The sequence below is a fragment of the Mytilus californianus genome, unplaced genomic scaffold (assembly GCF_021869535.1).
Source record: "Mytilus californianus isolate M0D057914Y unplaced genomic scaffold, xbMytCali1.0.p SCAF_9, whole genome shotgun sequence".
NCBI lineage: Eukaryota > Metazoa > Mollusca > Bivalvia > Mytilida > Mytilidae > Mytilus > Mytilus californianus.
This window is the reverse complement of record NW_026262745.1, coordinates 54,729,276-54,852,300: the sequence shown is the minus strand read 5'-3', so window position 1 is coordinate 54,852,300 and position 123,025 is coordinate 54,729,276. Positions and strand designations below refer to the sequence as shown.

Genomic DNA, 123,025 nt, shown 5'->3' with positions numbered 1-123,025 from the left:
GGCCGTAAATGATTGTGAAATATCTTACTGAATATCCTATTCTTTATTATGGTATTTCCGTTTCACGCGGGAAAGTCTAAACTAATTTTTACAACATAAGTCAAATAAAAACAGACAACATCATGGTAAAAATTTAAAAAGACGAAAGTGCAGCAGTAACTTAACCTTACTTAGAAACTAAAGACTAAGCAGCAATTGTGTCTCTGTTATCAAGGACGTATTGTTAGTTATACGTCCTTGTGGTTATCAATTAACACTAATGGTCGTAAATCACACCTTTAGTGTCGTCCCTCCTCTGGTCGTATATCTTGTCTATACTTGTATGGATTTTTACAGTTTGTTCTTATGTTATATATGTTTCACCATTGTCGATTTTCTTTGGAGTTGAGCGTGCGATAACTCTCTATTTATTTAAAACTTGGGGTTAATGAAATAAAACAAATTGAGGTTTGATATATTCCTCGATGTTTGGCATTGAACACTATTATTAATTACTACCGGTATGTGGTTTGCGAGGATAGATTAGCAATTGTCCAAAGACTTATAATAACAGGAAGATGAGTATTATCTATTCATGACTCTTTTATAAAATTAGAGATGCGTATGTTAATTTTTTTTAGGAAAATGTGTGAGTTTTCCAAAGGGCACGTGTGTCGACTTCCCTCTCCAAAACATAGTTATAAATGGCAAAGTCAATTCTTTTCCCAAGTTTTCGGTATGTGAAACAACACACCTCCCCCTCAAAATGAAATCAGATTAAAAGTTGAAGTAGCTGGTGCACAACTCCATGTCCCACCTAAAGAAGAATCAGTGCAAGTTTCTGGGAATTCCGTCAGTTTGTTTTCAAGGTGTCGAACCAATCTGTAGTCATAATCGAATTTAGAGGGTCCAGTTGACAGAGGTCTAGAGCGTTTTAGGCGACAACTTAATAAACAATTTTTTTTCTTAAAATCAATATCCGTATAAAACGAACAAGCGATTGCAAACACAGGATTTTTATATTGCGTACTGGGCATGAGCTATACTGAATTGGCACTGTTATTCCTGCTTCCCTCTGTCTGTCACAGAATCGGATAAAAGAGCAAATCAACGACTTCATTATATTTTGGCTAAATTAAAAAAGGACAAGTTATGAAATGAAAAAGTGAGAAATGTTTGAGCAAACTGATTTAAGAACAATGTTGAGGTTTCAAATTATTTCTACTCTAAAAGTCTGTTTTTTTAGTTTGTTGTCTGGGGTATAAATAAATTGAGATCAAGCTTTTCTCGAATATGATAGCCAATGACCAAACCATATAAACCAGTGTAACTGCATGATTTTGCAAAACGGTCTTAGTTCGGAATTAACAAATACGTCATGTCAGATTTTCTACATTTTATATTAAAATAATGAGGTAAAATCATGCTTCTTTATGTATCAATTATCTGATCGTTCATGCCAAACAGGCATTAAGGTTCACGATTGCATTTCTTTTTTTAAAGAAAGCAACTTGTATATTAATCAGGCAGTTAGTTTTCTCTTTTGAATTGTTGCACATTTGGTCATACCGCGGGGGCCTAAAGGCTTTTATCATTTACTGCATGGTACGTTTTTACTTTATTATGCAAGGCCGTATGGTGACCTGTCAATCGAATTAAAATATACATATCTGATTTCGTTATCCTCATATATATATATATATATATATACGATAACGCGAGTTCAGATAGATCTGAATTTTATAAAAATTAGTGACCTGTGATTATCTTACATGCTTTTCTTCCGGTCTTTATGTATAATTTTCTCATTGGCAGTCATACCCCCCATCTCCTTGTTTTATACAAGTTATTAAAAAACTCAATTTTATATACACCTAGAGTGCAAAATGGGGCCTTTTTGTCGTGAATATTTTACCGGAAAACCACAGTGAGTATACTATATAGTATACTTAATTTCACGTTAATTTAATCAAAACTTTACCAATTATTGCCATTTGTATGTTTGAATGATTGAATTGTGTATATACTAGTAATATATATTGTATTTTAATGTATGAATGTATGAATGTTAACTGTATACATGTATTTTGTTTGAGGGCCTCAATGAAAATTAGACTACTTCTAATTGAGTTACCTTCTTTAAATAAAGAATTTATTATTATTATTATTATTATTATTATTATTATTATTATTATTATTATTATTATTATTACTGTTAACGGCTACACGGCGCAACAGCAACGTTTTATAAACATTGTAGATTTAACGTCATAATGCGTCATAACGACTTGGATTCAGACTTGGTAACGTCGGGAGGAGTAGAACTTTTTTTTAGCATGCCGTAGCTTTTCCTTACACTTACAAGTTACGTACACGTAAGTATTTTTCAATTAAACTATAGGCTATGTTCTTTAAAAAAATCCTAGTCTAGGAAACTGATCTTTTTATCAACTGATCTCGGAATTATTAACTAACTTGTCAGTAACTGCGAATTATCTTTGACTCTTTCTTTATGTTTATCGTTTTATATGTTTAGATGGTATTGTCGATTTTCTGTAGCGATCTGATGGGTAAGGTGCTTCCAACTGTTTTAATTTTTAAATTATTTTTTATAGTTTGTTACATTGTGGTACCAAGTTAGGTGGAACAATGAGCACTCGAAAATGTGTTAAGTTGCCGTTTTGAAAATCATATATGAAGTGCCAATCCAAAAGAAAGGTGCCATATTAGACCATAGGGTGTTGGGGTCTTAATGTCTTACGGCCGTTTCAAGTTTTTAAATCAAGTTATTTAAATTATATAGGCCTTAATTCAATTTAATGAATTGTGCTATATTTTTCTTTGACCTAATATAGACAGCTGTTGGTGTATTTACCCAATCAGAGGCGGATCTAGGGAGCAGCCCCCTTCTGGAGCTTTATTTATGATAAATGCGTAGGCTTTTTACAAGTTTCAGCGTGACTCCAAACGTTGGCTTGCCGACAACTACCCCCCCCCCCCTTTTTCAAACTTCCTGGGTCCGCAAAACAGCCAAAATTGTATCAATATTTGTCCCACTATGATCTTCAAAATTTCTCAGTTCAATAGAAAATAACAAATTTTCCTATTTTACCACTATAAATAATAAATAATATAACATTCTAATATAGATTTGCACCGAAGTTTTCGACCAACTAGTATTTTAAACAGTGCAGTGTGGGAAAGGCAACTTAACCCTCATTGAAAACCCCGGAAATAAATCAAATAGGATCAATTCGTTTACCAATAAACTATAGTGGACTTGCATTTCGGGCAAATTTAGCTTGTATGTTACATTATGATTCACTTCTTTCTCTACACATCTGCAGGTGTAGTAGTTGTTTCACTTCAATTCAAATGTCGTATAAGGTACTTAAAGTTGCGATGTGAATGGTCCTACAAAACACGCTAGATTAAATTTCTTCCGTCCGTTCGATTGATTACCATAAGACCTGACGTCTTAATTAGATTTAATTAATAGATTAATCTCAGTGCCTAATAAAGAGCAAAAAGAGGAAATCAATGAAAACAAGTTACTGTAAATGTAACTTTTATCAGTCAATTACCGTAATCTCAGACCAGAAAATTTCTTTGTTCAGTGTATTGGTTTTATGAATACCGGAGTGACTTCTCTAAGCAACCAATTAATAATATAGAGAAAACTAATTCAGATGTTTCTTGTTAAATAATTGATAGATATTTAGGTATATTATTCTGTTATCTATATTGCTAACAACATTCCGTACATTACTCGGTAAGTACTCAAGTATTTTTTGGAGATGTAATATTTAAAACATTAAAATGTCATTTGCGATGTAAATTTATTACTTTTTATGGTAAGGGGTAAACCTGTAATATGTGAAATAACTACTTTAAGTCTATTGAAATAATACTGTATTTCAGTTTGGATGTTCATTTCAATTGAGTTGGAAGAAATTACATGTAAGTTGTCAAGATTTATGCACCCTTCATTGAGTAGGACAACGTTTATTTCACTTTATCTGAAATCTAGTACATGTATATGCAATGAATTGTTGAAACTTTTCGAAAGGCGTAAAATTATTTTCCAAAATATGAGGGTTTTATAGTATTTAGAGAAAAAGAGTGATTATTACAGTACTAACGAAGTTATGTTTCTAGTTTTCGAAAGGAGTAAATTAAATTTTCTAATATAAGGTGGGTTTCAGAAATTAGACATAAAAAGTTATTATTACTAACGAAAGGAAGTTTGTGTTTCTACATTTAATGCGATGTTCTATAATGAACCATTGTTTCAACTGAAATCAGTGCAACATATGTGTTTTGTAGTAATTTTAGTCGCAAAAGACTTGTTAAAAATGCTATGAAATAATTGTTATAACAATATAGGTCTTTATCTTCTCTTTTTTTTTTTACAATTTTCACCATACTGATGATAATGTTACCAGTTTGTGCTCATATGTTTTCTCCTTTTTTTGCTATTTTTGAATTTATATGAGTGTATTCTACATCAGTTATCGTGTAATTGATGACAATTTTACAAGTCGAAAACCATTCTTCTATTTAAAAAAAAAATGTAACCATCCTTATTCGGCGTTGAAATTCTTTATTTATTTATTCACTCGTTTAAAGATTGGATATACTGGTAAATATGTTTCCGTTCCGCCGCCCGCCGTACGATCTTCAAATAAAAGAAAATGAAAATTATATATATATATATATATATAAACAACAACGACCATCACACAAGTGAGAGGTTTAACTAGCTAAAAAAAAGCAAGTTTAATCGCCTATTTCTCCATGAGGAAATGCCTGTACCAAGTTAGGAATATGACGGTTGTTTTCCATTCGTTTTATGTGTGTGAGCTTTTGGTTTTTCCATTTGATAAAGGACTTTCCGTTTTGAATATTCTTAGAGTTCGGTATTTTTGCTATTTTACTTTTTACGAGGTAGCTGACCGTGAGGTAGACACATTAACAGATACAAAAAAGACAAGACGCTTAGATTTCAAAATGCAATCAATTGTGAAATGAAAACCCTATCAAAAGCAACCATAATTACACCTTCAACAAGGAAAAGGCAATAGACAAAAGAAAGGTTTCTTGTGTCATATATTCTAGTATAAAGATATGAATTACCTTTAGACTTCTAATATCACGGTTAATATTACAAGACCATGCTTACTTTTTACGCCGGAACTAGTTTGTCAGTTTGAGAATTAGGTCAACTGGTATCTTGGAAAAAATGGTTATATAGATAGATATTTGGAACTAAAGCCACAGGCACTTGCCTATGAAAAAAATCACCTATATGTGTTATGTATTAAGGTATCTAGATATGAATTTTCCCGGGCTGAGAGACTAGTGTCACTTCTAGTGCCTAGCCCGACGGTGTTCTAACATAGTAATCGTCAGTGGAGATTCGGTTCTGTTTGATGATTTCTTGTCTCTCCTTTGCATTCAATTATTGTACTGGCCTGCTCAATAAAAACGGTCTGATTTGAAAAAAAATAATTGAAAAAATGGGGGGGAAGGTGTCCTACGTGTAATGTGGATTTATGCTTTACTAGGGAATCATTGAATTTTGACTAGGCAAATTGGTAAGTCGCTGTTAATCCATCTATAAACATCTGTGATAGGTTATTAACTATTTAATTTTACTAGAACGAAGTGCCTTTAATTATTGATCGAAAATAAAAACCTGTGGGATTAATTTTGAAATCAACTGTGCTATCAGTTGGAACTTTGTGTTTTCTTTTCATCATGATTAAAATGATTGTTTTTGTATTCAATTAAGCTGTTTTATAATTCGACAAGTAAAAGGAAATTAAAAACATGAAATTTAAATAGGCTGTTGTGCACATGTTAGATCTTAGCAACGCAACGCTAACTCCGTAACAACAACAACCTTTTTATCGGGCACGTGTTCATTTTAGCCAATCAATTCTTTTGTAAATGATTTTGGGAGTCCTGTGTCGAAAATGGCGACTGCTGTAGACTACGGTAGGATGTACACCCCAGACAAGATGTATACGGGGTACAACACAGATACAAGGGTATGTTTTCATCTTTTCATCACTATAACTACCTCTTACAACCGATTTTTTTTAACTTGAATGACTGAAGTGTGTACTTTTTGCAGGTGGGGGACGAAGTTGTCACTCAAGGGTTAGCTCAAGATTTAGAAGCTTTTTACAATAAAAGTGATTCTTCAGGAGATAGAGCCAAAGCTTTGGAGTTATTGTCGTCCTTAAGACTTGGAGGGGAACGTCAGCAAGAACCATATCCACGACCCCATACTGCCATGCCAACAGTTGGAGGTAAGTTCAGAGGTCATGGGTTATAAATGTACATGTACACTGTAGAATGAGGGGTGGGGAATACACATTTATTTATATAATCAATACAATCAAAACACAATCTTGAAAAAAAACTCAACAAAAACCTATGGTTTCAAGTATGTAAAATAAAACTAAAAGCAGGTTACTGTCGTCCTGGGTACCATTAAAAAGCACCCTATGTACGTACTTTAACTTAATCAAATGGTACCCAGATTTATTTGTTTTAGTGTATTCACAGGGGTTTGTTACAATTTGCCGAGTTTACTATCCATACGAACCCCGAAAAATTCATTACTATCCATATGAACCCAGAAAAAAATCATTTTTTCTGGGTTTGTATGGATAGTAAACCCGGCAAATTGTAAGAAACCCCTGTGGTGTAATAGTGCCTAGCTGGGTAACTTGTAAGGAAGAAAAGCGGAGGAGGATAAAGGGAGGGGGAGGGGCAGGGTGCCCCACTTAGTTATAGGGTTACATTTATGGTTAATGAAAACTTTTTACCTGTTCCACTCCAAATTTTGCCTAGTTTGGGGCCCATCCAAATTTTGAAAGCAGCAACCTGGGTACACCTTTAAGGCAGGGGTTAACCTGGGTTCCCTGAACAGCTTTTATTTTAGTATGGGTACTTTTCCTACCATAAAACATACCCAGGGTACATTCTGAATCTGACAGTGACCCGTTCAGCCTTAACAACGTTAACATGAAGCATATATAACAATACTTGTAAAAGTTCAATAATAATTCTAGCTAAAATGCAGTGCTGTCCACTCGTTTCAATAAACTACACCTGGAATCAGAATCATAAATTTTAATAGTGTAAAATAAAATTGAGAATGGAAACAGGGAATGTGTCAAAGAAACAACAACCGGACCAAAGAGCAGAAAACAGCCCAAGGCCACCAATGGGTCTTCAATCCATATATATATATATATTTTTTACACAAAAAATACAATTTATATGTTTAGGAGGGCCTGGGTCATGGATGGAGGCTTTTCATTTATGTAACTTTTAATGCCATAAATAATAAAAAAAGTAAAACATAATCCAATTTGAAAACAAAATACATCTCCTCTTTCTTGTACTTTGCAAACCCTGATTTCACTTATAAGACTCAGACTGACAATTAATCACTACATTAATCAACCTCTTCACATGTTAGGCCTAGACTTATTCTTCAAAACCAAGAATGATGCTACTAATATCTTTATACATATTTTTTCAAATATTATCCAAATAATAAGGACATGATTAAAGTGAAATTCACCTTCCACATTTAATTCACATTTTTATACGCCCCTTAATTTTTGACGGGACGTATTATGATATACAAGTGTCCGTCCGTCTGTCTGTCCAGCGTAAACATGTCGCACCGTAACTTGAGAATGACTTATCCAAATTTCATGAAACTTAATATAGTTGTTTCTTATGATGGTCAAACGATCTGTATACTTTTTGGTGAAAATAAGATTAAAACTTTTTGAGTTACAGGACTTAGTAACTAAAACAGGTGTGTGTTTTTTTTCACATGTCGCGCCGTATCTCAAAAACAATTTATGATTATTGCGTAAAACTTTACACACTTCTTAGTTATATTAATCTTAAGATCTGTATACTTTTTGGTGATGATTCAAAATTTTATTTTAGAGATATTGAGTATTTTGTTAAAAAAGGGAGAGGGGTTTTCCACATGTCGCGCCATATCTCAAAAACAGTTAATGATTATTGCTTAAAACTTTACACACTTCTTAGTTATATTAACCTTAAGATCTGTATACTTTTTGGTGATGATTCAAAATTTTATATTTGAGTTATTGAGTATTTTGTAAAAAAAAAGGGGAGGGTTTTTTCACATGTCACATCGTATCTCAAAAATGATTTATGATTATTGCTTAAAATTTTACGCACTTCTTAGTTATATTAATCTAAAGATCTGTATACTTTTTGGTTTTGATTCAAAATTTTATTTTTGAGATATTGATTTTTTTTTTTTTTAAAAGGGGGGTTTTCACATGTTGCACCGTATCTCAAAAACGATTTATGATTATTGCTTAAAATTTTACACACTTCTTAGTTATATTAATCTAAAGATCTGTATACTTTTTGGCTTTGATTCAAAATTTTATTTTAGAGATATTGAGTTTTTTTTTTTAAAAAAGGGGGGTTTTCGCATGTCATGCCGTATGTCAGAAACTATTTTTGCTTATTGCATAAAAATTCACACACAAGATGACCGGCGTATCATGAGCTCATGGCGCAGCTGTTTATTGACTTTTATGAGGTTTTATCTGATTAAAAGTATTGAATCTAAAAAACTGTAAAAACACCAGAAGTATTGACTTTTAACTTTTAAAATATGACTTAGGGGGTAGTTTTAAGGGTCCATAGTTAATAACACTTAGTCCCACAATAAAATCTCTTGCCAAAGAAAGACTAAACAAATATGATAAGTAAAAACAGCACTCACATTTGTTTCCCACCTCTTTTTTCACTATTGTAGTTAAAAACTAAAATGGTTTCATTGCTTGGTCAAATCTTCAGTGAATAGCCACAACTGGAAATTGACTTTTCGCTAATCATTTTAAACTGGATGACTGGAGTATTCTTGATTATTTTTCTGTTAATCTATGTTGATAAATGGACCTTTTTTATTTATTGGTAAATTAATACATGTACATGTATTTACAATATTCCTCTGCTTCCATTCCAATTTTTGTCAGTTTGCTTGAAACAATAAATGATGAAAATTATGAAATTCTGTAATACAAATTAAAGGACCCTTTGTAATTTATTCACTGAGTGACTGACATGAAATATTTAGCAAAATGCAGCTTGTTTATTGGCTAATTATAAATATGTGATAGCAGAAAAACGGTTAACATCTTTTGAATATATATACAAATGTATATTTAACACAAGTGACATGACATGTATATAATCTAAACAACTACATGTACATGTATGTCAGAAATAAAAAGAAAAGATCCAAGGAAGTCAAGAAATAATTATTCTAGAGCCAAGGTTATAGTGAACATTTTACACTGTTCAGTTTTTATAAGACCGTAAAATTTTTGTTTCATTTAGTAATTATTGAAAATTTGTATCAATAGGTTGGTTCGTACTGTGTAGTAAAGTAGCCATGTATTAATGAATGGATAGACATGTTTGGTATTTAAATATAAAATTGTAAGGTCTTAACCATTATTAATACCCCATTTAACACAATAATGAAAGCAATTCTGACAAGCTATAGGTATTTATAATTCTGTATTGAGAAAAAACTTTTTAATCTCAGTTGCATTGAATTGTCAATAAACAGTATATACCTTCAATGCATTGGCAATTATTCTCCCGAATAAACTTGGCTAACCAAATTAAATCATGATCAAATTACTTTTTTAAATTTTTGTTGTCAAATGAAGATTTTTGGACAGAATATTAGCTTTCAATGTAAAAAATTAATTGTGATATAGTGAAACATTAGTTGAATTTTCATTGTACCAGTGTGTTTCCTTGATAGATTGTTGAATTACAAGTAAATTTTAACAACTAAGTTTAATGAAACTATTCCTATTGTTGACTGAGTCAATATTGGATAAAAGGTAACTAAACATGAATCAATTAAAATGATATATGGGCTACTATAGGGGGGTTTACTTAAGTTTTCTGTGACAGGTGTATATGATAACATTCATTTCAGATGTAAATTATTAATCAAATGTTAGTGTTCATTTAAATTTTAAAAAGTTGATGTTACCAGGCATGTCATAGTTAGCAATTTCTAATATCAATAAACACATAGTATATAAAGATGGTTCTTCCTTTTACTTAGGTTTTTCAAAACAATGTAGTATATAAACATTTGTTTAAATTTATACAGTGAAATTAAAGTGTACCCAGGTTTGATAAATTGCATGTTTAAACTTTCACAGACACTGAGATAATTCTTCAAAAGCAGGAAATAAAGACCACAAGTAGAAATTTAACCTGTTAAATTGGTTGCTTAGATTCTAATATTCATGTCTGACAGTGTGGGATCCAGGGGGAGGTCCTTTGACCTTTAATCATGAAAAAAATGTGAAAAAGGGCCAAACACATTACATAAAAATAACCCCTAACTACCTTTAAGGATGTTTGTATAATGTCACGACCAGAAATAGATAGTATTCCAAATTATGTAATTATTGAGCTATGGTGGCCTATAGAATAAATGAGTGCAAAAACTCTTATCATTCCATTTTATAGTTAATTTAGGTGACATTATTTTTATGTGTATCATCATGTGTCACAGATACAAATTGATGTATGTTGGAATAGATATGCATGTAAATGTTTCACTCTGAATTTTTCAGGCCAATACCATTCAAATCCATATGTCACGTCATACACTAGGGATTATCCCATGAAGGAGCAACCATTCACAGGAGCAACAAGGTAAAAATCTGATAAACTTTGACATTTTCTGCTTATAGAATATTTTGCTGTTTGGTTACATGTATATAGCATGAACCTGTGGATCCATTATTATTCGTGGGATACCCATTTCCTGGATTCTTTTGGCATACATGTACTGGTACCTGAACCGCATATTTATTAATATGTTCATTGTTCAATGAACTACACATTTTCTCTAAGATTGTATGCAGACTTTGGCAAAACCACAAAATAAATATCTTATGAAATATTTCCTTAATACACGAAAATTGGTACCAGCGAAAATAAATAATTACACAGTATATCCATTTTATGGGCAATATCTTTTTGCGCCACAACTTATTTGCGCCACTTCATTTTGAAAACTAAAGGCATCATTTGCGCCAATAAAAAAATCATCTTATTTCGCCAATTTTATGAATTAATTTATTTTTACTTATATATATCAACTAAATGATTGACTTCCCTCCTCCTTTATCCGGTCTTACCGTCTGGCGGAGTTACAAGTCATTTTAATACAAAGAAATATGCTGAATTAAAACGTTCACTCATGTGTATACAGTTAAAACTATAATATGTCTCTGTTCAACATTAAAACCAAAGGCTGGTATTTGTAACTGAGAATAGACACCTGTTCTAAGTCAGGAGCCGTTGTTCAGTGGTTGTTGTTTGTTGGTGTGGTTCATAAGTGTTTCTCGTGTTTCATTTTTTATATAGATTAGACCGTTGGCTTTCCTGTTTGAATTGTTTTACACTAATCATTTTGGGGCCCTTTATAGCTTGCTGTTCGGTGTGAGCCAAGGCTCCATGTTGAAGGCCGTACTTTGACCTATAAGTGTTAACCTTTTATACATTTTGACTTGGATGGAGAGTTCGTTGTCTCATTGGCACTCATCGATACCACATCTTCTTATTTATACATATTCCTTTTTGCTCACTTTTCCTCTCACTAATTTTTGGTACTTTTCTTGAGCAAAGTTTTTTTTTTCCAAGTCGTGTCGACTTCTCGCAGCTTCTGAGCCAGCACTTGGGATTTTAATGTATGTCGTGGCCTGAACCTTTGTCAGAGTATCTAAAAACACAAACATTGACGGATGTGAATCATAAAATTGTTCATTGTAATGAGTGTGGAATGATTCAGGTCTGTTATTTGTTCTTCTAGAATTTGAAGGAATTTCAGCCCATACATCTAATTTCTCCATTTGTCTTAAAAAATGCCTGATGGAATTTGTGTTCTTCGACAACGATGACAGGTTTTCCTCTATCAGAATCTATTTTCTTGAACGATATATCAGACATCTTTACATGTAAAAAACCATTCTATTACTGAACAATTTATTTATTGGTGAGTTTTCTTAATTTTGATGAGTGTTAGGTTTAATCTTAAGTGGATAGGTTAATTATAGTACATGTTACATAGGTAAAAAATATACAGGTAAATGTGTCGCAATTTAATTCCATTTATTGGCGCAATTAATACCATCAGAAAAATAGAGAGTGGCGCAATTGATACCTTTTCAAAACTGTAATTGGCGCAAACTGATTCTGCCCCATTTTATTGTAGCTTTAAATAACATTTCCTCCATAGTGTCAAATACAGAAAAGAAACATGAAATTTTAAGTACCAATAGTTTATAACAAATTGTTAATTAGATTTGATTTACGGAACATGAGGGGAAATAAAACATTTCTCATATAAAAATCAATTTGTTTTAGGATCAAAAACTACTAAGTTCTTTGAAAATCTAAATTACTGATTTGTATTCTGTTTCAGCTTTATTGTCGAGCCTTCGACTTTAGTCGAAAAAGCGAGACATAGCGATCCTACATTCCGTCTGCCTCGTCGGCGGCAGCGTCCACAAATATTCATTCTGTGGTTAAAGTTTTTGAAATTTTAATAACTTTCTTAAACTGTCCTGGATTTCTACCAAACTTGGACAGAAGCTTGTTTATGATCATAAGATAATATCCAGAAGTAAATTTTGTAAAAAAAAAAAATCCGTTTTTTCCGTATTTTACTTATAAATGGACTTAGTTTTTCTGCCGGGAAATATTACATTCACTCTGTGGATAAAGTTTTTAAAATTTCAATAACTTTCTTAAACTATCCTGGATTTCTACCAAACTTGGACAGAAGCTTGTTTATGATCATAAGATAGTATCCAGAAGTCAATTTTGTAAAAAAAAAAATCCATTTTTTCCTTATTTTACTTTTAAATGGACTTAGATTTTCTGCCAGGAAACAACACATTCACTCTGTGGTTAAAGTTTTTAAAATTTTAATAACTTTCTTTTACTATTTTGGATTTGTACCAAACTTGGACAGAAGCTTGTTTATGATCAAAAGCTAGTATCTAGAAGGAAATTTTGTAAAAAAATAAATCCATTTTTTCCGTATTTTACTTTTAATGGACTTAGATTTTCTGCCAGGAAACAACACATTCACTCTGTGGTTAAAGTTTTTAAAATTTCAATAACTTTCTTCTACTATTTTGGATTTGTACCAAACTTGGACAGAAGCTTGTTTATGATCAAATGCTAGTATCTAGAAGGAAATTTTGTTTTCTTCCAGTTAACATTACATTCAGTCTGCAGTTAAAGTTTTTAAACATTTATTAGATTCATAAACTATCCTGGATTTTTACCAAACTTGGACAGAAGCTTCTTACAATCAAAAGATAGTATCAAGAGGAATATTTTTATTGATTTACTTCCTCATTTTTGTTGAGCCTGCGATTAACAGAAAAAGTAGGCGAGACACTGGGTTCCGTGGAACCCTTACGAATTTTATATATATGCACCAACATTTTACTGAATTATAATATTACTGAATTATAATATTGATAGTATATTATTACCATAATTGATAAATGCATCATTTAGCACAACCAAATTGGTTCAAAGTATGTTTGAAATACATTTGTACACTGAATCTATTATTAAGTCTCACAATAGAACAGTTTTATTTAACTTTTCAAAGGGCTCATGAAATGATTTGATAATGATAAACAGGAAATTCATGAATAAATCATAAAGTACATTTTTTGTTACAACTCTTGAGTGTATTATTTTTTATCGATAACTTGAATATTTTGAAATTAATTTTTGCTTTTGAACTGATTTTTTCTTTGTCACCATACATTCTTAAAAAAATTCTAAACATATGATTTAGCTATATTTGTAATAGTGGCTTGAAGTCGGCTTGATTATAGTGTTCAAGATTTGGTTAACATGTCTTAGTTTATTAATACTGAACTTACTAAATGACATTTTAACTCCTGGTATCATCTGACAGTAACTATTTTATAATGTCCTGGCCTGTGTGTTCCACAAAAAATATTCCAACTAAGATTGATCCTTAGAATATTGAATTGTTTAAGGCTAACTACCAATTTAATTTGTAAGATTGTTTGTGAAGGTAGGCATGTCTAGATATGTACCAGTTACTAGATTATCTCTTTGAAATCACGATTATGAATTTGATTTGATCTTTTTGTTAATTTTTAGACCAATGACATCGCATGGTTTTAGAAATGGGCCAATAGGAGATACTACTTATGCAGAAGAATATAAAGATAAGCCAAACAGGCCAGCATCACCAATCAGAAGTGGATCAGCATCTGGACAAAGAAATAACAATCCACATCCATTACAGGTATAATTTATTCCAGAAAATAGCTAAAATGTACTTTAAACATCCACAAAGGTCTTTCTTTCTTTTAATCACATCAAATTTTCAAAACAGTATTTATTATAATATATAATGTTCCTGTAATCATTGGTTTTCTTTATACAAAATATTATTTATTATATTTTTTAAAATACTGCAGAGTTCAATTTTTTTTGCAATGTTAATTATTACAATTGTGAAAATTAGGACATGTTTTAAAGTCACATATTAAATATTGAAAGCTTTATTTTTATGCAGTATTTCCTATACTAATTAAATTATTAAACTCATGTTTTTGAACATTTACAGTTGAACCATCGCAATAATAAATGTGTGCAAAATTTCTGAATTTACAGTATCCAAAGATCTGACTTCTTGAATCTGGTTCTGTAGCAAAAGTTGTTGCCTTCTAAATTAATTTGAAGTTTAAAAACTCAGCTTACATTTATTGTTAGAAGATTGTTTCATTTATTTAGTGAAAAGAATTGAAACATTAAGAAATCTGCAAAAATTTTTGTCACTTTTAGTGGAAAAAATGTTCATAGTAATAAGATATCGTTTTTAAGCAAAGTTCTGTGGATGGGTTTGTGAAGAATCACAATTTTAAGTGTAAAAAAGTGCATTTTTCTGTTTTTTCTGTACATTCTATACATTTATAGATTTGTTTCATGAATTTTAAATTGCTTGTATCTCAGTAATGCTAATGCTACAGGTACATATATATACCTAGTATATAATTTTTATGCAGGATAACTTTCAGGAAGTCAGAAGTTATCCTATCCCCCAATTTCAGCTATTTTGAATTCTATTTTGTTTAGAAACACATTCATATATATTCTGATTCTTATTTAAGGCATTTATGGTATGGCGATTTCCAACAAAGACTATGGCAGAACCCAAACCTAGTCCCTGGTCAGAGGAGTTGACAGATGATAAAATTAACCAAGTACACAAACGGTTATGTCAGTCCACTTACCAGACAGATTATCTAGGAATTCCTCAGGGTAAGTAATGGACAATCAGTTTGTATCCCATACTTTGAGACACTTTCCAGAGCTTGTCATTGGAACTGCTTCTTTGGAAATGCAGTTTTACTTGACAAAATTAAAAACTTTTATTTGTTGCTTTTAATTGTTCTTCCTAAGACATTTTACCATCAGAGTATCATGATGCCTTCTTTCCTCACTTGGATCCTTCTAAATATGGATTTTCTCTAAGGGTTTTAAAATGACTTTTGTTTGCCCTTCTGCCATAAATTTAGATAACAAATTGCTTTGTAAAAAATCCTCTTTTTCTGAGAAAGTATGTTAAATTTCTGGGGAGAACATGGTTGATTATTGCTTGCTTAATAACAGTGGCAAATATTTCATATATATTCTGACGATTGGGGAGGACACTGTAAATCTTATTTAGTTTTTGTAAGAATAAATATTAGATCGCATATCTTCATGTTATTTATATGGTTCATTTCAATATGCTGAAATATTTAGATTTTGAATGAGCTCAACATTATATGAAAAAAAACAATCAATTGACATAGGAATAAAAGTTTGAATTAGTTCCCCTTAATGGCCCTTATCATGCTTATAAGTTATATATATGAAAGATATACAGAAAAATGTGTCAAAAACGAACTGAAAATATTAGAATCAGCAAAAGCTTGTTTTATATCAACAGTTTTACAGCAAACATTAGATTCTAGTTTCAAAATATCTTTTTGCAGGTTTTCAATTAAAAAGTGCCTATACTCTGCCACCTGATTGGAAAGCAGACATTCCTTACACATTAGACAGTGTAGCAAGATATTCTTATCAAAACCCAACACAACCAGAACAATTAAAACTTCCTATCTCAAGATATGGCAGTAATAAAAAGAAAAGTATGGCTGTTAATGGTACTAGTAAGTATACGCTGTCAAAAATTTCTAAAGCTCGCACAAATAAATTTTATATTTTCTGACAATGTACATATATTAATTATTAAGCTACAGCAAACATGGTCAGTTTGTCATTATTAGTTATGATTGAACACAAGAAGACTTATTGAATTTATCATTACAATGTAACACACAGAAAAAGGTCCGTTTGATTGTTTCTTGCTAAATACCCAGAAAGTCTGGATGATTGATATTTGATAAATATCCAGAAAGTCTGAATGATTGATATTTGATAAATATGCAGTTTTCACCATCATATTTACATTTGTATAATTTGTATCTTTTATTTTCAGTACCAACAGCGTCATTAAGATATAATCATATAAAACAGAGAACAACATATGACAAACACTACAATGATAATTCTGGTGCCGTTGTACAACAAATTAAAGATGTCGGTCGTAAACTTGGAGCCGAAACTCTGAAAAAATATTATGAAAAAGCAGCACCAGAAGGTAACTATCACATTTAATTGGGTGTTTCTTTGGCTTTTTGAAATTTATGCTAAATTGAAGATGGTTGGCTGGGTAAGTAGTTGCAAATTTTGAATTTGAATGACTACACTGACATTTTTGCCTTGTCTGCACATTGTTTTCTGCCTGAATCACAAATTATCATCTTAACATGCATTTGAACAGGATTAGTTGAGCTTGGGTTTGAGGAAATTTGTTGTCAGTTAAACATTGGTTTGGTATTTATGCATTAATGTATTTGTACATTGGTCATGAACAAATAAAAATTAGATGAATACTAAATGCTATACTAGTAGATTTTGGATTTTAGGTCTTAATTAATCAACTAATTCAATACATTTTAAAAACTAGATGAAAACATTTATTCGAATCCCAAGTTTTCTTCCAATCTATCAAACTGATCTGTAATACAATGTACACATGTATGTGGAAATATTTATTGCAGTACATTAACTGAAAAATGAATATTCATTTCACTATTTTTAAACCAGTTCTCATGTTCTTGATTTTTAGCTCACCTGACCTGAAAGGTCAAGTGAGCTTTTCTCATCACTTTGCGTCCGTCGTCCTGCGTCCGTCGTCCGTCGTCCGTAAACTTTTACAAAAATCTTCTCCTCTGAAACTACTGGGCCAAATTTGACCAAACTTGGCCACAATCATCATTGGGGTATCTAGTTTAAAAAATGTGTCCGGTGACCTGGCCAACCAACTAAGATGGCCGCCATGGCTAAAAATAGAACATAGGGGTAAAATGTAGATTTTGGCTTATATCTCTGAAACCAAAGCATTTAGAGCAAATCTGACATGGGGTAAAATTGTTTATTAGGTCAAGATCTATCTGCCCTAAAATTTTCAGATGAATCGGACAACCTGTTGTTGGGTTGCTGCCCCTGAATTGGTAATTTTAAGGAAATTTTGCCGTTTTTGGTTATCATCTTGAATATTATTATAGATAGAGATAAACTTTAAACAGCAATAATGTTCAGCAAAGTAAGATCTACAAATAAGTCAACTTGACCAAAATGGTCAGTTGACCCCTTAAGGAGTTATTGCCCTTTATAGTCAATTTTTAACCATTTTTCGTAAATTTTTGTAATCTTTTACAAAAATCTTCTCCTCTGAAACTACTAAGACAAATTTAACCAAACTTGTCCACAATCATCATTAGGGTATCTTGTTTAAAAAATGTGTCCGATGACCCCGCCCGTGAACCAAGATGGCTGACATGGCTAAAAAATAGTACATAGGGTAAAATGCAGTTTTTGGCTCATATCTCTGAAACCAAAGCATTTAGAGCAAATCTGACATGGGGTAAAATTGTTTATTAGGTCAAGATCTATCTGCCCTAAAATTTTCAGATGAATCGGACAACCTGTTGTTGGGTTGCTGCCCCTGAATTGGTAATTTTAAGGAAATTTTGCCGTTTTTGGTTATTATCTTGAATATTATTATAGATAGAGATAAATTGTAAACAGCAATAATGTTCAGCAAAGTAAGATCTACAAATAAGTCAACTTGACCAAAATTGTCAGTTGACCGCGTAAGGAGTTATTGCTCTTTATAGTCAATTTTTAACCATTTTTCGTAAATTTTTGTAATTTTTTACAAAAATCTTCTCCTCTGAAACTACTAAGACCAATTTAACCAAACTTGTCCACAATCATCATTAGGGTATCTTGTTTAAAAAATGTGTCCGATGACCCCGCCCGCGAACCAAGATGGCCGACATGGCTAAAAAATAGTACATAGGGTAAAATGCAGTTTTTGGCTCATATCTCTGAAACCAAAGCATTTAGAGCAAATCTGACTTGGGGTAAAATTGTTCATTAGGTCAAGATCTATCTTCCTTGAAATTTTCAGACCAATCAGGCAACACATTGTTGGGTTGCTGCCCCTGAATTGGTAATTTTAAGAAAATTTTGCAGCTTTTGGTTATTATCTTGAATATTATTATAGATAGAGATAAACTGTAAACAGCAATAATGTACAGCAAAGTTAGATCTACAAATAAGGCAACATGACCAAAATTGTCAATTGACCCCTTAAGGAGTTATTGCCCTTTATAGTCAATTTTTTACAATTTTCATAAATTTTGTAAATTTTTGTAAATTTTTACAAAGTATTTTCCACTGTATCTACCGGGCCAAGTTCATTATAGATAGAGATAATAGTAAGGAGCAAGAATGTTCAGTAAAGTAAGATCTACAAACACATCACCATCACCAAAACACATCACCATCACTAAAACACAATTTTGTCATGAATCCATCTGTGTCCTTTGTTTAATATGCACATAGACCAAGGTGAGCGACACAGGCTCTTTAGAGCCTCTAGTTTCTTTTGAAAATTGGTATTCATTTCTAAGGCCATCTTTTACAATGTTTACCAAAATAATGGGGGAAAAAACATTTAGATCAGTTAGTTTCAACAGATTCAATGTTATCTTTAATATAAAAAAGTATATATAAAATATGTTATATACATATATATATATAAAATGTAGATATTGAATCTTGACCTTACCTGCCTTATGTATTAAAGAACAGTGGAGAATAATTTTCTGTTGCAGTGTACTCAATTTTCTTTGAAGGCACTGCTATGTTTAACGTTTTTTTTCTCATGTTGCTGGACTTTGCACAAGGAAATTCACAGCATACTTTGTTCATATCAGTATATTTACAGTACAATGGGACATGGTACATGTGTAATATTTCACACAGTATGTGGTTAACTGGGTGTGTTTCTGAGTACCTTATACAGGATTTGTGTATTGGTTAATTACTGGATATTTTGCTGTGATTTCAAGGTGAAGGGCAATAAAAGAGTGTTTTTGGTCATTGTTCTTAATTTATATGGTATTGTCTCATTTGAATTTTTCCAAAAAGTCTTCTAAAGTTTATTCAGTTTTGTTGTCTTTCAACTTTTACATAACATTAGCCAGTGTTTCATCATCCTTTAATTCATCACTTTAATTTGGATTAAAATGATTAACCAGACTTTGTGTATTTGAGACAGCTATTAAACAGTTTGATTTTATCCTTGATATATCTTGAAAAACTGTAACACTGTTTTCATAGTTGCACATTTTTATACAAATCGATTGTCACCCATTAGTGGATGGCATAGGTTTTTTTTCACAACTCTTATTTAATTGTCACTGGCATGGCATTTATGGTAAAGTAGGATAATTGTTTAAGTTAAAGATGAAACAAAATTTTGCTTAATTATAACTAATTGAATATTTTGGTGGCCAGAAGAGAAGTTTTTGATACCATGACTGTTTAATAGTTGTCATTTTAAAGATGTATAAACATGACCAACATTTAAGATACAAGAGAAAGAGAGATAACTCTTATTTGGATCAGCTGAAAATATTTTTGTTATCCCATCAAGTGAAAACAGTGTTACCAACTTAAAGGATTTTTATTTTTCTTTGGTTCAATATACTGAATCAAATTTTTTGTAGTGTAAAATTGAATTTTTAGATTTGCATGGTGCATAAAATTGCTTCTATCTACGTTCTCAAAATGAAAAAGATCATTTGAAAATTGCTCATATTCGAAGTTATAACAAAAAAGTTCATTTGAAAATTGCTCCTATTCTAAGTTTTCAATGTTAAAAAAAAGAGTTTATTTGAAATTTTCTCCTACTCAATTATTCAAAATTAAAAAAAAATTCATCTGAAAATTGCTCCTATTCCAAGTTTTCATTGTTATAAAAAAAAGTACATTTGAAAATTGCTCCTATTCCAAGTTTTCAATGAAATAACAAAGTTCATTTGAAATATTGCATGATTTTGTACATCTTTTATATTTGCATACAGTCATAACTTTTAGTGTGGATTTTACAGTTTTGCTTTGTTTTTGTTTTCTTGCAGATAAAGACACAATTAAGCGAATACTAGATGCATATAGGACAGGAGATATGCCGCCATCAAAACCAGTGCATGCCCCAACTCCCCCACCATATCGACCTGCTTCTCGAACGCCAAGCAGATCAAATCAACCGAGCACGCCTATATCAGATAGTGATAATAGTGTTCCTATAAACATTTCAAACAGGGTCTCTGGTCCAAATAGTCCAGCTATGACCCCAAATCCAATGAGAAAACCAGGGTCTCGAGTTGCATGTACGCCTATTACGGACTATAATTCAGGCAATCCAACCAACTACAGCCGTCCACAACAGTTTCAGTTTCCGATGCAAGTGCCAATGCCAAACTATAGTCCTGCTCCGGCACCGTACAGTCCTCCACAATTTTTACATTAATAAACATGAATTTCTAGTCAGTCTTTTTTTTCAAATGTGTTAGTACTTAATAAGTAGGGACTTTGCTATTTTTGTGGTTTGTTGAAATCCTACTCTAAAAAACATTCTTGTTCTGATCTCTTTTGAAAACTTTTATTGTTTAAATTTTGAATTTTCTCTGAGGAGGTCACTCAATTTTCTTTTTAACTTGTTATAAATATATTTTTGTATTGTTTAATGTTGTGTCACACTTTTCACAACCATTGTATGATTTCTTTCCTAATATGCACAATTAAGTACTAAACTGCATTTAACTGTATTACCTCATCTTAGATAATAACAGTAATAATATATTATGAAATATTAAACAGATTGTGAAAAATAGAAAATTATATATTTTAATTTTAACATATTTAAAGTTAGAAGATTAGAAATATTGAGTTTTGTTAATGATTATTTCTGGCAATTTTTTTTTAAGACGTATCGATACCATATTCAGAGTTTTCTTTCTGGCAAATTTTCTTTCAAATATGAACAGAAGAAATTTATTTTGTGAAATTATTAGAAGCTTATTAAAGTTGTACAATGTCATAACATCATTTCAGAAATAATTTCCCAGAATGTTGATGGTGATGAATATGGGAACCTGTACAGTGAACCCAAACCAAGGTTTAAAATGTCACAAGGTTCACCACTATGTGGGGCCATAAAGTTCCCTCCAATACAACAGGTATCTCGATTAGACCGAATATCAGATTATGAAGGTCCAGTTATTGTTTAGAGACTTAAATATAAAATCTACATTTATTTTATCAGCTAGATTCATAAGGCTCACCGCTGTTTAAGGAAGAAAAAATGAAGTCATTTGAAGGCATAAACAAATTAGAATTTTATATCTTGTGGTATTTTACCTATATATGTCTTATTTGAGAATTGTATATAAGGAGTAGGAATTTCAAAAATGTAATATATGCAGCACGGGTTTCAAAGGTGCCCTCAAATGTATCTATTAAATCTATCATGTCTTAATACCTTCATTATTGCTTCATCGTTTTTGCTTGGAATATGTATATATATACATATGTATAACAAGTCTAAAAGGGTACAACATCACCAAAAAATAATAAAATCATGAACAAATGTTAGATATTTTGGATAACTAATATCCTTCATCAGTAAGATGTAAAATGAATCTTAATATCTTGACATGTGGTAGTCAAACTGAAATGATAATCTTGATCGCTATACAAATTATCAATAATCAATACGCTGGTAAATTTTTTATACATATGTATATATATAGATTGTCAAAGTTTTATTGGGAATATAGTCTTAAGTCACTTAAAAACAATTAATTTTCTTTAATTAAGCATTTAAACATGTCTCAGTTTATATCTGTAAATGATTTGATTGTAAATCTTTATATTAAAGACATTTGTTGAGTTTAATCGTTATTGGTTGGTTTATGAGGTAAAGTTTGAGATTTTTATGCTTTTTAAGGTTTTGGGAATATCTTACAAAATATTTTTGGTATTAAATTTGTTTGTTTAGATTATTATCACATACTTTTCATAATTTTATTTTAACTATTTTATCCATGAAGGCATTTGAAGATTTTTATGTATACTTTTATGTTTGCCATTATTATTATTATTTTAATAAAAATAACATTAATATCTGCATCATGTTGTACAGTTAAACATTTATTTTTAAGGTGTTTAGAATTAAACAAAATTAGGACAACATTTATGCACAATTCAAAAGCTAGAAATATTTTTATATTTTTGAATATGACAATAAAAGTTAATAGTGCAACATTTTTAAAAAAATGCTATTTTAAATACACATTTTGCATATTAACAGACAATTATTATATTGGTTGCAATGAAATACCATAATTTTTACCTGTGATTTTAACAACAAAATTATGTTTTTATATTTTTTAATATGACAATAAAAGATAAAAGTGCAACATTTATGATAAACTTGCTATTTTGAATACACATTTTGCATATTAACAGACAATTATTACATTGGTAGCAAAGACATACCATAATTTCCCTGTGATATTGAACCAATAATTTAACAACAAAATTATACAAGTTTAATGTACAGAGCATCTATAGTTGAAGGAATTTTAATCTGTCCCATTAAAAATTTGTAATGCTCTATCTTAAATGATTATTGTCACAAAAATACGGACTTTAGGTAATTATATTTGCATCAATTTTATATCAAAAGTGAAAAGGCCAGGATTACTGAGGTTGAACTTGTAATAATGGCTCCTTTTTTGCATATTTTTCATTTTGATAAATTTACACCATTATAACAAACATTTTATAAATATATATTTGTATATTAGAACAGATAGTGCAATAACGAAAAATAGTATAAGAACAAAATAATGCAACATTATGTTTATGTAAAAGTATCAGTAATACATATTATTTTGAATAGCATTCTGTTGTATGAATTAAGATTTACAATTTCTAAAATATTTCGGTGAATTTTCGTTTTTAATGAAATTGTGAATTTCGAAAAAAAAGTTCCTGAAACCCACAGAAAAAGCAAACGATTTGACTGCATACAGGTAGTTAGATTTTATTGTACCTCATTTGATGTAATTGTACTGCCATCTTATTGTTGGAAGTGCAATTAATTTGACCCCATGGTCTATTAAATCAATCTGAAAAAGCAAAAAATGTCTTCTTTTCAAACCATGTTGCACCAGTATTTCCAAAAGATTCTACATGGATTTATCTGTAAATCATATTTATAAGTTAAACATGCTTAGTTATACATGTACAACAAATCCTTTTTTCTGTTTACAAAAGGGAAATTTATTGGAAAAAAAAGATTTACTTATTTATGTACTATGAACTAGAATGCAAATCGTTCGTGAATTCCTTCGATAATGGTAAAATTCTGGTAAAATTGTTAGAATCCTGTGACTTTGATATAAGGAGTTAAGTATTAGAACATATTAAAATGTAATTATAATGTTTTCCAATATAATATCATATTTTGTATACTTTACATTTGTCTTCTTAACTTAAGTTATTAGCCTTATCTTGTGCATTTAAGTACAAACTACTTTGAAGAGTAAAAAAAAATAATGCATTTTTAATGTACTCAGATTTGTCAGGTTTATGTATATTGCTTTTTTATTGTGTTTTTTTTTCAAAGACATTTTTACTTTTACTTAAATGCACCTTTCTGTACTTGAATCAGTATTATTTCCTTGAACACTTGGACGTGGTTCATATTGTTGTCTGTTTATTTGTAATGTAGGTCAGTGGGTTTGTAAAAGAATTTTTTAAGAATCTACAAAGTTAATTAAAGAGATTTTGTAAACATGCTTTGTATTGATTACATTGTGAAATATCTAATTCATGAGATATGTCTTCACTTTGAATTTTAAATCTTGAATGAAAGGAAAAAAAACAATTTGTAAAAGCTAATGAGAATTTTTTTTTTACCAATTACTATAGCAGGTTTCAAAGCATGCAGAAGTTTGTTTTTTGGGTTAAGTTATTAAAAGATACTGCATGTCGATCATAAAAGACAAGAGATAGATCGGAAGTTTGTATGGGTGCAAAATTAAATGATTTTTTTGTGTTAATCAAGTATATTCTTTCTCTGCTCTGTTTAGTGCTTTTTAAATGCCAATTGGATTTCAGAGTCTATTTCCTTTTTTTCACCGCATGACTTTTTCAAAGATTGGCCAGAAATTGGGTACTATTTGTATACCGAAAGCTTTACTTTTGACTTAAATTAAATTAAAAATGTCTTTTTCCAACAATGTTTTTAAATATTTGATTCTTTTTAAAAATGGCTTTACTGAAACGAAAATTAAGGGAGTTTTTATGCCTTAATTCTTTTTATAGATCTGCTTCACTAAAGACTGCAGTCTTTGTTGTTAACAATGTCTTTGAAACATAGAAGGAAATTTTGTAAATTATTTGATGTTGTCAAGATAAATCAGGGTTTGTATTAATGTTGTAACGGTGTACTATATATCTAAACTAAATTTATAGAGAATCTCATATTGAATTGTTTAGTTCTAGTCGCTGTATAAGTTTGTTCTATGGTGCCCCAAATATATTTTATTATAATTGATTTTGCTAACATATGAATTTCTTCAGAAGGGCTGTTCCAGAAAAAAATAAAATGGGGAGACTTGGAAAGCACATTTTCAAAACCAATATATTTTTTTTTAGGTTGTACTTCATGGTTATATATGTTCTAAACACAACCCATAGATATGTATATGTAATTGTCTTCAAAATCTCCAAATAACATTTACTGAACAGTCTTTCAAAAATATTCTGCATCAAAGAATGTTTTTAAATATTGTATTCATATTTCAAAGGTAAGTAAAAATGTAAAAAAAATATTTTATAAGAATAGAAAGTATATTTTATAAAAACAGCAAAAATATTTTATAAAAACAATAAGAATATGAAATAAAAACAGTAAAAGTATTCATGAATTGAGTGATGTATAAGAGACATTATAGAAATTAGTACCAACTAGAATTGCTAATATTTTTAGCTTCACCCTTTTAGTTTGAGGCTATGAGGTCAGAAAGAAAACACCCTCTTACTTGAGGTTCGTTAATTGTTGAATATAGTTGTAATTTAGAAATTATAGCTGTTGCACATCACTATATAAAGTGTCAAAGAGTAGTATGATATGCTCAATTTCCAATTTTATTTCTGTGATAATCTCATTTTTGCTAGATAATGTTTTTTTTTCCTGCTTTTTTGCTATATTTGTTTTTTGACATTTATTTTGTCATTTCTATAATGTTATCTGTGATATAAAGAACGCAAGTAAAATAAAATGTTTCATTGAAATTTCAATGAAGAAAACTATATTGTGTTGTTAAATACACCCTCAAGATCATGTTCATTATGTAACTAGTCCAGAGGTCATTAGGGTTGAGAGGGGTTCAGTGACCATCTTCTCAGTAATGGTCCTGCAACATGAAATTTAAATTTACAGTATTTTTAATTAAAGTTCAGAGATTTGATTGTATAAGGTCAAGACATGTTGGCGCCTGTTAAAACGTTTAAACCCGCTGCATTTGTTTGCACCTGTCCTAAGTCAGGAGCCTGTTGTTCAGTGGTTTTGTTTGTTGATGCGGTTCATAAGTGTTTCTCGTTTTTTATATAGATTAGACCGTTGGTTTTCCTGTTTGAATTGTTTTACACATCATTTTGGAGCTCTTTATAGCTTGCTGTTCGGTGTGAGCCAAGGCTCTGTGTTGAAGGACTTACTTTTACCTGTAATTGTTATCTTTTTACAAATTGTGACTTGGATGGAGAGTTGTCTCATTGGCACGCATACCACATCTTCTTGTTAATAATTATGGATCTAACAACAGCAATTTTGGGTACATGTGCTTGTTTTCATTAAGGAAGGACTTCAAAGATGTCTTTTTACTTGCTGTGTTGTTTCCTCTCACGATCCTCTTCTAAAAGAGTTCCTGCCTACTATTGATTGCAAGGATTAAGGATTCCAAATGGTAAAATTTGAAGTCATTCCTTCGAAAGTTTAATGGATGCCATCATATTTTTGTAAGACATATCACTGATGACCACATATATGAACCACTTGTTGATTCCACAATCCTGTGCATTAAATTGAAATGGTTAACTTTAATGATTTTGTAAAAAAAAAAAAAAAATCTGGGGGAAAAATGGGATCATAAATGGAGATTGATTGATTGGTGTTTAACACCACTTTCAGCAATATTGGCTGTTTCGTGGCAGTCAATTTTATTGAAGGAGGAAGCCAGAGTGTCCCAGAGAGAACCTGGACCTTTGGCTAGAAAAATGATGGTCCTAGTAAATAAAGGTTGGAGTTGAGCCACATGCATGGATGGAACTTGCTACCTCAGTGTTGGCAGGCTAGTGAAAGAGAAGTTGGACTTCTTAGACCACTCAACCACAGAGGCCCCTATGTAATGGAGGTCATTCAAAGATGTTCAGTCATGGTGCACCAAGTGATAGAATCGGATAACACCTGTTTTGATCAATTTCTGAAATAGTCTTTTCTTTTCTAACATTATACCAAATATCCTTTTATTTTTTTTCCAAAAAAAACTATGGGACAATTCAAGGTAAAAGAAAATAATAATAATAAAAAGAAATTAAGAAAACATGATAACTAATGTTAAAATAAGGAGATGTGATATGATTACCAATCAGACATCTATCCACCAAAGTTCAAATGGTGTGCAGGTAACAATAAACAACTGAAGGTAATCAAAGATTTCAACAGTGAGTAAAATCCATACAATATAGTTGGCTATATATGCCTTGATATGACAAAGTGAGAAACAAACAAACTACAATAAGCGTGTTCTGGTTTCATAAACTACAGGATTTAGCATGAGAGAGTCTTAGTGATAGTTCATTTGAAATTCACAGGTTTTTCAAGTTTTAAATTATCCAACATAGCACAGTAACCTACTTTCATTAAACACATTTTCCTGTTACATGTAACCCCTAATTCAAAGCAAATTAACATGGGAAAATAGGAAATCGGAGTTAAGGTAAATTTAGAAAAGCATGACATTTGAATTAAACGATTGAACTTCCGAAAAGGTTAAGATTCCAATATTGGTCAATATCCTTGAGAACAATTATAGTATTGAAAAGCACCTAGCAACTATATATTTTTTTTAATTCTTATGCAATTGAATTTCAAAATGATGGAATTTCCATTTTTGTAAATTTCTTTGAAGGCTCACGGAACAATAATGATTTGGAAAAAAAACACCTATCAATCATATATTTCGGAAACCTTGAAACCCCTTTAAAAGACAACATAATGATATGCAGCTGAGTCCTTGTAGGTCATCCCTTATTTTACCATATCATCCTTATAACTAGAAGAGGTGACTTCCTGTAGTCGTATGCGTGTATATTTTTCAAAGGGGACTAAAATGAATTTTTAGAATAGGAATATAAAGCACTTTTTCAGAAATATCATTTGGCACACGCACCTAAATTGTTTGGATTGGTCTAAGAGGACTTCCTTTTGGAGACTTCATAATAGCAGTCTGTCACAATCAGTTCTTGTTGAATTTCGATTTTCATAGTTTTACAATTGTGAGGGTACGCTACTGACTGTGTATAAAGCTTTATATTTCAGATGGTGGAAGATTTGCAAATCTAACATTGTAATACCAAATTGTTTATTACAATGACACATCATTATTTACAAGGTGACTTCCTGTGGTCATATGCGTGTATATTTTTTCAAAGGGGGACTAAAATGAATTTTTAGAAAAGAAATATAAAGCACTTTTTCAGAAATATCATTTGGCACACGCACCTAAATTGTTTGGATTGGTCTAAGAGGACTTCCTTTTGGAGACTTCATAAAAGCAGTCTGTCACAATCAGTTCTTGTTGAATTTCGATTTTCATAGTTTTACAATTGTGAGAGTACGCTACTGACTGTGTATAAAGCTTTATATTTCAGATGGTGGAAGATTTGCAACTCTAACATTGTAATACCAAATTGTTTATTACAATGACACATCATTATTTACAAGGTGACTTCCTGTGGTCATATGCGTGTATATTTTTTCAAAGGGGGACTAAAATGAATTTTTAGAAAAGAAATATAAAGCACTTTTTCAGAAATATCATTTGGCACACGCACCTAAATTGTTTGGATTGGTCTAAGAGGACTTCCTTTTGGAGACTTCATAATAGCAGTCTGTCACAATCAGTTCTTGTTGAATTTCGATTTTCATAGTTTTACAATTGTGAGGGTACGCTACTGACTGTGTATAAAGCTTTATATTTCAGATGGTGGAAGATTTGCAACTCTAACATTGTTTTAAGACGGTGTATACAATACCAAATTGTTTATTACAATGACACATCATGATTTACAATGTTAAACAATATATCAATAAGGGGTTGTAATTACATATACCAATTCCGGCCCCTATGGACCCATGAGTTTAATGTTAAGACAAAATAGTTGCGGACCACTCAAGTCATTTCCTCGCACGAATATGCTACTATATATTTGCCTTTGAAGAAGCACCTTGTTTGTGTTCGATAATTAAAAGTTCAATTGAACTCTTTGTTCTGTTCACTCATACGAAGTTATACGTAAACTGTGTTATCATAAGTTAATTTATTGTACAATTTCTTCATAAATTTGAAATAAAAAAAAACAATGTTTAAAATTAACAAGGATATCAATCTCAATAAAATCTATACTACTCCTCAATACATTAAATAATATAGGTTGACAAATGTATTGTCATACACACACCTATCGGTTTTTCATTTTTCTGGTAGATCGCACTTCGATAAGTAGAAAAAGGTCATCAGAAATTAGTACAGAAAAAAAAACTGCCTCGTTCTATAAGAAGGTTGCAAAAACTTCTACCGCAAAAATTCGAAAACAGATTACTTTGATTAATTTAACAATGAAGAGAAAAATAACTTTCAAGCTCAAAACAGGACTTATGTGCACTCTCAATATAGTTTCTTGCCAAGATAAGTACTGTTTTTTTACAATGAACGTAACTATACAAGAGGAGTTTACCAACTACAAACTAGTGTTGTGGTTTTACGAACAAAGATGTTCAGCATCAGTGCGTATTACATAATGATATGGAAGAATTGTAGTAGGTAGACAATTCATTAATGAACCATGGCAAATTTGTTTCTGAATCGTGATAATGGTTCTCACAAAATTTTATTTTTCATCTCATTTATTAGATTTGACATATGCGACATTTTTATTGGATTGGATCAGAACGGTTAAGTTGCACGAGTTGAATGTTTGGCACTGTAGTCATCCGTTAATTCATTTTGTGCCTTAATCTATATAAAACCATTTATTTTGACATACTTTATCAGCTGCCAATTTTTATCAATTCGGATTTTTTTTTTGTTTCTTGAATTAATTCATACCTTTCCCCCATAACACATTGAGAAAAGAAAAAAAAAACTGACAAAAGTTGAAACAGTCCACCACAACTGCACAGAACACGAACAATTGAGCAAAATGAACCCACACGTACAGATAATTTATTTCATTCCGTCAAGAGCTTTTAAATCGACGTATAGAAGAAATTAAATTGCAGAAATCAAAGTATTTGCTTTCTACGTATATATGCATTTTCTATATCTGCTTAACCTTCTAGAGCACCTGAGGTCATCCCCGTTTTTTCGGTGGGGTTCTTGTAGCTCATTCGTTTTTGTTTTTTGTGTTGTGTTATGCATAATCATGATAATGTTGTTTGTCTTCACGTTTTGGTTGTTTTTGTCTGCCATGGCGTTGCTAGTATATCTTCGACTTATGTTTGTCTGCCATGGCGTTGCTAGTTTATCTTCGGCTTATGTTTGTCTGCCATGGCGTTGCTAGTATATCTTCGACTTAGGGAGGTACCATTTGATTTTTATGGATGAAATTTGAAAAAATAGGCAGGACAGGAGTTTTGAGTAAAAAAAAAGGCAGGATGAGACACTTTGCACAAAAAAAAGGCAGGATGACAATTTATGTAAAAAAAAGTCAGGATAAACTAAAAAAAAAAGAAGGCAGGACAGAATAGAGTGAAAAATAAAAAGGCAGGACGTAGATTACAACTAAAAAAAATGCAGGACACAATTTTTCATCCCCCCTCACCCCCCCCCCCCCCCCCCCCCAATAAAAATCAAATGGCAGCTCCCTTATGTTTGAATACCCCTTTGGTATCTTCGACTATGTTTGAATACCCCTTTGGTATCTTCGGCTTACGTTTGAATACCCTTTTGGTATCTTCGACTATGTTTGGATACCCCTTTGGTATCTTCGGCTTATGTTTGAATACCCCTTTGGTATCTTCGGCTTAATATGTTTGAATACCCCTTTGGTATCTTCGACTTATGTTTGAATACCCCTTTGGTATCTTCGGCTTATGTTTGAATACCCCTTTGGTATCTTCGGCTTATGTTTGAATACCCCTTTGGTATCTTCGGCTTATGTTTGAATACCCCTTTGGTATCTTCGACTTATGTTTGAATACCCCTTTGGTATCTTCAGTCTCTCTTATATAACATTTACAATGTTCACATATATAAGATATTTAAAATGGTTTTAGTGCGTTATAGACAATAATAGTATACTGGTGCATGACAGCATTGGTTAAGTGCAATAGAATAAAATTGAAAATATGTTTGTACCCATGATAATCTGTGTTATTTAATCTAGATGTAAATAAAAGAGATTGTGAAGCGTTTGAAATTTAACATGAGTGAAAAGTTCACAATAAACTTGTAAATGCAAGGTTTATAGCATTAACTTATCAAATAAAGGGATGATATTTGAATGTACTTAATACTTACGACCAAACTGACATTAAAGCTCACTTCATTTTTACTCAAACCTGCAAAGGTGGTATATGCATTATTGGTTGGTGCCGTGTGTAGATACTAAATTGTCCAACTGTTTACAAGACCATAAATGTTTGGGGACATTGATCCTGTTTTTCTTTGGTATAGACATTTTCAATAAATGTCTTTATCATTACAGCCTATTTATCTTTTTTTTTTAATTCTGACTATAACTAGCACATATTGAGGCGGAAGATACCAGTCGTATACATATTTTAAGATTAATTGGATGGCATACATACACTGTGTTTAGTTCAAAATTTATCATCGATATTGCAATACTTATCCTTTCAAAACGGTTATAGATATTAATGGTCTTTTGTTTTCGTCCTGCAGTATATATATATAGAAACATACAATCCATGATGTCAACAAGTTTATATGGAAATGATCAAATCATGTGTAAATTTATCTTTGGCATGGGAGCAGTCAGGAAAAAAAAAGATTCCAAGATACTTTAACACCAGGTGTTGACAGACGTATACAAATATGACACTTGGGTTTTCCCCATTGATCAGTAAAAATCATGCCAAGTGAGGTCCCGTTTGGATGTGTGGGATGTGTAAATACGCAGCCACGTCCGATTGGAATTGCACTCTTTACACGCCACAGAACTCTTGCAACTACTCTGTGAGGGTTCCGTAGTTGGTCTGCTACATTGAAAAATCTTTGCCTCTATCCAATATAACGGCCCCTTTTCCATGTGGTTGACCTAATGTCCCGCCTTTTGTCAGCTAGGTAGATACACTTTGCAGGACCTTCAAATTAGTTTAATTGTGAATTTGTTTCTCGTTCTGAATATTTATGAAATATTTGCCACTGGACGTTAATCAAACAATAAATCAAGATAATACAGTATAAGTGAAATGGAATCAATGATCGATAAACAGGTACAATGTTTGCCCCTTAGAACACATTCAAACACATTTTCAGGGAGCCATACATGTGTACATAAGTGATTGACAAACTTGAGAAATATATGCATGTGTGACAATACACTAATTATTATTTTGGAGCATATCCAATTCAGTGATGGCTTACCAGGGTAAATGAACTCAAATATTATCTATATGAGAGTTAATTTTTTTCTTCCATATTCATTTTAAATACAGTTTGTACATTAAATACTAAGCTTTTCTGAAGTCGGTTAAGATGGTCATCAGTAATGGAATCGTATTTTCAAATTGTCTACAGTAACTGATATCTGGGCGTGTACATGACATCTATTGAAACTGTTTGCTATTCATAAATCAAGTGTTGTTATCAATTACGATTCAAAAACAAGATTGAAATCTGTCTATTCACGAATAATGGGTGACCAATTATCAATTGCTTTTAATATTGAACTAAGTTCTAGATAATGAAGATACTGCATGTATCTCTTTATTGTATCAAAACCACAGTACTTGTGTAGTTGCCAAAAAAAAAACCAATAGCTTAACCACAACTTATACTAATTAAAAAACACACTGAGTGCATGCACTGCATATTGAATTGTTTCAACAGAGTACCGCATTTTGAGAGGTTGATATAATGAGTCGGAAAAATATGTAGTATGTCTGTAATGACAAAAGATAGGAATGGCGACCATAAGCGTGTCTCATGTTTGATTTGTGTGCTAATTGGGGTTTTTCCCAAGGACGAAAAAATGAAACCCTTTTTTGTAGAATATATGGAATTTCTTAAGCCCCGCCTACGATAGTCCATCATGGCCGCCTGTTCGTCAGTCCTGTATCAGGTCAAAGCTTTTGATTACCATGAAGATGTGTTAATTTACGTGTGAAATTTTCAAAAATATATGCCAAATAAGGATTTCGATCCAGATTTCGCAGTTTACTGAACATGGAAATGTGATCATGGAGAAAAACCTTGGTGCCCTATGGACATGATTCTTTTTTTTTCATAGTCTATACTGTGTAAAATCTTTATTTAATGTATTTGACTGAAAGAAACTTTATCTTTTCATTCCAGTTTATGGTTTTTAACAATGTTAACAATGGGATTGCAGCTACACGCAGATTTTACAAGACCTGAAAGTGTGCATAGATACATTTTTTATGTACTAAGAAATTAAATGTTTAACTTGAAAGAGAAGACGTCAAGGAATGCACCCCTCCCCCCATATATATTTAACAATATCACGATCAATGATGTATTCTTATTTCAACTCATGTATAAAAGCACGACATTGTATGGTGTGTGAAATGGTGAAGATATTATTGTTCTTTTTGTAGATTGTCATTTTCAAAAGAATCATTTAAACCACCCAATGTGAAATGATATTGGTATGTCAATCCGATAAGCAGATTCTAAAGTTAATTCACTAAATGATTTCGTACCTAAGAACAATTCAATCTTTTTGTCAATTCTTAGATGTAAACCAAGACATGATGCTTAAGAGACTTAAAATGCATCTGATATTTTTTTTATTTCAAGTCAAGGGATAGATGCGTTCAACACAGTTAACAATTAAACTTTAGTTAGAGGACATCATCAATACAGCGGAACGTTAAGTTCAAACATAGTGTAAAGTTTTCATTCTTCGAAAAGCTCATGTATGTAGTCTGCCTCATATGTATAAAGTATCATGGCGGCAAGAAGAAGAGCACATTTGGTTTCCACAGGAATGTCGATTGTCAGTTGAAAACGCGTCCTCCAAACGCATGGTAACTGTAATCAATCATCTTGATGATGTCAGTTTCAAATACATGTTTGTTTAAATCAGAGTGGCTTTTCACTAAATTTGATTCATCTTTTTACTAAGTTTGATTCATCTTTTCCAAAAACAAGATATTCATTATTACGTTGACAATCCTTTTTTTTTGTGAAACGAATTTTTTCAATCTGCATTTAAGTTTAAACAGTAGAGAATTTAACTGATTTTTATACTATTACACACGGCAATATATTTAGATTGTAATATTTACTATAACAGATCTTTGGAATTTTGTAGTATCCACATCTGATTCACAGCGCCTCTAGTGCAGTTACTTTGAATCCCAGTTTTGATTGCTTGTAAATTAGATGTTAACGATTTGGTAAAAAGTTTCGTGGAGCATTTGGAAGATCCATCAATATAAAACATGATGTGTAAGGACACTAATGTAATATGGATATCCAGTAGAGTGAAGAAAGATCCAGTTCTTCATCTTTGGTCTAAATATAAAAGGACCATAGATTTTATGTCCTCTAACAAATTACATTGAGAATGTATACCACTTCTTTTTTATTCCCAGTTATATAAGACAAAGAGAACTTATGATCTTATTAGCTATTAACAGTACAAATCTTTGACAGGATGTTAACATTAATCAGTGGTACACATCTTAACAAAAACCCGTATGTTGATTGATAGACTGTGGTTGGCCTAATGTTAAGTGGCAAATAGTTCATGCATATTCAGAACGAGAACAAATTAATAATTAATCCAATAGGCCATTGGTAAATTGGGTCGACCGGGATGAAGGGCAGGAATTTCGTTTAGCATTGGAAAATAAAGGTACGTTGGAAAATTGTAGAAAATAGCCATGCAACAGGCACCAAAGAACCCTTCAAAAAGTTGTCGCAAGGATAAGTTGTTTGAGGTCAAGTTGCAGTAAATGGGCTATGTCACAGATTTTGGGAAATTTTGCATACAACTTTGGCAACCAAAATCTGTGACATAGCCCATTTACTGTTCCTTGACCTTAACGTGGAAATGCACATCAGTTTTAACGTCTCAATGCAGAACGGACGTGACTGCGTATTTATACATCCCGAACTGCCAAAAGGCTAGGATGACCCTCTTTTGCACGAGTTTTACTCCCGGATGGGATAGGCTATGAGATGACCATATATGCTATACCAGGGTAAAATATTAAAACAATTAATAGATCTGATAAGCCATTATACAAAGTGCTACTTAAATCTAGGAAGAACTGTAAGAAATTATGTAATACAAGTACGTATTTCATGAGCATGCACAGCCATGCAGGTGCATTGTTCTAGAATGTCTTTTAAAAACGACTTAATACTGTTTTTGTTTACGTAAAGAGGTTTTAGTAGCATTTCATGTCGTTTAAAAGTATCTTAGGAAACTGAATTAATCACTGATCATAGTCTACTACTATGATTTACGTTTACAAAGGTTAAGAATCAGTAATTTGGATGCATAAAATTATATAATTTACAGAATCCATTAATAGATCAAGAATCACTGAAGACCTTGTGCAAGCTATGAGCAAAGGAACTTCAAATATTCTGTCGGACAGTGCAGATGACCCTTAAATAATAGATTTGAAACTTTTTTTAATCATCAGCTGTGACTTTCTTAGCTAGATTCCTATTGCAGCGAGCACATTTTTACCCTGCTATCCAAATAAAGTGACGTCCTTTATTTCCTTGTTTAAGTTAGTGGTCATCCAGTTAGTATCTGGAATTCTAGTTTTTATGTGGTTTTTCTCCCCGAGGGTATCACCAGCCCAGTAGTCAGCACTTCTGTGTTGACATAAATTATCATTGATATGGTCATAATTATAAATTAACTGTTTACAAAGCGTTGGATTTTTCGAAATACTAAGGATTTTCTACCCACGGAAGAGATGACCTTAGCTGTATTTGGCAAAACCTTTAGGAATTTGGGATCCTCAACGCTCTTCAACTTCGTACTTTATATGGTCATTTTAAACTTTTTTTTGATTCGAGCGTCATGCACTGACGAGTCTTTTGTAGACGAAACGCGCGTATGGCGTACACAATTTCAATCCTGGTATCTATGATTAGTTTATTTATTTTAACAATATACTATATTCATAAGCAAAGGTGGATGGGTTTGTGCACGCACGCAAAACTAGTAGTTTAACCCCACCACATGTGTACGTGTGCCAAGTTCCGACTATCCCTACCATGCGATGAACGTTGTTGTTTGTACATCTATTTCCCCCGGAGGACTGGGTTGTTAGTTTTCGTTGTTATTTACTGTACAGTCCAATATATTTGGTAATCCCTAATATTCTTTTCATTTATCATTTCGTTTCAATATACACCTACATCCATTCCCGTAAATCAGAAAATGCAAATTACATGTTTACTTCTTATTTATGTACAAAATGTATTTCAAATCAATTAATATTTTGAATATGAAATGCACATGAGATAAAACGTTTTAAAATAAATTTTGTAGAAAAAAATATTATATATATTAATTCGAAGAGAATACTTAAAGTTGCTACAAATACGATTTTAAGCAACTGTATCATTTCACTTTTCAAACGCTCGAAAACAAAGCTGTAAATTAAGTTGTTGTATGATTTGCACCACTTAAAATTTCATAAACAAGATCATCAAAATCATACGTTCTAATTTGAAAGACATTTCCATGTTATACCAGTAGATGTTTTGCAGGTGGACAAAAGAGAACGAATGAAAATAAAATAATAATTATTGAAGCCCGATGCGACCAATTTGGCTTTTTCGCGATATTGCGTTGTATATTTAAAGGAAACAGGCGAAAACGCGAAATGCGTAATCGCGAGATTTCTCTTTCGCGCTTTCGCATTCGCATTTTCGCAATTTGGAATTTTGCGTTTCCGCCTTTTTACCTTAACATATACAATGGAAATTGGCCGCATTCGGCTTTCATAAATAATAGACGGTTATGCGATTAAAACTTTCAACGATCAAACCTAAATTTCTGCAAGAAGTTAAAAAAGTTTGTTGAATAAAACAGCTAGATAATTGATTCTAAAGGGGGAAAAATACATCTACAAATGTAAATAAACATGTAGGGGCTACCAGTGACAACGAGGTTCAACAATGTTCCAAATGATTAAACCTGAATGAACTTTCTGCACCCCATTTTGGCATTGTTGAAGAGTTGACTCAATACCTGAAAGAAATACGGTTGCAAAGGACCAAATGACACAGTTCTTTTTTGTAATTCTTGGCCATCTGCTACAAATATAAGTTTTTTTGTTCGTTTTGAAATGTGAAAAAAAAATATATATAAGATAGAAAACATCTGTTTTTTCGAAGTCATATACATTTTTGTTTCGTTTGTTTGTTTTTCTATTGCATAAAAAGATGCTATTCTTTTCAACTATTTGTCTTGCATACCTGTCAGGTGAGTCACATCAGAGAATTAAGGCATCACCTACAAACGTTTAACACCAAACAAAAGTCATTAAGATGGTGTTTTTATCAAATTCAAGGTAAAGGAAAGTCTATAATGAATAACAATACCTGTTCATATAAATGCATTACAATATTACAAAACAAAATGTGTTTTGTATGAAATATAGGTTGGAATTTGCGAGTGGTGAAACACTTTTGACCTCTGACTTTATATTTGTATATTTGTATTTTGCTTTAAGATAGAGCTTGACTTAAGACTTTGGAATCTTGCTTTTGTATTGATAATCTTTGTAATCCTTGATCATTTTATCTGTAGAATTTTCATAGTTTTCGCTGCCTTTTTCAACCCTTACTTACTTAGGATCAGTCACACAGAGTTACAACTACATGTACAAGTTTGTATACCTTAAGGACAACTATACATCATTATATTATACTAAAAAATGAGATTTAGTTGTTTTTATTGAAATAAAACTATCATTTGATTTTATATTGAACCAAATACAAATAATCTGATATTTAAATCACTAATGCAAAACGACCAAAACAAGTTTTGTTTTAAAACCGTTAACATTTCTAACACGCATAAACCTTTCCCTTTCTCTTTTATAACGTCAATAAATCACGATCGACTAAAGTGACCTTGTTACCAATATGTGGGATTTTATGTTGATATTGAATTAAGTTACTAGTATAAAACTAAAGGCTCTATAGAGGTCTGTGTGCATAATGAACAATGGATACTCTCATTGTAGACAAGAATAGAAAATTTCCTTTTTGTTTATCTTGTATTGCTGATCATTTTGTCTGTTTATTTTTTCTCTATCTTCGTTAATTTTTGCTCAAAACACAAAACAGGGTAAAAAAACCTCATTTAGTGGCAACCACTCCTATGAAGAGTGCAGTCTACTAACTATATCGCCAAAATTTGACATGTGTGTGGATCTTGCCTTGCTGATCTTTTTTTTTTTTTTTTTTTTGAAAGTTTCTATTTCTCTAATATATTTTTTTATCATATAAGCAAAACGCAAAAAAAAATTAAAATATCATCATAATTTAAGGGCAATAACTCCAATAATGAGTCGTCGGAAAATTTTAAATGTAGATCTTGTCTTGCTGATCATTTTTGCTTATTTAAGTTTCTATCTATCTATTATAATGTTTAAGATATTAGGCAAACACGCAAAAAAATCGTAAAAATCGTCATCAAAGGGCAATAACTCTAATCAGGAGTCGAATGACGTTTACGATCATCATACTTATTATAGATCTTGTGTTGCTGATCATTTTTGCGACTTAAGGTTTCTCTCTGTCTATTATAGTTTTCAAGATTAAAGGCAAACATGAAAAAAAGGGTAAAATTTGTCATTTAAAGGCAATAACTCCAATAAGAAGTCACTTGACAGTTTTGACGTCAATAAACAATTGGTAGAGCTCAACATTGTGAAATTTTTGCTCTATCAGAATTTCTCTATTTATAACGGTTTTCAAAATAATAGACAAGACTTGCATTCTATATCTATGTTCTATTTTAAGACATGTCGTCCATCTTGGTTGGCGCGAGGGGTCATCGGACATATTTTTAAAAACTAGATACCCCAATGATGATTGTGACCAAGTTTGATTAAATTTGGTCCAGTAGTTTCAGGTGAGAAGTTTTTTGTAATAGTTAATGGACATCGACGGACGCCAAGTGATGAGAAAAGCTCACTTGGCCCTATGTATCAGGTGAGCTAAAAAGGGAGGGGTATCAAGGGGATAATCAAATACTATAAGTCAATGAAAAAATACAACACCATAGCCAAAAGAAAGGCGACTGAAAGACAAACATGAGCCCACAATACACTATACAGAAAACTGAAGATTAAGCAACACGAACTTCATATGAAAAGCAGTGGATAAACTCCGGTATTCCCGAAGGATCAACAGGTCCTGCTCCACTAGTGACATTTGTTATATATATTTTAAGCCGTGTTACGTTTTACCAGTACAGACATTAACAGGACAGTCAGGAAACTTTAACATTTTGTTCATAATTTTGAAATCAGTAACTTTAACGTCTGTATGACTGTGAGTCTATTCTATTCACTGCTCGTTTCAAATGATATTATTATGATTCAATATGATATTGTGTACACCTTTAAGCTTTTTGCAAAACCGGTTTCAGAAAAAAAGACAAGAATGTACAAGGTTGCAATATAAATAAACTTTATTAAGCACACGATATAAAAAAAATCCGTCCGAAGAGGACTGATCTTGACAAATCCAAATTTGTTATAATTGTCTTCGAAATACATTAAAGATAGAACCCTATAACTTTAGTTTTTTCTGCCTTCACATGTAAGGTAGTTAATTAAACCACATCATTTACTTGTGACTTGATCAAATAAGAGTTCCATATTTAAACCTGGAACACATGTATCACGGGTTGCTTTATTGATAGCAAACGAATGATTTACACAGATTTAACTCAATGTGTAGAAGAAAAAAAAACATAAAACACAAACTGAATGAATGAGTGTCATCGTGTCCCTTGTTAAATACTGATATACTGAAATAGATTTGATAATACAGCCACATTCTGTATATGTCTACCCAAGTCAGGAGACTTTTAATGCAATGGTTTTCGTTTGATGCTGTATATCATATTCGTTTTTCGTTTATTGTTTTGTACATAAATGTTAGTTTTCTCGTTTGAACTGTTTTTATTTATCATTTCTGGGCCTTTTATGGCTTACTATATATATGCGGTATGAGTTTTTCTCATTGTTGAAGGCCATACGGTGACCAATAGTTGTTAATTTCTATGTTATTTGTTCTCTGGTAGAGAGTTGTTTCATCGGTAATCATACCATATCTTTTTATTTGTATATTGACAATAGTCCGAAGGAATCATTCAAAGTCAGTTTTGTATCATTTACCAGTACGCATGCAAGTAAGCATTCAATTAGGAGCAATAGTAGATTCAGAAAAACTTCAATGTACTTTGCGATTGGCTACTTGAAGTTCATGTACTCATCAGCTTCAACTGAAAACATAACCAATAAATACAGGTATTTTTAATATATTTTTTATTATTCAATTTCTCAAGATAAAACAAAGAAGATTGCCAATGAGACAACTATCCATCAGATTTCAAATGTAGTAGTGGAAGTAGTGAATGTAAGCAAATATAGGTGGCCTTCAACAACGAGGAAAAGTTATACCGTTTAGTTCGCTATAAAAGGTCCCGATATGAAAAATGTGAAGCAACTCAAACGAGAAAACCAACGACAAAATGTATAACAAAATAATTTACGAAAAACAAAAATGACAGACATGAATCAACTACCGAACAACCGGCTTATGACTTGGGACAGGCACAATAAGATGTGGCGGGGTTAAACATGTTTATGAGCGCTCAAACCTCTCCATAACATGGGTCAGTGGTGTAACAGAACAACATAAGAACAAACTGTAAAAATCAGATCAGTAGCAACTGGTTTAACTTATATGATCGGTCAGTGACAAAGCACAAAAACTAACATAAAAGCAATAAAAACAAAACACCAAAATAAGAGTACCCGCAGTTACTGAAAGACCAATTTGGGAAAACCATTGTAAAACATTTGAATGATCAAAATGAACATCCGTATGATGGGTTTAGGCGAAAGAGTTATTACGGACATTAAAAGTCTATTTTGAGATAGCATGTGTTAAGGCGATGCTCAATTGACTTCTATTCAGCAACTCCTTTCATTCACATTAATTTGCCATTTGTATTTTTGTTATTACAATCGTAACTTTTATAAGTGACCTGTTTGTTCAATTTTTGATGTGTATACTTAGAAACACATGGATTTTACAAAAATTTGTGCATTAGTTTAAATTTCTGAATATCATTATAAATGTCATTGCATTCGTGTGTTGCTTGAATTCTTACCCCCACCTGTGAGTTGGGAGAAAACAGACATAAGTAACGTCTACCCAGACACCGTATAATCCAGTTTCTGTGCCATTAATGGCAGCTGTCCCGTTATAGGCTAAGAAAACTATAATTGGGATATCAGACATATTTTTTAAACGTTATCGACTGAGTTTTTCAAATTCATACGAATACAAAATGACGTTTTTATATATCATGAAAAATGTAAAAACACCGTTTCAAAACAGATAATCGGAAAACAAGTTGAATGTTTACACAACCCATTTTATTTTTGAAAACAAGGTGAACAAATGATCTTTTAAATGCATATCAAATACTACTCTTCTTATATTGTTTATATGTTATGATCATTTTGTAGAGTGAATGCGTATACTTTGAATTCCTCAAATAAACAAGATCAACAAGCTTCTGTGTATTTTATGTATCAGATGCCAATTACTTATGAATTATAAGACAGCGAGCTGTCCTATAGGAATTTATTGTATCATTGAGAAACAGGTTATTGCAACAATGCCATGCTTGAACTTTCACCTCCATTTTTTTATATTATCTTGCAATAGAGTGTATTTGGTCCCCATTTTCCACCAACCAGAAAAGTAAGTATAATGCATTGAGCTTCGAAAGGCTATCCAACTGACTGCTTTCTTCACTAGAGAACGAATTCCACTGTAAGTGCCGTGAGAATACTTGATGTCATAAGTGTATATAAAATGTTATATACGTTATCTATCCGTCAGAATTCTGATAATTTAACTCCATGTGGAAAATAAGAATAGAGGGGCATCATATATACATAAAATAAATATACAGTTATTGTAATATCGTATGAATAAGTATAGATTATCTGGTTTTCTAAATATTAATATCGTAAAATATCAGCCAGAGCCTGCTTGGCGAGTGAGTGCAGCGAACGAGCTAAACAGCTTCACATTGTGTCGATTATGGATATCGTAACAGCAGTGAAACGGTTTATCTATGGTAGAGAGAGAGAGAGAGCTCATTTGATTTCACTTTATTTGTGAGGCGAACTATATACCGAAAAGTACAAGTAACCTGATGTTAAACGATAAGCGTGAAAAAAGAATTATAACTTAATAATCACATTTACAATTATATAACACAAACAAAGAACGGCTGAAATCTGTATTATTTCATTATTCACAACACACGAAAACATCATCATAAAATAAAACTAATGGTACGTTTATTAAGCCATTTTTACATTATTTTCGAAAACAAGGTTAACAAATGATCGCTGAATTCCAATCTGCAATCATTCTCAAATATATTGTTTAGATGTTACAATTGTTTTACGAGTGAATGTATGATGTTGGAATTTCTAATTAGAAAGACAAGATCATGAAAATAGCATATAAATCATCAAACTGATAAAACCATATGCTTTTGTATTTTGTTTGTTGTTTTCGGAATTTTTAAAATCTGTCTTGGAAACAGGTCAAGGTATTTATTTTCAAGGTAGAAATGCATGTGGTTGTATTCAAGGAAATATGTTTTGAAATTCCCAGAATTGTTTTGAATTGTAATACATAATAACGTATTTCACCAAAACGTCGACGACAACAACACAAACACCTGTGCGGATCTAGGATTTTGAAAGGGGGCAAGTGGGACTTGTGAAAAGTCTATGCATTGACCATATAGCGCCACAAGGCGGGGAAACAGGGACCCCTCTTCAATAAATTCGCATTTGCAACAACGAAATGATTTTTATAAAAACCTTCTCGGTCGTCGCGTAGTAGCGTGCTCGCTTCAAGTACAGGAGGTCTTATGTCAAATTCTCGTCCAGGTAGAGCAATAATTTTGAAATTGGCTTTGTTGTTCCTCCAAGCACGTGGCATTTAATAATAATAGCAGTGGTTGGTCGCTTCGGTGTTAGAGTAATGAAGCGTGGCTTGTCTTCCAAGGTAATGTTGTAAGCTACCATATGTAAAATTGCATATAGTACGAGGCAGGGTAATTTCTTTTCACATTGAAATATGCCTGTAATATTTTTCGCTGGACGTTAAACAAACATCAATGTACCAATTATTTAAAGGTTGATCCGACTGTTAAATAAAGTCAACAATGATTCCAAAATTTCCAGCATGATAAAAATCTACCTTTCTGTAATGTTAGTAATTCATAAACATCTCAGAACAATTTATTAAAAGCAAAGATATGAAGCGATTCTTTTTTTCTCAGAAATCACAAGATCATGAAAGCAAAAGTCTCTTTAGTAATGAAGAAACCAATCAAAAGAGTATATCGAACGATTCTTACCACCAGTCAACTGAAATTATAATTTTTGATTGAAATAGCAACTAGTAATCTTTAAAATGTTATACTCACATAGCTATTTACTTTCTTTTTTTGTAGACAAATTAAAGTGGACGCTCATTAAGGACAAAGCATTTTGAAATTAAAATTTTATAATATACATCGTTTTACAATACTTCGAAATACCAACAATTATGGTAAAAATAAATGTTAATTGTAATGCTGATTTGTTTTTTGATTCATACTTATTTATCTATCTACGATTTATTTCTTAATTTGTTTAAATTATTAAGACAGAATAACTAAAAGAGCAGAGAGCCGAGAAAATATAACTGAAAATACTACAAATCATATCAAAATACCTTAGATATTAATGCCTGCAATATAGAACCTATAACAAGATATATCAACACGAAATAGAGAAAAATAAACAGGTGCGTGCAATTTTGCCGTGACGCAAACTAATACATAAAATAAGTTCAACAAATTATGTTACGAAACGGGATATAGAATTAAAAGTGAAAGTACGATTGTATGTTTCTTTAAAGAAATAGACTATATCTTCAGGTTGTGTTACAGCCGTGCCATATAAGTCGGCTATGACGTATGAATTGGCAATCATTCTCATCTAGAATGGCGGACAAAATCAAGCAAATACTACCTATCAGTCGAAGAATACTTAAGATTTCTGAGTAATTAACTAAATAGCCTTCTTGTACACGCTATGTAATGAGAAACAATTCAGTCATAATTATATTTTATTGCGATATTGCTGTGCTTTAAAGATAGTGAAAATCAGGTTGTTATGTCGTTAAACTTGTTTTGTTTATAGTTTTTGTGACTTTTCTCAAGAAATGTAAGACGATGCTTTTGACTTGGAAAAGTCAAACATTAACTGTTTTGTGGTTATTTTTCTTAAAAATTGTGTTTCTTGGAAGGATTTTTATATTTTGTGATGAACACTGAACAACAGACCCAATGGGAGTGGTTAGACAAGTTTTGCGCGAAAAAAGTAAGTAGATGTATGCAAATGCGATATGATGTACATGCATGTAAATAACGTTTTGATAGTACATAGATAAAATGCACACAAAAAATATATAAATAAATTCAAAGAACGATTGAATGGATGAATTGAACACAATTTGGAATATGTAGTCATGGTAGGCTTCAAATAGTCCAGCATAAAATCCCAAGTTATTTAATAAGTCTGTTTGCGACATCTCACAATCTATAGATTTGCACAAAAAGCTTATCCGTGACTATCTTCCAATAAGTAGCTCAATACCACTAGTTCCGGCAATCTATCGACGACCAACACCGAATTCGTGTGCAAAATGATGACCGGAAAGGACTGAAATCGTATGAAGTCACGGATGGATAACAGGATGAGCTATTTTCATCAAAATTAAGGGATGGCCTTTTTTCGTCAAACTTAAAGGCATCACAAAAATGCATTTGATCTCAAGACTACTACTCGTTGAAAGGAACCGATAGACTAGTATAAATGAATTTAGCATAGGGACTATATATACATATAAGGTATTTTAAAGTCTAAGAATGACATGGTACAAAAAGCAAACTTATAAACATAACAGACACGCATATTATCATTGATTATGATTATCTGTATAATTGAATGAATTGTACGTTTGTTAACCTTCATGTTTTATTAAGAATGGATGAATGGTGAGAAAGAGGTACCAGTTACTTTGAACAAGGAACATTGCAGCTTTTGGTTGTTTTATGAACCAAGTATTCTTGGAAAATTCATTGCGTAAAACAAATAGCAGAGTGAAAGCGTTAGGCTGAAGAAACCTCAAAACTCAAGAAAAATACGTAAATAGATAAATTACTCAATTAATTCTGCGTTATTGATTCTGAAGGAAACGTACTTTGTCGTAAGAACAAATGTACTAATTATACAAAAAATTAATTGGCATAACAAAGAAGATTTTTTTCTCCACCCAGACTTGGCATGAGATATTTTTTCCAAAATGATATTTTCACACAACAAGTGTAATATTGATTAAGTATCATTTTGCATACATTAAGAGATAATAATTCACACATTGTTTACATTTTACACATATATATCAAGCTTTATTGCTTAAGCAAACAAGTAAAATATTCACTTTGGTGGTCTACTTCGAATTCGATCACGAAAACATATATAGTCAAGGTGGAGAATGGTTACCCCAAGAGAACGATAAAAGGGCCAATTTCAAATGATGCAAAAGAACTTGTTATTGCTGGCATTTCGTATTCGACTTTTAGGCTTTTCTTTTCATCTAGGCATTATTACATGCTTTCTTATAACGCACAATAGCCCTCTAATGGAGGTTGTGAAGTATTTATTCGCAACTTTGACTTAAAAATAAATTCATAATTCGGTTTTTTAAAATGTTAAAATAAATACACTGGGGAGTTACAGATGTCAAGATTGAAACCTATATTCGAATATAAGGTTATATTGGGTATACTTCAACCAGACACCATCCTAACAACAAATAGACACACAATATTAAAACAATGCAAAACTAAGAGGAATCATCATTCGATCTATTATTCTAAAACTTTATTTGAAAAAAAAACACATTTTAAATTTCGTGGGTCCGAAGCGCTTTTCTTGATTTACCTGGCTGCAGAAACGCTCAAAGTAAACGAAAATGAAAGTCAAGGATTATGAGGTTTTCACACCAGTGGCATCAGAGTTTTGCAGAAAAAAACAGCAGAGATCGGAAAGTTAAATTAAAAACATATTTGGCTCAATAATATTGGCATATAAGCAAATACGTGTGATAGGAAAATAAATGTGATTGCAAAGTGCAATGAACAAAAATATAAAGTCAGCACACATTTTGAACATATATTTTAGGCAAAAAAACAAGCCCGTCATTTGGTAGTCACAAAAAAGAGGCGGAAAATACTAAGGGAACATTCAAATCTCAAAGAAAAGAAAAAGTCGAGGAAAAACTGACAACGTCATGACATAAAAAAAAACCGAAAAATTACAAAAAGACGAACAAGTCCACAAAACACAACATAGAAAAATAAAGCCTGCGCAACACGAATCAACTGTTTAATTAAAGAAATTCATTATGAATACAAAGTCCTTTCAAGATAACTATATAACTACTGGACAAACGAAACAGACAGTACACGTCTTCATACTAAGTTATTGCGTATGACCTACAAGTCAGTTTTATCAAAAAGAGTTGTTGTTTTTATCTCATGAAAAGCATACCAGTTTAACGCAGCATAACTAAGATGTATAGCGGGGTTCACCAATATGTCATCGCTGCATAAACAACACCCTCCCCCTTCTTTCAGTAGATATGTATTGTATAATTACAAGTGAACAGTTTTTAATTGTATAGTACATGTAGTAAATCTATACAACAGCAAGTAACTTGCGTTGTTGTGCTGTTAAAATACTGTGCAATGTGTTGGAAATTAAGTGCTAACAATTTATTAGTTCCCGTCATATTTTTCGTAGTATTTGTTCCACTCTGTATCCGCTTGTATTTAGAATATTGAAACATTGTTTTGTTGTGTTTCTGTTGATGTGTTGCTGTATGTTACTGACTTATAGTCAGTTTATATAATTCTGTCACATTTGTTAAACATTCTTTTCAAAATCTCTTAAAATTTAGTTCAAACATGTTCTTTACTCAAGACAAGACAAATGCATAATGTGTGCCGAATACATTTAAGTTAGACAATGAAATATGTTAAAACTAAATATTCACTTTAAGATAAAATAAAAGATATAATTTTCAGTGGAATCTAATAATTCATGTATACTAAATCTTCAAGAAGACAGTGTCCTTCTTCCACCTTCAACCTATAACCTTGTATTTTCAAGAACTTATATTTATAGATAATGAACGTGGAAATATAATTATGTATAAATAATCAGGTGTTACTATGCATATTGTTGTGCATTGGCTGCACATACTGCTGCCTGGTGACTCACTCTCCAGAGATTCCATTTTTATCTTATTTCTACGTTTGTGTTTATCATTAGTGCTATTTTTACAAACGTCAAGTATTCAGTATATTTACGAAGGCCACCTCTACGTCTTTATAGATTTAAGCTTATAATTACTGAACAGAAGTGTTTATGGCTGGCTAGAAATAGGAGTTGGTCATTTACACGAATTACATTTTGAAGTAGTTGTACTATAAATCAAGAGCAATACTGCTTGTTTTAGTCTGTTCGTTGATTGCCGTGTAGTCATCATTTAGATTGATTCTGGAATATAACTTTTGATTTTATTTAGACTATATACAAATGTCAGATGTGGCCAGCTCTGTAAAACTTGTTGAATAAAAACACTTGTACTCGAATTATGTCCCTACATGCATACTATGTTCACATTTCTCATTGAGTTATTTTCAAACAGTATATATATATATATTATGTCCTGACAACATTACGCCATTCTTTCAAAACAATAACTCTATAATAAACTTTGGGCACAGCAAATGTGTTGCGAATTATCTGTTTCGACCCCATTGGGTTGTTACAACCTCTGGGAGAGTGCAAGTTCTCGAAACTTGAATCCGCCAAATAGAAGCACCACATATAAGACTTTTACCTAGTCTGTTGGGATTTTTTTTTATCTTGCTGGGTTATTGTTGCATCAACGATTCATAATGCACAACTTCTTTTATTCATCATACGTGCACATCATCACGCCCTGCATACGGCTGAACGAAGCATCATTTGCAGAAATTATAACATGTCTATTGAGGAGAAATAAGTTCACCATATGAAATAAACTGACTGAACTTGTTTACTTTAAATAAACTATAATTTACTTCTCGATTTTTGTGTTTTGCAAATGTCTACCCCTTTTTTCTTTTAAACCATTATAGTTGTTTAACTCTAACTACGAATTAAGGAGTCCTAGAATCAACGTGGGGTACGGATTGCTATATGTAGGACATATAATTCTATAAGTATCCAACAGACATTACTATCTAGATCTCAGTACGGTACCCGATTGACATATATTTGGTCTACGTGTACACAGCACAATACTGGACAAAAAAAAATGATGCCAAAAATTCTTATTTCTTTCGGATTGTTCAATTTTTGGCTCTTGTCTCAGTTTTTGACAGCACTTTTTTCAATTAATTTCTTGTTTTGTAGCATAAGCATAGTAAAGTGATGATTTAAAAAGGTCAGCATTTTATCTGACTGTAGAACAAATGTCAGTATCAAAACCATCATCTATCATCACTTTACTGTGCTATTATTGTCCAACAAATGCCAAAGGTAATATATCGAAATATATATATGACCTTGGGATTCGTTACGGGGAAAGCATTAGATGTGACGTGTATGTTGCTATGGAGAATTATGTAAACACTTACTTTGCAAATGTAACATAGCAGAAAATAAAAAGGTCGTGTGCAGGTTATGTGTTGAAAATGTGTTAAAATAATAAATTGATGCAAATGATGATTTCAGCATGAAATTATGATTTAAGCTGTCTGTTAATGTATATTTAGCAATTGTTAACAGGAAGAGATGAAAAGGAAAGGTATTTGAATTTTCAGCAACAATGAAGCTTATCTGTGCATGTTAGTCGTGGCATCAATCAAAGATTCTAAAATATACCACAATAGTAATAATTGACCCACTTTCCATATGTTTTTGTAATTAAGTAAACTCCGTAGGTGGTGGTATACACAGTGATATATTGTATATAATATTTTTTTTACCTGAAATTTCGCGGTTAATGAATTTCAAAATATATAACAAGGCTCATTGGTGTAGTTGTTGCCGCCTCATTGTGTTTTGTGATTTTAGTTGTTGTTATGAGAACTTTGGGATTTTCTGAAAATGGGATAATGTAATACCTACCACAATGTATAGCCTAGGAGTTCGATCATCGTCCGGCTATACGTAAACTCATGTATTGGTTTTGTGACTTAGTTCGTTTTAATGTATGTAAATAAATTAATTTGCCATATAAAAAAAACTGGAATAACTGTCAGATCGAGCACTATTCTGCAGATGTAGTTTGAAAAGCCCATCATAAAAAGGTACTGGATTTTTTTTTGTTAAACAGACCTCTTAGAAGAAGAGATGTGTTTCTCATTTTCTACATAAGGAAATGTCTGTACCAAGTCAGGAATATGACAGTTGTTTTCCATTCGTTTGATGTGTTTGAGCTTCTGATTTTGCCATTTGATAAAGGACTTTCTGCTTTGAATTTTCCTTGGAGTTCGGTATTTTTTGTTATTTTACTTTTTGAAGTTTCCATTTGGCATGTCTGGACGTGGGTAATAAGATTCAGTTTAAGGGCAAATCTTCAAAGTTACAGCATTCGACTGTAGGTCTTTAAAAAAAACCCCAAAAAAACAAAGGTTTACAACAAAAACCTTTATAAATATTCAGAACCACCCTTTATAACTTAATACATATGAAAAGGGTTGATTCCTAGTGAAATAATTCACATTGCTAATTTTTTTATTTTAAGTGTCGATTGAACAAAAATTTCATAGGACTAAGACATGGCTTATGATGGTCTTTTAATAAATCTTAGTACTTTTTTGGATAATTGATAAGTCTTGTTTTTCGACGTTATTGTATATTTCTCTCAAACTTAGGTGAACAAAATAGGTTTCAGTAGACCACACAAACAACAAATGAAGTATACACTGCTAAACACAAAAAAGTTCAGAAAATTCAATTAAATTTTTACCTTAAGAAAATCTTTGGATCATTTAAACTATCGTATAGATATCATACTCTAGGATTGCATATTGCTACTTCCTTATCACGGTCTTTACTCATCTTCGCTAGCCAATGGTTACGATCCAGTCCTCTTCAGATAGCGAAAACGGTCTTTACTAAGATTGTTTTATATTGTAATATATCTTATTATATCATTATGACTTGAATCATACAAGTGTTACTTGATTTCTATAATTTTTGTCTATTAATGTAGTATGTTATTTCACATGTTTCATCATGAAAAATAAAAAAATTACAAAAAAAAAGATGGTTTTGATATTCATAGATCAATATAAGAAAAGAATATATGTCTACATGTATACGAATAAAAGATGTTGGTGCACCATATGGAGATAGAAACTCAACAAAACTTAAAAACCCAAAACATAGTTGCAGATCAAAATAAGGTTTCCACAGTAGACAATTATCTATAAAATATTCAAAGATCTAAAATCGCCCCAGTTTACATTTTGAACAAAGAATATGAAAGATATGCCACCAAACATCAGATTCCCTTAAGGTGGTACCCAGCACCTTGACTAATATTAATTTGGCTCGTTTAATTTTTATGAAATTTTGACAAAACGCTTACTTTGACCCTTTGACAAAAATATAAAAATTTCAAAAAATTTGAACCAACCACTTTATCAGAAAAATTTCATTGGTTATATAGCAGTTTGACAAACACTAATTTTGATCATTGAGAAGCTTAATATTTCCTTAACAATACAACGTGATTAAAACGTTTAGCTGATTTTTACAGAGTTATCTCCCTGTAGTGTTAGGTACCACCTTAAGTCATTATAACATTAAGATATGACTACAGACAATTATAACTGAAAACACCCTCGACTTGGAACAGGCACATCAAACATATGGTAGGGTTAAACAAGCTTTTTTTTAGCAATCAGCCTATCCCCTTTTAATCTCAAGACCCCGATGGTTGACTGAGGTATAGACATAAGGTCATCCCTTGGTCTTTTGCAGACCTGCAGTAAAACCCTTGCCAAAGCAGGGCGTCCGTTCGGCTCTGCATGATGTATACATTCGCAGCTATATCCAGTCAGAATGGGGAAGTTAAATACGATGCATCGTGTAGATAGAGTGTCACGCTTTCTGCACGTTGAAAAACTCTTGCAACAACTCTTTGAGGGGCCCTGTTTCAAGGGAAAATTTCGATCCCTATATATGCAGCATATTTTCATTTCCTAGTAGCATTCTAATTTTCCCGTCCTTCAATATTTATTGTTAACTTATTCCCTGTCCTGAACAGGCATAACATATTTGCTACTGTACGCAAAGGATACAAAAACCAATCAATCATCTAATCTCCAACTCGCGGAAAACCAAAGGTAGAATGAATTATAAAACTAAGTTCAGAAAAGCGCTTAACCCTGTAATACCGGTTTGTAAATAAATAAAATACAGATATAACTAAAAATAAACAGTAAATGGTACCGTTCTAAAGATTTACTGATTGGTTTTCCTTATCCGTCCAGTGATTAATATATCATGTAAATACAGGACAAAAGAAGGCTGTGCAAAATGGATCTATGTTCAGGGAGTACCATGCTCTTTGCACGTTAAAGATCCTTCTCAACAAGCTCTTTTTGTGTGGTCCATAAGTGACCGGTTGTTTGGCAAAATTATTTCATACTGGTTTTGGCTTTGATATATTTTTCTGTGGTTTATAATTTAACTATTTGGTAATTTGGTTTTCATGGTCTAACTTTTGTCTAAAATCTGTTAGTATTCATACTTTGATGAGTTGAGCCTTTTTTCAATTAATGTTTTATAGTGTGTCCTTTTATGTCGTATTGTTACAGCACTGTCTCAGGTTAGGGTGAAGGTTGGCGCCAGATAAAACGTTCAAACCCGCTGCATTTGTTTGCACCTTTCCTAAGTCAGGAACCTGATGTTCAGTGGTTGTCGTTTGTTGATGTGGTTCACAAGTGTTTCTCGTTTCACGTTTTTTATATAGATTATATCGTTGGTTTTCCTGTTTGAATGGGTTTACACTAGTCATTTTGGGGGCCCTTTATAGCTTGCTGTTCGGTGTGAGCCAAGGCTCCGTGTTGAAGGCCATACTTTGACCTATAATGGTTTACTTTTACAAATTGTGACTTGGATGGAGAGTTGTCTCATTGGCAATCATACCACATCTTCTTATATCTATATCTGGATAAAGTGTTTTATTTGTATACTGTTATTGGAATTAGTGTAAATAAGATATGGCAGGTCTTGCTTTGCAACAGGCAACTTATGGGCCCCTCAACGGATTGTCTCAGGGGTTCAGTCTTAAAATCGAAAAGCAAGAGATCAAATTAATGTGGTATTCAATATAATCCAGAAATTTTTACACAATCAACATTTTGCATTATACAGTGGCAGTCCAAGTTTCATGCCCTCTAAGTTGACCAACAAAATCTACAAAATTAATTTATTGTTCAACTTATTCTCGTCCTGAATATGCATGAAATAGTTGCCACTTCAATGATGTGAGGCAATCAATCAAACAATACGTGTTATACTATCTGAATCCTGTCATGTGACTGCCAGTGACACACCCATATAAGACAGACAACAAATATTTACAATTCAAATCCATATTATCTTCTATCCTAATTATGGGTCAACACATATATATGTATAACTCAAACCAAGACAAATTCATTTACATCACTTATATTGATTAGTTTAATCATCTACAATGAAGTCTAGAATTATTTCAGGCGTTACTAAAATACAACACTTTATAGGAGTGTTCCAGGCGTCCGTTTGGTCGTGTGGGATATATTAATACGTAGTCACGTCCGGTTTGATAGGAAAAATTCACTCCAGTGCACTTGCTGGGAGAATGCAAAGCTCTGTGAATGAACCGGAGCTAAAAATTTTAGAAGGCGTCATTAAGTAAACACGTTACACTTTTAACAATGTTCGACGTGCACTTCTTGAATAACTTTCCTATAGGGTACGCGCAGATGGGTTAGAAAATGTGGGATCGATTCATGTATCATCAGAGGCCTGAAAAGAATAGCAAAATCAGGCCAATTTGAGGGGGAAATTGCACTATAAAATATACAGCTGTCATTACAAAATTGTACGTTATAATTCATTTCCAATGCCAAATCATAGACCTCTGGGTCTACCAGCAGTCCACAATCAGTGGTAACAATCACGTGGTTATCACAATGTATGGTGTATTCAAGGCTTTGATTGGGAAAAAGGGGGGGGGGGATCAAGACTAATAGTACCTTGTCAGACTCCTATACTTAATTAATTAGAAGTGATTTTGTGCATGAAACTGTTTACGGATAAGCAATGTTCAAGGTCAGTTGTTGTAAGTTTATTTGCGTTTTAGATATCTAAATAAATTGAAAATAGAAATGACTACTATATAAAAGCGAGGTTTGGCGAGGCCCTATCATTGAAAATAGAAATGACTGCCATATAAAAGAGAGGTTTGGCGAGGCCCTATCATTGAAAATAGAAATGACTGCCATATAAAAGAGAGGTTTGGCGAGGCCCTATCGTTGAAAATAGAAATGACTGCCATATAAAAGAGAGGTTTGGCGAGGCCCTATCATTGAAAATAGAAATGACTGCCATATAAAAGAGAGGTTTGGCGATGCCCTATCAGTTGCAAAAGCCTGTACTAAGATAGGACTTTGTCAATCGCTACTAATAACAATAGGGTCTTTTGAAGAGGATTTTTTCGTAATTGGCTCTGCATATATGCATGAACATTGATCATTTTTATATAAATTGGGAGTTAAGATTCTATCCTTATTTGTAGTTTCATATAGATTTGAATACTAGTATACTTTATGGGTATTGCTCACTGTCGTAGCCTGTACGATGACCTGTAATTGTTCAAAGCTTTGACCTTTGTTCTTTATTGGATAGTTGTTTCATTGGCCATCTTACCACATCTCCTTACTTTTATACTAATATATTTAGAAATCGTCTAATATGTCTGGTGCTTTCACAGAGTGGAGGCTGCGGATTCCATTCCGACATGGAAAAATACAAAGACTTTCATTCTGTTATTTTATGAATTTGCAAGCAAGAACAAACGCTGATGGGATCGGATCAAGAGGTGAGGGAGACATGTCTTTCTGTGGACTGTTGTCGCATATTATCGGTATAGTTAAAATCAGGATTCATATGTTCTCGTCCTGAATATGGTTGAGATAATAACGACTAGACGGTTTAACACTCATATACTATAAACATCGTCATTTCTAATATACATACATATCTGCATGTCATGAGGTGCATTTTTATTTTCTTTAACGAAATCTGAACTTTGGTTTCTTTGATGCTGGCATTTTATATTTCTTTAACGTGATCATCGCTTAATGAACACGTGGCAATAACAAGTTAACGATAGGTTCTATATAAATATCGCATATTATTAAACAATTATGTTATGACGTCATTCAAAATAAGTCTATTTACTTTGAAGTTGTAAATTTAACTTAGAAGATTGTAGAAATTTGATTCATGCATGATGCACACTGTGTGTTATCTTTTGTACATGTAACATAATCTTCCTGTTTCTGTCTTTTTTTATAATTATGCTCATTTTTTTTGTACAACTTCAAGATTATCAAAGTGAGATTATATACAGTTTACTTGCACTTAATTATGTATAAAATTCGTTTTAACGATTTTCCATGATTGCTAGCTGAAATCCCTATGAGAAAAAATGAGAATGAAGGACGCTTAGGAATGAGAGTGTGGATGGGTAGAATTAATAATGAATACGGGGCAATGATAAGGAATAGGGGCAGTAAATGGGTAGGATTGATAAGGAATAGCGGCAATTATTGGGTAGTGTTGATTAGGAATAGGAGCAGTGAATAGTTAGGATTGATAAGAACAAGAAGTAGTAAATGGGTAGGATTGATAAGGAATAGGGGCAGTGAATGGGTAGAATTGATACGGAATGGGAGCAGTTAATGAGTAGGATCGATAAGAAAAAGGGGCAGTGAATGGGTAGGATTGATAAGGAATATGAGAAGTGAATGAGTAGGATTGATAGGGAATATTGTCAGTGAATGGGTAGGATTGACAAGGAATATGAGAAGTGAATGGGTAGGATTGATAAGGAATATTGTCAGTGAATTGGTAGGATTGACAAGGAATATGGACAGTGAATGGACAGGATGGATAAGGAATGGGGTCAGTTAATGAGTAGGATCGATAAGAAATAGGGACAGTGAATGGGTAGGATTGATAAGGAATAGGAGAAGTGAATGGGTAGGATTGATAAGGAACAGGGGCAGTAAATGGGTAGAATTAATAAGGAATGGGAGAAGTGAATGGGTAGGATTGATAAGGAATGATAGTTGTCAATACTGGTAGGTAGGATTGATAAGGTGAAGGCTAAGGGGGCAGTGAATATGTAGAATTGATAAGGAATGGAGGTTTCAATAGTTATGATTGATAAGAAATAGGGGCAGTGAATGGTTCGTCAATGAGGAATGGTAGTATTCAATATGTAGGATTGATGAGGTAACTTTAAAAGTATAAAGGGACAGTGAATGGTGATAGTCAATGAGGAATGGTATTATTCAATAGGTAGGATTGCTAAGGTAAGGCGTAAGGGGACAATGGATACCGGGTAGGATTGGTACTGAATTGGCGTATCAATGGGTAGAATAGATTAGGAATAGGAGCATTGAACGGGTAGGATTAATAAAGAATATGAGCATTGAACGGGTAGGATTAATAAAGAATAGAAGCATTGAACGGGTAGGATTAATAAAGAATAGGAGCATTGAACGGGTAGGATTAATAAAGAATAGGAGCATTGAACGGGTATGATTAATAAAGAATAGGAGTATATATATATACTAGTATTGAATTGCCAGAATTGGTAAGGAATATGTGATCATTAGGTGGGATTGAAAAGGAAAAGCAGTGTTTGGGTAGGATTGATAAGAAATGGGAGCAGTGTTTGGGTAGGATTGATAAGGAATAGGAGCAGTTTTTGGGAAGAATTGATAAGGAATAGGACCAGAGTTTGTGTAGGATTGATAAGGAATAGGAGCAAAGTTTGCGTAGGATTGATAAGGAATAGGAGCAGTGTTTGGGTAAGCTTGATAAGGATTAGGAGCAGTGATGGGTTGGACTGATAAGGAATTGGAGTAGTTAATGGGGAGGACTGATAAGGAATAGGAGCATCGCACATCCGTTCTTTATTGTTGTTCAAGATCATATATTAAAAGTAATCCATTATTCCTAAATATTTTCTCTTCATTAATAGCGCACCCTTCTAATGTAGGTATTTTCATTACTTTTTTTAAGTGGTAAAATTGATAGATTTTTTTTTATTCATCTGATATCAATTTAATATCACAGTGGCATTTAGTTGGATAGTAAAAATTTAAAGTTTTAATAGAAAGTATTAGTATTGAAAAACCATCAATCACACAAAATATAAAAACTTTTCCGAGATGCCACTCATTGTTCATACTAGTCTATCTAAAAATATGGTTGATTAAAAAAATAATGGGGTGGGGGAGGGGTTACAAGAGCAACGATTCGGTAGATTTGACCTTTGACATGTTTGTCTTTGAGTATTTATGTCTTTTGTATCTTGGTAACTGCATTTGTCCTTGAGTATTTATGTCTTTTCTATCTTGGTAACTGCATTTGTCCTTGAGTATTTATGTCTTTTGTATCTTGGTAACTGAATTGTATAGGATGGCAGGTCATAGAGTTAAATAATTATATATATATATACGATTTGCTATGAAAGTGCCATTCCAGATTATAAACAAGAAAAATATTTGAAGTATTCTTGTCTACTAAGAAAAGAACAAACATTTCATTGGCATGTAGATATAAGTATTTCTTGTTTTGATGTTTAATCATGTTTTATTGGCTCGTCGTTGTTCTACTAACCTCAAAATATAAACATTGGTAATTAGTGGAATTCGATTCTGCTCAAAACAGATACAATAAATCTCAAGAAAAAATGATTTTGTTATGGTCCTTTGCCAATTTCTTAACGTTAAAGTTTGTTTTACAGAAAAATGGGGTTATCAAAAACTAAAAACAAAGTTAATTTATAAATTGTAAACGAGTTTTTCAATGGGGAAAATATCAGAAAAATTATTTGAACGAGAAAACAATCAGACAAATAATAAATGTGAGGAGAAATTGATGTGAAAAGTGCAGATTTAATGTTTAAACATTTCACTATAACTTTCCTCAGTTAGAACGAGTTAACGTTCAAGATAAGAAATTTGAGTTTTCTCCCTTGCTCCAAAAAAGAAAAAAAATATCAGGGTATATTGCCAAGGAGTTCGAAACAGTACAAATCTATCTGTTGAAATAAACAACTTTTTTACATGCTTGTGACAAATAAAGTTCCCTTTACATATAAAAAAAAAAGCCAATAAAATTTTTAATTAGATTATATAAAAATAAACGATCGTGAAAGCTTTAGTTTAACAATCAATGCAAAAAATTATAGATGGTATTCAACTGCAGTCAACAAAAAGAAGATTCCACTAACATTTTTTCAGCCCCCACCCCTCAAGATCTGCGTTAGCGAGATTACGATCTTCGGTCCTTGCTTGGAAGTCGAGTCTTACTCATGCCCGTCCTTCCGAAATCGAGCATTTTTTCCCTCTATGCCTTTGTTTTGGTTTACCATAAGTTTGTGACGATGAGTAGATCGATTTTGCGTTTCGTTTCAGATGGCTTTCTTATCAATTAATGTTTTAATTCAATTAGAAGATCTTATGTGAAAAATCGCTAGAATCCTATAGATAAAACTGTATTGTATTGTTACAAAAATTCCCATGTGGATAGAATACATTATGGCAAAATCCTTATATTAAAATTTTTCAAATCCGTTTCAAAGCCATAGTAAATCTGTATACGAATGTCTATTTAGGGAAAATAGCTGACTAATTTCAGTGTATATTTTTTGGTTGGTTGTAAAATACCTATATCCGGTTGAATGTACTCTTCGGTGAAAATGTCCTTTCAACTACGGCGAGGTATAAATGAAATGTCAATTACCCTGCTCATGCTGAGGTGTATACAATTTGTTGTAATGAGTTTATTTGAGACTGGCAGAATAGTATTGACGAATTATAATTTAACAGAATGTGATCTGTTTGTAATAAAAAAATAATTATATGGACGAATTTAATACCGTTTGTCCGAATGTGTTCTTCGGTTAACTCCACACGGACGGTTAATGATCTGAAATGTCAGAATCCGATTGGTTTATAATTTGTGGGAATGTATCATATGTACATTTATTATGACTGTTGACATTCCCGCCGCCATTCCAATCAACATAAGTTTATCTAGTATAACATGAATAAATATCAAAATAATGGTATGCATTTATTATAGCTGTTATTTAACAACAGCTTACTGCACAAATATTCCGGTCGACACGAAAACTAAACCTAAGAAACCCAGTATCGATATGACCTCTTATCCGTATCTAAATACCCTAGTATCCGTGATCGCATGTACTTGAGGACAGGGCAATTCTTTTGTTTACCTCCCCCTTTTTCTATTTACCAAATCTGTTGTTTTCAATAATTTTTGTGTTTTTTTGTTAGACGAAATAAATAAACTCGAAATAACTTTTCTGTTTACTATTTGCTATCAAATTTTAGTGTTACTATCCACCGCGGTCACTGATTATAAATATAGAGAAAACTATCTATAGAAAACCACGAGAATAATTGAAATAAAAAAAGAGAAAAACTAATGGATTTTGGGAAAAATGAGGAGGGCAAAAAAAATGTCCTGTCCCCTATGTCCATAAATGCTAGATTACCGGTAAAAGAAGTTTATCCTGTCCCTGGATACCCCATATTTAGATATTTTTCATTGTTTGGAGGGGGTCGTCGGGTTGCTGTTTCATTGATGTACGTAAATCCAATTTCTGTTTTCATTCATATTGTTATTAGCTCTGAAAAATGTTACATTTTCTCTTTTGTTTGCGTTAAAAAATAAAAACGGATTAAAAACAATGTGAACATTTCCTTTTTAGTTTGCATAGAAAAATAAAAACGGATATGAAAACATGGAGAACAATATTTTTTTTCTTAAAAAATGTAACAATACAAAATCGGCACCTGCTTCTTATAAAGTTTAGTAAATCTTAATTGGGCATTTTTAATACAATTCTAATTCTAAACGTTCATCTGACCTCTGTAAAGTAAAATCCATAACTCAAAAATGTTGTTTATTTATTAAAAAATTAAAAGTTGTAATCATATCCGGGGCTAAAATAAGTAAAGGACAGCGTATGTTTCGATGATGACCCAGATGTGATTATGGAGATATTATCATCTGTTATCGGTCATTTTATGTCATGGGATTGTCCAGCCCTGGGCACTGATGGTGTTAATAAGTACAAAAATATGTCGTTACACATTTTGATAAATATTCAAGGATGCAAAAGGGAAACTGAGTCAGAAGGAAAAAACTTTCTTTTATCCGACTTTATACAAATTTCAGGTGTAAAAATCCATTGTAAGTTTTTTTTAGGAAGCAAATGTAATGTGGTGTCCTGGGTCAACCTTAAAAAGTATTTATTGTCAGTGATGATAAATACATAATGTATGTATGAAGATGGAATGTGTTTTTAAACATTTAAGCAAAATTTATTTATCAAAATTCATATAAATTGCAAGCTTTTAAGCAATAGAAAAATGTAATTTATTTTAATGGAACAAACTGTAATAGCGTTTTTAACCGATTATGAATCAGATAGAGATTGAGTGGAATTGTTTGCCAAAGGGAATTTTTTGCTGTTAGTAATTTGAATCCAAAATCTTTAAAAAGAGAGTACCGGAGCGACCCATCACACATATTTTGCCAAGGAAGGGGAGTTAAAAGAAAAAATGTAATAAATAAGACAATTTTCGGCCATCAGGATGGCAGAAGATTAGACGTGGGTTCACATCACTCTTAGAGAAACTGATGAGAGTTTTAGAATAAGATAAGAGGTATCAGCACGGTCCTTACTTGTGATGCAGTTAAACTCATATAAAATAATTTTTTTTCCATTTTTCACAACTTTGGCAAACCATATATAACATGGGTTGTTCAAGCAAATCGCCTTTTATCCACAGTTTGCATTCTTAAAACTTTAAAAATGAATCACGCCGGAAAATGGGCTTATTTTGATTATTTTCACCACTGGATTTTACTGCTTACAGAATAATATTGCAAGCTATTGTGTAATTTGTGAATGAAAATTTATAGCAAACCTTTAGAAATGTTCTCGTCATTGGATTTTATAAATTCTTCCCAATAGTATTTTAAGCTTTTATGTACTGTTGATAACAATGTATAACAAAACCTAACAAATGTTCTCGCCATTGAATTTTAAAAACGTTCAAAATATGATAAAACATATATCAACTGGTATTTTTTTGTATAATTCATTATCCAATTTTGTATTCAATTACATTGTAAGTGTCGTATCTACAAGATCTATGTTTGTATACTATTATATTGATACCTTTTTATGTTGATAATTGATTTACAAGACACACTGAAATGTTTGTTACTCAATTTTATAACATGTTCTGTAATAGTCTCGTATCGTATCGCATTTGAAGTAAAAAGTCACGCGAGATTGGAAAGTTATTTTGATGATTAACTGTTAGGCATTATTATGGTCTAAGGGTGTTAGGGAGAAAAGATAATATATACTAAATAATTGTAACGATACACATCATAAAATAAAACAAATAAGGGAACAAATGTTAAATTATCCAATGAGAAACATGCAGTTGCGGAGGCAAAGGAAATGCATATGTTTTAGAAGTAATCTTGACAAGTTAGAAAGGGGGAAAACATACCATGTTATTGAACACAGGGGTCGAATATATTTTGCAGGAACTGATGACAAAAGGAGGCATCCAATTACTAAAATGGAAATTTAGATTCAAATATCTGAGAAGGCAATCAAAATTTAATCCGACTAAGTTTTAGTATGAAGTTTTATGTTAAAAAATCGGTTTTGAAATTTTGGGTGAAAAAACTGAAATAAAACAAATTGCGAATGTTTGTTTAGCTTGGTATCCGTGCCATGTATACAATTTCTTCATCAATGAAAACTTTTTTGTTTACTAGTATACAACCGTACTTCACAATTCAAATGCAGGTACATTTGTGTATACCTGAAAAAATATTTACATTTTCACGCAGTTTTTTTCATTTTGAGAGCTATTGTAATCAATATAGACGCTCTATGCAAAAATATATATCAATATTTGAACAAACCGTTTATAAATAGACATTATTAGTATAAAATATATAATAGTAAATCATATGGCTCATTTAACGAACTCTATCATCTATCCAGCCCTACACAGAACGTTGACATACCTGATTATGAACAGTTTCGACAATTATTTCTCTTCAATTTAATTTATTCATTGAACCTCTATGTATTTGTACAAGTAATTATTATTGTTATGATTTTTTACCATACCTTTATCAAACCAAAGTGGTTTTCTTTGATAATCTAGAAAATCAACAAAGACTTAAAGTCACTAGTTAGTTCATCTGGATTCATTGTCAGTGTGAAATTAAAACCACAGTTTTGACACACGCAGAGCTAATTCTTCAAGATTTAAGTTAATAAGGTATTATTGAGTTTTTTTGTTGTATTTCTGAACATAGATATCGAATAAATCATAAATCGAACCAAATTAGCACGGTCAGTAGTCGTTATAATTGGAGCATTTCTAAATAGGTGTATAGAGCTTTTAAAAAGAGAACATATAATTATTTTGGTCTTTAAATTTGTTTAAAATTTTAAAAGATGTAAATTCTGTAAGAATTGTGAAGAATTTCAATTGTAAATGTTAAAGATCAGTAGTACTAGCTATACGTCTTTTTTCTTATCACATTAATTGAAAAAAGCTATTTAGTATCAATACACTTCCACTTCCTAATCTGCTCCTAGATCCTACCCCTACACGTATATCAATATAAAAATAAGAAGATGTGGTATGATTGCCAACGAGACAACTCCCCACAAGAGACCAAATAACACAGAAATTAACAACTATAGGTCACCATACGGCCTTCAACAATGAGCAAAGCCCATACCGCATAGTCAGCTATAAAAGGCCCCGAAATGACAAATGTAAAACAATTCAAACGAGAAAACTAACGGCCTAATTTATGCACAAAATAATGAACGTAAAACAAATATGTTACACAGCAACAAATGACAACCACTGGGACAGGCACATACAGAATGTGGCGGGATTAAACTAGTTTGAAGGCGCCAACCCTCCCCTAACCTGGGACAGTGGTGTAACAGTACAACATAAGAACAAACTATAAAAATCAGTTGAAAAAGGCTTAACTCATCAGAAGGATACAAATAGAAAGTTTTTTTTTTCTGGAATATTTGTTCCAAATCTTATTGAATAAAAAACATATACACAGGGGCGCGGAAAAAATCTTTTATCAACTCCCAACTGTTTTTTTTTCTCACGTTATTATTATCGGCATTTTTCAGACTCTTATTAAATAGATTTTTTAATCCACTGTTTAGACCAAAGATGAGTAAACATTTCTGACAAATATGCTTAAATATTACATTGTTATTATTGAATTGATAGATATAAGAAGATGTGGTATGAGTGCCAATGAGACAACCCTCCATCCAAGTCAAAATTTATAAAAGTAAACCATTATAGGTCAAAGTACGGTCTTCAACACGGAGCCTTGGCTCACACCAAACAGCAAGCTATAAAGGGCCCCAAAAATTACTAGTGTAAAACCATTCAAACGGGAAAACCAACGGTCTAATCTATATAAAAAACGAGAAACGAGAAACACTTATGAACCACATCAACAAACGACAACTACTGAACATCAGAGAATGAATAAGACCAGTACTGGCACTAGCTATACGTCTTTTTCATTATCACATCAATTATAAAACTATTTAGTATCAATACACTCGAGATCTCTCCTATCTAATCTGCTACTAGATCCTACCCCTATCATATATCAAGTTTTTTTGGGGGAATATATATTCTAACCTTATTGAATTAAAGAATAAACACACTAGCGGAAATAAATCTTAAATGATCTCCAAATTATTTTCCCCATGTATAAAAATCAGTTGAAAAAGTCTTAACTCATCAGATGGATACAAATAGAAATGTTTTTTTTTCTGGAATATTTGTTCCAAACCTTATTGAATAAAAAAAATTTCACACAGGCGCGGAAAAAATATTTTATCAACTCCCAACTGTTTTTTCTCATGTTATTATTGTCGGCATATTCCTAGACTCTTATTATTAAATAGATTTTTTTAATCCACTGTTTAGATCAAAGATGAGTCTAGTGATTAGATAACTAAGTCTATTATCAAAATCAATAAAGAGTAAACATTTCTGACAAATATGCTTAAATATTACATCTTTATATACGTTATTTATTTCAAACATTTACGTGTGAAATCGGATTAAGGAATTAATTTAGGATGCCATAAGTTTTCGTAATTAAACTCAGATCTCGTTGTGAGTAATCAAGTTCAAACACGTGCCGTGTTCTTTTATTGTTTTAGATTTTAACAGCTCTACTGAATTAAGTCCTCCTTTCAAAATAAGCGTTAAACCGAAAAGTTTTGTTATTCCCCGTAGGTGGCCTCAAAGTAATTTACTTTTTATGAATATGAGGTTCATTACATCCATTTATGTGGGTCATGCTTGAGTGACATTTTTATGAAGCCTCGTTTCGCAGTTTGATTTCGAAGCTCCGCCTCTTAAAAATATAGTATTCCTCTATCCATATAGTTTATTCTACTAATTTAGAGCTGACATATCGTATACTAATTCAAAAATCGATGGAAGGATATTTTTGAAAACAAATACATAATAATTATCATTATGGGGAATATTCCGATAAAATAATGTGTGCATAAATAGTGTTACAACAGGAACATATAAATATAAATATTGACACATTGGAGTGGAACAGCGTTTTGTTTACCTACAATTCAATAAGGCGTGAAATATACACCCATCTTCTGTGTGAAATTTTAAATAATATAGGATTTATAATATGTGTACATCAAATTTTAATAGGCAACTGTGAAGTGTGTATCATAAATGTTGAAGAACGAATTTTATTTCCGTATTTAAATATCTGTTTGATAATGACCGTTCACGGACATCAAGAAAAGCCCAATACACATCAAAATGGATTTGTTAGTAAAATGGTTTACCCTGATAGTGAAACAATGATGAACCGATCTTGGAATGGATACATGTTTCATGTTTCTCCTCTTAGTTTGCCCAACGGGAATATTGCAACTCCCCAGAAAGCACATGGACCACCAAAATTTAGTAATGAAATGCGAGCCAACTTTTCATTGAGTTACGATGGGGATGAATCTTCGCAATTTGACAGTTTGGATTCAGAAACTGAATACGTCACTTTAGACAATAATTATTTCTTGAGAACTTTTTCTCCTCCTTCTAGACATTTATCTATTTTGGATTTTAAACGAAATGAATTGAACAATACTAAAACAAATAGTCTGACAAGACAATCACATACACAATCATTGATTAGTGTTAAATCGCCATTAAAAGATAGGAAATGGCAGAAAAAAAGTTTGCGAAAACTTGCAACAAACATTGGTGCTGTTTTAAGTTTGAGTCCTAGAGGAGAGAGTCTCAAACGATTCCCAGAAGAATATGTGCCGGCGAAGAGAGAGCGAAGCAAGTCAGTTGGGGATATAGTTGAGGATGCAAAATATAAAAGAGAGGATAGCATTGAACTTTGTTTAAGTGATGATGATGACAATGATGATTTCGGATTTATAAATTATCCAAAATGTTCTTCTTCTCTTTCTTTAGCGATGAACAAGACCAAGTCACCATCTTCCACGCACAAAATTCTTCCAAAAAGATTTCGCAGCAAAACACGGCCAGTCCCTGTTGTTAATACCACGTTATGGAGCCCCGAGGTAAGTAGTTATATTTATCTAAGTTTGTGTATCAAATGTATGTGTCCTCATATTAGTATATTTTGGTGAAATGGAGATTAAATCTACATAAAACATCCCCAAGCGAAATAGTTTCCCGCCACATTTTTGATGACCGAATAAATATTGCTGTATAGAAAGTAAAATGTCCTGGTTTGGTTCAGTTGTGTCAATAAACCTATTATATCATCAATCAGGATAGACAAAAATCGATGGACAATTAATAGGAAGAGTTTCCTTATGTCAGGATTATAAACAAAAATATATTGATATGGAAAAAAGGATAATTTAGATGTCTACGGACAAGAGGTCGTTCAACTTTATCAAATAGTACTTTCATTATCATACTATTATAGATTCTCAGCAGAAAATTCGTATAAAAATTTACCATACTGGATGGTACTTGGCTTTTTCTTATAGGACCAATTTGATTATACAGCCCTTCATATATATATATTCATATTTGGCTGTCCTACCCTTTTGCTCTGAGTGCGTGGTGAAGGTTAAATCAGAACGTGTACCAAATGCAGCGGCGGAAACAGTACATTATGCTACTGCATATGCGTATATACCAAATAACTTGTACAACGTTCTAACTGCAATTGACTTAATATGCCAGTACTATACATGTTGTCTCATTTGTAATCAGTTTTTTTTGCAAACAGAATCAAGATCATTCCTTGGCACAAAGAAACACAAGAAAGTCATACTTGTATAATTTTATGTTATATGTAAATGTATATTCCAAACAAGTCAATTAGACAGTAATTATAATTAGCTAAAACAATTGTCGTGTGTATATAACATGACGGACAGGTTTCATTTGACATCAGGTGTTAGAACATGGGTTTTACATTAACCATTGTATACAAAGAGTCACGTCTATACACCCATAATAGGATAATAGAGAAATTTATTCCATAGATGTAGCTATTTATTATGACAATTTTTAAATACCCTGTATGACAAAATATGAAGAATGCATTGTATTCGATTTAGAAGACTAAAATATATCCAAACAACAGCTGACGCCGCTAAAGAAAGATGGTATACTTCAAATGATGCTCAAACAATTGTAACTTTTAAAACTGATATAATCAACAATTATCATATTTTGAAATTATAGGCGCTATACTTTATTTATTCGTGACAAATTCAGTAAATCTTTTTAAACAGTACGTTAATCTGTCAGATCTTTAAACTATGAAATAAACACCTTTATTAATTACACCATTCATAGTATGAAATGTGTGGAAAGAATACTGTCTTCAAATTGAATATTATAATTTCATCTGTCATGCTTTTGTCTGGAAGGCTTTCGTATGCATTTATTTACTGTCACCAGTTTTATCAACCTGTTCAAATACAGGCTTATCATAAGTGGTGACCTTATCACAACCCAATGTTTATATACTTATCAATATCTATTGAATCTGATAACCACCAAAGGAACATCTTTTAAATCGCATTTCAATATTTTTACATGCAAACGACATGCTTAGGAATGTCTCAACCATGACTCAGAATGGTCAACGACATGAGATATCACCTGGACAACTTCAAAAGTGACATGTTGTCATCTCAAGTAGATTTTTATAGTGCATTTATATGCTGTGATAAAGATTTATACAGAAAGCTTTCAGAAAATGACCATTGATAGTGGTAAGGTTGATGTGGGGGTTCCCCGCATTGACCACACTTTTTCTGGCATATGGAGTTGTAATTATTGTTTAAATTTAAATTATTATAATTATGAAGTTTTTGATGAAACTACACTTGTGATAATTCATTTAAAACACCCGTTTATTGACGCGCCATTTTCACTAGTCTTCTTAAATGAAGTGTTTGTTCATTATTGAAATATAGTCCTGAATATGCATGAAATATTTGTCACTGCACTGTAAGTAAACATCAATCAATCAATCAATTAATCATTATTGAAATTGAACACAGTATCTCGTACAGATAAATATAACCTGCAACTTAATCATGCTTATAGCTGTTGCATTATATTGTAACCAAACCTGCATCAATTCCAATTTATTCGATCAAATAATGTCGATCTGATGGAGTAGATGACCTTCTTTTTCTAATCATTAGTAATATAAATAATTAATAAACTGGAATCTCGCGGTGATATGAATATGTACAATAAAATTACAATAAAATTACAATAATAATTATCTTTTTCAAAACAAAAATTTGATTAATATTCGCAAGGGCAAATAAAAAATTCTGCATTAAAAAAGAAAGACTAGAGGTATTAAGCTGCTTCGTTTTATTTGATCTCTCTTCAACATTCCTTTAGAAAATTGTCTTTTTAAAGATTTGTAAAAATATGACGATGTGTATCAAAATGATAAATGGTGTGACCCGGTCCCGTACTGTGTATTTTAATCCAGATAGAAGACGTTTGAGGTCTGTCACTTTGACAGTTATGAATTATTATATTTGATAACGAGTTGTTTCTTTTATGTATTCATATAGTAGCTCCTTTGTTTGATGGTTTAATAGAAAAGACGTATCTAAAATAAAAAAAAAAATAAAAAAGTGAAACACAGCACATTAAGTTTTGAGAAAGAAGTTATACTGCTTAAAACTCATCAGAGATACCAGGCATATAATTTAGTATACGCTATGTAAAATAGACAATCAATTTTTCAAAGAAATCCCTTTCATGCTTTCATTTTACACATAACAACTGAATAAATTTTACCTTAAAAGTTCATGAAAAATCATAGACAGGAATAAGTACGCACAGATCACATACACAATGTGTTAATGCAAAGGTCAAATAAAGAGATATGCGACATATTTCACCATCCATTTGCCTCATTCAGGTCTAAAAATTATAATATACGCGTACCTAGTATTAACCAAAAACTGTTTTTGCAATTTTAGGGTTATTGTAGACTGAAATAAGTGGTCACTTTTGGACTAGATTATCTGGATGAATTGTAAATTCTGTTCGTGGATACAAATTGTACTGAGTAGCCAACTGGATCCAATCTACCATAACCGATGGCATCATAATTATATTTAAATATTTTCCGAATATATCAATTTTATGCTACCATCATAAGTTTACACAGCTTTTTCGTAATATTGGCACATTAGTTCAAGATTAAATCGTTCATCGATCAAATTATAAATTTACACCGGAAATATATGTCAGATAATGCTAGATACCCGTTGTTTATTTAACGGGTACTCTAAAAATCAATGCAAACATTGAAAGTAATTTTTGGAATTAAGTTATGAACCATTTTCCATCTACAGTTGTGGTTAACCGTACGCGTAATCTAAAAACTTTACAGAAACCGCATTTACACTATAAATCTTGTTTTTCTTTATTTTTTGTTTACATAAATTTACTGTACATCTTTCATCACATTTCATTCAAATTTAAATGTCTAAATTTGAAAACAACGAGGAGCTTAACAAAATGCAGTTGAATTATCAGATAGGCTGATTAAACAATGGCATAATTTTCTCAATCCCTGTACTATTTAAAATATCGTACTTTGGTCAAATTTTAAAGATTTCTGGACCCATGCCGAGATTGAAACAATGATTGTAATTTTTCTTAATCTTTACTCAAATTATCAGAAATAATGACCCAATTTTTTTTACATCAGGTAAAATTTATTTCACGGTTATATGAGTAACAATCGAAGATGGCTAAGAATCAATGCCATCAAACATATAGAGATGTATCTTATTGTCACATTGATTGAGTTGAAACTTTTTAATTAATCGAGGCGCCAAGTGAGAGGACTTTCTTTAATTTTTGAATGTAAAGAAATGGGGTTGATGTTTTAAGTCAACCCGACACAGTAACACAACTACCTCCCAACCACAAAAAAATCAAAATACCAAAAAACAGCAAACAATCTTGAGATTATCAAGCAATCTTCTACAAGAACAAAATAATAATGATAAAAACAAAAGTTTTAAATAATGATTGTAAAAAGAGAGACAACACCGATGTTTTGCTCTTTTTCATCAAGGATTTGTGTCTCAATATACGAATCTTTGTTTTCATATATGCCCATTAAGGACAGCTTTGCACTAAATATTATAAAGCGTGAAAATATTCTCGAATTTGACCACCAGGGATTATACAACAGGTCGAGTTCATGCATTCCAAATTGAAAATTGACATGTATATTATCAATTTTTACATGAAAAAACCTAGTCAGCTGTCATGTTTTACATGTTGTCAACCACTATGTTTGCACCATAGGTCTTTGGTCTGCACTAGAAAAACCAAATCAAAATGTCAAAATACCTATGATACTTGTCACACAAAATCCATTTAAAAAAGTAAATATGTCATTCTGTAGCTATCGGCTGTTTTCGATAATAAACAATCCTAGTCAATCACTGGATAGAGTGATGTGTAATGAGGAGACAGTCATTAAGTTACCAGTATTCCTGTTATGTCACGTGGAGACGTTCTCTTGATTCCAAATGTCAATGACTGCCTTTTTCGTGACAAAATGTTACGCTGCAACCTATGTAGCAAATTAGAAACAAATCACAGAAAAGCTCACTTTCAAAATATATTATCAAATGTATCGAGTTAAAAAAAATCATGTAATACTGTTGTCTTTATCGCATATCATATAGCAATCAACCATGCTTGCTTATTTTAGTAATAAGGTTTATAAGTGTGCCAAACTTTTTTTAAACAATATACGGCAGTTCAATGTTTTTCACGTTTTTGAGTTCATTTCAAGTTAAAACAATCAGATATTTATTTGTTTCAAACTTGTCTATAAGATTAAGCACTGTTTAGAATGAGGTCAAAATATTTTTGGAAATGTCAATAACGACTGAATGTTGTACAGAAAAGATTAACAGTTTTATCGTGCACGTTTAATTTTTGTCTTCATGATTAGATAATGATGTACTTCAGATGGGGATAATCTTCTGTAATCCAGACTGAGCAACCCAAATGTTCGAAGTTCAAAATTACAAAATCGTGTTGCCACATTTATATCATGTGTTGTACTTGAAAATTACCCAGACTATACGATCGAGATGCAGGTTTCGAAGTTCAAGGGTGCTATTCAAGTATTTTGTACTTTAATTTGAAAATTAACGAATGCATTTATAGAAAATTTACGTAAAGCCAACCCTCGTACAGTGGACATGCGTATACATGTGGTACATGGGAATTTTTCTTTTTTATGTCCTATAAAAATAAGGAGATGTGGTATGATTGCCAATGAGACAACTATCCACCAAAGTTCAAATGAACATGATGTAAGCAATTATACGGCCATCAACAATGAGAAAAACCCATACCGTATAGTCGGCTATATAAAATGCCCCGACATGAAAAATAAGAAATAATTCATTGAGAAAACTTACGGCCCAATTTATAACAAAACAATTTTCGAAAAACAAATATGACAGACGTGTTTTTTTTTGTAGTTCTTTGTTGCAAAATGAATTGGACGCATAAAAACGTGTTAAAACTAGCTCCTAATAGATGATCCTTCAAGACGCATCACCATCCTTCTTTACTAAATGTTTTCTTTATAGTTCAAAGGTCTGATCATTCAAGTAACTAATTCGATCTTCTTTCAAATTTGTCATAACCCATTACACAAAGGTTTGTACAAAAGACAACTCTCCTAGTTTAACCTCCGACTTGTTTTTGACTTTCGTTTATGATATATTTGGCCAAGAGGTTCGAATTATTAACTATCCATCAACCAGCTTGTTTTTCACATTTTTACTCCTAAATATTTATCATATATGTGATCAGGGGCATGAATAATGTATATGAAAGAAATAGCTTTTTAACTGCGCTAAAGGCACTAAAAGCCACACACTTTGATAACATAAAACGCTACATTTCATTAAGATGGGATTGGGTTAAAACGAATGCAAATGGGTACTTCTCCTACATGTATATATAGACCATTAACCAATTCAAGCAATAGATACTTTAATTCAAAAGAAGCGGAAAGACTTCAAAGGAAAAGTCACGGATAAGTATTTCAGGCAAAGCAGTTTTTTATATTTGTTAAAACGGAAAGAATAAATTTTCACTAGAAAATATGACATGATCTTGTTTTAAGGTGGTACATAACACTACAGGGAGATAACTCTGTAAAAGTTAGCTGAACGTTTTAATCACGTTCTATTGTTAAGGAATTATTAAGCTTCTCAATGATCAAAATTAGTGTTTGTCAGATTGCTATATATCCAATGAAATTTTCCGATAAAGTGTGTGGTTTAAGGTTTTTGAAATTTTTATATTTTTGTCAAAGGGTCAAAGTAAATATTTTGTCAAAATTTTATGAAAAATAAACGAGCCAAATTAATTTTAGTCGGGGTGTTTGGTACCACCTTACTACATAAATTATCAGCAAATTATGTTATTTCTCTTGCCTCATTTCGTATTTATTCATTATGTCTTATATCGTCCCTCTCTTGCTTCATTCTATATTTAATCGATGAGTCCTCAACATACAAATAAGTTTTATTTTTTACATTGAGAAGCAACATAACCACACTACACCTCTTTAACCTTTCTATTCATTACAAAATCCTTGAAAGTCAAGCTAAACTCCATCTATAATCAAGTGTTTACTTTAGTCTTGCAAAGAAAACATTTCTCTGGCGTAGTCAGACTTAAACTATAATATTAATTAATTTAACCATACAGATCGTCTCTATTCATTCATAAAAGATTACGCAAAGTATAAGACTACCAACAGAGTTGAAAAATAGTACCAATTTGACCTTCAGTGGCTCCATAAACAACTCTGTCGCTGGAGGTGAGATTCGCGTGCTTTATTGGGAAAAAAATACATAATAACATCTCGAGTCAGTACATACATTGGCCTTACAAACTACAAAATGTACATGAATAATTGCTTGTATCACCATTAAAATCTGCTTTTATACATAGAGCTTGAGGGCTCAATTCGATCCCCTGTATTTGAATTCACCATGTAATTATTTCCTAATAGGCGTGTCATTGCTATTCAGATAAGAACACTGGAAATATTCAATTTTCGAACGTCACATCCCACGTTATTTACATTAGGTTAAAATTTACCACGGGAAGTCTTTATGCAATAGAAAAAAACTGCCTGCAACAATACATGTTCTCAATGTAAAAGAAGATTTGATATTCTTTTCAGATCAAAGGGCGAAAGCTTAAAAAGTTGTTATTAATTCATAAAAATCCGAATTGTTTGGCAGTTAATACATGACATAGCACAAAACCCACAAAATAGTTACTGAAGGATTATTTTGGACATCCTTTCATGGAATATTCAAAATAATGAAACAACTCATGATCTTAGATGTGAATGGTTCAATATACACGTTTCATACATGTATACACGCAGGTACGCAATGCGAATCGAGAATGACAAAATGTCATACTAGTGCATATATAGAAAGGTTAATTTCATCGAGACATCAAACCATCTATATATAGCTATACTTGTAGTCATCTATTTATAAATTTACGTTAACTTTGTGCAATATCTGCAGAATAATTTTGTCGACTCTCTAATTTGCTGTCATAGCTAAGTTTTGGTTTCTAGATCTCAGTTTGGTTTGGTGTGTTGAGCGAAAGTCCAAGATCATCAGCCACCGTTAGGTGTGAACTATATCTGCAGATTATCTTTGTCGACTATATATTTGCTGTTAGCTTAGTTTGGTTTCTAGGTTCTATTTTGGTTTGGTGTTTTGGGTGAAACTCCAAAATCAACCACCTTTCGTTGTACACTATCTGCAGAATATGTTTGTCGACTCTCTTTCTTGCTGTTACCTAAGTTTGGTTTCTACGTCCCATTTTCGTTTGGTGTTTTGAGTGACACTCCAAGATCAACCATCTTTAAGCATGAAATATCTGCAGATTATTTTTGTCGAGTCTACTTGCTGTTAGCTAAGATCCCATTTTGGTGTTGGGAGTTTTGAGTAAAACTCTAAGATCAACCATCTTTAAGTGGATACTTGTTTCTATTATGCTTGCTGTTTTTAATTTTGGTTTTTACTAGATCCTATTATGGTTTGGTGTTTGGTCTGACTGTGCGGTTTTGTGGTATTGATTAAACTTTACAGTTTGGCTTTACACAAGTCATATATACAACTGTGAACATGGTTAGATTAGGTTCATCAAAACTTTATATTAGAGATTTCATAAAGTTTATAATAACAATTGTAAGCTACACCTGTTGGTTTGACGGATTAAAGATATTCTTTGTGTAGATTAACCTTTAATTCACCGTTCCCCTACTCAGATAATTATATAATTAAATCCACGTTTATACCATTCATCATTTCATAAGTGGAGCGAATTAAATTATTTCCTTTCAATAACAAAACCTTGTATAAATTTACCATGCTTTCTTTCTTTATAAATTCAAGAGGAAAATTAAAATCATTTTCACACATGCGATACTGATCGAAATTCAATATTTGATAGTATCGCAACAACTGCGACAATTCGTCTCATAATAAGATTTTCAATTGTACAATTATAAATTACCGTATGTCAACAAGTTCAGCACAACATTGTCACAAGTACCTTTAAAGCATCCGACTGCAGACATAAGATATCCCTTGAAACACGGACTGTTTATGAATTTGTATTGAATGCATGGCGGCTGCACTAATATGTTTTTACAGGAACAAAATAGATATAATGATGAGATATAGATATTATCTTAACCGAATTATAAAAAAAAGTAGTTTAGGACGTCTCTGAAGTTTTCTTTTAATGAATGCAAAAGTTCAAATGTTTCACCCTAGACCTTTTTTCTCGTAATTGTCTCTTTACGTAATTGCACGTACAGGTGTACTCGATTTACTCATGCACCTTCTATTAAATCTAAGTTTGTAAGCTAAATGACGTTTCTCTACTATTTTTTGTTCTTTTGCTTACATAAGCCTTTATCTTTATGATGCATATTTATTAATTAAACAGAACTACAAAATATTTCAGTATGTTTATGAACAAGCCGGTCTATGTACATTTTGAAACATTTCTGCTTTGATCAATGTATAATATGTATTTGTTTTTGGCTCTGTTTTGTTTCTTTTGGTTGAGTATTCTGACGAACGTTGCTAATTTTACTTTGACATGAATGTCAATTGGTTCTCCGGTCTGTATTATCAATCAAATGCACACATCCTTTCTGCTCTTGTAGAGATACTGAATGAAACAAACGAAGCAATGGGAGAGGGTCTGGATGGTGCACCTTTATTTCTTAATAATTTAATTTGTTAATCAATTTTTTCACCTTTCATTATTTGTTTGCCTATTTTTATCTATTCTTTATATTCTAGCACCCCATTATTTTCTATTTTTCATTTTTTGCCTAGTTTTCTCTATTCTTTATTTTTTGTTTGGTTGCCCTTTATTCTGCACTTTTTGCCCATTATTCTCTATTCTTTGAACCCCATCCAGACCCTCATGGGTTGCATTACAGCAGCTCTCTTTGTACCTTCTCAATACACTAATTAATAAATTTGAGCACGTTTTTAAAAGAATTGCAAATTCAACAGAGTTTCAATGAATTGATTATGATTTTCCTTATCTGGGCACTTTTTCATTAGCAAATTCCAAACATTACTTGTCCGTTGCACATACGAACGCCCTTGAACCATTGCCACGGTTCCTGACCACAGATTGTGAATAAGTACTGAAGTATGCCATTTCGTGCAGGTGTGCGAGGTTTGACAAACAACTGTCATTAGTGGTCTACTTATTACAAGTTTCGCTGACCACTCACAATAAAAGGCACGCATAATTATGATAATTCAGTCTGAAGAAATATTATCCATTTATGAAATTTTTGGCTATTTAAAATTTTCACGCTGTAGAGATAATGGATGTGGTATAGAATGAAAGAGTAATTGACCAGAATGCTTTGTATTCTTTATTTCTTTCTAAATTTACAATTTACCAATATATGTGGAAAACTAATTTCATACAAAAAACATTTTTATGATAAAAAACAACATAAAAGAATTTACTGAGCAGGAAGTTTTTTTCAAAACTATCCTAATCCGGCTTTTATTCGAATTTCATAACTTCTGATAGTTTTAATAATATTTTTATGCTTGGCACGGAAACATCTGTCACAGTTTACCACGCTAGAAAATAGGTCACTATTCGACATTATATTATTTTATATTCTTCTGCACGTCATAAAATAGTATTTGAAATTTTATAGAAATTTTAAAATGCAGAAATTAGAACACCATGACAATCTAGAATTTAATTGTGTCGTCAAAATCTGATATAAAACTACTATTTTATTTTTGAAGAAAAAAAAAATGAAAAAATAAAAACCACTATTTTTATCTTGTTACGTATGATGACTTCTGGATTGATTGAATTGTAACTCATAAATATGTTAATACAGTTTTAATTACGTCTTTACTTAAAATATACATGTTTTTGTCGACCTCATTGGTTGAAATGAAACAATGACTGATATAAGGAAAGTTTAACTATATTAAATGGATAATAAATAGGTCAGATAAATCGTCGAGAAGGCACCATTGGGAAAGGAAAAAGGACGATTCCTCAAGTATGGTACAACTTCAAGAATCGAAAGAAAGCGAAAGGAAATAGTAACGAATTTATTTTTTGGAAATAGCTATAAGCAGTTAGCAACCACCTTTTCAAAGAAAATAAACACAGCATGCATTGACATACATCAAAACTTAAAACTGGTGTTCATACGGTTAAGGTTCTGACGAATTACTCGAATTCCTCTTGACGATTCTGACGAATTACTCGAATTCCTCTTGACGATTCTGACGAATTACTCGAATTCCTCTTGACGATTCTGACGAATTAGTCGAAAACAAAAGACAAGACATCAGAACTTTGAACAATACGAATCAAAAACCTGATTTGAGGAATAACTTCATATAACTTGTATTGTTTATTTTATCTGTATGGATGTTACTTCGGTATATTAAGGATATTTAATAAATTAATAAAACCATTATACATCGTGAGAAAAAATGTTTTAACGATACCTGAGACGTGTAAAGTATGTCTATAGGCCGTTCGAGCACTTACATAAAATGATGGTTCACAAGCAGTGATGAAAGATATATTTGATAAAAGTACATCTATCTTATGATCATATTCCATGCTTCATTAGCAAAACGATCTGGTTAAAGACGTTCTTGATAAGTTATAGAGTTAAAAAGTGTTTTCATTTTTGTCAAGTAACAAACTAATATATATTTCTTCTTCTTTATTCATTCTGTTTGCCTAGAAACAAAGATGCAGTCAGAGAATTCGAGATTATTCAAACAGTTTAGTTATTGCAAACTGTCAGCTCTTGCATCTGATCGAATCGATTGTTGCAAACCTATGCGTTACACACATTCACCTTGGTAATATATAATAAATAATACAACATAACTCCGATGTTAATTTCCTGGAAAAAAGGAGGGCTTCAGGCCTTATTTCCGCCATTTTTGAATTATAAAAACGGAGAAAAGGATGGGTTGACGACGCCCTCTTTATCCGCTTTTAGATGCCATATTATCATTACATTTTTTTTAATATTATCAAAGAAAAAAAGTGATTTGCTATAAAAGAGAAAATGAGGCATTAGAAAATGAGTGATTGATTTGCTATAAACTGATTTTGATAATAAAAAAAATCTTTTAACCTGCAGTAGACAAATAATGAAATTTCATATAAATTTCAAAGAGATAAGGTCGCAACGTATACATTTCCTAGAAAATAACATATATATAAATTTCTAAGTTAAAAATATGAAATTATCCACACGAATACACTAAATAGAATCATGTCGTCATAATGGTTTGAGGCCGTATTTAACAGGGAAAATGTTTTTGACAGACATTTCTACTCTAGGTAAACAGTATAGTGCAATACATCATACAGTTAGGTCATGTGTCAGTTCTATCAGAAACGATTGGACACTCTTCGTTTGATAACTCGGTCAACTGACCTACGGCTGTTGTTCTCAAATGTTACCGCGGTACTAAGTAGTGTCATTTACAAAATAATTCTGATATTTTTGGCGGGATTATACGTGCTTGTAAACATCATTTAGCTACGGCTGTTGAAAAAAAAGCGATATACCACTATATGATGCACCAAACGCGCATTTCCTTAAATGGTGCCTCTTTTAGCGTTTTCAAAAAAATATGTATGTCTAAGAATCCAAAGCCTAATTCAATAGCTGAAGTGAAAGAATCAAAACCAAAGCCGGCTAATGAATTTAGGCTAAAATCTAGCTAAATAACCGATCCAAAGCCGGCTAAAGAATCAGAGCCAAAATCTAGCTAAAGAATCCAAGCCAAAGTAAGAACAATAACTCGGTACTAGGGAGACAGAAATATGATTCAAATTCTAAAAAAATAAAGAAATGGCTGTTATCAATCATGAACTGTGCACAGGAGTAGTAAGCCATGTTATTTGATATAGAAAGTTCCTGGGAAAGCAAAAAATAAAAGAAAACCAACTTTTTAACGTTACTGTAAAACGAATACATTTCAGCCCCAATTTACCAATAAACTTAATTTTAAAGACTAAATGTTAAATTGGATATAACATGTATAAAAGTATGTAATTTTGGCATTCTTATGAGATAATTACTCATTGTTAGATTTTTCAACTGTGATATTTAAAAAATTTTAAAATGGCAAATATTTGAGTTATTACGATTGTTGTTTTTTCAAGGTCAGGTGAAATAACATTATAACTGGGCCTAAATTGACTCTTGGACTTTAGAAAATAGGAGATTTCGTAATTAAATAATAACATTTTCCCTGGCACGTGTATAGTGTTTTAGCTCTTCACATAAATTATATCTTCCAATATATGTTTGTTTTGATCTATATTCGCTAGTTAAATGGGAGGGTTTGACCGTAATTTTACCCCATATATTCTAAATAATTAGCAGTTATAACACAATTACACTGCGGCACAATTAATCATCTAACGGCAACATGCCGGTATGTTTTATCCTATAAATACAACAAAACTTGTCAGAATTTGTGACAATGTTCACTGCTTGACCATTTATCATCTGTACTGAACATGTAAGAGGTGCATGTTACACACACGACCAGATAATGCAATACATATTCTTTTGATCGGCAAAGTCAATTTAGAATCCTAAATCCGGGGCGTTATATATATTTTGCGTATAATTTCTAATTTCACCGTATTATTGACTCTAATTATGATTGAAAATACGGATACTGGAAGAAAATATGTTAAATACCAAAAGTACATTACCAGGAAAATGAAATGATTAAAACTACAAGTGTCATTCATATTGCATTGTTTTTGGTAGTAAGAATGTAAGAATTGAAAAATCACTTGTTGAAATTCTCTTTCCATGCATTGGCTATTTTTTCCATATTTTAGGATTGATTGTTGGTTGTTTATCGACCAGTGGCTAATACTTCATTCCTGTTCAGGTATCAGGACGAAGGTTCTATCAGGGAAATTCCATCGTATTGAAATATTTTTTTTTATTGTAACATCATTAGATTTGATAAGTCTCTTTTTTAGGGAAATTCTTTTCAAATTGCTTTGTATCTCCCAAATGATATTTAATGTTCAGTTAGTTGTTGTGCTTAGTTTAAGTTTCTGATTCTGTAGTTAACTTGTTGCCTTTTCATTATAATACATGCAATTGTGTGAGTGCTAATAAATATTGTCTTTGTCTTATTGCTTCTGTTTTAAGGTTATCAGTCCGATTTATGACCAGCTCGTATTATTTTAAGTATGCATTACACTGTATATCTTACGTATTGTATTCCTTTCAAACCTTCTAACAACAACGCTAAAAATATAAAAAGACAGCAAAATTTTACAAATATGAAAAATAAATTTTATCCTTAGCCTATTTTCAATATTGACATTCTGACGCCATGGCGGTATGCTCAATTAAATCTCATTGCATTACTATTGGATTGGCTTTCAAATCCCTAAATATTAATACGACTTATCTAAACTATCTCTTATGATGAGATACATACATAAATGGTTGGTGGTAGGGGGTCTTTTCGTTTTCCTATCTTTAAATTATATTGTTATGTAAAATCAGAGATTTTTATAATGGCTTTAGAATGATTTCGTTGTTCAAGTCGCTACTTGGAGGCACTCTAAAAATAACAGAAGGATCCCACGCACTAAAGTAGTGTCAAGACATTTTAGACGATAAATCCTTTGACATTTTAGGAGTGATTTAACCTTAGAAAACTACCATCTAGAATTTAACATTTACGACATTTTGCATTGCACTTCTTTTAATTTTACTGACACATTATAACCTTACCATTTAACCAAATAATACTAGTTGAACACAAATGCTTTTGTCTGACAAAAATGCTTTGGAAGAGAGTTTTATCATGGAGATAAATGCATTTTGACAGCGCCTCTGGAGAAAAATGAAGAAATAATCTTATGATCTTATATTAAAGTGATTTGACGAAGGATCAATGTGATAAATATAATTATAACACATACATTCCATTGTTAGCTTCACGACGAGGGCATTGGGGATACATTTTAATACAGATATTATATCCTTGTAACTCAATTCACCTTGTCTTCACCCGACTACGATTAATTCAAAAATTTATACGTACCTAATTATACCACGATATATATGTATATACTTTAAAATTGATATGATTTCTTTCGCATCTTTTCGCTTTTGGAACTGAAATGGAAACATACAGCTAAAAATAGTTTAATATCAACTGAATTAGATATTCTGGTCTCCATTTGGAAAAGGAGGAACGGCTTAACAATGCTAATTTGTCAAAGAAAATGTTGTATGAGGACTTGAAGACTACCCGGAAAATACTCTGATATAATTGTATCGATTTATTAAGTTATCATTAGTGGGCAAAAATAAACAAACCAGGCCATTGACATATGTATTACCTTTCGGATATACTGGGTATATGTTGTGACATCTATTTTTTGGAGATGTTTGTTGTTAGTAATTTGTGTGGTCTGTTTGTACTGGCCAATATTTTCTGGTGATTCCTACTTCCGGTTTATGTTTATTTTGGTACCAGACAATCGATGATAATGAAAGAACAACACAACATATCCCTCATAACGCCAAATACAACTATATCAAAGTTTTAAGCTAAACAGAACGACCATCTGATATTAATAAAAGACATAGAAACGACTTCTTCAAACAATATACGCATGGTCAAATTTTATATATGAATTTCATTATGAGAACGAGTGTGGACCATAAACCATGCCTTAAATGCTTTTCCTCAGAGGGGGCGGTTATTGTGGGCTACATGTATACTGGACGCACGACTGTCAACAACCTTTCTGTCAAGCTGTTAATAAGCAATTATAAAAACATAAACAAGTTTGGAACAAAGATAATTCAAGCAAAAACATACAATAGTAAACAACGGTTTTACCGCCATGTTTACGATCATATACCTTTTTTTTTTATTTCATACAGATCGTCATTTCTTCGAAATAGGTTATAGAATATGTAATGATTTACATAGAACTTGTTATCAATAACAAGTTTGTTGACAGTTCTGTCCCTGTCTATATATATATAAAAAAATTAGTATTGTGTTACTTACTTGTATTTTCAGAGAAAGCAACAGTTGTAACTCGACAATGAAAATATTTGAGGTAGACTAAAAAAAACGTTGTTAAAAAAGAAGAAGGGGGGGGGGGGGGGAGTTCAAATGCAGCGTTATACACAAACAAAAAGTTGACCATGATTTACTGTGTTATTTATTTTCATACAATATGTTTGCAGGGTAACTGCTGTTGGTGCAATGTAAGTGGAAGAAAAGTAGTTCTTAAACCATCCAGTTTACTTCAGTTAACGAATGCCGAGAGACTTGCCTTACAGAAAATAGTGCTATCAAAACTTCAGGCGTTGGACCTTGGCTGTTCGATCACAATTCCAAAAGGTAAACAAACTATATTAAACTTATGTGGATTATTTTCCTTGATGGGTACACCATGAATTTGATTATTACATGTTTAATATTCAAATTAATTCCACCACAATAATAAATAATCTTAAACCACAAATACCAGGAAATATAAAACTTACAAATGTATTCTCTTTTGTAATTACAAATTTATTCTCTTTAGTATCTGATCGAATTGATCTACGACCTCGGTATTAATAATTTCACTTCTGAGAAAACAAATATGCGAAATTTCCAGCTGGACTTAATTTTTATTTTTATGTGTATCCAGAAGGGGAGAATAAATTGAACAAGATAGGGACATAAAAGTTTGATCACGATAAACCTTTTTGGTGTATACTCGAAGCATTTATGACACTTCAAATAAATGTTATCATCATCATAAAAAAATTGAAAATATATAAAATGTACCAAGGAGAGGCCCAGAAAGGGCCCCATTATTTTAATAATTTGTAAAATAAAAACCATATGTTTCTTTTTCAAGAAAAAGAAGAAAAAAAAATTAAAAGACAAACGTGCGTTAATTAATTTCTTGAACTTTAAAACTTGACTAGACATTGTTTTTTTTGTCAGACTTCGAGACTATTTTTACGAATATGAGTCATATTGTCGTAGACCATTATACTTGCCTCATTAATTAAAATATTAATAGACTTAACTTAACATGCTATCATATTTTTAGACTATCTTAACCACAGGTTTTCGCGAAAATGTGTCTTAGTTTGATAATTACTTCGTATAAACAAAACCAAATCTGTTGTTGAAACGTAAAACAAGAACGATACTGCATGTAGTATTTATGTTTCGTTAGCGCCAATTACTAGACAAGCTAACCTTGTTTCATGACCATGGACACTTTAAACATGAATGAAAAGACATATATGCAGATATAATAGTGACATATGTTTGAAAAAGCCTACATTTTATATTGCATATTTATATATCAAAAGTGTGTTCCTAACATATTCTCAAAAACCTTATTTTCTGCGTACTGGTGATTTGCAGTCTATATATATTAGTGAAGCATACTAATGTACAAATGAATATCAATAATCTAGAAAGGATTAAGGTCAATTTCCACTGAAGTTATGTCTTTCATGTGGTCAATATCCGATAGTTATTAAAACCAAGTGAAGTTTGGAAAAGTAAAGAGTCTGAATAATTTACTTTAAGGATTTTGCTACAATTTCCCATACATACATAAAATTCAAAATGATTTCCAGTGCTATGCATACAGTAGCTTTATACGTCCATTCTGGTGAAATATGACAACTTTAACATGTTTTAGTAAATTTTATCTTCGGAGGACATCATTAACCGAAGCAAATCATTGTGTAAATTGTAAACAATACAAAGCATTACCTCCGTTTGAATTGTCATTTTGTTTTAGAATGTCCCAAGGATTAATACTCGAAATTTGCAAAACTCTTTCAGAATTGCAGTTTTGAGGCATTTATAGGCCTTTAAAATTGTTCTTTAAGTTCAACCCAAAAGAGTACACATGTAGCGGTGATAAACTGTAAATCTTAGTAAAGATGGAAGAACATTGTGTGAAAAAAATTCAGGGAGTATTGGCCTCTCCTCTTTAATCCTAAACGAACTTTTGAGAAATGTTTTTGCCGAATACTTGAACCAACAAACATATGTCTACAAACACTAAATGTGTCAGTATCTATTAATTCATAAGCTGATGACTGATGTTGTTCAATGTTTGCATACTTTAAGCTAAACAAACACCAGGATAAGCATACCTATCATTTAAGCAGCGTCTGCACGGAGACCACTTGTGGTAATTGAGTGCTTGTGGTAATTTAGTGCAAACAGAAGCTCAATCTTTTGAAAAACAATAGCTCTCGGTCATGAAAAACTCGTATCCATAAATATAAGAGGTTATCGCAGTAATGTACAAAGAAAAAGTTTGATTTTGGAAAAAAGATAAAAAAAAAAAACAGTTTCGTTTAATGACAAAACGTCGATAGCATAAAAAAAGACACTTTGCGTTCTTTAAAACATGTACCAAATCAAACGTGATGGATATTGTTTAAACAGATGTATAGGTGTTTTCAACTATAGATGTATATAGATGTTTTCGTGTCAATTCTAGTTATTAAAGTATTTAAAAAATAGGAAGAGGATGTTACGCATTCCTTTACAAATCGACCTGTTTGTATTCCATTCAAATGGTTACATAAATCGGACATTAAACCTTGTTGATCTGGATTATTGGGTGTTTGTGTTACCTGTTTAGTCGTCTCGGTATTGTTAACACACAGGGGGGAACCAGTAACAAGCAGTAGGTTATATAAACTTGAAATATATGTTTTCGGTGTTATACAAAACAAACATTGTGAAAAAAAAAACTGCTTTGAAAGTTTGGGTTTACACCCCACCTGACACCTTACGGATCGATAGAAAAAACGAATAACAAAAAATGTCACGCCAATTTTAAATGTCAGAAACACCTATTGTTAAATCGTATACAGCTTGAAAGTTATAGGGAAAATGAAAAACAATTATAAAGTTTAAAGTTTATCTTAAATCATTTATTTGGAAATTAGTAGGAAAAACTTTGTCGATTTGAAACTTTAGAACTTATAATTAAAGTAAATAAAAGGAATAAATAACACGCTTTGAGCAATTTTTTTTCCATGGCATCTTTGTAATTTATATTTTAGACACTTATTGGCTTGATCAAATTTCGCATTAAGAGGGTACTGAAAAGTATGTGGATACGAAATTCATCTGGGATACAATTTGTCCTATTTTGGGTCTCTAAAGAAATTATTTCATTGGATATATCAACTGTTTTTGAAAATTTAACCAATAAAATGTTTTTTGTCATCGTATATGGAGTTCATAAACAAAAGGTTGTTATTATGATAAAAAGCTAACTCTTATTTCCAGATTCAATATTTATAGTATTTAAAGTCTGGAATGTTATATCTTAAATCTGCAAGTATCTGATTTATCCAAAACATAGATCTGGTATTCTAAGTTTCCATAACTATTCCTACATTCTTTGATATTTTATTCCAAATCCAATAAATATTTTATAGTATTCATAATTTAGCAATGCTACTTATATCTGCAACTATCTGATTCAATGAAACATGTTGTTTGGATACCGATATTTTTCAACTTGTCAACAAACTTTTATTTTGCAACTGGACGTGAAGTTACCAACAATCAATCTGTCATTTACAACTGCAAACTTGTATCTGTATCAGTTAAAAGTTTGAATATCGATCTTTTGTTTTAAAGATTAAAGTATACTCCAACATGCTTTCTTGGTATGCCAATTGTGGGCCACACAATGTCAAGAATGTCAATTATCCTAGTAAGAAGTCGGATTAAGACCGATAGTCACAATTGACCACTACGTACTTAAAATGCTGTAAGGTGAAACTTTCATTGATAGTTGATTATTGTTTATATTATTTATTGACCTTCACAAGACCACAAATATGTTCTTATGAATAAAATCAATAACTTGTTTTTAGGAAATATTAACACGTTAGTTGTTTTTCAGTTGTTTTTGTCTTGTACGAACAATCCTTCTGTTTTATTTTGTCACCTATCCAAAAAACATATATCTGATGGTATAATTACGTGGGATAAAATGTGTAAAAATAATAGACCTCAAGGTCTTTGAAAAGCAATCAATTTTTATTGTATATTAGTAATTTACCAATGAGCCGTGACCCACATCGATCAAATCGGGCATACATGTACCAGATATTTTAGATATTTGTGGTAACACTTATGTCTGTGAAAAGGTATTTTTGAATGACTGGCGTTTTATGAGCATCGACGTCCAGTTCCCAGTTTCCTGGTTCATGTTTATATTTATTGGTCTTAGAAGTTTATTTTCTATTCGTTTTGGTATTTAAAATTAAATAAATGTCCAGTTACATATATTATACAAAAAAACGTAATAGTCGTCTGACGTTGATTCCAGCATCGAAGTCCAGTTTCCTTGTTCGTGTATATATTTATTGGTCTGAGAAGTCTGACTTTGTTTGCCATTTTTTTTTTGTTTAGAACTAAATAAATGTCGATACTATCCACAAGTTACATATATTACACAACAAAAAGTAAAGGTCGCCTGACGTTGGTTCTAGTACGTTGTCTCCTATATGACCGTATTATTCAAATTTGTAATTTGTGATGGCTATTGACTCACGATGATTCATATTGGTCCTTGTCATACCATCTGTGGCCATACTTACAACCAATCAACTTTATCAGTGAATTCTTAAGATTTGCTGTTGTTACATTTAAGAAAATCATTTAAATTAAGGACTATATCGCCCTCATGCAAAGCTCTGCATGATTCCTTATCCAGTATTGGCTACACTGTAGGTCCAATTGGTTTGATAAACTCTTCAACGTTTGTATTGAAACGGTGACTATTTGGTGGAACTAATTGTCACTCTTTTGAAAATTCGATAAGTTTATGTATGGTTGCAACCAAAGTTGACCCTAGAACATTTTTATTTTTGTTTTATTTAGACCCCAATGATCTATTTTACATGCGTTTTTGTTTTGAGTTTTCTAAACTATCTGGTCTCATCATGGAAGTAATATAGATAATACTTCCATGGTCTCATGACTGAGGTAATTTGGGATACAATCATCGTGCTATCTGAAATGGGCATCACACATTTATAAATTGAAGATACATGAATATTTGTAGGTTTATTGATAGGGTTAAAAAGAAACGGTTTTACAATTGGAATTATCGATCATAATTGACTGACATATTTACTTGTAAGCATGCGATTTTTTTTATCACGCGGTAGGTAAATAAATGAATTTTGAAGAGTGTAATTATAGACACATAAATATTAAAACATGTACAACGTCCAGAGGCATATTTGATAGCTGTAAAATAAAACACTATTTTCTTGCGCTGAAAAAGTTCAATCTTATTGAAAGTTTTACTTTAATAATGTATGAACCTGATGAAGGAGTCATTAACCCTGGTTAACAGATTCATCAAACAAACCACAATCCCTAATAAATAACAAGGCATGATAAAGAAAAAAATATATCGGTAGATCAGAGGTGTCATCACTGCATATGTGCTCTAGCTTAAAGACATCTGTATTGACTTCTGAAAAAAAAATTGATTGACAAGTCAGAAATCTACAACAAGAACAAATAACACACACACACACACACTCAAGTTGAATGAACAGTTATAGGTAAATAAATCTTACCTATACGGAAACAAGTTGTCATAATTATATACACTTGTCATCTTGTTACGTCATAAAAATAGAATAAACTTGTTTCTTATTTAATATGAAATTTATGATCCTCCTGTTGCTAATTAAAGTAATGACTAATTAATTAAACGAGAAAAAAATTCATTAGTAATCAGGAACAACAAAGATTGTCTGTTAGCAAACTTTGTTTTTATGGGGTGATGGGTTATCTTAGGTGCTATTTCGCATTTTCATCGGGATGTTTTTGAATATGACGGAACGCATACTAAATGTCATTGTTTTAAAAAACGTGCCTAAAAGCCAGCGTAACATTTGCATCGTTTGACAGCTTAATCAATACATGCATTCATATTTCTAATAATAGCAATTATAGATTCGAGAAAACACCCAAAAGCTGAATTACACCTGTTTTGCCCTTGGTATCTTTTCCCGCTCTATAAGAATTTATGCTCTAGTGTCAAACATGGCTCTAATTTTGTTAATTCGCCGGAATCTAGCTATTAATAGATACATTGTAAATAAATTTAACAAACATAAAAAAAAATATAACATATAGGACAACTGTTGACGAGGTTCTTGATTTTGCATGATAGTCAAATATGTTGAGGAGTTAAAGTTGTATGTTAGTGCTCAACCCTCCCAGTTTTATGTTTATCTCGTAAAGTGAATGCTAAAGTTACAAAGAATATATAATCTGTTCAGAATAAAATCATTTAAGTCAGTCGTTTGAACACAATATTTTGTTAAGATTTAAATAGCACCAACATGCATGACAAATGCATTCATTACTTTGACTTTAAATTGAATTATATGCTTCTGCAATGAGTACACATGCACACATTATAATGTTAACATATGAAATCTGCTTTTAATATGCGTGAGATTTAATTTTAAATGAATATTTTTCTTTTTTTCAGAGTCACCTGATACTAAGCGAAAACGAAAAGTTCTAGCGTTTAAGAAATCCCATTCAGCAAACCTTGGTGCCTTAATAGATAAAATCCATGATACTAAAGACAAGGAAAATAAAGGTAATAAATGGGAAATTAAATACAACAGACGTCTAAAATAGAAAAAAAAAGAACATGACGGAATTGTCAGACCTTAAGATATGTTTAGTTGTTCATTGGTTTTCTCTTTTGAATTGTCCATTTTGTCGAATAGTAACCTTTTATAGGATACAATGCGTTATGGGCATTTCTCACTGTTGAAGGCCACAAGTTGAATTGTAATTGGTCACATATTTGTCCTTTGATGTCTCTTTGACAATTATACCACATCTCCTTTTTTATGCAACATACAATGTGTTGATTTTAATAATGCTTTATCATTTGTCAACAATGACTGATTTTTAAACAAAGTTTATAGAAAATGTTGTGTTACAGATTCCCAGCCAGTTGGGCTTGTGTTCGGAATACCTCTTGCAAAGTGCATCGCTAATGACAATGAACTTCGAAAAAGACGAGCGGCAACGAAAGAAAAAGCAAATGATGGGGACATTGTGATAACTAGAAGAGATCAAAGGTATAATACAGTATAATGATATGTTTTTATGTAAAAATACGATTGAAGATTTTGAAGTGTAAAATATAAGCATTTTATTGATGCTTTACCTTTTGAAGATAGTCATAATGCTACATCCTTACACATTAAAACATTTTGACCAATTTTTACTTTAAAAACCAAGACTGGTTACATCCATGTAGAAAAATAATTGTATAGATGATCTGTAACCTGAATCAGATATCAACATTTAGTATTTACATATATAACCAGTAATCATTTACCAGTTGAAATGTTGATTAATGTACATACTAAAGATTTTTTTATTGTTACCTTTTTACAGGAAATCCAGTAGTTCATCTCATGGTTCACTTGACAACTACACGCAAAATGGTGGTTCAACATTGTCACCAGATAAACTCACCCGGGTAAGTAGGATTAGGAGTTTAATTAAAATGCATGTTTGTTTTTTAGAGTTCTCAGTGACAAATAAGAAACTTACATGTCTGATAAACGTGTAAATGAAGTCAGAAAGCTTTTGAGAAAATATAAGAAATATGAACAGAATACACGAAATATATCATTAGTTGTTATTAGCTCTTCCAGCATGGGAGAAGATGTGTATTTTGGCATACACTAAGTGCATTATCATCTGTATATCTGTCTGAAGCTGATCAATGTAGAAGATGATTCAGCTTCTATTTTAATCCCAATACTGAGTTCTATATAGAAATCACTAGTCTTTTTTTAATTTCTCGAAAGCATTAAATCTCTGATAATTTTACCGAGTCATCAGAAACCAGACCCATTCTGTAAACAAATCGATGTAAAAATAATTACATTATTGTGGATAACTTAGTTTAATAAATCCAGATTATCCTGTTGCATAGCTATGTCATAATATATATGTTAGTTGTATACCAGATTGACATAATTGAATTAAAGCATATTCTGGAGAGGCAATTCGAACTGCTGTTTATAGGTTTTTTAAAAACATTCTTGAACACATGCTTTGTGATAATATTGGTGTAATTTGTACACAATGAAATACTTTGACAAGTTTATCTTAAACACTAATAAAACTTTTTTGATCTGAAATATTCCTTTTGATCTGAACAGCTCTAAAAAAGACTGAGCAATATTTTATAAAGTCATTATCAGTCTTTCATGCAATTTGCAAACTAATCCACAAGTCAGTACTGTTCCGACAATTGGCTTGGAGTCTATTAAGATCTGGTCAGTCTATGTTCAGACTCTTCGGTAGATGCTATTTACCTGTACACATCTACATCATACTGAATTGTCCGAAAAGCTACCACTGAACAGTACTGAATTTACATCAAGCGAATCGTTTTGCCAGTAAATAATAATTACCCCAGTGGATAAGTCTGAAAATTGACTGCAAGACTAAACATGACTTATATAGTATTATTCAGACTTTTCAGATCACGTTAAGATCAAAATGACTGTTTCAGACTATAGTTCATTTACTAGTAGTGATAAATTCTTTATATATATTTTTAATGTTCACAGTGTGCTGCAAGTTCAGATTCGCTATCAGAATCGGATTGCAGCCGACATACAACTAATTCAAGTCTGGTAGATGCTCTGTCATTGTCTACGTCATCACGACAGGGGAGTTTACTCACAGATACCTTGCCAAATGTGTCTTCAGATAGTCCACAAGTGCCACATATAGTCAATGTTTGTTTTAAACATATAGAAACTTATGGTAAGTTTTAAAGAAATAAATGCTCACATGGAAGTCAATACATCTCATTATATATCTGGTGAAGACATTGCAAAAAAATTCAAAACATTGACTGAATTAAACACCAATTTCCCAAACATTGATTCCACGTAAACTGATAACGAAATAAAAATATAAATAAATGCGTACACATGGTAGTCTATACATCTATCTGAAGCGATGATATTGCAAAAAATAACATTGAAAAAAAAACACCATTTCCCAATCATTGATTCCATGTAAACTGATAACAAAATAAAAACAATAACGTCAATATTTAAATCTGTTGTGAAATACAGGTTTTAGAAGATCGTTACAAACCATGTTACCTACCGGTATGATATTGCACCCTCGGTATCTTCTTGCCTATTTTTACATGGATAAAGCATTTGCAAAACTGTTTCTTGCGAATTTAGCTATTCTGTTTATGCCCTTTACTTAGTTTTGATGCTCAACAATGTTTTGTCTCGAGCATATCGACCATCAGAAGGCAAAGTAATATCGGACTAACCAGATGGTGTGATCAAAACACATGTCTTGACATTTGATATTGCTATATACTGTATTTTCAAAGTACCCTTCCGGAGCACCTGAGATCACCCCGGTGTTTGGTGGGATTCGTGTTACTTAGTCTTTAGTTTTCTATGTTGTGTTTTGTATACTGTTGTTTGTCTTTTTTTTTTGTCCTTTTCCGTTTTTTGCCATGGCATTGTCAGTTCTTTTTCGACTTATGAGTTTGAATGTCTTTTTGGTATCTTTCACCTCTCTTTGAAAAGCATTTCAGTTGAAGATTGTCTAATTACTTTTAGTGTAGATTGATCTACATAATATTTATGCTAACTTAAGTGTACTGCTTGGACCTTTGAGGTTCCAACATCACAAACGTCCATAGGTACTTACGAAATATTGTCTTATGACATGGCTTACGGATCAATAAATTCCACTCTTTTATGTTTGATTCATACTTCAACAGATTAGAGATATATAATGTTCAACAGCTTTCAGATCATGACATATAAATGACCAATTTTATGAATGAGTTATTTTTATGGCCCTTATGGCACAAGATAAATACAGAAAGTAAAAGGCAAAAGAATCTCAATGACTTTTGAATTACATAAATTTATTTTACATTTTGTTTGATAATAAATGTGTAAATATTGATGACCGATATTTTTGGTGGGTACCGACCCTGTGACCTTTCAGGTGAACTATGAAGGCTGTTGTGTTTTACTGAGTCCCGAAACTCTTGGAGTGTTTATGGATTCTTTTGTGTGCAAGACAACATTACTTTTTATTCAAAGTTTTATTGACTGAAAATATTTGCGCCATCTTTAAATACAATATATTGAATTTTTGAATCGTAGGTTTTCCATCTATACTTGAAGAGGATTTTTTTTATTGTTATTTTAACTTATCAAAAAATATTGACATCCGATTGATGATTTGGATGGTACTCTCAGGAACTTTTTAAAGTTGAAAAAGAAATAAAAAGTATGCAAATATGAATATTTTTGCAGAACTTTTATCGTTATTTTTTAGACTAAGAAGCTACTAACTAATCTTTTTGAAAAACTATCCCTACACTAATATCCTAATTTATAAGCATGTACAACAAAAGGTATTTAATTTGCAATGCTTAAAGAAAGCTTTTTTGAAAGGAAATCTGTATAGGTGACCAGATCAGTTTCACTTTCAAGCACGATATAAATAAAACTACTCGAAATAAACATACTCTTATAGACATGTGGTTCAGGGATAATTTTCACAAATGAACCACAAACGCCTAAAACGCAGTTTTATTCTTGTGAAATACCTTCAGTTATTGATGATTTACTATCTTCGTAAATAATGACCATGTTTATTTTTTCAGGATTACGGGTATTGGGAATTTTTAGAGTTGGTGCTTCTAAAAAACGTGTGAAACAGGTAAATTGAAGAAACCTATGTCTTAAGATTTTTTTAATGTTCGAATATAACATGTTATCAAAGAAAACGTGAGGTTATTACATCACAATTGCATCACAGCTCTATAGGAGTGTTATGTGTATATATGCAGTATGTTGTAGATTGTATTAATTAAGTCATTCTGTAAAATTAGAAAGTGATAACCGACATATATTTTATTAAAATGAGTTTTTCTAATCAGAAGCAATGAACAGGTCAAAGGTATTGCGAAAAGATATAAAAGGTTATAACACCAATACACAACAAAAGCTAAAGGACAGAAAATGTCGAGTTTATGTTTCGACCCAAATGATCTTTGTCAAGGGTTGTTAAAGAAGAATTATTTTGTACATATCACACAATTTAGAAAAACGTTCCTCCGTAATAGAACGCACACATTTAGTAATTATTTGAATGAATTAAATTATTTCAAAGCTCGATGATATTGAACACTGGAAAACAATGTAAAGCTGCATTAAGATTCGGACGCACGAAATTTATGCAGTTTTAGTTTCATGCACTGATTTAATCTATTTATTAATATTTATTCAGATTCGAGATGAATTTGACAGTGGAAAGGACGTACATTTGGACGAATCTCACAGTCCACATGATGTTGGGGCTTTACTCAAAGTGTATTTCCGTGATTTACCAGACCCATTACTCACGAGAGATTTATATACCCCATTTGTTGCAACGAGAAGTGAGTATGAAGTATACTATACCTTTTCAGTCTGATATCAAGATATCAAAGAGTCAAATGAACACAAATAAACAACTAACTGTTATGTATTTACTGAAATAGACAGTAAACGGATTAATTAATTTTTCGTTACGGATTTAGACAATTTGTACAATAATAAAATGTCGTTTGTTGCATAAACAAAGAAGACAAACAAATAAAATGTCCAACGTTTCTTTTTTTTTATTACAGAACTTTCTTCACGAGAAAATCAGTCGGCTGCAATGCAATATCTAGTCGCTTTACTTCCAACATCGAGTAGAGATACTCTACAGTCATTGCTGAATTTTCTAGCCAAAGTTGTTCAACATTCCACAGACACTCTCGACGCAGATGGAGAAACGGTTAGTATTTTTCTAATTGAATAAGAATACATCAAGGCCATGTCCTTGTACAACCAATGTTTCTGAGTTCAGTGTGTCGTCCATTTCGCTGAAACAGTATACATTATTGTTGAGGGGCCAGCTGAAGTCCGACTCAGAGTGCGGGATTTTCTCGCTGCGTTGAAGACCCATTGGTGGCCTTCGGCTGTTTTCTGCTCTTTGATCGGGTTATTGTTTCTTTGACACATTCACCGTTTCCATTCTCAATTCTATGATTATGTTTTTTTTTAAAGTTTATATTTACAATTACATACGGCCTCTTGATGTTCTATGTTTTTGTTCTACCACACATATATCTATGCCTGTGTGTACTATTAATAGTCCAGCTCTGCATACGGAAGTTATAAAAAAAAACAATTTGTACTTCCTTGGTGTAAAATCTAGGTTATTCTGATATTGGCTTAACTTTATGGGTATACTCGTGTAATATTAACAGTTAAGCCAAGACCTTAAGTTATCACTATAGAAAACCAACCTAGTCTTCCTTTGTGTAATGATAGATAAGAGGCCCAATGTATTCATCATATAAACAGTTGGCTTGTCACGAAATAGAAGTTCCTTCATAATATTAGTTCCAAATGGAAAAAATATTCTGGAGTATTATTTCCACTGGAACAAATATCACAGTATATGTTCCTAACGGAATAAAAGATATAGCTCTTCAACTGTTTCGGTACTTATACATCCCTCGGATTTCAAATGTTTGGCATTGAGCGTTCCTGATGAAGGTTAATCCAGAAAAGCGCTTCGGACGCATGAAATTATTAAACGTGTTGTTTTCAATTTTTTATAGAATATTTGTTCCAACAGGAACAGATATAATGACATTGTTTATAACAAAGTTTCCAGTGGAACTTCTGTTAGGCGGAACAAATTTACGTTGACAGGCTCTCTCGATCTAAATCCTAAACAGCAACAAATATGTACTAGACAACAAAACTGGTTCTTTATTATGTATTCCGAGAAAAGACAGCCAAAATGGTTACTTTTCGAATTGAATACCAAGTTATACGCGTATTACGTTAGTGAATTATATATCAGTTGACTGCAATAACTTATATGGTCAACTGACCATATAATTCTAAAGACCGGGAGGACTCTTTTTTCAGAAAATTAGTAGGTTTTTCCCGGCATGGTTTAGGAAAACGACCACCATTTAACATTTTTGCACTTTAATACTACAGTAAAGCTGTTCCTTTTTTCTGTCAATTTTTATATGATGAATTTATTTGTGACATGATCAACATCAATGTATTTAGAAGTACTTGCTCTTCCTCTGAAACGTGTCATAATAATTCTCCTCAGACTTTTGACCATTAATCATGCGCTTAAGTCGATTTATGATTGTAGTAAACTTAAGCAGACATAAATCTTACGCTTCAGCTTCATACTGTTACACCATTAAATCTGTTCGGATTATTTAAGGAAGTTTACGATATATCAGTGTACTTTAGCCCCGGGATATTGATTTGGGACACAATGCGCCCACAACATTCTCTCTAGTGAATGGTGAAGCATGAAATCCAATGACCAACTCTATGGATAGTTAATGTAGGATACGATAGGTGCCATGAGTGTCCACGTACGGTCATAAATAAATCATATTTTGATATCACTTAATCTTTTTATGTCATATTTACACCTCAAGCCCTTTACAGTCAATAACACTAGAGCAGTGTAAAGAGATGGTAATGATCGACAAATCATTAGGATTTTTTGTTAAACGTTTTAATGATTGATACAAAATGCTGTTACTATTAGCACGGATCAGAACATGGATTATGATTCAATATTATGTTTTTGGCTGACGGGTGGAATTTAGATATCATGATGATTTAACAAAAATCTTAAACTGTATCTAAAACACTTAAATGTCTATCATTTTGGGTGATTTTGAAGATTACTGATATTAAATAAAATAATAACAAAATAAAATTTAAAATTGTAGGAATTAAAGGTTTTGAGATCATAATGTATTTTAATTTAAGGATAGTTTTGTTTACTTTTTAAAGCTTGTCGTATAATAGCAAAAATATATAAAATAGCTTTAATGAAACAGAAAGCGTTTAAAAATTACAGGTGACAGTTATGTGGCTGTTCAGCTAAACTTAACTATACCTCACTACTTGGTTAATGTGATAATTGTAGATTTATGAATAAAATTAATGTGGGAAAAATCTTAATTTGTAATTATATACGTTATATACTTAATAATAAGTAGAGTAACAAGGTCCCTTTTTATTGTATAAGTAGGTGTTTTCCACAATCCATCATTTTTGAGTCGTAAATTTTATAAAAATTAAATATGATTTGAAAGCTCAAATGTTTTATAAGTGCAAATATCATAAAATGAATAATAAAGGTTAATGGATTTAGATGTATATATATTACCATGTATTAATCCTTGAAATTAACTATATTTCTTACCTTTCACGTAAAACAATCATTTTGCACAATTCATTGATAAAGCACGTATTATTAAAATGTCACAAATTTTTAATGGAAATTATACAAAATTTATACAGTTTGATATTAAGACGTATGGATGACATGGAACAAAAATGAATTGACTATTGGCAATAAATTCATTCAGGCAATTAGATCTTGGTATAACCTAAAAATATCTAATACCAACAGTCAAATGTACACTCTTGTTGCAAAGCAAGTCTTAAGTCCTTGTTGACATTGCTTTTGTCGTGTCTGTCTCCTAATTGAATTACGGTTTATGACAAGGGCGTCCGTTTTGGCTATATATACGGAATGTATAAATACGTAACCACGTCACGTCCAAATGGGGTCCTTGTGTAAGGAGAATACCAGCTGCTCGCTGGAATAACTCGTATAGGTAATATGTTGCAAGGTAAAATGTCTTCCCTTATCAAGCATTTCCAGTGGAAGTCTAAATTCCCCGTCCTTCATCAACATCGACCCGACCACTTTGATGAACCTGACTATTGGCTTTATGGTTAATTTGTTCTCTTGTATATGCATGTACATTTGCCACTGGGCATTAAGCAACAACAAACATTCAACACATTAGTCTTCTTCTATTCAAAGCAGATGTTTTGGTATTTTCCATTTAACTTAAAAGACTGAAATCGACTGTCAAAATTAAACTTGTTGAAGATTTATGCCAAAAAAACGATGATTCTATCTGAATTTTCTCATTTTATTTTACAGCTTCCTGGAAACAAGATGGATGCACACAATCTTGCCACTCTGTTCGGTCCTAATATACTGCGGAAAACTAAGGGATCAGAAAAGGAGTTTAATGTAGAGAGTGTAGAAAGATTAGAAGAAAGTAAAGAAGTTATCGAAGTAGTCAAGGATATGATAGAGAACTATGATAAAATGTTTGAGGTAATAATCATTTGATTTTCTGGGGGGGGTTCGCAAATGAATATCCTGGCCTGGTAAGAGCTGAAAATAAATAATCTTGCATAAGACAGGATGAAAATGAATATTTTGCATTACAAAATGCAGGAAACCATTGTGTATAAAAGTGCAAATAAATTTTCGCGGATGGGAACAATGTTTGCACATGAACTTTCTATCACGTGGTAGTGTAGAAAAGAGTACTTGTGTACTACACTATATATATATGAGAGACAGTTAAATAGATATTCCCTTTTATGAAATTTAAGGCTAAAAAAACAAACTCTTAAATGTCAAGACATACCGACTTTAAGTTATTGCAAGGTCAGCAAGAAAATAAGTCTATCTTGAGGTTATTGACGAAAGTTATAAAGTTTTAAATTCAGATTATTACTGGCCTTATAATTTAAGATATTAAACATGATTCCTTTATATAAATAAGAAGATGTGGTATGAGTGCCAATGAGACAACTCTTCATCCAAGTCACAATGTATAAAAAGTTAACAGTTATAGGTCAAAATACGGCCTTCAACACGGAGCCTTGGTTCACACCGAAAAGCAAGCTATCAAGGGCCTTTAGTCTGTTTTGTTACACTTTTGATTTAGATATGCAGTAAAAACAATCTTTTCTAAAGGATTCTTTAAATTAAATAGATTTTCGTACTCTAAATATTACTTAAATAGATAATTTTATATATTGCTACAAATTTCTCTTCAAAATAAGAAGGTTTTCAAAATTATGAAAAATAAAGTGTGTTTGATGGAAAAATGTTTGAGATTTTCTTAGTATTTTTTTTATTTGTAACCGCGAATAAGACATTAACCTTATTATTGTTTTAAAAAAGCTGGAATAATTATGTTGTAAATGCATTCCTTTAGCTTTTAGGTTTATCAATGTCCATGACATTAGAGATGTAAATAGATGGAATCAATTTTTTGTATTTATCACTTAAAGAAATAAGCTTTCATCAGCATTATAAAAACGATTAGATTATTATGTTTTACGAAAAGCACTAGGGGAGTGTTTAACGACTTTGACTACCCATGAGGGTCTCGCACGGTCGGTAATTACGAAAAGGACATTGATCTACAAGGTATGATAAGGTCACTTTTTGGTCCCTTGAAACGGAAAATTAAAAAAATCTTATCAAACTCCGTTAGAATTTCACAAAATATTAGTCTGTCAAATATCAGTATTTAAGAAAAAAAATAATTTCGTATTACATATTCTAACTATAAATACTTTTGACTTTTAAAGACGTTTTGACAAGTACCCGGATACTAAACGTCGGCCTTGAAGTTTCCTGTATCGGACTTGTTAGGCGACATATTTTTCCATAAACCAGATTGAAAGTAAATTATGAATTCATAAAGCTTGCATTTCATCCTAATATTATACCAAAATAGAATCGGATCCTATTACGATCAGATAAACATATTAAATTGGACTCGCCGTCAATTACAATACTATAGGATGGCCATGACCTACTCAGAATATTCAGTGCAGAATTGTTATTTTTTTGCATCCAGTTGACAAAAGAATTGAATAAGATTTTGATGTTGCATTTTTTAATTTCAAACATTTTAGGAGTTAAAAGTAGGCTTAATATTAATGACAATTTAAATTATGGGCTAAAAATGTATTGCAACCATTACAATGGGCGAAAGTTTCATTGAAATCACAATAATAGACCAATTGGTATTCATTACAATAGGCTAAAGGTTCATAGAAAAAGTTGGGTGGCGACGGCTGAAAGTGACATGCACAATAAAAAAAAACTTTTCACTCCTTTCATTTTCATTTTTTTTTATTTTCAATATTACTTTTTGTTTACTAAAAGGGGAGGATGGTGGCATAACGTAGTTTTACGCCATTCCCCCAATTTTTGAGAGTGGGGCAATAGGACCTTTTCACCCTTCACCAGCTTCTAAGTACCTGCCGTATTTTTGTTTCAAATCTACAATTATGTCGTTATACTACTGTTAAAATCCTGGTGCCTTGACTGACAGTGACATTGTCAGACTAACTATATTGATAGCAGAAAGTATAGTTGTCCACTCTTTGAACTGTCCCCTATTGAGATCAGTAGGTTACGAGTTTAAAAGAAATTGAAATTGAAAACTTTGCCATAATTTCTGTAGAATGTTCTATAAAAAGTAACGTATTAAATGAATCTGTTCTTAAATATCGTCTAGAGCCAATTTTATATCCGATACATCTCATCATTTGAGATATTAAAGTATATCTAGATTGTATAGATATTGTAATATAATATACTTGTCTTAAATGTCGAATTGAAATATTTTATTCTTTTAAATATATATTAGATTTATATATTCATAATTTTTTAACTGATGACACAGCACAGAGTTTGTTAAATGATACTGGGTAGTACTGTTTCTATCATATTATTAGTAACTTACTGCCTATTAAGCACGATGTTAAGATAAATGACTTTTATTGAATATAATGTCATTGTTTAAATTTGCATACCGCAAGGACAGATGATTGTGTTACTTATTAAAATGCGGCGAATGGAATTATATGTATATTAAACTTGCAAAAAAATGTCACCTTGCAGTGCACTTAATTGTAACATATTAAATTTATACCAATGGTTTTTGACCCGAATATTATACAAAAACCATTTTTCTTAAAATTGTTAATATGTTTTTGCTACTGGCATATATAATAGTATATTTTATGAAAGTTCTATTATAAATCATTCAAGGAAAATAATTATTTATCTTAAGGCTTAAAGAAAAGTACATGCACTGGTTTAGTTTAAATTTTATATGTAGAACAAATACAGATTATAGTGTATTCACAAAAGATTTAAAATTAGTTCCCCTAGTTTTACTTTCTACTCGTCTTCGTCCTTTCATCATGATTTAGTCTATCAGGAACCTGATGTTCAGTGGTTGTCGTGTGGTCCATAAGTGTTTCTCGTTTCTCGTTTTTTTATATAGATTAAACCGTTGGTTTTCCTGTTTGAATGGTTTTACACTGTTCGGTGTGAGCCAAGGCTCCGTATTGAAGGCCGTACTTTGACCTATAATGGTTTACTTTTACAAATTGTGACTTGGATGGAGAGTTGTCGCATTGGCACTCATAACACATCTTCTATTATCTATTTAAACCGGGTTTTAATTAATTGTCCCTTGGTATCTTTTGGTCCTTTTCGGTAACCATTTAGTTTGAACAACATTCTCGGAAGCCTTTGTTCTATTGCCGTCAGATACAGTCGAGTACATTTCTATTGTTTTTATTTTAGGTTCCTGCTTTATTGAGAGATGAGGTTTTACGGTTGCTATTGGAGACCGACCCAGATACAGCTGATCACCTTTTGAAATCTTTCGGAAGTGATGTCAGGTAAATAATGTTTCAAATTATAATCTGATTATAATGCAGATCCTGTGTCCACACTTGGCTTACGAGGATCTGAAAAACGCTCCATTTTACTTTCGGTTAAAATACAATTCGGGATTCTCAGGTTTTGTCGTAATGATACACAACTTCAAAAATTTAGAGGCAGAAATTTCATTGGTTGATAGAAAATTTATCAGAGCATAAAGTAGGACAAAGTGTTATCAGATCCTTGGATAGAAGCATAATTTAATTTGAGATCTCATCAATAAAAGATATTCGGGAAAGATTAAAGGGAGCAGACCAAATAGAACACATGAGAAATACGCTGTTGAATTGAGTATTAGGGTAGCTGTCACTTTGATGTATACTCCACATCGGGTTTTTTCTCTCACAGTTATCTATGTATCATATGAAAAGTACCTTTCGAATGTTTTAATTGTTCGGAATAAGTGTGTAAAGTTTTTGTTCCGAATGGTAGAAAACCTACAACAGAACAAAAAAAAAAACCAAACCTTCACATGTTTGATTCAGTCTTTAAGCAGACAGAAAGTAAACTACATGAGGTTCAGAGAGGTCTATTCAAATTACATCAGTACGCCGAACGAAGTTAAAAGAAAACTTCACATTTTGTTCACGATGAAGTCACCATGGTATAAAAATTGCCAGAGAAGATGCTCATACCGTTTGATTTTTTAATTCGTGCAAGTGCTATCATACTTCCAAAATAATCCTCTGTATTGGTTAAGATTTAGTTAAACTTTTGCTCAGATTGATAAATCTGCACTTTGTTTTAAGTAACATTTAGTCTAGTCTATTTTTGTTTAGTTTACTACCTCAATAAACATTAAAATAACATGTTTAAACCAGTTTGTCCTCCATTTATTGTAGTATTGAACCTGATCCAGATACAACTTCAAGTAGTATTTACGATGACAGCGACACAGCCTCGATTCCACGATCTCCGTGTAGTGAAGCAGAACTTAATCCACAAAGACAATATGATCACACACCTTTACGAAATTCCAAAAGTGAAGAGGTCATGACACCCAGAACGAGGCGGAGGTTTTTCTTTTTATCAGGAAACGATAATAAAACAGAGAAGAATGACAATAATAATACTGAAAAAGAACGGCCTCAATTTCGGCTTGATAGAAGTCCTAGTCCGCAACCTTTAAGAACTCCAAGGTCAGCAAGACCTCCCAAGGTTAAAATAACAAAAGAAACATCTAGTCCAGCCGTTGTGCGAAGGCATCGATCAAATATAACAGATAGACCTCAGTCAGAAAATTTAAGTAATTGTCTTGCCATTCCGAAACCTCAGTATTCGCGGCAACTCAGTACTTCTGCAATAAACAGTAATACAAATACCTCTGCTGATGAAAATCCAGTCAGTGGCGAGGGTGGACAGTGGCTTCAGCCATCAACGCCGTCAACACCATCAACGGCAGGCAGTACACCACGAACGCCCAGAGCTTTTTCATCGAGGCATAGGCCTCTTGGACTTGGAGGAATTCCTAGAATGCCAAGGACACCATTTGCTAATTCTGAATGGGAAAGAGAACGATGGCGTCAATGGGAGCTTTTAGCCAAGGAAAATGTTGATGAAAAATATGAAAAGGAGACGCTTGTTTGATCTATTGATTTGTTCGTATATTTATTTATATTACCATAAATGTTCTAGACAGACACAGAGTGCATTTGTTAAAATATCAATCAAGAACAGTTATTAATAATTGGACATGTTATTTATTTGTTAACTATTCATTTGGGGGGATTCACAGGCAGTTATATAAAATAGAATAAAATTATATTATTATATTTTATCTTTTATGTTTTTGCTAAAAACCCATGTTTCATACCTACACAAGTAAGTCGAATGTGATCTACCGAATTAGACTTATCACCGGGTTTGTACTTACATGAGCAACACGACGGGTGCGACATGTCAAACAGGATCTGCTTACCCTTCTAGAGCACATGAGACCACCCCTGGATTTTGGGGTTCGTGTTGCTCGGTCTTCTTTGTTGTGTTTTGTATACTGTTGTTTGTCTTTTGGTCGTTTTTAGTTTTTTGCCATGGCATTGTCAGTTTGTTTTCGACTAATGAGTTTGAATGTCCCTTTGGTATCTCTCGCCTTTCGTTTAAAATAATAACTATTAAAAAACGAGATACAGTATTTTTGGCTAAAGTGGTCTACAAAACAAAGTTTTATTCGGATTTGTCTGATGAATAAATGCTTATAACAGTAGATCAAATATCATTTTATCAATATAGTTACATTTAATGTCATAAATTTGTTTTGTCTTTTGTTTATTTGTGTCGCCGGGTTGCTTACTCCTTGACATACAACGTATGCCACAAACCTACTTTTTATACATATTCATATACTGTCCATATTTGGTGACATTTTTTAACGGTTTTGATATTTTCTTTGATTTATTTTTGAATCATTTGATCAAACGCAATCCTTGCCTGTTAAAAATGAGTATAATTTAAAAAGAGAAGCAAACTCAAGTGTACTTAATTTCAAGGTTTCTTGAACACGTCTTCATAATTATGTTGGCTTGGTTAAAGAACAGTTTTGACGAGGTATTGGCACTTTCGAAAGTGTCTTGAACAGAAACCCATTCTCTTAAGAATGGAACGAGATGCTATTATTGTTTGGACATACATAATATATGATCACTATACAATCTATATACAATGTACAATAACTTGTCTGGTTGGGGTAATAAATCTCACTGTCGACTATTACCTTGATCATGTTTAAAATCTGGATCAGGGTTCTTATTAAATTTGCATATTATTATCTTCAACATATATATTTAAATAGCCACTGTATGTAAAACAGTCGTCTATCCATCCAATCAGTGTAAAAGGTTTTTATTAAGTTCATATTGTCTCTCTCTCTCTCTCTCTCTCTCTTTATAATCAATTTTGTCATTTCAAAATCAGTTAATCGTAAGCAAAACGTACGGATGAGGGACTCTTAAGCAATTTCCAAATTCGTCTGGTCTGTCAAAACCCTTTACTAGAACTGCTATGAAATACCTGATGTTATAGACATTGCATATTGGTGCTACATCTCGATTGGACGTAATATTGGTTTGATCAATCTAAAAATCAATCTAAGTCTTATATAAGCAAAATGATACATCTCTTCTACTGTAATGAAAACGATAAATAAGCACGATTTATCTACTGGAACTGTGATGAAACGATAAAAGCTGTACGTTTTGGAAAAATAAGTTTAACTACAGGTTATGTATAACACTGTGGGCATTAATAGTGCAGTTTCAATAGCAGACTTGTTCCTGTATTGATATGGCAAAAATCAAAAAAGAGTCGTCTTTATTTGATTGAATAGAAACAAATATGATAACACTATAAAAGAGGGGCGAAAGATACCAGAGGGACAGTGAAACTCATAGATCGAAAATAAACTGACAACGTCATGGCTAAAAAATAAAAAGACAAACAGACAAGTAATAGTACACAAGACACAACATAGAAAACTAAAGACTATAAGTGTCATCTTGGTGCTATTTTAGCTAGGGAACTAAAATAAAACTATAACATGAACAGCAACAATTCTCTTTTTCTTGATTTGGATATTTCGCGTTTCCTTTTGTTATTTTTCCTTTCAGTGTATTGTATGGTGATGTTAACGTGTCCTTTCTCACGATCTGTATATCCTATCTCCTTTCCTATGCCAATGAAAAAGTATGCAAATATATATAAACTTACTAGTATTTTTTTTAAAGTTTTATTTGCATGCAAGACCTCCAGGAATATCCATTTTAATCATATACAACTGACGTCACACGTTCAATTGTAATTTCTCTCACGTGTTTCCAATGCGAAAGGAGAACGTCATATTAGAATACCAATGAATGGTATCCACCAAACATTTTTCAGCTTATGTTATTAGTTTAAATTTAATTTTATCTTTTGGGTGTTTTCGCTTTTTGTTATCTAAGTACCTTTTATAATACTACATGTTGTAGTTTTGTTCATTGTTAGAGGCCGTACTGTATTCTGTTATTGTTAGTATTCTAGTCCGTTGGTCTGGGGTGGCGAGTTGTCACTGTAATAACTCTTTATATTTTTCGTACTTATAGTTATATTTTAAATCATTGTTATAATTGTTATAATAAAAGTTATGTAATACTTTTTGTATTAAGTTTCATACTGTTAAGTATTCAAAACAAGTAGAATGAAATGCAGTACATGTATATAATAACAATATTACATAATTTGCTGCATGTCTGTTTGTTAAATGTGTTAAAGTATTCACCGTCCTTGGCTTATGCCCGAATAATTCTTTTACTGTATTCATATAAAGGACGATCATGAACAAAGGGATATAGATATACATTCTATCATTACTACCCTGGTTAAAAAATCAGTTTAATATAAAATGTAAATACAAAGCATGCTGGTGCTGTCAAACTTTGATGTAATAGAAATATTCTATATCTTATATATGCGTACAGCTAAATACGTACAATTTTGCGCGGACAAACAAATTGTATGACCTAAGAGATACTCTATCTTAACGCAATGAAAAGCAATGCATGCCTAAATTCAAAATTTCGTTCTAAATTAACATGTATTCAGTAAGACTAATTCGTTCCCATTTAGCAGTAAACATATAAAACAAATTGAACACAGGTGCCACTCATTCCCTGACCCAAGTTATTTCAGCGTCTACAACGGCTGAATTTTGTACTGCATGTCATCGACTCCTAAAATACTCTTATTCTAAAATTTCTTACGTGTACTAAGAAACTGCACAACAGTACACATCTATATCACAATCAGATTGAACAGATACACTTTTCACTGAAATTAGATCGGTGTCTATGAGTGAAAGCATTTTGCAAGTTCTTCACCTCGGGATCTTAAGGTGGTACCTAACACTACAGGGAGATAACTCTTTAAAAATCAACTAAAGGTTTTAATCACGTTGTATTGTTAAGGAAATATTAAGCTTCTCAATGATCAAAATTAGTATTTGTCAAACTGCTATATAACCAGTGAATTTTTTCTGAATAGTGGTTGGTTTAAATTATTTGAAATTTTTATATTTTTGTCAAAGGGTCAAAGTAAACATTTTGTCAAAATTTTAGGAAAATTAAACGAGCCAAATTAATATTAGTCAAGGTGTTGGGTACCACATTAAATACAGAAACTAAAAGAATATAGAATGTACCTTCACTTGTAGAAGAAACTGCATAAGAACAGTTGCAATTCGTTCAGTGGTAAAGATGGATAATTGGACTACTTATAACCAGTCGTTCTCAAATAGGACGCGACGCCGCGATCTAGCCTTTTTTTGCGCTGATGCAGCGTAAAGCAAACACAAATGAATCAATCAATTTAGATACTGATGCATTAGTATTTCATACTGAGAAGTGATAAATGTGTTAGCTCATATCCTTTCAGTTGTTTGCAAGAACAATGAGGTTGAAGATAAATCATTTAACAAAGAAAGGAATAACTAAAGAGGAAAGACCCAATCTAATTACTCAAAACATTAAAATATCAATGTCAAATTTTAATGCTGGAACGTTCTTTCAAGTGAAGTATGGAATTTTTAGATCAAATTGACCTCTAATTGGCCACAATAATTTGCCAAAAATACCTGTGTTTGACCTTAAGCAGGAAAATGTGTACACAAATACCTTCGGGTGTAATGGACAACCACAAATATTTTTGTTATATAGTGTTATGTATCTCCAAAACGTTTTTGGTTTTAAATCCTTATCGTAGACAGCTGAAAACAAAACAACAATGAAAGAACAATGTGTCTGAAGATACGAGTGCATCTTCCCTTGTATTTATCTATTAACCTTTTGTGTGATAAAAGTGATTAAGATACCACTGAGACAATCGACAGCCAGGTCGAAAAAAGATAGGAACAGTTTGACTAAAATGAAAGATCTAGAGATAACAACATTTCATAAAACTCTGCACACAAACCATACTAATGGTTTAGCAACACAAACCTCTTAAATCAACGGGGTAAGAATCGGGTTCCTGCTACAGCAGTTGCATCCGCCATGTTGATCTAAAAAAGTAATAACTCTGGTGCTAAGTCGCATTCGATCATATTATAAACGAGGAAAGGCGACGTCAATGAAACATATCCGTATTCAACTGAGACACCAAACCATAAAAGCGTTCATAAAACTTGCGAATAAATAACTATGAGCATTGACGCTTTAGCTTCCAGGTAAGCAGCAACGGCATATCAAGGAAATTCAGGAACTGCATGCTATTGAATATTGTACAGTAGGGCATGTTGGTCAATAATATATATTACATGAATTATAAAGGTAAAAAAACCGGTCTGTTCCTTTGAATGGGACTTTAAATTTTATCTAAAAAACTCAAAATAACGGAGGCAAACACAAACTGTACAACTTCACTGCATGTAGAAAAATTATATGTACATGTATGTTTGACTGAAATCCATTTATTGCCTTTTTTAATAATCTTACACCAGTGATGATCATCTACGAAATAGTGAATTCGTGTTCAAAGGCCAATAACTCTTGTCCACTGAATAATTATAGGTTTCATAGCGAGTGAGAATTGGATATCGCTTAATATCAATTCGATTTATTTAATTTCAATATAGTAATAATTTAAACGAGCCTTCGGTGAGTTCATTATTACTATTTGAATTAAATAACGCGAGTTGATATCAAGCGATATCCAATTCTTACAAGCTGTTAAACCTATTTCTCTTATGGTCAACACTCTCGTTGTATTAAGTTAAAAATTCCCAGAATAGCTGATCTAGTCATTTGCATATTCAAGAATGACGTCATACGTCCTGTTCCGGTGTCAAACTTTAACATCGGACATTTGAAAACTTCTTGTACGCTTCAGAATGTAATAAAATTTGACAAAAAGAAGATTTTCAGGTGAAAAGTTTGAGTGTTTTGTATATTATTGAAGAAATCACAAATGTCCGTTGCCATGGACGAAATGTACATCATCTTAACCTTTGAAAGTCATCAATGACCCAACGAATAGCCAATAAAAATGTCGTAATATCGTGATGCTGGATAAGCCAAACAAATTAACGCAGATTTTCCGTGCAGTGTGATACGAGAAATATCTCTTTTAGCAAGAAATAGATAACAGGCCACAACCATAAGAGAATCAGTTAATGAACCCTTTAGGAGGAATTGATATAATCTAGTCGTGAATCTAGTCCAATCAAATTGGGTACAAATAATACTCAAATCTCAATAATAGTTCAACAGAAATTATGTATTTGTCTTAGTATTGCCTATGTATACATATAAAAAGTCTTCTTTTATGTAAATGTTCTATGTGGAAAATGGGTAAAAATGGTGAAATGTATAACCCCTGATTATATCTTTTGATTCATTTGCAAAATTAGAATAGAGCAACCTTTTGACAGATTGTCAGCTATAACGTGAGGGTACCCAAATTGCACCTATTTTGACAGTTTTTTTCAGCTACGTTTATTTATGTTCTCGACAAAAGTTTCCATTCTGTGTTTATTTTGTAGATGTATCCTTATTTACTATATTGTTTCACCAATTCAATTTTGAATTCATCTTGAATCATAGAAAAAATGGGTTTGAACCAACCTCCAAACGGTCCATGATTCTGTAATGAGGAGTACCCAAATTGCACCCATGCTTAAATTCACATTCTTAAAAATCGAATAACAGATGTTTTGTTTTATTTCTTCAAATATTTAGAACAATTTGATATTAGTCCATGTTAACTATTCATTTTTTAAGAAATGGATGCTTGTAACATATTTTATTTGCTAATTTTTAAAAGATGACTTTTTTTGGACGTCGCATGGCGACGTTTCCGTACATTTTACTTTTCCCAGTGAACACTTCATCTGTTTATATATACTGTGATTTTTTTGTGTATATTTAAATATATTTACCTATGTTGAAAGACGTGCATAGTGTCAAATCATAAAAATACAAATTGTTTAGTCTCTAGGAAAACTTGGAAAATTTCCTCCGGTATGTTTGCTAAATAGGTGCAATTGTAAATGCTCTTTTGTTCCGACGTTGGAAAGTTCCTGGCGGAAAGAACTAACTAGCCGAAAAGTTCCGGAGGAACTTATTAACTAGTTACTTTGTTCTTCCTCTGGTTTAAAAGTTCCACCGGAACAAAGTGACTAGTTGAAAATTTCCAACGGAACATATCAACTAGTTAGAAAGTTCCCTTTTTGCCAAATTAGTCAAAACCGGAACTTACAAACTAGTTCAAAAGTTCCAACGGAACTTATCAACCAGGCAGAAAGTTCCATTTGGAGAATTGATGCAAAGTAAAAGCGCAACATATTATATTTGAACCTTTCAAAGGGAAACCAAGATACTGATTACAAAAGTCAAATGGAACTTATCAACTAGCCACAAAGTTCCTCCTTGGCAATTAAGTCAAAACCGGAACTAACAAACTAGCCCAAAAGTTCCAACGGAACTTATCAACCAGTCACAAAGTTCCATTTGGAGAATTGATGCAAAAAACCACATGAGGAGGGGGATATTCTTCCCTCTCTTGAGGGTACTATGAATACTAAATTTGCATGATAATGCAACTTATTCCGTTTTATGTGAGTTATGAAATACAACTTAAATTTTGCATATTTGTCCCCAAAGAAACCCCTTTCAATGCGTTGGGTATTCTTGTAAATTTATGATTTGCTCTTATATATACTGATACTCATTCTTCCCCCTCTTTCTACAAAAAGGACGAAATATGGTATATTCCAAACGATGTAACTAGTTGTTCTGTTCCGCCAGAACTATTCAACTAGCTACATTGTTCCGGGACTTTTCAACTAGCTATTTTTTTCCGGAACTTTTCGACCGCACTCGGAATAAAACAACTATAGTTGGAAAGTTCCATCGGAATGAAATAACTAGTTGAAAAGTTCCGCCGGAACAAAGTAACTGACGGAACATAGTGGCTGCTACACAATTTGGGTACTCGGTGCAATTTGGGTACCGTGACGTTAGCTTTTGATCGTATTTCCCTTATGACGAAAAGTTGATACGGAAAACGCGTCAATGAGACAACACGCCAACGACATCTAACAAAAATAAAAAAAAACACATGTAAAGGCCAACAAAAGATCAAATATCTATGTAAAATAACCCGGATATATTCAGACAAAAAAAAATGAGCAGAAGAGAGAAAAAATTGAAAGAATCTATTTTGGTCTAACTCCTGTATAGGTGTTCATTTTCTTGTCAGTTTCAACATTGCATCAAGGAGGTTATATCTACTATAGCCTCCTTATAACCTCCTTTATTACGTCGACTGAATTTGCCTCGTAAACATGTTTACCTTGACCTATAATGGTTTACTTTTATAAATTATTACTTGGATGGAGAGTTGTCTCATTGGCACTCATACCACATCTTCCTATATCTATTGCCATTGAAAAGATGTTCTTATCATTTGTTTTTTTTTCAAGTTTTACGTCATGACTATAAGATAAGATAAGATAAGATATTTTATTTCCAATTATGGGCCCCAAAGGGCATAAACATTACAACATCAATAATTTTTCATAATACAATACAAACAATGAGATAAAAAAAAAAAAAAGTTAAACGAGAACTATTTAAGTTCTTAAAGAATACGTAGATAAAGAATCTATAGCATGTTTTTTTTTTTTAATACTAATGCATTTTATTGCAAGTGTGGTTGATATAGATAACAAACAAGCAGCCCAAAAAGAAAAAAAGAAAAATAGATATCCACATATGTATAGTACACAAAAAGTTGGATCAATTAAATATATAATAATTAGCCAAAAAGAAAGTAGAAATTAAGCATGTCCATGACTCATCCTGTGTCAGCAGCAAATAGGAAAGCATTATGGTTTCCTATAAGCAAATACATCAAACGGGGAGTACTAAATATAAATATGTGGACCTTTTCATAGTTTTATATGCTACTTATATGCCGGATTTAACTTGCCAAACTTTGAATGAAAATAAACTAAAAATTATCGTTCTTCCGAAGCGCTTTTGGGGATTTTCAAACATCAGGAATGCTCAAATCCAAACATTTGAAGGTCAGGATGTAAAAATACGTAGAAACATAAAGAATTATACGACCAAAAGGGACATGATTTCTCAAACTTAAGATATCGAGTGTAACTAATACAGTACACTATGATTAAACATGTGAGGTCCGTCTTTCGTACTTGTAACGTACTTTTTTTTTATCTCTAAGAAGACATTGCAGCGTGACACAAAGTTATGCGTGTGTGAAAATGTACCTTGTGAAGAAAAAAAAAACCCAGACTCTTATCACCTTTTAATTTTCATGATTGTTATATCATCGGTACAAGTTCAGTATTTTATCCTTGTGATAATACTTTACATTGTCACTGTAGTTCACAAAACAAATTAAGCATAAGCTTCTCTTGTCTGCAATATTCTTTCTGTCGATGAGGTTTTTGCTCTAACTAATCTTGATATTGGTTTTATATCAAAGTCGTCTTTCAATGTAATCGCTCTCATTGTTTCTGCGCGGATGTTCGTGATAGCCGTCATCTCAGAAGGTTCTGGATCCCTGTTTTTGCATCTCAGATAAAGCTTCATTGTACAAAAAGTAGCAGCAACAAACATTGACCCAAGAAACACTATACCAAGGACTATAGCAAGTATCACCCCGATATCTCCCCTATCATTGCTGCTAAAGGGTTCCTCCACTGTGAAATAAAAGAATGAAAATAAATAGGATATTAAGTACAATTCAATATTTCATCACGAAGACAAAATGCAATAACTGCATTGACAGCTTGCTATTCAGTATGCATTTTGCTCACTGTTGAAGGCGGTATGGTGACCTATACTCACACTATAGCATATGTAAGTAATTTGGTCGCTGATCGATAATTGTCTCATTTGCAATTATACCACTTCTTATTTCTATATTGAAAAAGAGGAAATTTTTACTGCGGTAGATAAGAGCTAACCATGTTCAATGTACTGGTTTAACCAAAGATATGGATATCTAATGAAAACATAACAAATCCAGATCCTGGAAAAGGGAGTCAGGACAATACGCAAGTACATGGAACACTTGTTCTTTCTTTGTTCACACAGTTATTCAAAAGCAATACAATAATTTCTGAGTTTAGTACAACATTATGTAATTATAGAGGTCTCAACGACTGCAAATCTCTCGTAAATCTTCCGACTACTGGCTTGTTTTAAAAATAACAAAAAATCTTGAACGTCATCTAAATTTTTACGCAGCAAAACTAAACGTACATTGAGCTGCAAAAGTTGTTTTTATCGGCATCCGATTTCACCTGGATAGATACATGCCCTGTGAAACTAGTTTGTCTAGCGAAATATTTGTTTAAATTTTAATTTTTAATTTTTTTTGAATATTTGAATATTTACATACTATATATGTTACCTACCTTCTACATATGATTTATAGGAGACTTTAAATGCATGTGGAAAACTACCATAAGTCGATTTGAATACAATGGAAGCATCACCCTCTGATATGTGAAGTGGAATTTCAGACGTTATATTTTTGTTACATATGGTCGTTACATTATCTACAATTAAAAAATCAACATTCTTACCATTCGATTTTTTTTTTAGCAAATTAAAGGGTTAAAAAAGTATAGTTAGTAAATTAGAGTCTGGATGGGTGTTTACAGAATAATGGACCAAAACAGCAGAATAAAGGCCCCAAAAAATAATGAATAGTGAAAAATGACCAAACAAAATAAAGAATAGGGAATAATAGGGTCAGAGAAAATGGGCCCAAAAATTAAAGAATACAGAAATGAAGGACCCCAACCACACCCTCGTATATTCATTCGATTGTATACAAATTGGGACAACCAGTTAGTCATTATCTACCTTATGTTTTATGCTTCTGATTGGTTAATATTTCATGCATATTAAAGTACAAGATGGATTCATAATTACAAAATTTCGCAGGATCTAAATGAATAAACAATTCATAAATTTCGTGCGTCCGAATTTAACTATCGATTAAGGGAAGCATTATTAATATGGTTGAATATAGGCTAATAAAATTGGTCAAACAGCATTTCACTAACCACCCATTTAATCCCTTGTTGCTCGGTGTTTTGGTGACTTTATTTTCCTTTGTAAAACTGTAATCTGATGATAAATTAACTTACAAATAATTTGGACCATGATTCGAACTGTCTTAAAAGGGAGACAACTAAAATTTATTTTTTTGTGAATAGTTTGTACTGAAACAGTTCAATCTGTGGTGTACATGAGGAAGTTCTTTTTTTAACTATTTTATACGAGAAGCATATATTTCAATGAATACAACTGTCGCACGGAAACGCACGAAAGAAAAATGATTAACCAACTAGTGCTGAATTAGAGGCAACAGTAGTTAGCAGATGTTCAAGCCTCATAAATCCATTAAGAAGATACAAATCAGGGTAAAAATACACTGTGTCTAAATTACCCCGGCAAAAAATGTTTGGACTCGATAGTTTCTAATATCCGGTACGGTGACTGACCATCAACAGACAGGGAAAAGGTAGGATTTCTGTTTATTTGTTATTTTTATGATATTGAAGAATATACATACGCATATAACTGTTTTCGATTGTGAGATATAATATTTTCTACAACCGTTCTAGATTAATTGATAAATAAGTAAAAAGGCCCATCAAAATGGTGAATTGAGTGAACCTTGCCTCGAATTTGTTTAATTTCTCTTGAAATTGTGCACACTGTACGGAAAGAAAGCTACGAAAAGAAAGATATTAACACGGAGATTGCAAGACTAGTCACTTTGAGCACCTCAATATCTGTATTCCTGTGCATAGAACAAAAGAAATGGGTCATGTCAAAATGGAAGGACCCGGTTTTGTCAATGTTGTTTACTACATAAAGACCCGGTTTTGTCTTTGTAAAGGACCCGGTTTTATTTTCTTTTGAAACCACAAATTTATGAAAAGCAACTTTAACACTGATCTGAAAAATGTCCATCGAAAGAAATTAAATATATAAATATATGAGCCATATAGATACTATTGTAAAACAAACCTTTCGTGTTAAAATTTTAAACGGGAACTCTTCGAAATAGGGAGTACACATTTTTCGAATGCTATACGTATACCTTATTGCACTTATCTTCGAACAAAGTTTAAAAGAAATATTAATACTTTATGGCGTGCACTTACATTAATTCTTTTATAACATTATGATGTTTGTTTGTTTTCTATACTAGTATGTAAAAATGTAAAAATAAGAAGATGTGGTATGATTGTGTTACCAAATTAATTTATCAAAAGAGTAAAGGTAGTATGCTTTATTATACTATTATCATAGTCTACACTATGTTTACAATATATTTACTATCATTTACTCATTCATTCATTCATTCATTCATTCATTGACGGACAGTCAGAAAAAAAGACTTTAGTCTATACCATTTTGCACGAATTAATCATGCATGCAACCCTGCTAAATTTTCTTGTACTATATATACTGTGTTATTCTTACTAATGCGAGTTTTAATACTTGAGTATGTACATAAAATAGCTGTGGGAAACTTCAAGTTAACGTTTGAAATAAATGTACATTACAATTATGTATTTTCAATGTGAATAAAAGTTGGTTTGCAACATATTTAAAACGTCACTATATCTACGGCTTATTTAGATTTTAGAACAACCTAAGTGGCCACTTACCCCGTGAAAAATCCCTGTGAGACAACTTTCCATCAGAGACCAAATGACGTAAAAATTAGCAAATATAGGTCACCGTATGGCTTCCAACAATGAGAAACAATGAAAAAGGCCCCGAAATGAAAAATGTAAAATAATCAAACGAGAAAACTAATGATCTGATTTAGGTACAAAACAAAAAACGAAAAACAAATATGATATAAAGCAGTGAAAGACAACCACTGAACTACAGGCTCCTGGATTCTGGACTGGCACATACAGAATGGCGGGCTTAAACGTTTTAGTCCCCCCCCCCCAATAAAAAGAAAGAAAAGAAAAGTGATATAATAGCACAACATAAGAAAAAACGATAAAAATCAGTTGAAAAAAAAGGTTTAACTCATACGATTACAGAGTCTGTATAGTAAATGGGCGATTGGCACTAAAAGTTGGTTTCTCTTTTTTTTTTATTAAATTTTATGATGGTATACGATATAGGTATATTATATTAGAGGCGGATCCAGGGGTGTAGAGGGCGTACACACACCCCTTTTTGATAGCTAGAAATAATTATTATATCATAGTTTTTCACAATTTTTTATATGATTTTTTATCCGTTTTATGGCATTACGTCCCCTTTTAAAAATCCTAGATCCGCCCCTGCATATTGCAATTGACAATTTTAAACTTGACCAACGTCGCTAAAATGTAGAACATTTGTCAATGAACGATAATCATTACACAATGGAGAAATAATAAAAAAAACCCGTTTATTTATAAAATTATTAATAAAATAATCACTATTGCATTTTCTGGATGACCTGAGACTATTATACTAATTTATATTTACCATAATAGTTACAAGGAGGAGTAAAACGATTTTTAACGCATAATCATTGTGGTCCTTTGTGTCGCATGGCAATTCATTTTCTAGGGCGATTCTGCATGCATATACGTTTGTCTTATATTTACATTATTCATATAAAAAAATCAAATTGTGTTACAATACCTTCATTTCTTTGTATTTCACTGTTAAAGTATTCGTTTTTATACAAAGGAAAATTAAAATTATTGTTGTTCCATTAAATCAGGAGTTCAAGTGTTTACGGATTCAAATAAATAATAAGTTATCCTCTGAAAGAAATCGTTTTCAACTAGCCATCAAACTCCTGATGAACGCCGGATTTTAATTCACGTCTTGCGATTATGCATTATTTTCTATGAAAACTCCGGGTCCTGCTTTGTGAAATTATAGGACAAAACCGGGTCGTACACATTGACAAAACCGGGTCCTTCAATTTTGACATGACCCATTTCTTTCGTTCCATGCACAGAAATACAAATATTGAGGTGCTCAAAGTGACTTGTCTTACGATCTCCGTGTTAATATCTTTCTTTCCGTACCTTTCTTCCCGTACAATGTGCACAATTTAAAGAGAAATTAAACAAATTCGAGGCAAGGTTCACTCAATTCGCCATTTTGATGTGCCCTTTTACTTATTTCTCCATTAACCTAGAACGGTTGTAGAAAATATTACATCTCAGAATCGAAAATAGTTATACGTGTATGTATATTCTTCAATATCATAAAAATAACAAATCAATAAACAATACCTTTTTTCTGTCTGTTGATGGTCCGTCACCGTACCGGATATTAGATACTATTGAGTCCAAACATTTTTTTCCGGGGAAGTTTAGACACAGTGAAATAGGGAATCGAATGTAGTACAAAAGGTTCGCCAACAAGGTAACCAGTGGCGGATCCAGGGTGACACAGAGGGTGTACACACACCCCTTTTTTATCGCCTAATATTCTTTTAAATCTCATGTTTTCACATATAGCTCTTTAACTGTTTCGGTTCTTATACATCCTTGGCTTTCAAATATTCGGCTTTGAGCGTTCCTGATGAAGGTAAATCCGGAAAAGCGCTTCGGACGCATGAAATTCATAACGTGTTTTTTTCATTTTTTTCACGACACTTTTTTTTTCAAAATTTTAATATGAAATCGTCCAATTTGTTTTAGCCTCGCTCCGCTCGTACGTATTAATTCATTTATCGGTCAAAATGTCACAATTGGGAACACGACACAATCGGTAATTTGGACTATCTTGTTATCTGAATATCGAAGACAACGAGACTGCATTATAAAGAAACCTATTCCATCTTACATGTATAAAATAAGTAAAAAATATAAATGGGGTTGTTCAAACATACTTTCAATATAATATAGAACATATTAGAATGAAGCCTTTTATTACAGATCAGGACTGGTCTTAATCGAGACGTAAAGGAAGCATGCATGTAATGGTATAATATCGCAATACTTTACTATTAAATAAATACATAAATATTCTTCATAATATTAAAAAAATACAAATTTAATATAGCTTGATAATGTGAACGTGTAAAAATTGAGAAGATAGGGAAAAATGGAAAAGTACACCTATAAATAGCATTACCTTTCACACTGATGTATACGAGTAACCTTTTCATACTGATGAATAACCTTTCACACTGATGCATAACCTTTCACTCTGATGCATAATCCCTCACACTGATGCAACTTACCTGTAAAAGTAAAAGTTAGATAAGATTCTGAGCAATCTCCTCTGATTGTTAGATAATTAAGAGCAAGGTACATTGTTTTTCCGGATTTAATACGCCATGAACAGTTTAATCTGCAAAACAATAAAAATATAATTCACACTTTTCAGTGCAAGACATAAAAAAGAGAAACGTTTTTAAACCAAACCGGATCAAACTATTTTATATTGAAAGCATATTTATTCAATTTTGATTCTTTGTATGATGCTTTATACAAATATAAATAAACGTCTTATTTCGGTTAGTGTTTTTGGGAAAAAGAATCTTATAAAGACAGAGTGGAGTGCATATCGCAGTTCAGCTAGAAAATTCAATCTTTTGAAAATTGTTCTACCAGGACTGTTTGTGGTTTTTAATTAACTGTTGATTCAAATTGTGTTGTTTTGGAAATTTTGATTCTTTTCAGAATTATCATAGAAGCTTGGTTTTCTTTCTGTTATCGTTATCCTATAGTTTACTTACGATGACGGACTGCCTTCATTTGCAGCTTTGAATTCTGTGAATAATATTCTCTTTTCAGAGGACCACCGTTCAAATTCTGTACCGTCACAGGCACCTTAAATAATTAAATGTTAAGGATTTAGAACCCTACACATTTCATGAACAATACAAGTAGCCTAATACATTACATTACTAACTGAATCAGTATATCAGTGTCTCAACAATAAATATATAAATATATATTTTATTTCGATAACACTGAAAATGAAAAGTGTGTGTTATACACAGTGGCGGATCCAGAAATTTTCACAAGTAGGGGCCCACTGACTGCCTAAGAGTGGGCCCGCTCCAGTCATGTTTCAGTGATTCCCTATATAATCAACCAAATTTTTTCCACAAAAGGGGGGCCGGGCCCCCTGCCCCCCCTAAATCCGCCTCTGATTATTGCATCTAAAAACAACCAAGTACATACACACTAAAAGCTAGAGATAAACATACGGTCTGCAATAAAAACAAACGGCTGTATAATGTGATAAGCTCTTTATTGCGACTATGAATAAATCTATCAGAGACTATTACAAGCTGTTAAATGGACCCGAACATAGACATTTATTATCATTACAGATCTGCTATCATCCGAATCCTTGATGGAACAAAAACCCAATTACATTTGATTAAAGAAGTTCATGAGTTTGGAGTGGAACATAAATAAGTTATGATGCTTTCTCTAGACATGTTGATCTCTCTATCTGATTACATAAACTAAGGAGATGTGGTATGGTATCCGACAGAGACCATGGAAGTAAATCAACTGTGGGAAGTGGATGTAAGCAACTGTGGGAAGTGGATGTAAGCAACTGTGGGAAGTGAATGTAAGCAACTGTGGGAAGTGGATGTAAGCAACTGTAGTAAGTGGATGTAAGCAACTGTAGGAAGTGGATGTAAGCAACTGTAGGAAGTGGATGTAAGCAACTGTAGGAAGTGGATGTAAGCAACTATTTGTTTTGTTCCTTAAGGTGTTTTTGGGCCTTTCAGGCTTTTGATCTCGAGAGTTCCTGATAAATGTTTTTTTTTTTTAAATCAAGTGTTGTACGCAAACTTTACATTTCTATCTAAGAAAAATGGTTGAAAATTTTCAAACCCCACGCTTAACTGAACAAAAACAACAATGATATCACGAAAAAAACCAAACACACAAAAATAACAATAGCACACCCCCATTTAATTGGTCTTAACTTGTGATTTGAAAATTGAAATAAAATATCACGATTCCAATGTCTTCAAGTATCGCTTAATTTTAATAAATGTGCGAATTGTTGGAAATCAAATTAAAATCTATTATATACATTAACTGCGCTCAGACTTAATTACCTGAAGCTGCAGCTGTTGGAAGAACGTAATTGGAAACCAAAACTAAATAAACACAAACGAGGATTTTTCCTATCATGCTGTTCCTTCTTCAGATCATTCGGAATGTCTCTGAAAATGCAGAAAATATAGGATGAAAAGTTTGTATTAAACACCACACGTAAATGCGACTGAAATAGAAAGTATGATAAGTCTAATATTTGGCCCTTGAATTAATCGAAAGTCAGAAGATTTTATGAATCTTTCAATTTAAAATCTTTCAGATGATCTGATTATCATTTTACATATAGGACATTTTTGTCTTACTGTATTACCGAATATATTATAAGTTTCAAAAGATGACGTGCCAATTTAACATTCAAATATTTATGAGTTTGAAAGCATTTTGATTTATAAACAATTGAGTTTTCGATTTTCAAAAACTGTTTCTAACAATGTAATAACATAAGAGGCCAACTTAAGTGAGAATGTTCCAAGCAGGATATCAGAAGACAAACCTTAATTTGGTTTTATGTATAACCAAGGAAGTGTCAATATAATTCTTCCATGGTATAACTGTTTTATCTCTTGTCATGCCAACATTATTGTGTTATCTGCACACCCTTTTTCATACCTGATTTGCATATACTCCTCACTTCATGAATTTAGCAGATACCATGGAGCAATTAAAAAGCATAGTTTTAAGAATATAGGAAACTATGTGTACTCTCAGATCTGTCCTTTGTATCCTGTCCGTATTTTTTTGCTAATTTTTTTTTTTACGCTTCGTGTCGTTTGATGGGTTTCAAGTTATTTTTACAGAATGTTCTTATGTTGAATATCCTAGGGTAAGGGTAGGGTTAAACCCCTCCACTTTCTTTCTGTGTCTGTCCCAAGTTAGGAGCCTGTAATTCAGTGGTTTTCGTTGGTTGCTGTATGTCATATTTGTTTTTCGCGATTGTTTGGAGCATAAATCAGTTCGTTGCTTTTTTCTCTAATGAATTGTTTTACAATTTGTCATGCAGTGGCCTTTAAAGCATATGGGATGGGTTTTGCTTATTTTTTAAGACCGTACGGGGACCTATATATAGTTGTTTACATATTAGTCCTTTAGTCTCTGGGAGATAATCGGCTCATCGGCAATCATACTATATCTATTATATTTATTTTTCTTAAAAAGACAACTAATTAATTTACAAAACAATCATGACGCAAGAACTAAATTTTGAACAAAACAGTTGCCGCCAAAACCGTAGATGAACTTCTGCTCCATTAGAAACACATTTTGTTTCATACCTCTGATCGAGATATAAAAACAGAAGGGCTCAGTACGACTTGTCTAAATTGGTAGCCTTTCTATCTTTGTTTATATTGAATTTTCTTTTCAGACTTTTTGTATTGATAGCAGATCTTAAGTAACTTTTCCACTCGTGGCGATCTATAGAGCTTGACATATGACATGCATGTTAATATATCGTTGAAGACTGTCAGTTGACCTCTGTGTGTCATTTTTGTCTTATTTTCTTACTCTGATTGCCTAACCTTTTTATAACCCACATTTTATTTTACTTATACTTAAAATACTGCTGAGAGAGAATTTCATGATTGCAAAGTATATGTCTTAATTTTTTATTACAAACGTACAATTTCCCTGTTGGTTGGAAATTTTACCAATACAAACTAAAGATTTCACTTTTATATGAACTATGGTTTAGTATGTAGTCGGTATTGTATCGGTGTGTAAACAGCTTCTCAAACAGTGTTTTACAATGTCAATTTGTGCTTTGTCGAAATTTTATTCACTCCCAAATAAAAGTTTTTTTTTTAAATATTACCTTCACTGTGTTAATATCAGATATATTTTAGGTGAAAATAATTTGAAGGCGAAACAGCATAGTTTCGTTATGATATACATGTATTCCTTCCAAATGAGTAGAGTTCATATTAGCTTATTCGTAGAACCCACGAGATATATATCGTGCTAATCTAGAGTGTAAAAAGTAAAATATCAAAAATACCGAACTCAAAAGAAGATTAAAAACGGAAAATCCCTTATCAAATGGCAAAATCAAAAGCTCAAACTCATCAAACGAATGGAAAACAACTGTCATATTCCTGACTTGGTACAGGCATTTCCTTATGTAGAAAATTGTGGATAAAACTTGGTTTTATAGCTAGCTAAACCTCTCACTCGTATGACAGTCATATAGCATTCAGTGAGAGATCCTAGGTTCAAACCGCGGTCTCCACGTGAGACCGCTTCTCTGCTAAACGCTTTGTCTTTAAAAGAAGGATTAGGAAATAGCAAGTAAGAGCCTCTTCGGGTAGGAGTTAAAATAACGTGTTCTTGTAGGTTTGTACATCAGACAGTTATTGTTTTAGAAATATGAAAGTAACATTTTAACAATTTTATGCGTACAAAGCGCCTTTGTTACATGTTTAAACTCCCGATATATACAGTGTGTTTATCTGAGTAGTAGTCGGATCCATGTTCGTACTTCTTCATAATCTTCCGGTCCTGAATCCATTGAAAATACAACTGTCCCTTAGATGTTAAACACTCATCCAACAATCAATCTATTTGACAGTAACTATTTTTTTAATATCATACGTCGCCATGACTTTTAATTTTTAACGAGTGTTATTCATTTTCGCAAGCGATTGTCACATGAAGAAATGATACCGCGAATATAAATCGTTGGGAATATATAAAACTTGGATCTTTTCTAAATTGTGTTTACATCAACAACAAAACAGTTCAAAACTCGCCGAAAAAAAACACAAAAAAAAAAAACTGCTGCGATGTCGCTAAAACGAGAAAAAATGTACAAGAGAAAATAAGATGGTTTAAATTATTTAAAGCACGGTCTTTCATTTATCAAATTTAATACAGTACATACATATTAAAATCACCTTTTGACTAAGAAATCTTACACAGTCCAAGTAGACTAGTCCACTACTAGTTTAATGGCATAAATAAAAATGACCAGTGCTCAGTGTGTGTTCATGAAATATCATTTAATATAGCATATGGTTAAATTTCTTTTTCATCATATGTAAGATCACAAAATAACATTTTGAGAACATTAAAGAAGTTACTTACTTGAAGAAAATGTATCTCTTCTTTTCCAGAATTTTTCACACGATGCAGATTTTGCAAAAGAACGATTTCAATACAAGAAGACCGTAACAAAAACTTTAATTTACTGTCATCTCAATTTGAACTACTTCAAGTGTCGCAAAGATATTTGTTTTTCTAATTTTAGGTTAAAAAACAAATAAGTTGTACATTTTACAATAGCAGCGTGCCATAAAATAATTAAAGTTGACTTTATTGCTTACTTTTAAATTATCTTCAGTGTAAATCTTTACTTCGATAATACACGTTTTAAACCTATGCATATAAATAAAGAATTAGTTCTTTAATATATACTTACTTCTTGTCTTTTTTATAATTGCAAAAGAACTTCCTAAAATCTAATTAAATTTTAGGGGCAAATGAACGAAAATCAATTGTCCAAGATATATTTAACTTTTCTCTCGTAAAGGTAAAAAAATCAACGTTTTTGCATTCCGGACTGAGTAGCTCATATTTTATGTCAATCAGTTATGTTCATTTGAAGGAATTAAGAACATATATAAGTAATTGAAAAAGGATCAGTCCGGCAGGAAGGAGAACTATTTGTTTTCTATGATGTATATATAATTGTCTTTTTATGAATTGATTGTGTTTTTAATAAGCTGTATTATTGCTGCAAGCGTACGCTCAGCCCCTCCCCACATTAACCCCGTATTTATGTGTGTTATAAGAGACAACATTTAACGTCCAACTCTATGCAGAGCTAGTCGTTTTTAAAGGAAGTTAAATATGCATGTTCCACTTTGATCCGACGTTAGTTAGTCGAAAGTTATTTATTTTGAAACGTTCAATCGTCTCGAATAAGCCTATATATTTTTTGGATTTCAATGAACGTAATCTATGTATTACTGGTTAACTATTAATTAGATATAAGAAGATGTGATATGACTGCCAATGAGACAACTCTCCATCCAAGTCACAATTTGTAAAAGTAAACCATTATAGGTCAAAGTACAGCCTTCAACACGGAGCCTTGGCTCACACCGAACAGCAAGCTATAAAGGCCCCAAAATGACTAGTGTAAAACCATTCAAACAGGAAAACCAACGGTCTAATCTATATAAAAACAAAAAACGAGAAACACTTATGAACCACATCAACAAACGACAACCACTGAACAAAAGGTTCCTGACTTAGGACAGGTGCAAACAAATGCAGCGGGTTTAAATGTTTTGATAGGCGCCAACCTTCACTCTACCTAAAACAATAGTGTAACATCACAACACTATAAAATATCAATTGAAATGGCTTAACTCAATCAAAAGACATATCAACAAAAACAAGTGAACATACACTGAACGAATAAATTTGATCTATGACACAATGTAAATACAAAATTAATAAAACAAGGGGTTAGATGTAAAACAATATCAGAAAGACAACCATAACCTTGGACAAAATGCCGCCAAATAAAATAACGTACACAGGTAAATAAAAATAATTTTGTTGTAAGGTATACATGGAGTACGGAAATAATTTTTACAAAATAAATAATTTTGTTGTTCCTAGTACGAGAACAAAAGTGAAAATTTATCGTCATACTAAACACTTATCAAAGGTGGTATATATTAAAAATAGTGAGACTAGATATAACACCGAATAAGTAAACATTAAATAACAAAAATACATTACAAATTGTATCAACAGGTCAAATTAATACGAAAGTACGATTTGACAGTACTCGCAGTTACTGAAAGTAAGTTAAAATCCAAAAACAATTAATAATAAAAAAATCATGCATCAGAGACTAAAATCAACTAAAACACATCCTAGGGATTTATTGTTTTAACGTCATGGACAATCAAAGAAGACATGACTTGTGCAATGCCAAAATATAAGTATCGACAGGCAGTAGGATAGTTAGGAGTTAACCTGTTAATAAATATGTATAATGTAATATATAGATAGAGTAATA

At 32.0% G+C, this 123,025-nt stretch overlaps 3 protein-coding genes across 6 annotated transcripts; 2 read left to right on the top strand and 1 right to left on the bottom strand.

Moving 5' to 3' along the window:
* The first annotated feature begins 2,262 nt into the window (after positions 1 to 2,262).
* LOC127716646 (testis-expressed protein 26-like) lies at positions 2,263 to 25,953 on the top strand. Of its 3 annotated transcripts, none has more exons than XM_052222887.1 (8): positions 2,263 to 2,354; positions 6,119 to 6,296; positions 10,668 to 10,749; positions 14,257 to 14,404; positions 15,273 to 15,423; positions 16,143 to 16,319; positions 16,649 to 16,810; positions 20,706 to 21,113. In XM_052222887.1, the coding sequence occupies exons 2-8, from the start codon at positions 6,281 to 6,283 to the stop codon at positions 21,095 to 21,097; spliced, it is 1,128 nt and encodes a 375-aa protein (XP_052078847.1). In that variant the 5' UTR covers positions 2,263 to 2,354; positions 6,119 to 6,280; the 3' UTR covers positions 21,098 to 21,113. The 3 variants fall into 3 exon arrangements, with proteins under 3 accessions (XP_052078847.1, XP_052078846.1, XP_052078845.1); XM_052222886.1 differs by lacking the exons at positions 2,263 to 2,354; positions 20,706 to 21,113 and adding exons at positions 5,926 to 6,032; positions 21,682 to 25,953; XM_052222885.1 differs by lacking the exon at positions 2,263 to 2,354 and adding an exon at positions 5,926 to 6,032.
* An 18,484-nt stretch (positions 25,954 to 44,437) lies between these two features.
* LOC127716730 (rho GTPase-activating protein 6-like) lies at positions 44,438 to 101,680 on the top strand. Of its 2 annotated transcripts, XM_052222977.1 has the most exons (13): positions 44,438 to 44,815; positions 65,449 to 65,558; positions 81,380 to 81,536; positions 87,709 to 87,822; positions 88,177 to 88,315; positions 88,638 to 88,722; positions 89,828 to 90,026; positions 91,918 to 91,973; positions 92,544 to 92,694; positions 92,926 to 93,077; positions 96,297 to 96,476; positions 99,768 to 99,865; positions 100,751 to 101,680. In XM_052222977.1, exons 1-13 carry the CDS (start codon positions 44,782 to 44,784, stop codon positions 101,493 to 101,495), a joined length of 2,220 nt encoding a protein of 739 aa, XP_052078937.1. In that variant the 5' UTR covers positions 44,438 to 44,781; the 3' UTR covers positions 101,496 to 101,680. The 2 variants fall into 2 exon arrangements, with proteins under 2 accessions (XP_052078937.1, XP_052078936.1); XM_052222976.1 differs by lacking the exon at positions 44,438 to 44,815 and having other exon boundaries at positions 64,366 to 65,558.
* Positions 101,681 to 110,194: 8,514 nt separating this feature from the next.
* On the bottom strand, positions 110,195 to 121,190 carry LOC127714310 (uncharacterized). The gene is made up of 6 exons (XM_052220372.1): positions 121,075 to 121,190; positions 117,996 to 118,103; positions 116,646 to 116,739; positions 116,148 to 116,257; positions 111,325 to 111,468; positions 110,195 to 110,604 (listed from the first exon to the last, which is right to left on the bottom strand). Exons 2-6 carry the CDS (start codon positions 118,069 to 118,071, stop codon positions 110,300 to 110,302), a joined length of 729 nt encoding a protein of 242 aa, XP_052076332.1. The 5' UTR covers positions 118,072 to 118,103; positions 121,075 to 121,190; the 3' UTR covers positions 110,195 to 110,299.
* Between the last annotated feature and the right edge of the window lie 1,835 nt (positions 121,191 to 123,025).

Coding starts and splice junctions, on each gene's coding strand:
- LOC127716646 (XM_052222885.1), top strand. CDS start 5,958: ATGGCGACTGCTGTAGACTACGGTAGGATGTACACCCCAGACAAGATG. Junction 10,750..14,256: donor CCATTCACAGGAGCAACAAG/GTAAAAATCTGA, acceptor GTTAATTTTTAG/ACCAATGACATCGCATGGTT. Junction 14,405..15,272: donor ACAATCCACATCCATTACAG/GTATAATTTATT, acceptor TTCTTATTTAAG/GCATTTATGGTATGGCGATT.
- LOC127716730 (XM_052222976.1), top strand. CDS start 64,743: ATGACCGTTCACGGACATCAAGAAAAGCCCAATACACATCAAAATGGA. Junction 90,027..91,917: donor TAAACATATAGAAACTTATG/GTAAGTTTTAAA, acceptor TTATTTTTTCAG/GATTACGGGTATTGGGAATT. Junction 99,866..100,750: donor TCTTTCGGAAGTGATGTCAG/GTAAATAATGTT, acceptor CATTTATTGTAG/TATTGAACCTGATCCAGATA.
- LOC127714310 (XM_052220372.1), bottom strand. CDS start 118,071: ATGATAGGAAAAATCCTCGTTTGTGTTTATTTAGTTTTGGTTTCCAAT. Junction 116,258..116,645: donor AATGAAGGCAGTCCGTCATC/GTAAGTAAACTA, acceptor ATTGTTTTGCAG/ATTAAACTGTTCATGGCGTA. Junction 111,469..116,147: donor TCTAACTTTTACTTTTACAG/GTAAGTTGCATC, acceptor TTTTAATTGTAG/ATAATGTAACGACCATATGT.